The sequence below is a fragment of the Balaenoptera physalus genome (assembly GCF_965194825.1).
Source record: "Balaenoptera physalus genome assembly, chromosome: 6".
Taxonomy (NCBI): Eukaryota; Metazoa; Chordata; class Mammalia; order Artiodactyla; family Balaenopteridae; genus Balaenoptera; species Balaenoptera physalus.
Window position 1 is genome coordinate 16,822,877 of NC_138885.1, and position 144,179 is coordinate 16,967,055.

The following is a 144,179-nucleotide window of genomic DNA, read 5'->3' on the forward strand; positions in this document are numbered from 1 at the left end:
TGATAGGACCCATGACTAACTAGTGTTGAAAAATACTAAAATTCAATTTAAAATATTGCATATGTCTTTCTGTTATAGCAAGTTTGTCATCTTTACACATGATCTATACATAGGTTTAAAACTGGCTGTTGATAGTTCACAGAGATATATTTTGTATGGTTTGTATATTGTTCAATAACTTGAATTAGATACCTACATTGAATTGAGAAGACATTCAAAAAATGGATTTCTGACTTCTCTTCCTATGATGCACTATCTAGTCTACATTTCAGCAAGGAAACAACTGTTTCACCTTAGTAGATATTCTCTATTTTTGAGGGGAGATAGGCTTTCATATTCATAACAGTCTATCAGATTATACCCTGCCTGTTCAATCCATTGATATTACCTACCAAGCCTCTGTTGACATCTAAGTTTGAAAACCCTAGTCTATAAGTGCTATGACCCATTGATCCTACTCCAGATTCACAAATCTGCAATTTACTTCTGTATATTTCATCTACATTAGCTAAGATACACACATATTGGGAATGGTTAGATTATTCTTTCCAGGGATCAATATTCAAAAAGGGCCCATGTATCACCCTGGGAAATAACCTGGTGAAAGAGAAAGCAAGCACCATGAAAAACAATGGGTGAATCAATGTTACCCTGCATTATCAGATTAACAATGATAATTATGAGAAGATTAATCTTGTATGAAGTAATCTCAAAAGCTTATATTAATCAAGATATGTATAATTTTCAATAAAATAAATGTCCTTCAATTTCCTTTCCCCTCTAAACAGAGAGGAAAATATATTAATATATTCTTTAAAAAAATGAAAATTCTTATTTTAAACTTTGTGTGTTCAGGTTTTCTTAAAAAGACTGACTAGAAATGTTCTATAAATCTTTTGAAATTATAATAAGTAAGACAGTAATGGCACAAATCACAAGTTCTGTAAAATTGCCTTAGGCATTATATTTTCTAGAAATTAGCATTTTAGAGTACATTTTGAGTTTATGATCAAATAGTAATGCATAAGAGCATTTTGACTTAAACTGAAAAAGATGTTGCTCTGTATATATATATCTATATATATATATCTATATATCTATATCTATATATATATATCATAATGTATATATATGTCTATCTATCTATCTATCTATCTATACCTGTCTGTCTATGCACCTGTCTAGCTAATCTGAGTCATTTTTAAAACAGTATCTGTCCAAATTTATGGGCCTGGTTTTAAACATATAGACTTAAAGTTTCTAGCTATCTGACATACAGTCAACCTTATAAAAAAATAAGGTTGAAATAGCACTTAGAAATGAAATTAAAATAAGCAAAAGCTGTAACCAATGCAAAACCCTTTTTATTGCTCCTTCTTTATTATATTTCCCATCAACTCCCTTGTTTCCCCTTTCTCTTACTAAGGAATTTTATTTTTAAACTTAGAGTTTTAATATTTTAAGGTAATTCAGCTTTGTAAACAATTAGACTAAGCAATAGATTGTCAAATTGGTAGTTTCTATAGAAAGGAATTTCTATTCTCTTCAAGTTATAACAATCAATAAAGTATTATAAAAATTATCAAGATGAAAGATTTTACATGTCTGTTACCTCAAAAAATTCTGTGCTTGGAATTATGATAATCCTTATTAATTAGGGATTACAAAAATTCAGGAGATGTTAAGAGAGAATGCATCTTCCAATGCAGTTCTATTTTAAGAAATTTTTTCAACCGTTTCTCATTTGTGCATACAGTTCTCTCTCTTGGGACGAGAGTCCTTGCATTGGATGCCAAGAAAGCCATCTTGTAGGAAATCAGTCACTGTAAGACACTTGCACAGAACAGAAAAATATTTCCTTACTGCTTTACTACAAGATGCTGTCTGTGGAAATTATCAGTAATTCCAAGCATTCACACAATCACTGTTCAAAGTGACATTATCAGAGACACGGCATTGACAGGAAGAATCACAGAACAGTAAGGAAGATAAAGGAATTTGCAGAAGTACAGTAGGCCATCACAATGATGCCAAAACAGCTTTAAGTGATGGAAATTATATGTATGCTCATGTCTTTAGAACTAGAAAACAGACTTTAAAAAACTGGATTATGTCAGTAGTTAATTTGACCTGTGTTTTAAAGCAGCTAAGTCATACAAAAAAATAAAAATTAATTATTGATTTTTTAAGTCACAAAGGTTTTAACCTTTGGGTTGCCATCAGTATGTAGTATCTCTTCCAAGGGTTTTTACTTATTTATTTGGAGTCTTTGCCTGAGTATTTTTCAATATAATCACTGAAAATGTGTGTAAGTAAAAAGAAACAACAAACAGAAGAATGAATGATTCACCAGATGACTGTGCTCAATTTCAGCATGTATTTTGTTAGAAAATATAAATTTTTGTTTGTCTAGGATTGATATTAACTTATTAGACTTAGGCACCTAGTCAACGATCTATAACTGTGCTAGCACATTTCGATGTGTTGCATTGTGTGGATTTTTAGAATCACACAGTGGCCCGCTAAGAGAAATAGTATAAGAAAGCACAGTCAGTAGAGAGGCAGACCTAGGCCGGAGTGGGTGCTAAGGACAAATGGTAAAATAGAAAATCAATTCTGAGTCATTTTTGGCAAATTAGATTCTTTCCAGGGAAATGTAGTAAATTTAGACAATCATTTAATTTAATTAATTTATTATTATTATTTTTTAACATCTTTATTGGAGTATAATTGCTTTACAATGTTGTGCTAGTTTCTGCTGTATAACAAAGTGAATCAGGTGTATGCATACGTATATCCCCATATCTCCTCCCTCTTGCATCTCCCTCCTGCGTCTCCCTCCCACCCTCCTTATCCCACCCCTCTAGGTGGTCGCAAAGCACCAAGCTGACCTCCTTGTGCTATGCAGCTGCTTCCCACTAGCTATCTATTTTACATTTGGTAGTGAATATACGTCAATGTTACTCTCTCACTTTGTCCCAGCTTACCCTTCCCCCTCCCCGTGTCCTCAAGTCCATTCTCTATGTCTGTCAATCATTTTATAAAACATATTCTTTTCTAACAAAAGATAAGATTAAGTAAATTTTTTATTTAGCTAATCAGACATTTTTGGTGTTATGTAAAAATGTTGGAAGGCATTGGTTTCTCACTGAGTTAGTTATTGGCAAAGAAAAAAGAAAAAAACACTACCTCTTAATCACACTGATGAGACTTCACTTAGTGTGAAGAACCAAGGAGATCATATATATTGTTACTAAGGATACTATAGATTGCTACTGTACGTGTGTGTATATATATAGCTCCAAGATTTCATACGATGGTTATGTAAAACATTTGAAAGACATTTATTTAGGTCTAGAAATACAATCTTGGCTGTGAAACAAGCAAAACAAACTACTTATTTATTCATATATTAAAGAGTTATGTATTGAGTGTGTTCTATGAGTCAGACAGTATTCTAGATGCAGGAGATAAAGTGATGAAAGATAAACAGTAAACTCATAAAACTCATGTAATAATAAGAAAGGGCAGGTAATAAACAAGAAAACACAAGAAATAAACATGATTATTTCTCAGAGTGAGAAGAAATATCGACAAGCCTAAAACAGAGATTTTGGTACCAGGAAATAAGGTCTTGTTATAAAATCTAAAATACACTCCAGTGGCTTAGTGCTTGGGCAGCAAGCAGCAAAGGCACTGATATTGGAAGCAGTTTGGATGGAGACACATGCTATGCAGCTATAAACCATTTGGTAAAATTGTTGTCCACAGTAACTTAGGAAGTAGACTCATAGTAGGCCCACTGAGCCTATATCTCTAGAGAAAATGGCTGGAAAGGGTAAGAGTAATTGTGTGTATTGAGATAGTAATATAATAAAAAGTTTCTCTGGGAAAGAATTGGCTGAATTGCCAAAAGAAATAAAAAGGAATTAAAGAGTACAGATTTGAGAGTGCCAAATGGTTATCAAAGCTTATGTTTAGGCCACTAACAGTAACAGGTAAGAGGAAAAGAAATTCTGAATGATAAAGGACAATTTATTTGCAGCCCTGAAGCCAAGATCAGATTAAGGCTGTGGTCATCTCTCTCAAAAGTGTTATGCCAGAAAGCCCCAAAATCATCACCATTAACTGAGGTATAAAGTATGAAGGTGAACAATTAGAGAAGTCAATCAGCCTTAAGAAATATGTCTAGAAAAAACTTTGGATGTGATTACATGACTGGAATAAAATAGATAATGTGCCTACTACGTTTCTGAAAGAATTGTATTGCCAAAACTTCCATAAACGTAGTCATATACTGGGCGCGGGGTGCAGCGTGGGCAGTGGGCTGGAGGCAGCGGGAGTCAAGGTCGATGCATCGCTGCAGCCCAGAAGGTGGGGAGACCAAGGCTTGCAGCCCGAAGGTGGTGTTTGTGCGGACCCAGCTTCCGAGAGCGGGGTGCCCGCCCAAACGATATCTCATTTAGCGATTTCAGGTCATGTCTGAGGGATTAATGTATTACACGTTCATGATATAGTTTGTTAACTAGCCAGTAGGGGTCATTAGCTAAAGAAATTCTTCATTGGTGAGATTTCGGTGATCTACGAGTACTTAAAGGAGAATCAATATTTCTAATCTCTTTCAAAGCATTCTAGCAAAGATCTTCCCATTAGAATTCAATACAGATACAGATCTGAAGTACCTATATTTTTAAAATTTGATCCTTAACTGGGATCAGAGACAAAATCTTTAACATGAAGTCAGAAAAACATTTATTTAAGCAGAAAAGATTTTTTGAAGGTCTCTGCTAGCCAGATTGCAAGTCTTATTACTAGCATCATCTTTAATTGTATTAAAAATTTGTTATAATATCTTGGGTCTTGATAACATGGCCAATTGAATGTCAGCCACACAGTTACATAGCTGTCTAGGTTGAATCTGTAGCAGCCCGGCTGTCTCCTTACGATCAAAGTGGTTATTTTTACAAGAGTGTAATGTCTAGATTAGGCAGGCTCAACTTGAGCAAAACCTTTTATTACTACTTAAGAGACAGAACCAAGGGAATGAGTTTAAACTTGAAAAAGAGGTTTAAAATGGACGTATCTATCATATCTGAAATGAGCAGTTGACACAAATGAAGAATGAATTTGCTAGCAATGTTTCTTAGAGAAACTGACATTAATCCATACATGTATATATATGTGTATTTATAAATACACACATATAGATTATAAATACAAAATATTTTAATGTATAATATATATCTATATAAGTAAAATATGAAATATTTTATAAATATTTATAGATGATAGAATATTTTGTCTTTTATATAATTGTTTTCTATTTTATATAAATATTATATAATATTTATAAATACATAAATATATAATAGTATATATGTAATAAATATATATACACTGAACTTATTAAGCTATTTGCTCTGACTAGTGGTCTTCATTCTTTTTGATCCAGGCTATCTCTAATCCACCTACTGTCTTCTTTCTCTCCATTCTGCACTTAAGTATCTACTTTTCTATCTTACTCACAAAGCACTGAACACTTCATATATTTGTAGATTTCTTGAGAGCATATAAACACACATATTCAATGTGCACATACAAATATATATGTATATATATCAGAGCTGGGCAATCTAGAACTACTTGTGTGATAGCCACCTCTTTTTGTAAATAAAGTTTTATTAGAACACAGTCATGCTCATTTCTTTACATATCGTTTATGGCTGCTTTTGTTTTACAAGAGCAAAGTTGAGTAGTTGTGTAAGAAACTGTATGACTCACAAGCCTAAAAAATATTACCATCTGGCTTTTTAAGAAAAGTTTGCTGACCCCTAATAGATACACATTGTATTAGTTACCTTTTACTGTGTAACTAACCATCCTGAAACTTCATGGATTAAAATAGTCATTTACTAGCTCCGAATCTTGAGTGTTGGCATTTCAGGCTCAGTCTATTTGGTTACTTCTTCTGCACGTCTTCCCTGGGCTCACTCATTTGAGCAGTCAGTTCATTGCATTGGTAGCATATTACCTGGCAATTTCAGGAAATGAAACGTTCCATATAAAAATGCTTTCCAGGACTTCAAGTACAAATCTATGAAAACTTACAAATGTTTATGGTAGAAAATTTTCACTACTCTCTGGAATTTTATCCTGTCTTCCTATATAGAATATGTTGATAATAACTAAACTTATATGAATAGCTTTGTCATTCTCTACTGTTATTTATACAGGCCTCTAATAGTGACCTCAGGGGTTACTGATGTGTGTAGTTATATGACTGAAGGGGTTATTGATGCGTGTAGTTATATGACCGAAGGGGTTATTGATGTGTGTAGTTATATGGAAAAGTCGCTCCTAAACCAAGTGATCAAACAGATCTTTCTAAATTCTATGATTGTTTAGCAATCTCCTCAGATTTTATTTCCTCTTTCTGATTTTCTGCTTCTAGGTATTGGCTGAAAAATTACATTTAAAATAATGTTAGGATTGGGTTTAAAGCAAAAATGTACAGTTTCTTTATGAAAGCCTTCCCCGAACAGTACTCAGTTTCAGTGCAATTTAATTTGATTAAGTCACCAAGAATTCTCAGACAAGAGTTGGTCCGGGTTCATGGCCAGCAGTGAAACTGATGTCTCTCTAAGAGGTAGCTTGGAAGACATCTGGAAAACCAAAACTTTCTACCTGCTGTGGTCTGAATGTCTGCGTTCCCTCAAAATTCATATGCTGAAATCCTAATGCCCAATGTGATGGTATTAGGAGACAGGAACTTTGTGAGGTGATTAGATGGTTGGAGTGGACTCTTTATTTGTGGGACCCCACAGAGCTCCCTTTGTTCCACCCACCATGTGAGGACAGAGCAAAATGCTGGCAGAATGCATCTCAGAAGGGGGCCCACACCAGAGCCTGACCGTGATGGCACGTTCATCTTGGACCTCCAGCCTGCAAAACGGTGAAAAGTAAATTTCTGTTGTTTATAAGCTCCCCAAGTTTGTGGTATTTTGTTATAGCAGCCCAAAGAGACTAAGATAGTAAGTATTAGTGATGAACTGGTAATTGTACTCCTCTTTCTCTCTCTCTCTTTCTAGATACACACACACACAATATATATATTTTGTATAATAAAAAACCTGTGTATCAAATAAACCACTGATCTTTACATACTAGTTTTGGTGAAGTATTTTAGCAAAAGAAATGCAAGACCAAAATTTCACTTTGGTCTTCACGTGTTTGTTTGATCTCTATGGTCTTCAAAATTTTATTTTTAATTAGTTGTCAATATATTAAGATTAGTAGATTTCCCATAAAAATCTGATATCTGGCTTATCTAAAATTAGAAGATCTGACAATCAATGTACCTCTTTCCCACCTGACAATCATCCAAAACAACTGGAAAGTTGCTGACACGTTTTAACCAAGTAACATTCTCTACTTCACTGCTTTTCACGCAATCCATGTCCACTCATTCTTGCTGCCTATCCTGTTTATTTGGCATTTGAATTTGGGAGCTCAGTTTATATTAACCTTTCCTTGGATCTCACTGGACTATATTTCCTCTTGTTAATGCCCTAGAAATTTACCTGCTATGGGGCTCCTCTGACTCTTCCTGCACATGGCAAAGATCAGTTCTTAAGACGCCAGCCTTTCTGTTCGTGTTGATTTGATTTTCGTCCTTCCTTTCTTTTTTTATTGAAGTATGGTTGATTCACAATGTTGTGTTGGTTTCTGGTGTATGGCAAAGTGGTTCGGTTATACATGCATATATATGTATATATAGTAGCTTGTACCTGCAAATCCTGAACTCCTAGTTTATCTCTCTGTTTCTGTGGCTTATTATGGTCTGTTCCGTTGCACCTGTCCGTTGCGTTGCATCATGCTACTGAAAAGATATTTTTCTATGTCCGCTTAGAAAAGCAATGACTCTTCTTTTTTTGTATTTGCTACTTTGGTCCGTATTTTAATTTGGGCTGAGTTTAGTTTCCCTTGTATACTGGGTACGATGATTTATGATGTTAAATTTTTCTCCAGCAGGAAGCTCAATCTTGCCTTTGACAACATTAAGAGAAGTCTGACGTTTCCCTTTCCTTGAAAAGATTGCCCATACCTTCATGCAAAGGCCAGTTTACTCCCGGATCACATCTATTTTCCCATCTTGATGACCTCCTGGCCAGGAATTATATTCACCAGTATGACTTTAACAGTTTCCAGTAGAAAGCCTGTACAGATTCCCCTCTGTTCATTCACTTTCTCCAACCACCACTGATCCCAAACTTTTAAATTCTCGTCGTATCATAGGAATACATGGAAATATCAGATAATACTAAAGATTATAATAAATGTAAGTCTCCTGAGTATGACTAAAATTCCCTCCTCTTTCCACACCACTATTACCATCTTATTATGGGAAAATTGTGTTTTAGGGATGCACATGTATCTCTAAGAACCCTTATCTCTCAAGGGTCAGGGGTTGTTTTGTAAACAATGTGGAATTGTGGTTGGAACACTGCAGATTGAAAGCAAATATGACTGAGTTTTTGAACGACAATTAGTAGGACAGAGATACTTAATATATAGGTTAATTAGCTTGAGAAAAATCAAATGTACTAGAAAGACATGACCCAGAAATGATTTATAGATAATCTCAGAGGTTCCCAAACTTTCTTGGCTCACAGCATGCTTAGCACCTTAGTAATATTTTCATGATGCCACCAAGACAAATGAAATATCTAACATCCTTTTATTATGTAGTTATGTTTTTTTAAACAATAATTGTGTATGTCCTTACAACCTGTTGGTCATTGGGCAACTTCTCAAACCTTAGACTCAGATTGTACACTACCACTCTCATTTCCTGTTCCACACCGATTTTCACATGGTACCTGCCATTCGTCACAGCAACTCCCATAAAGCTAGTTCCTGAAAGATGTGACATGGTTAAAAGGAAAGAGTTGAAACTGATCTACCACCATCCAGCAGTTTGCACAGAGTCTGACAGATGTCTCTGTGAGTTCACTGTGGTGCCCCGGGTCACTTTGACACACAGTTTGGTAACTATGAGTCTAGGTGTTAAAATAGTACGTATGTGTACATCTTTGTACCTTGGGTGATTCAGTGAGTAATTTTGCATTTTAGATATTTAACTTATAGAAAATTCATGCCTTCCTGGCATTTTAAAAGTAGGTCATTAGCAATCATTAGGTAAAATTTCTTCACCTGACCCATGAGGTAACCAAGGCTCAGAAAGGTTAAGGGCCTTGCCTTTCTTCATAATTTTTCAGTTTTTCTTTTAAGTTTTACTAAGATGCTGCTCAAAGGTACTATATGTAAGATAATTTATAGTTTGGAAAATGGCATGTGGCTCTTTTTAAAAGGCAACACTAATAGACCACAGTCTAATCTCATTTAAAATACAGAAATTATTTGATTAAAGTTAATTTCCATTACTCATGTGTGTTTTATTGCATGTTTTGTCCTGTTAGAGGTGCACAATTCCTTCCGGCAAAGGATAGCACAGTTTCCTAAATAGATCGCACTTGTGTCTAATATTTCCATGCTAGATGCTCTTACGTCAAGAGGCAGACTTCAAGGACAATGGCCTGACATGTCCCTAGAGCAAACAGCTACTCCTGCTCCCACTAACTCACCCACACGTTGTTCACGAAGCCCATTTGCTTATGAATCTCCTCCTACTGCCGGGAAGGATATTTTCCCTTTACCTAAATCCATTCTTTTTCTGAGGCGCACTTTAAACCCCACTGGTGTTTTTTCTCCTGATGGTGTCATTCTCAGTAGACTCCACACTTATTTAAGCCCTAATACCCACATCAGCCATGAGGCTCCTAGACTTTGCTAACTTATGTGGCAAAATAAAGGCATAATTAAACCATTTATTGCAACTGTTTACTTTAAATTCACAAGAAATTGATTTCAATCCATCACCGCACTACCATTTTGTCTATAAATTTGCATCATGAAGGACCAAATCTACAGAAATATTTAGGTCGAATTTGTGAAAAAAAATCTTCAAATTTATTGCACAAGGTCTCCTTCTGGGGTCAGCAAACTATAGCTCATGGACCAAATGTGCCTGGTGCCTGTTTTTGTATTGCATATGATTTAAGAATGGTTTTTACACTTTTATATTTATACTCTATTTTACATTTATATTTTAAATGTATTTAGAGACTTTTTTTTTTAAGTTTTCTATTTTTTTTAAATTAATTAATTAATTTATTTATTTATTTTTGGCTGTGTTGGGTCTTCGTTTCTGTGCGAGGGCTTTCTCTAGTTGCGGCAAGCGGTGGCCACTCTTCATCGTGGTGTGCGGGCCTCTCACTATCGTGGCCTCTCTTGTTGCGGAGCACAGGCTCCAGACGTGCAGGCTCAGTAGTTGTGACTCACGGGCCTAGTATGCTCCACGGCATGTGGGATCTTCCCAGACCAGGGCTCGAACCAGTGTCCCCTGCATTAGCAGGCAGATTCTCAACCACTGCGTCACCAGGGAAGCCCAACATTTTAAAATAAGTATATAAATACCACATAATATCCTCGATTTTGCTTTTTGATACTCTAAGCTTAAAACAGTCACTATCCGGCCCTTTACAGGAAATGCTTGCAAAACTCTGGTATACTTATTCTGTGCCCATTTTAATGCTATCTTTGTCACTGTCAGTTAAGAAAACTACTTAAGCTAAATTAATTGCTTACGTAATTCAACTATGTTTAAATTTATATAATTGAATTCTGTTAACTTCAATAAACACTCATGGAGCTTCTATTTCAAAATAGGTATTATGCTAGGTCCAGGGAATGTAAAAGCTAATAAGACAAGAAGCTCACAATTTAGTAGAATCTGTTCATTTTACTCATAGAATACGACCTTTACATTTCATTTATGTATTACCACTGAAGTAGTATATTTTATGTATTACAATTGTTGTAAGTTAGAACATTGGGGATTGACTTTTGCCTTTTGTGATCAATGAAAGATTTTGCTGAAGGTAAGAAAGTAATTTTTCTGTCTCCCAAAATATATACCCTTGTCTAGATATTTGACTTCTTTTATCAGTTTTAGTGAATTCACACTAGAAACTGAGTAACATCCAAAAAGCTTTTGTTGCAATAAAGCAGAACAATAAAGGTCAGCTGCTGTCATATTTTTAACTCTGAATAGAATAAACCTATTTAAGTGACACTTTCTCGATTTTGATTTGCACATCACTATGTAACGTAACAGTAAACCTACTATATGAACAGTACCTACTATATGTTTTTCTCTTTACATTTAACAGAAACATGAACTCCATCATTCACAGTTCACTACTCCATACTTCATAGTTAACTGACACCCCTACAACACAGTAGGGGAGTTTTAAAAGTCTCCCACTGAGGTTTTTTTTTCCTTTTTTAAATAAATAAATTTATTTATTTGGCATGAACTCTATGAGTTACATAGAACTCTATGAGTTATAAAACACTTCCACATCTATTATGGTACTTGATTCCCTCTTAAAAACTCAATGAAAGGTGAAACAAGTAGTTTTATCATTACTACCATTTTTCTGGATGACAAAAATGAGGTCCAGGGGCCCCCGTCGCATTTTCTAATATCACACAGCTAGCAAATGCTAGGACTTTGGACTTTAGTCTTCTTATAGTAAATGCTACACTATTTTTTCATTTGATCAAACCTCCACTTTTCACACTATTGATTGAAATCAAGTATTGAAAACAAAAATTAAAAAAAAAAAAAGCAGTCTTGTACCAGATAGCGTGAGAGATGCAAACTACAATTCTGAGAACTAAAGGTGATACAGGTATTTCTGACATGAACTGATTCATTTAAAATAAGTGTGGATATAGAAAACAAACTTATGGTTACTAAAGGGGAAGGGTGCGGGGAGGGATAAATTAGGAGTTTGGGATTCACATATACACACTACCATACATAAAATAGAGAACCAACAAGGACCTCCTGCATAGCACAGGGAACTATACTCAGTAATTTGTAATAACCCTTAAGAGAAAAGAATCTGAAAAATTATATATATATATATATATAAAATACATATATATCTGAATCATTTTGCTGTACACCTGAAACTAACACAACATTGTAAATCAACTATACTTCAATTTAAAAAAAAAAGTGTTAGAAACAAACACACCTGAGTGTAATAGTAGAAGAAACATTACTTCCTCCTGGGATAATCAGGGGAAGGACAGGATGCAAGTTGAGCTATAAACTGGCTCTTTAAGACAGGTGAGATGTTTTATGTTAAAAGGAGCAGCAAGACCATTCTGGAAATGAGCAATAAAATGAACAAATTAATGAGGTGATAATGTGTGAATCCCAATGTGTGAATCCCACGATAATGGACACAAATTGTTTAGAAAGTGAGTTATTTGGTGTGAGTTTGGAGAGTGTTCAAGAATATGGACAAGACTAGAGTCAAACAGGGAGCGATCCCCGCCCACTAGTGTGATGAAGTAGCACAAATTATTTGAGTTTTATGAGGTTCCATTTCTTTATTTTAAAAATGTGGGTCCCAGGCTGCGGAAGTGATTACAATGTATAGGAGCCCTTAGCAGAGTGCCTGGCAAGACGTATGTCCTCAACATATGCACTCAATGGCCACAGCAGTTATGTCCCAAGATGGTGGCGTCAGGGTGACTGTGTAACAGCCTTGCCCAGAAAGCATCAGAGCTTACACTTCTAACAGAATGTTTCCCTCAGTACTAAAGGGCAAACAAGCTATAACACCAGACAATACAGCGCAGAGGCAGGTGGGCTATCCTCAAAGAGGAGAGAAACTGAGCTGAGGTCAAACGGCAATAAAATGAAGCCTTTCCCAGAGCAAAGGATAGGGACAAACAGGTTTTTTTTCTTTGTTAACTTTGCTTCTCTGTTACATTGCTCATAAAAACAATTTCAAAGTAAATTGGTAGGGCTTCCAATGAAAAATAGCAGAGTTAAGCAATCTTTATTCTACCCTCGTCCTTTAAGCATCACTGACTATCTCTCTCTCTCTATATATATATAGACATGTATAGATATAGAAATAGATATATGTGTATATATATTTTTTTGCCCCTTCCCCATGTATATATATAAATATAAATATTTCTATTATTATTTTTATTTCTATTAATATTTATATATACACATGGGGAGGGGGAGCAAATTAGTTTCAGTGTGGCAAGGAAGGACCCTAACTGCATACCTAAAACTAAAAAAAAAAAACCAAAAAATCCCTATCATATACTAAAATTTGGACAAAAGTGAGGAAGTGCTTAAAGCTGATATTTATCTCCTCAGACTTTGGACAACTACAGACTTCTCTGAAAAAGAGTAACGTGGTCCTGAAAAGGCGTGTCCCTACTACCAAGGTACAGAAGGGTGCATGGTGTGAGGGAGGACGGGAAAGTGACCCAATTTACAGCGCAGAACAGGAGAGGGGCTCCTAAAAGTGGATCCTGCTGATGTACCATCTTATTGTCTTCAATCCTGCTTCTTAGCACAGGGAGATGGTTGGACATAGACAACCAGAAGGGAAGGGAAGCAGGGATCATCTGATTCCCATCACAGGACTTCACTGCTAAGCACAGAGCTACTCCTAAGCTGGAAGACGTAACAGATTTTGTGAGAGGGTATTTGAAACAATAAACAGGCACTGAAGTTTTAGACTGTTCCAAGACAAGCCCTGACACCCCCGACCTTAATCCCCACTCTGTTCATCTTCAGACAGCTGCTCCAGGGAGAGTTCACCACCACACCACACCACCCCCTCCCCCATTGAAACAGAAACCAAAAGAGACCAGTAAAATACCCAGGGACTGCAAATTTTAAATATGCATAGAGCTGTATCCAGAATATCACTTAACAAATGCCAGCAAAGGTTACCTCTGGGTGAGTCGGATTCTTTTTTTTAACATCTTTATTGGAATATAATTGCTTTACAATGTTGTGCTAGTTTCTGCTGTATAACAAAGTGGATCAGCTATAGGCATACGTATATCCCCATATGCCCTCCCTCTTGCGTCTCCCTCCCACCCCTCTAGGTGGTCACAAAGCACCGAGCTAATCTCCCTGTGCTATGCGGCTGCTTCCCACTGGCTATCTATTTTACATTTGGAAGTGTAAATATGTCCATGTTACGTGAGTCGGATTCTTCTTTACACTTTTATGTCTTGCTTATATTTTAAAGAACAAGATGTAAACATCTGGATAAGCAAATGAAAGATAATACAAAAAAGTATCAACAATTGTGAAGAGGAGAAAACTAAGGGGAGATAACTAAGAGCCCAAAGTGAGGATTAGCAGAAATGAGACGATGAAAACAGACAGATGACCCATTGACTCATTGACTGAGCAGTCCCTGCGCTGCGCCAGGTACTGAGCTAGCTGTTGGAGACGGAGGTGAAGAGTAGGAGTTCCAGGGAACGAAAAGCCTCACAGTCTAGTTTAGGAGACAACTCAGGGAAGAAATGATTTCAACAGAGTGAGTTTTTGTTTCTGTTTTTAATGGTAAGTGCAGAGTGCGATAGATGGGCTTTGTTTCTGAAGATCTAAGTGTTGCCTACTTTCCCGGGCACTACTCTGGTGGTAAGAAATATAAAGGGAAATGGGGTACTTATCCCACCCTACCTGTGTGCTGGCTCTTGCTTCCGCTCTTGTTTTCCTCTGAAGCAGGAAGCAATGAGGCACAGATGACAGAAGACACAAGCACCAGCAGACACAAGCACCGGCATAGGGAAGGGTGAAGGAAGTCGAAGGTGTAAACTAACTGGTGGCCACTATTATTATTATTATTAATATGGAAGGAAAATCTTTTTCCAGAGTGTGATGGAGAGGATGGTGAGCAAGGGACTTCATTGATGAGAATCTGAAATAGAGATTGTGAAAACCAGCAGAGAGGACTAATAAGACGTGTATGACTACTGTCCAATTAATATTGGACAATTTCAGTTGCAAATACACATGGCGGTTTTACCATTAATTTTTCTAGTGATGATCAATAAATCAAAGGGGAAAAGATGATTAGATTGGATGATTTTGGCCATGTGGAGAAGAATGACAAGAAAGCAAGGGTGTTTTTAATAGTAGAAAGAAACGGTCATTTCTTGATGATTGTGGTGATTGGTTTTGAGGTCTAGGTGTGTTCAGAAAAACAAGAAGGCAGAAGAGAATGAACTGAGAAATTGAGAAGAGAAGGGGGAGAAAAGAAAAAGCGGCAACGAGAGCCTGGAAACTTTGAGGCTGTTGTAAGAAGCTGACAGATCAGAATTTAAGATGTAAGAGGTAGAGCTGGTTTGGATGATGACCGTTTTCCAGGGTGTTACTCTGGGGGTGAGTAGCCAAAATGGGAGGGCAGTGGAAAATGTGGAAGTATACTGTCTCTGAAGATTCAGATCATGCTAAATTTGGTTAAAGCTTCACTCAGTATTGTACTAATTGTTTAGTGGAAAAGGAATATGGAATTAATATAAACCTCACCATATATATGTATATATATATATATATATATATATATATAGTTGTTTTTGATTCTTTCTGTGGAAGTTATGTTAGTAGCACCATTTTTGCTTTTTCCAAACAATTCTCAAATAATATTTCAGTACTTATGATAAATCCAGATTGAAGAACCCTTTAGGTGTTGCTCTAGAAGAATGGTTCTCAAAGTGTGCTCCCCAACTTACAGCATCTGTATCACCTGAGAACTTGTTACAAATGAGCATTCTCAAGCACCACCCCAGATTTACAGAACAAAACCTCTGAACATGGGGCCAGCAATCTGTAGTTAATCAGACCGCTGCGTAATTCTGATGCATGCTTGAGTTTGAGGACCACTGCTCTACAAGTGATTTATACTAACTGATCGAGTGGTATTTTTTGACACCCATAAAACCGTTAAAATATTTCTACCAATCTCTGATATCCATCTCTTCCTTCAACCATTCCTTGAAGTTACATATAGCCAACATAACACTGCCATTTTAACATCGAGCATATTCAGCTAGGTGTTTCAGTTTGGCAGATTCAGTTTCTCTTAACCATTATGGGTCAAAAGTGTTTACCACAAAATAAACTAAATGGAGGCATCACAAGAGAGAGCAGCAAAATAAATAAAATATATTAGAGAAGGCACTCAACTTGGAACACAAAGTGCTTATTGGCTGCGAACATTTGTCCCGTGACTGGAATTAGAACAGGCTACACACCCTGCAGTGCTTGCTCTCCTGAGTTGAAAGCACAGCTTGGAAGATAGTGTATGGGGGGAGGGGTGTATATGTGTAAATGTGTGTGCAATACATTTATATATATGGTGTAAGGTAAGATATATTAGCTGTTTATAAAACATTTTATAAAATGTAAATAAAGTATTATAATGAGCCAGGGCTAGGAAGGCTGATTTAATATTTTTTGGAGAAACACTTTTTTTTTGAAGGGGGTGAGTGAGGTGGATGGGGAACTGTGAGATTTCCTAACTTATATCTTAATAGTGTTGGCCAGATATTCAGGTTACAGCTATTTTTGATTTTTCAATTTGAAATTGGGCATTTTGTGAATTGTAATTTTATTAGAATGTTTCCTTTTAACTATTTTTTTTCTAAATAGTACTACAAATTCAGTTATTCCGATTAATTTATTGTAATTTGGAAAAACTGAGTTGAAATTATCACTTTTATTCTTTCTGAAAGAGAGTTTTCTAAACTTACTAATATTTAAAAGAAAATGTTTAGCCTGCTCCAACAAATGACACACTCTCCGTTATCATACCAGAATGAATGCAAACAGACACCCACACGCACAAACACACATGCACACACACATGAAAACTGTATTACATACAGAGGAAATCAGGGTATCCTATCTAGAACATGCATCCCCTGAGAAGCCAAGTACAAATTAGTGTTATGAATGTATTAAAACAAGTCTTTACTCTGTCAGCCTCTTTCGTTAAATATGATTTATCTTTATTAGAATAAAACCACTTAAAAATATTAAATATTTAATCAGACTATTTTCTTATTCCAGCTATTCTCCATTGTTAATCCATTATTATAACTAAAGATGCAATATTCATAGAACTCTCTTCCTCCTAATAAAAGTTTAGCAAAATCTTTTTGTCCTTTTTCAATTTGGTGTTTTCCCCAACTTCCTATATGCCTTTTACTAGTGCCAATATTTTCTTAAAACCTTTTCCCCTGGGTACAGAGTATCCACATGTTTACTAGCCTATCTTTCTCTGCTGAGTGCTAGGAAACTAACCTTTACCCTTTTGTCTGGAAGGAATCTGAGTGTATAATATTCAAGTCATAAGGTGTAGTGTATTCATTCAACCACACTTATACTGAATATGCATATATGCAAATAGTGTATGTTATATATACATGTAACTATATATTCAATTTATACAAACACAGACACACATATATAGAAAAAGAGAATAAAAGAAGAGGAGAAGAGGGAAGGGTAGGGTAGGGGAGGGAGAGTGGGAGCAGGGGGTACTTGAGTAGATGAAGCAAATATTTCAAAAGAGCACACAAAACAAATCAAGTAAGATTTTTTTTTTTAAATTTCCTGAGCAAACCATTGGCTCAAATTCAGTCTATTATAATGAAATAGTAAATCACAGGGTGGATACAGATTGAATATTCAGGATGTTATTCATCTCAGGTGGTCTTAGTCCCATTGCAAACTTCTCTACAAGAGATAAGCCAAGAAACAGCATTTTCTCTATCACCACATTCTGTGCTATGTGCTGTCCCCAGGAAAAACGTTGCACCCAACTGAATATCAGTGTGGAGCAAAAACAGAACTCTCTCCGAACAAGTCAACTTGTAACTCTGTAAGCAGGAAGAATAAAAATAAACTCTTTTCTTAGAAGTGCTAATCCATTTTTCTGAGGCTCTGTTTTCTAGCAGAGTGCATTTAAGTGTGCTTGAAACTGTGAGCCCTCTGGGGTAATAACCGCCCCATGCAACTTGAGGCAATCATTATTAGAACTGAAGCAGCTCTTTGGGTTCAGCATATGGACCACAAACTGGCAGAGAGCCTGAGCTCTCCAAGGAAGGACGCCAGTGCCCCTCCATCGTTTCCTTAGCTGCTGGGAGAGATTTCAGCTCTTCAGCAGTTTCTCTTCCTGACCAGCTTTTCCCAAGATAAATCTGAGCTAACACCATATGTTTCAAGAACAAAAAACAGCTTCTGAATTATTACAGCATAGTGTACTCTTGCCCAGGAAATTCAAGCTGCTAAGGCACTGTAATCAGAGTACCAGGCAGAATTTGAGAGAGCAGTGAACCTGATGTCACAACTTTTTGTCAAACAACACTTGTCTTCAAAGAGTAAGACTCCTTGAGGATTTCTCGGAGGTAAGAGAAAATGTTGCCTAGAGCCCTTAGTTGTTTTGGATTCATAATCCTGGCTGAACGACCACTTCTCAGATGATTTGAGTCCACAAGTATTGTTGGAGTTTGGAGAGGTCATTGTTTTCTTTTAAGTGTCTTTTATTTTAGAACAACTGAGGGGCTATAATTGTCAGGAATTGTGCTAAATGTTGGAAATATAAAGACATTTAAGATGCAGTACTTGGCATCACAGAATTCTAATGAGATAAATGGATGCATCATTAAAAATCTGCAAAGCTGTATGCAGATATATTTAGAAGGATCCATACAGGGTTGGACAGAATCACAAAGGAGGAGCATCTAGAATGCTTTCATAAAAGCACACCTGAAAGAAAACTTAGTTGACTCTTAAAAGAGATGTAGTTATATAGAAAGTGAATAGTAGGAGAAAGGATGGACAGCCTTGATTGAGGACCCGGCATCAGTAGAGACACAGAGGCAAAGAAAGGAGGATTTAAGAGAATGGCAACAAGTGGTTAGATTTTTCCTTGTTTATTTTTGCATAATATGTTTAAGAGGACTATAAACATTAACTCAGAAGATATAGACGGGGGACAGCTAATAAAGAATCTTTCACTGACTCCATTCATTCAAGCACTCAGCATAGTAGATGAAAAATAGTCGCACATTCTTTGACATTCTTCTCACCAACAGGTAGAATCCCGTCCTCTTGAATTACAGCTGGCCTTAACACTTGCTTGGTCAACAAAATATGACGAAAGTGACTTTCTAGAACTTCCCAGATTGTGTCCTAAAAATTGTTTTATGGCCTAGTCTTCTCAGAAACCTCACTCTTAAAATTTAGCCACCATGCTATGAGGAAGCCCAAGCAGCCCCACACAAAGACTCACATAGAGAGAAACAGAAGTTCCTCGCCTACTGCTAAGAACCCAGACCAGACAGCCAGCACCATCTTGCCAGCCATGTGAATGAACCATTTTGGAAGTAAATCTTCCAGCCCCAGTTGAACTGCCCCAGCTAGTGCTGTATGGAGCAGAGATAAGCCTTCACCTCTGAGCCCTGCCCAAAGTATAATTTTTAATGAAATAAATTATTATTGTGGCTATAGGCCATTGAGCTTAAGGGCTATTTGCTCTGCAGCAATATAATTAACTGGAACAATCATTAAGTCTTTACTGAGTGCATACCCTATTCTTAAAATATAGTGTTATGGAGTATAGATGTTAACCCTGACAAAGATTCTCTTCTTGACCAAACTCTAGCCAGGCTCCTCTGAGCCCTCTTACTGACTAGGTCTCAGCCTTGGTCTATAAAAACTACAGACTCTCAACACATATGCTATTGTCCACTCTCCTCCTCCCACATTAAACACAGAACAAAAGACCTCATCCCTTGAATGACTCTAGCCTCCTGTAAAGTGCCTGCCTGAGAAAACTCAAGGCTCCCAAAATAATTTACTGTTTATTTTAGCCAACATCTGAAGATAGGCCCAGAAGACCCTTTCTTAGAGCATTTACTGAAAAGGGCTTTCAAATGTGACTCTTTGCTCTGTCCCTTTGAGATGTATATGTATCTGCTGCAACTCCGGAGTATCTTTCTCAAGGACGTGAAAGCCATCCCTTTAAAATGTGATTATCAGCGAGGATGTTGCCTCAGTCTCCCAGTCTCTGTGGGAGGACAGAATCCTAACTTCCATATTTGCCAGCTAACAGACCCAGCTGGCCTAATTGGCATTTACACTGACCAATTCTTTGTAAGTTTTCACTTCCCTGATTCTACTAAGCCCCTGTTTGTCCCTCTTCCTACTTCCTCATTCTCCCTTTAAAAAAGCCCAGTCACTTCCGTACCAATCGAAATTGAGCGTAGCTCATGTAATACCGTTTATCGCAATAGTATATTACCAATTAAAATCTGCCCTTACCACTTTAACTAGTGTCCAGTTTTGTTTATCTTTGACAATCTAAGGCAAAAAGATTTCAGTCTTAAAGCTATCTCCTATCCAATAGTAATGGCCATCAGTGTAGAGTTGGATTCTAGGCTTCACATGAAAATAAGGCAGAAATCACTTAGTGATGACTGTCCGAGGCAGAGAAAATAATTGTGATAGCATATGTGCTTATGATTTCCCAAATCTCTTACAGTAAACACTAAGCCTCTAAAAGTTATTTTTTATTTGTTTGTTTATAATAACTTATTTTGGCAGATGAGTTTAAGATGACTATAAGAGAGATGAACAAATTTAGGGAGATTAGTCAAGAATCTATTAGTGTTTCAAGAGAGAGAAAAGGAAGGCCTGAACTGGGGCAGTGAGATAGGAATAGAGAAGATACAAATATGATGAAGAGAATGGAGTCTAGCAGAGTCCAGTGTTAAGCCGAGGTTTCTCAAGCATGTTGCTGGATGCTGAGTTATGACACTGTGTGAAATGGGGGAGAACCAGCCAGCCAGCAGATAGCAGAGAAGAACATGATTATACAATTTGGGTTATGTTGAATCTTAAGGTCTGGGGACATATATCTTACTGTCAGCTGTCAGATTACATATTCAAGTCTGTAATGCAGGAAGAGGTACTTTATGAAGATATAGATTATGTTATCATAATCACACAGGTGGTCTTTGAAAGAAAAAAAATGGAGGAGAGCCAGCATGGGAGTTTGTGGATGGAGAAATGGGAAGAAGATTGAAACCTGGCAAATGCTAACACTTATAGAAACAAACAAACAAAAAAATAAAATTCACAAAAGAAACAGAGAAAGAACAGTACAGAAATTCTAGTAGAAGCAAGAGGTATGGTGTCATAGAAATCAAGAGAGTACACATTTTTAAATAGTTATCAAGACCATTAGATGACGCAAAATGATCTTGTTAGATAAGAACTGAAAAATGCTCATTGATTTGACCAATAAGAGATTATTAGTGACTTTAGGGCTTCCCTGGTGGCGCAGTGGTTGAGAATCTGCCTGCCAATGCAGGGGACACAGGTTCGAGCCCTGGTCTGGGAGGATCCCACATGCCGCGGAGCAACTAGGCCCGTGAGCCACAACTACTGAGCCTGCACGTCTGGAGCCTGTGCTCCGCAGCAAGAGAGGCCGCGATAGTGAGAGGCCCGCGCACCGCGATGAAGAGTGGCCCCCACTTGCCGCAACTAGAGAAAGCCCTCGCACAGAAACGAAGACCCAACACAGCCAAAAATAAATATAAAAAATAAATTAATTAATTTTTAAAAAAAGAGATTATTAGTGACTTTAAAAGAATACTTTTAATTAAGTAATATATCATTTATAAGCTATACGAGTTTGCTTTTCCTGCAAACAAAATCTCTTCTAGATTTAGTTGCTTAAGACAACAACGAGTTATTTAGCTCATGAATCCATAGGTTGGCAAGCTTGGCTGGGCTTGGCTAAGTGGTTGATCTAGTCTGGGCAGACTTGACTGACCTCACTTGATCTCAGGTGAGATTGCTCATGGGTCAGTAGTCAGCTGGTAGCTCCCCTGGCTTGTGTGAGTGGGGCATCTATCCACGTGGTCTCAAATCATCACTGGCTTGCTCATGTGAAGTTCACAGGGTTCCAAAAGTAAGAGTGGACGTACACAAAGATTATCGAAGCCCTGCTCAGAACACATAGAAAATCCTTCCTGTAGCATTGTATCTAAAGGGTAAGATACAAAACAGCTCAGATTCAAAGGGTGGGGAAATAGACTCCACATCTTGATGGAAGAAGCTGGAGTGAATTGCCATTTTCTCAATCTACCGTCGGCACCAGCAAAGAGTTCTTGGAATTCTGGTTATCTGCCAGAGCCACAGCCCGTTATGGACAAAAATGGCCTCAAGTAATTATTTTAGCATGAGCTTTTTATAATGTCAGAGCAAAAGGAGCACGAAGCCTTGCTGTAACTATTTAAGTCCAAGGAATGTTAAGAAGAGAGAAACTTCCCCTGCTTCACCAAGGCAGCAGAGGAAGTGTTCTCCTTAGCAGAAAGTTAAGGCCTCATTTAACCTAATATCCTCACCTTTAAAATGCATGCTCAAAAGGCTTCTTGTTTCCAGTAATGGGAGGATAAGGTTATTGGCATGTACCCTCCTGCTGAAAACAATGAAAAAAGCTGTATAAAATATTACAAAAGAGCTTCTTAAAAGCATCACACAGACAGCAGGACAGTAAGGAATTAACAGGCTAAAATGTAGGAATAATGAAAACCCAGAGATTTATGCTGCCACAGAAACTGATTTTGCCCTGAAGGTGTTTGACTTCTTGGCAGTGGGCTTCTGGGAATGGGACTAAAATCAAAGCCTAGAATTCAACTAAACTGAGAAGTCTGATAGGACTCCTTCTTCTTGGTAAGCCAAGACCCTAAAGAATTTACTCTCAGGCCAAGGGTGAAGGTGAAGGAGAAATGTCAGAGTCTGGGAAGAATTATAGTCATGTACTGAATTATCTGGATCAAGTCTTGAGCCTGATGCAGTGATAGACTTTGTCTTTGAAAAACTGTCATATTAGCCCTAAAACAGTTCTTCAAATACAGTGTTTATCACATCAAAAATGATAACTAGGTTATGATAAAAATGATGACATGCTAGACTCTATGAAGATAAGCAGAAAAGGCAGAAAAGGAAACCAGAAACACAGCAAAGGGCAAAGATATCAGATGTTAAGATAATTAGACATCAACTATAAAACAACGCTGCTGACCATATTTAAATAAAAGAACAACCAACTTAAAGATATCTGCAGAGGACTGGGAACTGTAAAAAGTGACACAGCAGCTTTGAAAAGAAACAAATAAAACTTCTGGAGAAAATACATAGTAGAAATTAAAATCTCTGTGAGGGGCCTTAACAACACACAAGGAGAGCTGAAGACAGATTCAGTCTATATGGACACAGGTTGAAAGGAATTATCTAGGGTTCAATCCAGAAAGGCCAAAGGAGGACTATACAGGAGAGAGACTTATAACCATGGATGACACCATAACAAGGTCTGGATATATCATCAGAGTCCTAGGGGGAGAGAAAAGGGTGGTGGGACAGCAGATATATCTGAAGAGATAGTGGTTGACATTTTTTTTATTCTGAAAGACAGTAATCTGCAGATTCAAGAACCCCACAAATCCCAGGCAGGATAATTAAAGAGAAACCTGCAACTAAATACATTATATTGAAACTGCAGGAAAAAAGAAAAGAAAAGAAGAAAAGGCTTAGAGAAAAATCTTAAGAGAAGCCAGAGGCAAACAACAAAGAAAGTTTATCTTCAAAGGAACAAGAATTAGACTGACAGTTGACTTCTTAATAGCCACAATGTATGATAGAGGAATCGTCTCTTTAATGTGTAAAACATTTTGTGACTGTTGGTGATTAAAGATGTTTTCAGTTAGACAAGGCTGAGAGGGGTCAGCATGGCAGATTTGTACAGAAGAAAATTTAAAGGCAGAAGGAAAATGATCCCAGATATGTCTGAGGTATAAAGAATAAAGGCTCTTCCCTGGTGGTGCGGTGGTTAAGAATCTGCCTGCCAACATGGGGGACACGGGTTTGAGCCCCAGTCCGGGAAGATCCCACATGCCGTGGAGCAACTAAGCCTGTGAGCCACAACTACTGAGCCAGTGTGCCACACTACTGAGCTTGTGAGCCACAACTACTGAGCCCTCATGCCACAACTACTGAAGCCCACGCACTTAGAGCCCGTGCTCTGCAACAAAAGAAGCCACTGCAATGAGAAGCATGCACACCGCAATGAAGAGTAGTCCCCACTCGCCACAACTAGATAAAGCCCATGTGCAGCAACGAAGACCCAACGCAGCCAAAAATAAAATAAAAATTAAAAAAAAAAAGAAAGAATAAAGAGCAAAGAAAGTAGAACTACGTGGAAAAAATACATGTTTGGGACTGAGTGATCTCTTAAGTCAGGGGCTGGCAAACTTTTCCTATACAGGGTCCAGAGTGTAACTATTGTAGGCTTTGCATGCTCTATGCTCCCTTTCATGAGTATCCTGCTGTTGTAGTGCAAAAATAACCACAGACAATATATAAAAGAATGAGAATGTGACTGGTTTCCAATAAAACTGTGTTTATAGAAACGGGCAGTGAGCCAGATGTGGCCTGCCCGGCCATGGTTTGCTGATCCCTCACTTAAGTGAACTTACAGCTCTATTCCTTAGCTCTTTGGGTTTACCCCCAGGCTGAGGAGGAAGCAGCTAAGGACTAAATATTGATAAGTTCACATCCTTTCCTTTCCTGTTGTAGTTTAACACATATAAGGCCAGTAGTCATAGTTCAGCACAGACTCTGAGCCCTCCTTCTATAGTCACAGGGAAAGCCCTGGAGATTATTACACAGCTTCTTTTCGTTTCCGCTTAACTCTTCTAATTGTAGGAAATATTCAGCAACAATGAGGCAACTAGAATGAGCTATCTGAAAGGCAAATCTGCTCATGCCATTTCCCTGTTTATGTTTTTTAAGGACTTCTCTGTCTGGTTATCAAGCCCCAATTCCTTACAATGACACGAGGGTCCTTGTGGTCTGGTGTTTCCCTTTCCTCTCCAGCCACTTCTCCCCCACTCCATTCAAGCCCATCTCACCACTTAAATTGAGGACCATGGTCTCCTGTGTATGGTGTACCGGCTGCTGCTGTGTGATCACGTGGGCTGTTTTTACTGCCCTCTTCATCCCCACTTGGTGTAGCTGGCAAATGCTAGTCTTATAAGACTCAGTCCAGGCAATGCTTGCTCTGAAAAGTGATGGTACCCCAAATTCAGCACTCTGGGCTCCCACAGCTCTCTGCTAACATCCCCCAGCATGGCAGGCCACATAGTGTGTTCTTGCTTGTCAAATGAAGCTGTGATTTCCTGGAGGATCTCTTATTTCTGTGTCCCAGCATGGTGTAGAGTGGGCACTCAATTAAGTGTGTGTGCATTTTAAAGAATTATTGCCTGAAGCAAAAACAAGAATAACAGCAACAACCAAAAACCCCACCCAAACTGGACAACCTTCAGTTTATCATAGAATAGATCTAAATCAAAATCACCCATTAATCAAGTAACCCATAAATATCTATTGAGTATGATTATCAAGGGGTCAAATTAATCAAAATATTATTGTATAGTAATTATGGTGTTAACTCTTTGAGCAATTTTACTAATCACTTAAGTAATTTAAATTATCTCTAATATTTAAATACACCTTTAATTTGGATGAATATGTGGAAATAATAGGAATGGGTATAAAGATGAAAGAAACTTTTCTTTTTTATCAACCCCATAATTTGAAACAATTTAAATGTTCATATCAGTTGACCAATTACATGTGTATATTACAAATTCAGGATGGTTTAGGTTAGCAATCCCTTTAGTTAATTATTTCAACTTTTAATTTTGAAACATAATGCTAAATGTTAGAATTTATAGACCCCGTATGCTTTTTAGATTTTTGTGATACTACTTACATAACTTTTAGTAGGCATTCCATGGTACAAATAGCAATTTGTTTTTGCCTGCCAACATTAGTGTGCTTCATTTGTTCATTTATTTAAAACACATAGTGAAACTACCGGTGTGATGTTATTTTCCCTTAATTATTTAAAAAAATAAATGACTTTAAAACAGTTCCACAATATTAGCCCTATTATTATTTTTTAACAACAAATTTCTAACCATAATATGTTTGTGGGTTACAGCATAATTTTCTTTTATTGCTTATTTCAGTAAAGTCTAACATTTTCATGTAATATGGAGTTAATTTAATATTGACTTGTGTGAAATGAAATCATTTGGTGTTCATTTGAATGTCACTTATATTTTCTTAAATGTTTCATTTTAATTTCACAATATTTAATAGGCATTAAAAATAAACTGTTACCTACATATTTGCCTTGGTTCCATTAGCATGCAGTGCTTATGGTTCTGAATTTAAACGGAGAGTATGGGGGCTTCCGTGGTGGTGCAGTGGTTGAGAATCTGCCTGCCAATGCAGGAGACACGGGTTCGAGCCCTGGTCTGGGAAGATCCCACATGCCGTGGAGCAACTGGGCCCGTGAGCCACAAGTACTGAGCCTGCGCGTCTGGAGCCTGTGCTCCGCAACAAGAGAGGCCGCGATAGTGAGAGGCCTGCGCACCGCGATGAAGAGTGGCCCCCGCTCGCCGCAACTAGAGAAAGCCCTCACACAGAAACAAAGACCCAACACAGCCATAAATAAATAAATAAATAAATGATGTTTAAAAAAAGAGAGTATGATTGTCTCAGGCCTTTATGGGGTAGGTAGATGATGGTGTGGGAGTTTTCTTAAGGGTACGTAAGTGAATTAAAATAAAAAAGAGTCTAAGATTATTTTTGTTCCCCCACTACATTTAAGAAGCTTAGTTTGATGCTTATAGAGTAATATTTTGAGAGACTTCGAAAGAAACCAGATGAAAAACTTCACTCTAAGGTAAATATTTTCCAGGGTGGATAGGACATTAACCCACGGTTGGTACTGGTTAATTAGTTACCAGATTGGTTAGCAAGGAGGAAAATCCTGAAATAACAGAGACGAAATAGGTGATATGTTACAGTAAGTAACTGGGACAGCAAAATCTTGATCATTTGAGTTGTTCTTCACAGTCACTGTGTTTGGACAGGTCACCACACTGTAGGACCCTAGGTTGACAAAAAGTCAGGTAAAAAAGGTTAGTGGTTGTGTGACTTTATCAAGGCCTCAAAATTTGAAAAAAATCCTTTAGAAAGATTAATTAAGGAGCTTGGACAAAATTGTTAATATATTCTTTTTAATTCAAAATTATACAAATTAATTTTGAATAGGGAATATAGGGGGCAAAAGAAGGATTTGATGATTTGACCAATTTCCTAGTTTATCAGTGGGGTAAAATGCATGTATCTGACCCAAGCAGGAGCATAAAAATCTTGGGTATCTCTCCTTGAAGTTCATGGTGAATCTGGTGTGTTCTCATCAATGACTGTGTAATCCTTTTACTTTTCATTATTAAATCAGAATTACAATTATTCTCATTGCCACTATTTAGCTGATATATGGTGAATGTAATAGATTGAAGAGTTTACTCCTGTTGTTTTGATTAGGCACAGTTATATATTAGATTACAACAGCAAGTTACTTCACAAAGTATTTGGCTCATTCCATCGCAACTAAGTGTTTAAGAATTGCTCACATGGAAGAATCAGGGAGCTGGTAGTGTCTATGGGGAGAATATCCATGACAATGGTGGTGGTACGAAGATTTTTCATAGACTTAGTTACAAAAGTCTGAGATAAAATTGAGCCAACACACAAAAAAGAAAATACTAGGTGTTGGCAAAGAAATGAAGAAGTAAGGATTCCCACTGTTTCTGGGAGTATATATTCTTACAACCTCTTCAGAGAGCAATTTAGCAATGTGACATAAAGGTTAACAATGTTATAACCTATATCAAACAATCAATATCCTGCATATAAAACTCTAACATAGAAACACAAGAAGGCATGTACCAGAACAGTAATGCTCAGTGCTTCATTTTTTATAATAATAGAATTATAAACAAACTAACATTCATCTATGGGAACATGGAAGAATACATTGTATATATTCATAAATGGAATATTAGTGTAGGGGAGATAAAAGTTTTCCTTGACCCTCAGGCTTCCTAGCTGGGTCTGAAAATTAAACTGATAAAGACAGACTAACAGGAGAAAAACATACATATTTATTTAATATAGGTTTTGCGTTATCCTTCATAAGGATACAAAGCCTCAAAGAAATGGTGAGTATTGCATATTAGGTTTGATGAGGAGTCGACAGTCATGGAGAAATATGATATAGGTCAAAGAGTATGACGTAGGTGGAGTAAACTGGGGGAAACTTGGCAAAGCCTGTTTGTTCAGACTCTGCTCAATATCTTGTCTTTGGCGACAAAGAGGCTCCTTTTCTCCAGGTATAGGAAGGTTTCAGGGGAAGGGGGGAGGTCAGAGTGATCTTCCTGCCTCTGCTATTTTCTGAAACTCCTTCAGCTTAAAATATTCAATATGCCAAGGTGTCATATTTTGGAGTAGCGTGTACTGATCCCATATGAAATGGAGTTACTGCTACCAACATAGATAAAACTCAAAAACAAAATACTAAGATCAAGGTGTACAATGTTATATGTAGTATAATACTATTCAAATAAAGGTAACAAAAATTGCAAACCACATATATAAGTGTTTGAATACATAACTATGTAATGAGATACAGAATATAACATGCATAGAAATTGTTATTAACATATACAGGGCTGGTAAATATAGATTTAGTACATTCTCTGATCGCCTCTCTCTACAGACACAGGTGAGGGTCTGGGAGAACTTCAGTCATTACCAACAAACAAAAACATTCTTTTTAAGAGCACTGAATTTTGAATAGTGAAATTGAAGGAGGAAGGGAATGAAACGATACAGGGGAAGAGTACAAAAGGAACCTCAACTCTATCTGCAATGTTCAATTTTTTAAAAAAATCAGAAATAATTATTTCCTAATTTAACACTTAATGAAGCCTAATGCTGATTACAATACTTTTTATGGCACTTTATTCTTACTTGAATGTCTGAAATATTCCACAGTAAAATTTAAAATTCCAACAACAACAGAAACAAAAAGGACCAAATCTTTATAGGGAAGATAAAGAGTTAGGAAAGGGAAAACCTTTCTCTGCTGCCCCGAGTTCAGTTCACAACACATCCTGCGCGCTGTGTGGGGTGAGTAGAAACCTGGGTCTTTTGATTCTGAACACGAAGCATGATTCACAACAGCACTGCCCTTAATTGCTTCCTGCACTCTGTTTGGAACCCTAATTATTAAAGCACTCTTGACCCCGGAAGGTGAGATTACATTTAAGAAACAGTGGACTAAATTTTACTTGTTAAAGTTTTAAATTGATTCACTGCCCCCAAATAGTAAGAATTTAACTGCTCTGCCTAAGGTGGATAGAAGTAGAATTTTAACTAAAAAGCAGGTGTCTCTCTGCATATGGAGGGGAAGGAGTTGCCTAACACAGGAAAAATCCTTCATTATTGCGTTCTCATTCTTTTCCCTGCAGTAAGATGGGCAGAGCTAGTAAGCTTCAAGTGTCTTTACAACTGCTAAGACTATTAGAGGTTCAAGAGAGATTTAGAATTCCTAATTAAATTTTAGATTGCAGACTATAGATGACAAACATGAAAATCACTTTCTTAAGGAGACTATTTCGGCAAAACCTCTATGGATAACCATTTCTTTAGTCACTTAAAACAATCTCAGGATTCTGGACTGGATTCTAAACTGAAATGGCCAATCTTCAAAATTCTCAGTCTGCTTTTGTTACTTGACCCTTCTACACAATGACTGCATCCAAGGGCCATTTGGAAAATTTGACTTTTCTTGTGAGGACTTCCAAGTACAGCTGACTTTTGAACAACGTGGGGCGCCAAAACCCTGAAGTCAAAACTCTGTGTATAACTTACAGGTGGCCCTCCATATACCCACAGTTCTTCTGTATCGAAGGTTTCTCTGTATTCACAGTTTCACATCCTTGTATTGAACCAACCTTGGGTTATGTAGTACTATAGTATTTACTATCGAAAAAAATCCAAATATAAGTGGACTTGCACAGTTCAAACCCATGTTGTTCAAGAGTCAACTGTATATGCAACATTTCTTGAAGAGCAGCTTTGTTTTCACTTGCAAACAACTTCTAAGAAAGAGGACCTATGGGTTAGATTGTGCTATTGTACACAAAGCACCAACATGACTGGCAGGCAGTATTATCATAGGAAGCTCTTAGTACAAACATGTGCACTCTTCTCTTTGTGTTCTTTATCCCAATATGATCTTCCACAGTCATCACTCCGTTTGCTGCCTTACCGTCTATAGTCGATAACCCATAGGTGTCTATCTGCTTCCCACACCTTTCCTCTATGGGACTGAGACATCTCCAACTCTTTACCTGGCATCTCATCTTGGATACTCCAAAGGAATCTCAAACTCATGTTCAGAACATGATCTTCTATCCCAAATGAGAGACGTATTTAGTACACCCAATTTTATTGAATAGTAGCATCATTCATCTGGCTGCTCAAGTCATAGATAAATGTAGGTATCACACATAATCTTCTCTTTCATATCCTATTGATTTTACTTAGAAAATAGTACTTAAGGGCTTCCCTGGTGGCGCAGTGGTTGAGAATCTGCCTGCCAATGCAGGGGACACGGGTTCGAGCCCTGGTCTGGGAAGATCCCACATGCCGCGGGGCGGCTGGGCCCGTGAGCCACAATTACTGAGCCTGCGCGTCTGGAGCCTGTGCTCCACAACAAGAGAGGCCGCGATAGTGAGAGGCCCGCGCACCGTGATGAGGAGTGGCCCCCGCTTGCCACAACCAGAGAAAGGCCTCGCACAGAAACGAAGACCCAACACAGCCATAAATAAAATAAACATAGAATAATAATTTAAAAAAAAAAAAAAAAGAAAATAGTACTTAAATAAATACTCCCCATATGCAAATCCTGTTGGTTCTCTCTCCCAAATAGTTCATACAGATCATCTGTTCTCTGTCTCCACCACCCACCCTAGTCCAGGGTACCACCATCTCTCTCACCTGGACAACCTCCAATACCTAGTAAATGGTTTGCCCTATCCACATTTGTTTCCCTCCTATCTGGAGCATTTTACTTGTTTCAGTTATGTATAGAATTACTTGATCAAAATCCATCTTCCTCTAAAAGGTAAACCAGGGAGTCAGAAAACTAGCCTGTTTTTCTCAGGTCTGTATCCCCAGAACTCTGTAATTGCATTATATTGTCATCCTGCCTCAGTGCCCTAAATCCTGGAAAACAATTTCACACACATGTGTATGAATTTTTTTCAGCAGCAGCAGTATCTTTGCAATAACCTCAGAGTTCTCATAGCCAACTATTTTAAGTTGAATAGTACTTGTTAAGACAAAAATATCTGCTTTGTGTGTTTTTTAAAAAAATCATTTCCCTTCCTTAAACCTTAAAAGTGCCTCACCCCAGACTTTACAGAGTTGTTGCCAAAGCAGTAAACAGACTGACTTGATGTTGATCACTTTCACTTGACTTTGCCTATTTTATCCTAAAGTAGCACCAGAGAATAGGAAAGGTTACAATTCAGTCGTAAAGGAGAAGGAAATCACAGACTGAATATTTCCTATGTGGTAAGTCTTATACATATTACCTTTCATTTAATTTAAACACCTTCTGAGTTGAGCATATATTTTACTCACTTCTACTTTATCGATGAGGAAACTTACAAGAGATTCAGTCATTTTCCAAAGTATCTCAGCAGGTAAATGGCTGGCCCAGCATTCCAGCTGAAGTCTCTCTTGTTCCAAAATTCTTCTTCTTCTTCATAGGCTGTCTTCTCTCAAAGCAGGGAGACCAGGTTAACTCATTACCGGGATAATTCAATGACAGAATTGTAAATTGGATGAGATGGATTTCACATATAAAGTTCAGAAGGAAGTTTCCTCCAACATCCTATTTTATTGTTATGTAGGTAGGAGAGAGATTATTTTTTTCAGCCACAGGCAGGCCCGAATACACGGATTCTCCACTTTGGCTATGCATGAAGTTGACTAGGAGGAATTTTAAAAATCAGAATTTCTCAGGGTGGAATTCAGGTTTCAGTATTTTTACCCCTCTCCAGAGGATCTGGATGTGCAGATAACGTTGGGAAGCACAGCTCACGTATTTTTTTTAGAAATGTATCATCAGTTTTTAAATTCAGTGTACAAATGAGCATTACGTTTTACACAGACAATAATTATTCTTTAATGTGGGAAGCGAATCAGGAACATTACGCTTGGTATCTGAAAGCAAATATATACTTTGACTTCCTATTTAATATAGAACATGTCCACTCGCTATTAATAAGTCTCTACATCTCTCTTGCAACTAAGGTAAGCGGGACATTATAGGCACTCTAAAAGCTCTTCATAGAGAGTATGCCTTTTTGCTGTCCTTCGGTTATTTACACATTCTCTTTGAGATGTGTGAGAGTGTGTGTGCGTGTGTCTGTGTGTATACATTTAAGCAAAAGTGTTAATTCAATAATAGCACCAGAATACAATTTTCTGAAAAGAGGAGATTCATGATGGGCTCACACAGAAGGCAGAATAGCAGCAGGGTAACAATGCTGAATGTACTGCAGGCTGCTGTTTCAAGGGCACAGGTGCATTTAAAGCTACTACCCTCACATCTACTCATCACCAAAATCACTCAAGGCAGTAGAATAAAGAAGGGCTTCTATGAATAAAATATAAGCCGAGATTGTTTCTTTTAAGAGAAAAGACATATCTATGCTAAATCGTAAAATCTGTCTCTAGGGCTGTTCCCTATAGTGGAGTAACTTGTCTGCTTGGCTTAGTCTGATTGCCACCCTCTTCAGCAGGGCTCTCGTTCAGATAACCATCAGGTGATACATGTGCTTTTTTAAAAAAAACAGCTGGGAAAGAACGCATAAATGTGCATTTATTACATTTCCAATCTGTGAAATGTGAAATCTTATTTCTGTCCTTCCTGCAACTGATTGCTGAATCCTCCAGGGTCTCTCTTCTTTATATTCCCTCGATCGTCCCTGTCTCTTCCAGATCCACACTCATTATCTCAGCTTTGGGCTCAGCTTCTCTCCTGTGCACAACTGGACAGTTCCTCCTTGCTGTTCCTATTCTTTCTAGCTCTTCGTTCTCTGGCATTTCCTCGGCATCACTGCCAATGACACTGAACAATCTGAACATGTAATCTTCTGTTCATTTGAGAAAAACCTAATGGAAAAAATTTTTTTTGAGTCCCCAGATTCTGGGCCAGGAAACTTCCTCCATCTCAGCTTCTAAATGTTGTAAACAAGGTTGATGAAGCTTTAGGAACCTCGCTTCCCTCCTGTGTCTCAGCCACACCCTTACCTGCCGCTCCCCACTTCGCTTCATGTGAGGCCATCACTAGACCCTCACTGCGCAGGAGATGGAGCACGGTGAAGAAAAGGAAAGGGCAAGGAGTAAAAAACAAAGAGGATGAGCAAAAACTGTTAGGATGAAGAATAAAGGAAAAGTTGACAGAAGAAAGGTCATTAAAAAAAAAGAGAGAGAGGGACATCCCTGGTGGCTCAGTGGATGAGAACCCGCCTGCCAATGCAGGGGACATGGGTTCGATCTCTGGTCCGGGAAGATCCCACATGCTGCGGAGCAACTAAGCCTGAGCACCACAACTACTGAGCCTGTGCGCTACAACTACTGAGCCCGCGAGCCACAGCTACTGAAGCCCGTGCGCCTAGAGCCTGTACTCCGCAACAAGAGAAGCCACTGCAAGGAGAAGCCCGCGCACCGCAACGAAGACCCAACGCAGCCAAAAATAAATAAAATTAAATCTTTAAAAAAAAAGAGAGAGAGAAAAAAGAAAGAATTCTCTATTGCTGACTCCTTGATGAACAAAGACGGTTATGAATTCTAGGAAAAGTGTTTAATTGGCAACCAGACAATTGCATAAACATTGATTCATTAATTTCTATTTATGAAGAGAAAATATTCATTTAATAGCAAAGTTAGGAAAGTAAACTTTCACCCTTTATAAATATTAATTTTCAAAATACTTAGAAAATTATTGGCATCGATTTGGCAGATTTGCTTTGGACTATCTGGGAAATTTCATGCTGAAACCAAATACATATTTTTATTAGGTGGAGGCTAATACACTGATAGATGAATTGGAGAAAATTCTCAGTTATTTAAGGCCCTTTTTATTTAAAATTCAGGGAGGCAAAGAGAAGCAGCCAGTAAGTGTCAGCAACTGTGAATTTAAAACACATTTTATGAACAAATTAGTCTTTCTACACTTATCTTTATGCTTATTATTCCTAGAATAAATGAAGCCACATATTGTAAGTAATGTTGATATCTTTTTTATAATCATACACTGTTACCTGTTTGGTAGCCAGTACTATAGTAATCACTTTGTTAGCATGTTAATAAATGTCTGATTGACTAGAGTTAACACTGTTTTACACTCATTATTAGAATTCAGGGACAAAACATCAGCATGCTTTTTTACTGTAATCTATTATATCTGAATTAGCTTATGTGATTTGACATGGTACTGAATAATCTATTGCCCTTGGGAAAAAGTGTGCAGTTTAATAATTCTCTGCCATACATTTGTCCTGAGCATTGATCAAAGATAGTACTGTGATCTAATTCTTTTTAGTTTTATCTAAAAATTACAATACTACAATGTACTAAATGAGTGAAATATAGAACCCATTTCTGTGTGTTGTTTAAGGACCAGTGTATGTTAAGAAATGATGGCTAGCGTTGGCATAGCTGACGAACATATTCATAAACACAAAGAGATATGCAATGCCACATTTGCATGACATATGATCTCTTATCACCACAGAATGTATTTCTCATTATACTTTTATAAGCCTGCGGGGTTTCATTGTGTTTCTTTATTTTAGAGCATCCACATATTAACAATAGATTACAATGATATAAATCTATCCACCAGGGTTTTAAGTTCAATCCTATTTTATTTAAATTTGAACACTATATAAACACACACATAGGTTTGTTAACTAAGAATCACCACACTGAACACTTACAAGTAAGTATGGTTATTTTATGGTGAATTATATAAATGTAAATATATATATATAGGTTATTCAGCATAAAATAACCATATATAATATTTATATATTCCTCTCTATATATATATATTCCTCTATATTTATATGCATATAAATATATATTCCTCAAAATAATCATTAGATTGCTGATTATTATGCTCATTTGCCAAATGAGAAAAAAAATTTTTTTTTTTTTCAAAGAAGTAGTTTGCCTAAATTCACCAGCCTGTAATTTAAGAGACCAGAATTGGAATCTGGCTCTGTGTCACGTCAAAGCCTTATCACCCATCACTTATCACCTTATCACTACGCTAAACTGAGTTCATACATTTCCAACAAAAGCAAAGAAATACTGATCCTTTAGTTAGTCTTTGTGATCTTATCAAAGATATTAAGAGTAAAACATTGATTTCTGTAAGGAAATGACTGAAGAGTCTGCAGGATACCCACTGTGATTTTCACAGATCCCTAAGGTTCCTGGACCTGGTTGGAAAACTTGTTTTAGGCATCCATTAATTACCTTGAGAGTTTCTTATTTTATTTGGATTTTGAAACCCAATGTTTAACAAAACAACAATACTACTACTCTTTAATTTGCCAACATTTTTGAGAAAGGAAACAATAAGGATCATACTGGGCTGTTATTTTGTTCTTTTAATCATCCTCATATTCGTAGTGTCTAACACAGAGCAGCAGGTACCCAATAATTATCTGTTGAGGAAATTATAGATATTAGGAACAGATGGCCATTTAGAATCAATCGGTTAGTGCCATATGTTATTGTAATGTCTTGCCATTATCATTTGCTTTAAGTTGAGGGTAACTTCTAAGTTTCAAAATTTGAGAGACATTATAATTTTAAAGCAATCGTGCCATGTAATGGATCCCAAGATCCTATTAGATCCCTAAAGCATGCTCTAATTCTATATTTACATTGTGCAAATAACCACATTAATTCCTTTCATATTTTTATTTGTATTTCTCTCATATTTTGAATATCCTTGAATTACCCATAGTAATGAAATAATGTAGAGATGTAAATGTGTCCATGTGCAGGTATAAAGTAGGCACACATGCAGCCATGGCTGTGACAAAAATTACAACTGGTATTCAATCCTAACAGCATATAATCTGTAAAATGATTGACAAAGAATGAGACATTTATATATATATATTTATATATTTATATATATATATATAAATAAAGATTTATTTGTGATGTCTTTGCTAGATTAAACTAATACAGTTTTTACCTTAAATGTTTATGTATTTAATGTTTATCTTAAGCAATACCATGCGATTTGTCAAGTCACGCAATTTAAAATGATGGTAGGTCCAAAAACTTTGCTGTTTATTAATGTGTCATTTAAGTATTACCTTGATTCAGAAACTGAGCGGAATGTAGGATGGCAGGCAATATCTGTGCACATGCTAAGGTTAACATAGTTTAAAATTAAAAGATTATCCACTAAATAAACTCAGGTATACTAACCCAATTATCTCCTTTTTTTTTTTGGTAAATATGTTTTAATGAAAACTAAGAGTAACAAAAATGTGTACTTAATTAGAATGTGTCCTGGAGATTGTACCAAAACAAAGAATAGACTGAGTACACAGTTCCACTCTGCTGTTATTCAAAATCCCACATAATGAGAAAAACCCAGGAAGCAAAGTAGGATGAGGGAGAGAAAGAGGGAGAAGTAGACCAGGAGGGTGTACCACTAGGAAAAGAGACTACACACACACACACACACACACACACACACACACACAAGCCCAAACATCTTCAAATGAGCACTAAAACATTGGAGGATGCCATTAGCATACCAGACTTTTGGAGGAATTCCTGGAATTTAGAAAGGAGATTAGAAAGACCTATGAAGATAATAAAACAAACATAAGAAACCAGAGCCCCAAACTTGCGTATCAATCCTGTGCTAATGTTGTAGCGCTCAGGAGAAGTCCTTGATCCTAATCCAGAGGCCACCTGGCCATTCATCACCATAATTATTAGAGTAGATGGGCCACTGCTTCCTCATCTCTTCCCAGTTTATACCAAGCAGTTGCCACTAACAAGAGTTTGCTTTAAGCTTTTAATTTCCAATTGAAATAAAATAGAAAACTCAATTGATGGGTTGATTTGAGAAGTGGATAGAACTATAAAAGAAACTAGTGAGCTCAAAAATGGCTTTTTCCCCCAGGGATGCAGAAAATAAATATGTGACACAGTTATGATTTAATAATCCAAGAATATTGCAAACAATTTTATTAATACTAAATTAAACCCTGAGAATGTCATCATAGGGTGACTGGTGGAGAAGGAACACATACATAGGGTACAAGGACGGTGAAGGTATGTTACGGTCATTTTCTAAATAGATACTAATTTAAATTATCCTTCCAAAATTATAGTATAAACACGTGTATTAAACAGTGGTGAGTAACTGTTAAACATGATACACAATGCTTAAAACTAGAAAAAATGGGAAAAGACAATTTGACCCAGTAAAATAAAATTAAAGAAACCCAAACAGATATCAGGCTAAAGACCATAGTATTAAAAACCTCGTATGTGGGCTTCCCTGGTGGCGCAGTGGTTGAGAATCTGCCTGCCAATGCAGGGGACACGGGTTCGAGCCCTGGTCTGGGAAGATCCCACATGCCGTGGAGCAACTAAGCCCATGAGCCACAACTACTGAGCCTGCGCGTCTGGAGTTTGTGCTCCGCAACAAGAGAGGCCGCGACAGTGAGAGGTCCGCGCACTGCGATGAAGAGTGACCCCCGCTCGCCGCAACTAGAGAAAGCCCTCGCACGGAAACGAAGACCCAACACAGCCAAAAATAAATAAATAAATAATAAAAATAAAGGAATTCCTTTAAAAAAAAACAAAACCCCGTATGCACCATTCATTCACCTCCTCAGACCCACCGACTCTTCTCTCAGCCACCTCTGTGATGACCGGCTCTGCAGATGCAGACCAACTTCTACAGGTGTGACCACACAGCAGTCAACGCCCTTGCCTGGTGCCTCATTCCTGCCTCCTATTCCCAGCATTTTGTCTTTCACATATAAGTGCAGGAAGCTAAGGATTTTTGCTCAGTGCCCATCTATGTGCAGCCAGAATATAGGGAAGGGGGAATGAAGATCCCATCAGCCAGAATTTTGAGTAGTGGGCAACAGGAGCGAGTGGATAAATTCTCACCCCATTCTCCCTAGGGCATACTGTTCTGAGTCAGATAGTTTCTGGAAGAGTGGTTCTGAAGGTCAGGCATCAGCTCAATAAGCATTCTCTACTGACTTCCTTCTTTCCTCCTCTTGACCTCACTGTTCTCCCTGGGATCACACTCTTTAATGTAGCAGAAGCACGTAAGCCTTTGCTTCTGGGTCTCCTTTCTGGGGACCCCAAAGTAAGGAACGCTAACTAAGTTAGTAGGTACAACAAATACAAATAAGTTTTATTTCCTTATTATAAAACAAAGTCCCTAACATCAGGCAATAAATAAATAAATAATAAAAGAAAGAAACCAGATTAACAACAATCTCAAATCTAGCTAATGCTATATGAGCATGAGAGAGTTAAAAATATAACATAAAGTATGAAAATAAAATAACAGAAAAAGTACATAAGGCAAATTTTAACAACAAGAACCACACATTGCACCAGCACTGTAAAACCAATTATAATAGCAGAAAACAAAATAAGTGGGACAAGCTAAAAATATGTCTTACTGGTAAAAGTAAAGTCATGAAACCTTCTATGCCTAAAATACATTATCAAGCTACATATATAAAACTAACCTGATAGAAATACAAGGAGAACTTGTCCTTAAATGTTAGAGCCTTTAAGATACTTCATTCCAAATGTATTTGATGACGATACTATTGAATAGATTCAAAATAAAGAGGAATAGTAAAATTCAAACAATTAACAATTTTATTTAATAGTTATACGTACAGAGAGAGAGACAGGAAGAGAGAGAGCTGCACTCTTATACTACATTTTCGTCAAATACTCATGAAAGGATATTTAAACATTTCATGTAGTAGATCACAAATAAAATCAGAACAAATTATATAACAGAAGTCCACATTCTCTGAACAAAACATTTAAAAAGTAAAATTAAAAAGGAACAGTCAAAAATAGCCAGAAGAATAACAAATATCCTTTCCTTGGAAATTATATTTAAAAATAACTCTTATACTAGAAAGAATATGAAAACTGAAATTATAAAATATTATCATGTGAAAAATAATTATCAACATGTGATCTTCTTTTGGGTTCTCCAACATGCTGCGCTCATTCGCATCTCAGACCCTTGGCACTTGCTGTTTACTACCTTATCTGCATAACATTTTTCTCAATTCTCATCTAGGATAATCGTACTACCTACCTCAAATGGTATTTGAGAGGATTAAATGGATAAATTTGTAGAAAGCATTTACAAAAGTGCCTAGTACCCTTGTAAAACTAAAAATCAATTTATAAGTGCTATCTAACTATTGTCATTATTATCATCATCATCATTATTATTGTGTTGTCTCTTTATAGATACTATGTGTTTTATTTAATTAGCATGCATTTTTAAATTTCTTAAGCTTGAAATCAATGTAAGTTATCTATATTTACAAATTGCAGATGGCTTAGCTTTTGCATAGAGGGTACTCAACGTGTTATTTGTGTGGAAATTGTTACCTAAATTGCATTATTAGATACCACCATAATGCTTTCCCCCAGCCCTGTAAAGTGGTATCACTTGTCCATCACACAAAGCAACTGGAAGTTATCAGATTCAAAAGCCATTTGGTTAATTTTGGCATGACTGATAAAAAGTAAATGAGTCATTTTCATCTGCATTTTTCTATGAATTTTTAATAACAAATAGATAAAGTATAAAAGTTTTCCCAGAAGCTCCTGCAGAGGTCAGATGCTTCTTAAATAAGTACCTAAATAGGAAGGAAATCTCTGTGTTTGCTCGTCTATTATTTTTATGTGATTGAATAACGTTTGCTAGCATTTAACAATATTGTTAATTGCGGTAATTCATAGCCTTGTATCTGTAATGGCTAGGGAGGAGACAAATAGAATTTTAAGAGTCTTAGAAGAGTCTCCAAGGTAACCAAAAAGATTCTGATGAATTGTTTGAAAGAGAGTAAGGCATCACAAGGAATTTCTAATTATTCTTGGGCTGCAGCAGGAAGCATGGACACTCAGAGATATGATAAAATGTATGGTTGTGGAAATACTATATCTGTTCTCCCACATGGGATGAGCACCATCTCCACATGTTACCCGGAACATTTTCTAGGCTTAAAGAGCGTGAGGGGCACCTCTCTGAACTCAGCTTATTATTAGCATAAGATGAACATTCCTTAAATAGGACAATTAACAATCCAGGATGAAATCAGAAGGGAGAAAAAGATTTTAGGAGAGCATGTGACCAGAAGGTGAAAGCTATTAGAATAATAGAAAGTGTTATGAATGAGTTCCCAAAGCATATGCCACCAAATGCTGAATTGCAGAGAATGGGAGAGTTGACAGAATTTTCATGTAATAATGTCTATCTATCATCTATGTATATCTATGTATATCTATCTATCTTAGTATTTACTGTGTGTTAACTGAATGCATGGTACTGTGCTAGACATATAACTTGTCTTATACAATGTTTCTTGCTCTCATGTAGCTTATAACATTGGAGGAGAGAGCTGCTAAACAAATAATTAGATGATTAATAAATTACATTAAGGGTAAGGATTAAAAAAATAAGTGATCCTCATGCTTGTAATTGGAAATAATTAATTTTGGAAACTCTGGTAAAATTTGATGTCTACTTTGGGAAAATAAATGTTATTCCTCATGTCTCTTTCTCTGGCAAATAAAAGAAACCCAGCTGAAAGTGGCTTAAACAAAAAGTGTCAGTAACTGAAAAGTTCACTGGTACAACCGACTTCTAGCATGGTGTGTGCCCTGTATTTCCAAGTTATCAGGAAGCTCTTTCCATCTCCTGGCTCTTTTTTTTTTTTTTTCCTACCTTGGTTTCTTTTTTCCTACTGGAGCCTCGAGCAGCCCCAAGCTTTTTTTCAAATCTTGTTGAAATATAATTTATTTTCTGGTATTTTTGGTAAAAACTCTGAGTTTAGTTCTTATTGGCTCTGAATGGGTCAGATACCATGAAACAGATATCACGGATGGAGGACTAGAGTGCTTTGATTGTTCAGACCAGAATCTCACATGTTCTGTTGAAGTCCACACTAGACAGAGCTCTCCTAAACCACTTTCCAGGGAAGTGAGGGAGCATGGATCCATTAGGAAATGAAGGCACTCTTATTAGAAAGGACAGAATGGATATTATGTAGGCAAACAACAAATATCTACTGCAGTATTTATCAAATACTTTGTGTGAACCTAGAGGACAAGAGAAGGGAATTCTTTAAAAGTTGTATGACTTAACAGACCACAGCAGACTCATTTTCTTATTTGGGAACAGTGGGGTCTTTTTCTTTCCCTCCCTCCCTGTCCGCTTTCTCTCTCTCTCCTTCTCTCCCTCCCCTTTCCTCCTTCTTTCCCTCCCTCCCTCCCTTCCTTCCTTCCTTCCTTCCCCCCTTCCCTCCCTCTTTCGTTACCACCTTTAAACGGAGCAATCTGTGGAATGATTGACAGTAGAGGATTTCCAGTCTTGATATGAATGAATCCCTTGTAGAGAATGATTGAGGCTCAGCTGGGGTTCGCTAGGAGATCTACATTTTAAAACTGGAGATCTACATTTTAAAACTGGATGTGACACATTGGAGAATGTTCTGATGAGAGCACACAAAGGCTAAAGAATCTATATTCTAGGAGGAGATAGATCAGAATTTGGGGTCTAGAAAAACGAACATCACGACCAACCCTGGGAGTAGCTGGGGAGGGGGAGGTGATTTATGGAAATATTTGAAAGGTTGTCTTGCAGAAAAGATTGTTGACTTTTTCTGTGCACCTTTAGACTGAAAAACAGTACAAAGATCTGGAAACTTAAGAGACGCCTTTCTTATCTCAATGAAAGGAAGAAGCTGCTAACAGAGCAGTAGAAGCTGAAGGTCTTTAAGGATTGTGTCTCTTAGCAGTATAAGCTCCAAACGCAGCCTTGATTTCAACATGAAAGCTGTAGAAGAAAGGCTGACAACTGTACTTCCCAAACTGGAAGACAAAACACTATGACGTTGTCAACTACCCCTTTGGGGGATGTTCTCACAGAGACTGGGTTATTTCTTGTGTTCGGTCATGAACAAGTCTGCCCATGGAAAGCCCTGATGGAACAAAATAAGAAATCTCCCAAGCCGTCTAGAGCAGGTGCAAGTAAGAGAACACTGCCCTTGTGTGATCACAGCAAGAAGTTTAAGACCCAACACATTCTTAACTCCTGTACAGTTTTTGCACTGCTTATTAGCTGCTTTGTGGAGAAACCAAAGAGAAAGCAAGCTTTCCCTGAGTCCAAGTGAAAATTCTTATCCAAACTCAAACTTAGGCCAGAGTGGGAGGCCTGGCCTTTTCTCAGAGATGTTGGAACAATATCATCCCTTGAGAGGTGTTGCTCTGAATGACCTCAAGAAATTCTATGATTCTTATTTATGCCCATAATCTATTGATCTATACAGATCTATTATCTATTGATCTATGGTCTTTGAAGTCCTAAAGTGAATAATTTACCACATCCTTGCATTCTTGCTGTTTTGTTCTTTACAAACACATGCACATTTACTAAAAACCAAAATAAAGTGAACAAAGTAAAACTCTGTCCCTTCTGTCTTCTTCCATAGAAAGATGATTTCACCCAGTAAAAACAGCAACTCTATACCTTTGTAGGAAGTCACTGACTCCTGGTTCCCTTATCTCATAAATGGGTCTGGTCCATCTGCCTATTTTTGTAGTTGAAATGTCGAATGTGAAAAAGCAAGGAACTCACAAAACCTTAGCTAAATGTAAAGCTTTGTTTTTATAATTGCTCCATTCCACCATTCAACTCTAAAACATTTTTTCTCAATTATAACAAATGCAAGAAGAAGGGATATTTTGCAGTCAAAACTTTACTCCCATCTCAGACAGCAGAACGAGTCGATTGGCACATGGAGTGGGTGAATGGGGGGGGGGGGTCAGGGTGTACTGCTGGGATAAGGCATATTTCAATTATCTCACATCTAATGGGGTCAAGAAATAGCAGCTTCAGTTGTAAACATCTCTCCAGATATAAGCTTTGGTAGAAAAGATTTAAAGAAGATGCAATTTTCTTGTTGTTGTTGTTTTGGGGGTGGTTCTCTTCTTTTAAAGGTACATGGAGAAGATGAAGCCTGCGAATGAAGTGGTTTCTATTATCAACCTGCTTTCATTTGTGGACACATAATTTTAGATGCCATAGTGGTAAGTAAAGAAATAAAACTGTATCCCCTACTCTTGGTTATAAACTGGTTTAGGCAATTTTGTTGAGGCAAAGGGATGAAGGCCACTTCAGTGAGCAGGGCTGTTGGAAAGGTAGGCATGACTATGAGTTGATGTCCCATTTGGGCCCCTCTGTTCCTCCTCTTCCTCCCATTCACCCTCTTCTGTCTTGGTGTCCTACTCCTTCTTCTCCATTTTGGGCTATTTGGAGAGAGAAGATATGCAGCACTGAACTTACATTGACATGGTTCTTGGTTATTGAGGACCTGAGAACCATGGGGCTCCTGAATGACCCATGTTTTTCAGACTCTGGACATAACAGTATCTTGATAGCAACTCAGATCTTTTCTGCTGATGTTGGTCTCCACACCACAGTGCCCTTGACTCATATATTCTTTCTGTAAATTGTAGCCTATATACCCCAACCTTCAAACCCAGGCTGCTGTTTGTAGATCTATATCTATATCCACAGTAAACATATAGGGAAATTCGAGAGAGTCATATACAGAATCATATTTACTTCCAAAGGAGATGATCAGGGAGCAAGAAACAAAGGAGATTTGACTTTTGGTAATCTTTTATTCACTAAACTGGGCAGTGGATATGGCTATTTATTTTATTCTTTATAAATTTTATATGTCTTAAATGCTGCATGGGGCATTACTTTTTAAAAGAGTGAGTCTAATATGATATATTTTTAATATTATGTCAACAAAACCCTATGTTTTATATGACAGGAAAGCCCAAATAATAGCAAATATTTATGAGAGTAAAATGTATAAAATATTAACATATGCAATTATGAGCACAATTTCCCTTACAGTGGCTTGGGTGCATGAAGATGCAGTCAGCCCTCCATCCTAGAAGTGGGTGGCAGACAAATTATGCCAGTTCTACCAGTAACTGTGAAGAGTCACCTTCACATCACTCTTGGACAACTGGCAGAAAATAAACATTTTGAGGTACTTTGCTCATCAAATACCCATTTTATTTTTGAGATTTAGTATAAAAATTATGAACTTGGGAGATTAATAGTATTTCAAATTTGAAAAGCTCCTCAAAAATTACCTGCTCAAGTGGTTCTTAGCTTGTTGTTTATCTTCTGCCAGACATTTTGTTCAAGAAAGTGAGTTCTACCATCCTTGAAAAAGAAAGCCACTTTTCCAATCATGACATTGATATATTATTGGGAATCCTGTTATATTGATCACTTACAGTCAGGTTCAAAACAACAAAAAAGATCCAGTGGTAGTTTTGGAGTGAGTTTTATTTGTATTACTTCCTGTGTTGAATTGTATGGCTCTGCCACTTACAAAAAAACAGATTAAAACCAGGACAGGTTGTATGGAATTTCAAGAGAATAATGGAAAATGCAGTTTACAGAGGCTTGCAATAGTCTAGACATTAGTAGTTTGTGTCATCTTTTTGTTTCAGTAAAAGCTAGACTCACGGAAAGAAAACAAGCTGGATGAGAAATGGCAGAAGAGGCACCAATAGCACAGTTTTCTTTCAAGCACCACAAAAATAAATAGTACTACTGTTATTAAAGGAGAGTGGGCAATTCAAAAAGAATGCTGAAATAAAATAAGAATATGCTAGCCAAGAAATACATTAAAATGTGGAAACCAAACACATGATATTTTAAGAAGAAATTGTATATAGCAAATATACATATTTCTAACAAAGATCAGGCATAAGAATATCATAGACCAAAAGCAAATTAAGAAAGTGAATTTTAACTTTAGTTGCTCAGTTAAAACTTCAGTTTAACTTAGGTTGCTACAAGAAACTACAAAAATGAACTCAATAGCGCGTTTTTTTTAAAGAATGTTATTGAAGTGACAGTCCGCTGTGTTACTTGCAATGAAGCACTATGTATGGAAATGAGGCTAGACCTGAGTTCAACAGACTTATGCTTTTAAAAACTGCAGTTAGGAAGCAACAGTCAAATATAATGCTCATCAGTGTCAACTATATAACGGCTTGAAATTCTCAGTGAGTAGACAGTGAATCACTTCCCTGTCTTCTTTCACATTATTTGAGGACTTTGAGGGACCACAGAGCATTTAGTATTGAAACCAAAGATAATAATAACTGATCATACTACCGAAAATCAGTTTTCAGAAAATCGCATATTTTTACATAGAGCAAAATGTGCCAGACAATTAAGTTAACGCACGTTTTAGTATCATGGTCATCAGTTGAGTGGTCTCCCTGAAACTAATATGCGATGGCCGCTCCATCCCTTTTGCAGCAATGACAAGAAACCATGGTTTCTGTACCTGGATCTGAAGGCAAGAATTAGGCAAGGCATCGCCAGTGATGGTATGTTAACTTCCTTCTTCTCAGCCAGAATGATTAAGTCATTCAACAACTACTGGTGTGCTCATCAGTTAATCAGTTACAAGCGACTTAGCTAGCTGCAAACAGTAAACTAAATTAAACGAAAAATTGTTTCTGTTCTCAAGGCGCATGTAGTCTAGTAGGAGAGTTAGCACATTTCACTATCTTCTACAAAAACATACTGGAACCCTGATAGAACATGCTAGATATTTCAGAGAAAAAGTCTTAAGAGAATGGAGATTTCATTTAACCAAACCTTATATTGAATGCACAATAGGCCATGAGATATACTCTAATTTCCATATTTGTATTCATTTTGAACATGTCTATTAGAAATGCTTTTTTTTTTTTTTTTTTTTTTTTTTTTAAGATTAATTTATTTATTATTTTTGGCTGTGCTGGGTCTTCGTTTCTGTGCGAGGGCTTTCTCTAGCTGCGGCAAGCGAGGTCCACTCTTCATCGCGGTGCGCGGGCCTCTCACTATCGCGGCCTCTCTTGTTGCGGAGCACAGGCTCCAGACGCGCAGGCTCAGCAATTGTGGCTCACGGGCCTAGTTGCTCCGTGGCATGTGGGATCTTCCCAGACCAGGGCTCGAACCCGTGTCCCCTGCATTGGCAGGCAGATTCCCAACCACTGCGCCACCAGGGAAGCCCTCAAATGCTTTTTTTAATTTTAAAAAATTGAGATAAAATTTATGATTTTAACCATTTTAAAATGTATAATTCGGTCATCTTGAGTAAAATCACAATGTCGTCCAATGATCACCACTAATTCTAAAATATTTTCATCACCCTCCAAAGAAAACCCATCCTCTTTAAGCAGTCACCACCAATTCTCCCCAGCCCCCAGCCCCTTGCAACCACTAATATACTTGATGTCTTCATGAACTTGCCTGTTTATTCTGGACATTTCATATTAATGGAATCTTGTGTAGCCTTTTGTGTCTGGTTTCTTTCACTTAGCATCATGTCTTCAGGTTTCATGCATATATCACTACTGTGTTCCTTTCTATAGCTGAATAATATTCCATCGCACGAATATACCACATGTTCTTTACCCATTTGTCAGTGAATGGACTTTTGGGTTGTTTCCAACTTTTGTCTGCTGTGAATAATGCTGCTATGAACATTCATGTACAAGTTTCTGTGCAAATATATATATTTTCAATTCTCTTAGTTATACCTAGGAGTGGAACGGCTGGGTCGTATGTTTATGTTTTGGACTCTACGCTTAAGTTTTGGATGAACTGTAAAGCTCTTCTCCGCAGTGCTGTGTCATTTTATACTACCACTAACATTGTACAAGGATCTCAATTTCTCCACTTCCTTAGTAAACTTGCCCATTTTGGTTTTGGCTTTTTATAGCCATTCCAGTGGGTGTGAAGTATATCTCATTAGAGTTTTGCTTTTCATTTGCCTAATGACTAATGGTGTTGAGCGTCTTTTTATGTGTTTATTGGCCATTTGTATATCTTCTTTGGAGAAATATCTATTCAGATCAATTGCCGACTTTTCAGTTGTGTCGTTTATCTTTTGGTGCTGAGCTGTGAGAGTTCTTTACATATTCTGGATAGTAGACCCTTATCAGATATACTGTTTGCAAATATTATCTTTCATTTTATGGGTTGTCTCCTTACTTTCTTGATAATGTCCTTTGAAATATAAATTTTAAAATTTAAGTTTAGTTTATTTATTTTTTCTTTTGTTGCTTGTGCTCTGATGTCATCATTAAGAAACCACTGCCTAATCCGAGTACAGTAAAATTTACAGCTATGTTTCCTTCTCAGAGTTTTATAGCTTTAGGTCTTACATTTGTGACTTTAATCTACTTTGAGTTAATTTTAATATGTGGTATGAGTTAGGGGTCTAAACTCATTCTTTTTCTTGTGGATATCCAGTTGTCTCAGCACTATTTATTAAAAAAAATTATTCTTTCCGTATTGAGTGGTCTTGGTACCCTGTTGAAAAATCAATTAGCCATAGATATGTGGATTTATTTCTGGACTCTTGGTTCTGTTTCATTGATCTATATATCTGTTTTTATTCCAATAGCACACTATTTTGATTACTGTAGTCTTGAAGTTAATTTTGAAATCAGGAACTGTGAATTCTCCAACTTTGTTCTTTTTTAAGATTGTTTTGGCTATTTGGAGTTCTTTTGCAAATACATATAAATTTTAGAATAAATTTATCCATTTCTGGAAAAAAAGGAAGGTGGAATTTCGACAGGGATTCCACTGAATCTGCAGATCGATTTGGAGAGTATTGCCATTTTAATAATATTATATCTTCCTATCCATAAATATGGGATGTCTTTCAATTTATTTAAATCATTAATTATTTTGACAATGCTTTGTGGTATACAAATTTTCACTTCCTTGGTTAAATTTATTCATAAGTGTTTTATTCTTTGTAATGCTATTATGTATGGAAATGTTTTCTTAGTTTCATTTTTAAATTGTTTATTCCAAGTGTATAGAAATACAACTGAGTTTTTGTATATTAATATTATATCCTGCAATTTTACTGAACTCATGTTAGCTCCAATAGGTATTTTTGTGGATTGTTTAAGATTTTCTGTATATAAGATCATGTCATCTGTGAATAAAGATAGTTTTGTGTCTTAACTTTTTCAAGACGGATACCTTTTATTTGTTTTCCTTGCCTAATTGCTCTGGCTAGAATTTCCAGGGAATTTTGAATAAAAGTGGTAAGAGCAGACACCTTTGGCTGATTCCTGCTGTTAGTGTAAAAGCTTTCAATCTTTTACCATTAGTTTGAAGTTAGCTGTAGGTTTTTCATAAATGCCCTTTATCAAAATGAGCAAGTTCCATTACATTCTTATTTTGCTGCCTAATTTTTCATAAAAACAATGTTGCTATTTTCCAAATTTTATCTGGTGAGCAAGAAGTCAGATTTGGGTAATCGGTATTTTGAGAATAGAGGAATTTACTGGGGGCTGGTAGGGAATCTTTGTGGTAAGTGAAGATCAGTAAGAAATATTTTAGCTTCTCTTAAATTACTGGTATCTATAATATGTATTACTTTCAGATTTTCTAATTTTAGGAACTGTCATTAATAAGTGTTCATTTTTTATTCTATCTTATTTGAAAGATACAAGTGAGTGTTTCTTTTCATGTCTAATATTCTTTCATTATTAATTTATTGCTCAAATATCAAGGTTGCTGCCCTTTTTTTACATTTTAAAATGTGTGTATGAATCACATTGATTACTGTTATTCTACATTTAGACTCAGATAAAACAAGAAAGAAGGAATAATATGGAAGTTTTATTGATTTAAAAGAATGAAAGAGAAGTGTTTAAAAGTCGGTTGGAAATAATTCTTACTATTGAAAATATGATCATAGACACATATTTTCTGAAATTGAACAACATTAAGATTAAACTGAATACACAGTATTTTTTCAGTCACAATTTCATTGTGATTGATATAATGAAATTTTAATTAACATTCGTATTGCTGGCAAAGAGCAGCAATGACATTATGAATGGACTTAAAAAGGTACAGTGTAAATATATTAGTAGAAATCAGATAACTGGAGGAATCACGAGAATGATAAAACATTTGATTTACTCAACATTGGCATGAAAGTCACCTATCTATTAAGCATATTTATAATTTGTAAAGTTTTCAGTGTGTTCTATGAATCAAGGATTACTTTAATTGTTCATTGGAATGATATACACACGTTACTAATATTAAAATTGTAAATTCTCAAATGCTAGTAAGTAACAAGTGATTAAAAAATAATGTAGAGGGACATCTCTTCAGCTTTGGTTTCTAAACAGCAACCAGATTAAATGAGGATATGGTTCATGTTTAATATGTACCAGATGGTGTTTTGCTGATGGAGCTTATAAAACAAAACCAAAATTAAAATACAAAACATAGCCACATATTTGAATCGGTAATAATATTTTAAAATGGCAATTCTGATTTAAAAGAATACAGGAGATAAGAACAGAAAGTATAAATGAAAATAATAAACATTCATATATAGTAAATTTATGCAAAGATTGAAAAGAACTGGAGAAATAATAATAATAAATTTTTCTATAAATATAGTGTCATTGTATGTTTACATTAAATATATTTGGATATGTTCTTCTCTCCTTGGTATTTTTGGACAACCGAATGTTTTGGTCTTCAGCGTTTACAAGGTATTTGATAGCTGTCTCCTATATACTATACGATATGCTTCCAGACATTGACTACTGAAGTTATAAACTAAGATGGATCTTGTGGTTGAAAATTACAAACTGTATCATCCACTATGATTTAGGATGATTTCACAGAAACAACCTAATTATATGTAATATACATAAGTACCGTCTAGAGAGAGATTCCTAATTTATTTCCCCACCCAAGCCTAGAATCATACTATGTGGCTTATTAAAAATGCCCATGGGGTGTGAAGAGTAGGAATCCAATAGTTAAGCTTTAAAGTTTCTGGGAATTCAAATGGTATGATTTGGAGTAATTATCTTTATTTCATTAGATAAGAATTTATATGTTTTATAACCAAAGCTGGATTCTGTCATTGCTTTAAAACAATATGATTTGTGAAAATGATGGTTTTACAGATGGAGACAATTTTAAGTTGCTTACACTTTGATTGATTGCTAGAAGCTTAAGTTCTTTTTTTTTCTTTTTTAATCTTACCTAAAATGTCTATTGTCATTGCTTCTACATGAAAACAGCTGGCCAATTCAAAATTACTGATAGTTTGAATTTATTAACATTAAGCAAAACACACACATGCACACACACACACTCACACACACACACAGTCTTTCAACACACACCAAACGCCTCTCTTGTGCATACACAACTTGAGATAATCACTCATCCAATTAGTAAAAGAAATGAAATGAAACAAAACAAAAAAACCATTGAACTAACAGAATTGATAAACCAAAATTATCATCTGCATCCATTTTTTATGTGGCCAAAATATATCTTTGAACACCATAGAAATAATGAAGAGGAAGAGTTTTGATATATTAAATATACAGATAGTCTAAAAACTTCAAATAAAAGCCAATATTTCAAATGTTTTCTCTATAATTTTTAAATTAAAAAGGTAATTTGCTAACAAAGGATAATATTTAAATTTGGATTTTCTTTAGTTTCTTTTCTTCATTCTAATTGAGTTGCTAGTGAATATTGATGTGACCAAAAGGCATGCAGCAAGGAGAGAGAAGGAAAAATCAAAAACCCGATTAATGTACCAAGTGATTAGTCAATCCCTGAATAATCAAGAATTCACCATATTATATTTTGTAGTCAGATATGATAGGTATTAGAAACTTAAAATTATGAAACTTGATGTGCTTTCTGTAGAGGAAGAAATTTTAAATGAACTACATAATTTGTTAATATTTATATGTCTACATATTGTGATAAGAACTCTTACAAATAACAGTTTAGCAAAACCGTGAGGTCTCTCAAATTTTGTGATCTTGAAAAATGAGTTTATTTAAATCCAATCAACTTATTTTTTAACTAAATCTGACTTTTCCAAGATTCATGTGATTGTACATCATTTTCTAATATTCAAGTCTGGCTAAACCAATCATGCAACATCACACTATATTTTAAGGAGAAAAAAAATCTACACAATATTTTTTTCTCTGTTAGCCCATGAAGTATTCATTAGAGACTCAAAAAGTAGTTGGCCCTCAGAACTCCTTAAACAAAATATTTTAATTAGTTTGGCTAGCAAGGTTTAAATATATTCCAGCACATTGAGACAGGGAAACTTGCTATGTCCCCTCAGTGAAATAACTTTGCATACATCATCATTGAAATAAACTATTAAAATTATGAAATTATTTAACATGAAATATATCACAAAATCCAAGGGTTTCACATGAAACATTAGACAGAATCTAGTGAACTAGACAGAGTTGTTGATTATTAGGTTCAAATTCAGAATGGTCCACAAGTACATGCTATGAAGTGAGAAGAGGAATAATGCTATTGGTAGGAAAACATCAACATGGGGATGTAGTAAAATCGACTCTGGCATGATTTGAAATTGAAGTATCATGATAGTGGGATGACAGCTCATTCTGTTTGTACCCTCTGCTCTTTGAGCAACATCCTTCCCATGCCTTGCTTTCCTAACCTGCAACATGAGGGTAAAAATTAAGAAATGTTTCAATTCCAACACTCCATGCGTCAACAGTCAAGAGTAACTTGTGTTCAGAATATTACAGCAGCAACAACCCTAGGTGTGTTTGAGAATTTATTCTAGGACAGCTAAAATATTAACATTTTACTTGTATTACATATAGTTGGTGACTAAGCCGGAATTCAAATCTGCCTTTTCTTTATTTTAAACGCTCCTTCAGCTAAATCATACGTTCTTGATTGACAGAGAAGTAACAGCAAGAAAGACACAGCTTAATTATGAAAAAAGGAGGTGGGAGCCTCATAATGACAACTCTACTGATGGAAAACCAACAAACAACGGAATGGCCTATTGACAGAGGGCCAGTAGACTCGTGGCATCCTCACTGTGTAACAAAGGGCAACACCTACTTATATAATATGTTTTCTTAAAACACACCATACTCAAAATCATAACAAATCCTCATGGGAAAATGACGAAGGATAAGGTCAGCAAGAGATTCCCAGGTGTGTGGACACAGTAAATTTATAACTCTCGTTAAAATTCTTGAGGCAGCAAGGGTGTGACCTAGAAAGATATACTGTGTGAAATAAACAGAGTGAAGTACACTGTGATAGAAAAAGAGGGAAAGTAAAGAAACAGCAAGAAAAACAAATAAAAAACACAACAAAAAACATCACTGTTCCTATAAAAAAATGTATAAAGAATATGGCCTACTAATGCATAAAGGCAGAGATCCCTAAGTTCATATCCTGACTTGGGTCATAAAAATTGATGAGCTGGAGATGTTCTCCGTTTTATCCTATCACATAAGCAACATCTCATGGTGAGGAAGAATGATGAAAAACCCTTCACTCCTGGATGAATGCCAGGCCAAACTCAAAGTAAGAAACCAACGATTATTTGTCACATATGATACAAGTGCCAGATACTGGAAATCACATCTGTGGGAGCAGAAGTGGTATTCCCTGAAATTTACTTAATGGAAAGGATTGCATCAGTTAGTAGTTTTATTCCATTTGCCAGATGATCACAGAATACTAAAAACAAAGAATGACTATCTGCTATAGATATGACTGGGGTGTTGGTAAAGTCTTCTCCTTTCCACTTGGTTTATACTGGAAATTGTGACTAAATTTACTCAAGTAAAAAAAAAAAATTAGTCAATTGTAAGTTAGTCCATTTTAAAATCAGGTTGAAATTGGAACATTTAAAAGTATTTATTTTTCTGAAAGAAGATGCGTGTGTGTGTGTGTGTGTGTGTGTGTGTGTGTGTGTGTGTGTGTGTGTGTGTGTGTGTGGCTTGAATGAACCTGATGAAAAAATAGGATCCTAGCATCATCTATTGATATATTGATATTTGCATGATCTTTTTTTTTAATGTCAATCCTAATCTCCCAATTCGTCCAACACTCCCCTTCCCCCCCACCCCATGTCCACATGTCCCTTCTCTATGTCTACGTCTCTATTCCTGCCCTGCAAGACATCTGCAAGATCTTTGAATGGTTATTTGGATGGCTTTGTCAGAGAAAGGTTTGTAACTAGAAACTGGTGTTGTTAGTAAGGCGTTGCTTGAAAATTGCCCTATACACACTTGCCGATTGGGGTGTACATTTGTACCTCAGTAGAGTCCAGCACCATTAATTATTGTGTCCAACAGTATGTAGACTCTAGGATCCCAAAGTACCAAACAACCTAGGCATTACCCCCCAAAAATGATGCCTTAGAAATTAGGCATGCTCATGAAGGTAAACACAAAATAATTTTTTTTTTTTAATGCACCTGATCTACAAGAATAACAACTCCCACTAAGTCATGGGAAAAAAGTGTGCACACATTATTTGCCAAGTCAAAAACACTGCTGGGAAGGTCTTGCCCTCTGGTATAAGAAATTGTGTTGGGCTTCCCTGGTGGTGCAGTGGTTAAGAATCTGCCAGCCAATGCAGGGGACACGGGTTTGAGCCTTGGTCCGGGAAGATCCCACATGCCGCGGAGTAACTAAGCCTGTGCGCCACAACTACTGAGCCTGTGCTCTAGAGCCCATGAGCCACAACTACTGAGCCTGGGTGCCACAACTACTGAAACCCAAGCGCCTAGAGCCCATGCTCCACAACAAGAGAAGCCACCACAATGAGAAGCCCACACACAGCAAGGAAGAGCATTCCCCGCTCACCACAAATAGAGAAAGCTGCGTGCAGCAATGAAGACCCAACACAGCCAAAAATAAATAAACAGAATAAATAAATTTATTAAAAAAGAAAAGAAATCATGTTATGCTCACCCTTTCCCTGGGGCCAGAATGCCTACAACTCTCTCAGCAACACCGCTGTTTCTTTTATGTATTTCTCAGAAGACTAAGAAGTATAGCAACAAAATATTTGGATTCATTATTACCTAAAAGTTTACACTATTCATTACCATTCTTTAAAAATGAATTTCTCTGAACTGAAATCTAATGATTTATCTATTTAAAACCAATCAATTTGTATCTTCTATAAGATAAATCTGAGATTCTTGGCATGACATATAATTATCTTTAATATCTGGCACATTACTACTCTGTCTGTCATTTCCCACTTCTACCTCGAAACATACACTTTAGCAAAACCAAGAAATTTTAGTTGCCTAAACATGGCACGTTGTCTAATGTTTTGTGCTGTTATACATACTGCTCTATACGCCCAGAATGCTGCTCCCTCGTCTCCTGGCATGTACCAAGGAAACATCTTCTGGCCTTCTCTGACTCCTACAGGTAGACCCCATGAATTCTTATTTCATCTTATGCTTCCTTTGAACCTCCAGTATGCCTCAAATGTAGCATGCTTGTCATATTTTTTTTCACCTTTGTGTCTAACTAAGCACTGTGATGATCTAATTCCTAGCATCTGGTGCAGTAATACAGCACAGAGGTTAAAAAGGAGGGCTTGAAGGGAAGAGAGGTGGATTCAAGTTCCCAATAAAATGTATTATAGCTGGGCGACTTCAAGCAAGTTACTCTTCTAAGGTTCAGCTTCCTGGTTTGTAAAACAGAAGAGATCACATTCCCTCCTTTATAGGATTGTGACAATTAAATGTGATAACACATGTGACAATTAAGAAGAGTCACTAATACACAGTGAAACTGGTCTATAAATATTTGCTGTTCTTCATACTTTAAATGCTATTTAAATCCCTGGCTCGTAGAAAAAGCTTAATAAGTATTTGCTGAATAAAATTAACGAACGGATGATTGAAGACAGGTTGCACTAACTCTGACATCTGTGGTTTCTCTTAGTTTTGTAATACAGACCTTCTAGCTATATTAATTGTCCACATGCCCCTGCATCAGGCTGATAACAGGTATCCAGACACTAACTGATCAGCACAAGTGGGGCATCACTACTCTTTAAATTTTCAGTGTCAATTGGAACCTAAACAAACAAACAAGAAACCCAAGCAAAGTGTAGTAAACAGATTCACCTGAGAAATGTTAAAAATAGAATAATGGGTAACAGTGAAATTCAAGTTCCTGAGAACATTTAGTTGGTGTCTCCCACATCACTCTTCAATCATATCACATACCTTCATCGTATGGTTGGCTTCAGAAATCATATAGACCATACCAATGCTTCTCAGATTTTAAAGTGGAAAAAGCCCTTGATGACAACTTAAAATGTAGACTCAGAAGGTATGGGGGGTGGGAAATGCTCAAACGGGAAATGCTGAACTGCAGTAGTTCAGTGTGCAAATTTTAAAGAGCAAAAGAATCAACTGAGGTGCTTGTTAAAAATATAGACTTTGGAAACGCATACACAGAAATTATAATTTGGAGTGACATCAGATATCTTCAGAGTTAACAAATACCCAAGGTACTTCTCACGTAGGTGGTCTAAGGACTACACTTTGAAAATCACTAAACAAGAAACACAAACCTCTTGAGAGCAGTCTTATTTGCCTTTAGTTTTTCATGCTTAGCAGATTCCCTGGAACTTAGTGGCTATTAAATGTATATTAATTTTATAAATCAAAGAAGAAAAATGAATAAATAGGCCAGAAATTCATCTGAAATTTTAGAAAGAATGTGGATGGAAACAAACAAAAACTTGTCACATGCATGTGTATGTAATATATGTGAGTCTGCAAAGATTTTCCACAATAAATTTAGATGATGATGATGATGATGATGTCTTTCCTTAATAATGCTCTACTTCTTCATTACAGATAAATAATAATATTCAAAAAGTACAAGCAAAATAATAAGACATAACTATTAAGAAAATTTGTAATCACCTATTTATGATAAAAACTCTCAATAAATTGGGTATAGAAGAAACATACCTCAACACAGTAAAGGTTATATATGACAAACCTAGAGCTAACATCATACTCAATGATGAAAAACTGAAAGCTACCCCTCTAAGATCAGGAATAAGACAAGGATGTCCACTCTCATCACTCGTAATCAACATAGTATTGGAAGTCCTAGCCAAGAAATTAGGTAAGAAAAAAAAGTCATCCAAATTGGAAAAGAAATAAAACTGTCACTATTTGCAGATGACACGATTTTATGTATAGAAAACCAAGACTTTACCAAAATAATCTAAAAATAATAAATGAATACAGAAAGTTGCACGGTACAAAATCAATATACAAAATCTGTTGTTTATATACACCAACAGTGAACTAGCAAAAAGAGAAATTAAGAAAACAATCCTATTTAGAATTGCAACAAAAAGAACCTAGGAATACAATTTAACCAAGGAGGCAAAAGACCTATACACTGAAAACTATGACATTGTTGAAAGAAATTGAAGAAAACACAAAGAAATGGAAAGACATTTTGTACTCGTGGTTTGGAAGAATTAACATTGTTAAAATGACTACATTACCTAAAGCAATCTATAGATTCAATGCAATCCCTATCAAAATCCCCAGTGACATTTTTTTATAGAAATAGAACAAAAACATCCTAAAATTTGTATGGAACTACAGAAGACCCCAGATAACCAAAGTAATCCTGAGAAAGAACACAGCTGGAAGTATCACATGCCCTGATTTCAAATTATACTACAAAGCTACAGTAATCAAAATAGCACAGTACTGGCAGAAAAACAGACACATAGATCAATGGAACAGAACTGAGAGCCCAGAAATTAACCCACACGTATATGGACAATTAATTTATGGCAAAGGAGCAAAGACCATACATTGGAGAAAAGATAGATGGTATTAGGAAAACTGGACAGCTATATGCAAAAGAATAAAACTAGACCACTATCTTACACCATACACACAATTTAGCTCAAAATGGATTAAAAACTTGAATGTAAGACATGAAACTATAAAACTTCTAGAAGAATACATAGGCAGTATGCCCTTCGACATGGGTCTTAGCAATATCTTTCTGGATATGTCTCCTCAGGCAGAGAAACAAAAGCAAAAATAAGCAAATTGGACTATATCAAACTAAGAAGCTTTTGAACAACAAAGGAAACAATCAACAGAATGAAATGACAACCTACCAAATTGTAGAACATATTTGCAAGTCATATATATGATAAGGGGTTAATAAAGTATATAAAGAACTCATACAACTCAACAACAAAAAAACAAACAACTTAATTTTAAAATAAGACATTTTTCCAAAGAAGACAAACAGATGGCCAACAGGCACTTGAAAGATATTTAACAACACTGATCATCAGGGAAATGCAAATCAAAACCCACAATATCACTTCACACCTGTTAAAATGGCTATTATCAAAAAGGCAAAAAATAACAAATGTGGAAGAGAATGTGGAAAAAAGAGAACCTCCATACACTTTTGGTGGGAATGTAAGTTGGTGCAGTCCCTGTGGAAAGTGGTATGGAGATTCCTCAAAATATTAAGAATAGAATTTCCATATGATCCAGCTATTTCACGTCTAGGTATTTATCTGAAGAACATAAAAATACTAATTCGAAAAGATACATGCACCCTTATGTTTACTGCAGCATTATTTACAATAGACAGGATATGGAAACAACCTACATGCCTGTTGATGGTTGAATAAAGATATGATATATATATATGGAATATTAACACTCAGTTATTTGTTGCTAAGGGAAATATCTTCTTATTCTGAATCACACTAATCACAAATACTATTTTTCAGAGTTTTTTTAGTCTTTGTCTATGCAATGTTTCAAGGTACAGACTTAGAGAATCATATAAACTCTTTCTAATATCTACATAGAAATGTATAATATTAAAATTTTAGGTTTTTACTTCATCCCTCTGCAAAATGTCAGTTACAATGATATACCTTGGGAATGATTTCTCTGCTTTGCATGGTCTCTGCTCTGCTATATGGATACTCTTGGCATTTTAATAGGAAGAAAGGTAATTTCCAGAGTTAATATGATTTGAAAAGGCCTCTTCCCATTGCTAAGAAAAACAGATTCCAAGATATTTCCTTCTATTGTTCTCAAATATTGCCCATTTGTTTTAGTTTTTAACCACATTATTCTCACTCTCATGCAGAGTACATCAAAGTCAAAGAGTAATTTGTTCTCCTATTTGACTCTTCTTTATAATAAAATTATATATGATACACTCAAACTTTGCATTTTACCATTACAGTAAGCATTTGCAGAAGAATAATTCAGCAATAACACATATTACTGTGGTTGTATATTATGTTTGTAATAGGTAGTCTGTTTTTCAAATTGAATATTACAACTAACTTATGTAGTCCATACAAGAGCAAAACACATTATGGCTATATTTCAGATGAGAAACCCGACACGAAGAAAGCAAAGAGATTCTCCCTCTCCCCCAAGTCAGATAGCAAGGTTAGAAATGCTAAACTGCCAGAAGCCGCATTGTTCACATTATAAGAAGCCATTCTTAAGGTATTTTTGAGAGCTTTTGTAAAGATTTGTAAAAAATCACTGGAGAAAAGGATAAACAGAACAAATTCTTATCTTTTTATTTGTTTCTTTTATCAGCACTCTAATCATCTGTAAAACTGAGTATTTTTAATACGCAATCTGCATGCAGAAGAATGACTTCAGTTTAGAGAAAGCAATAATTCAATGATCTAGGAAGTCTCCTATGTTTATTTCCTTACAGGTCAACAGAAGTGAGAAAAATATTAATTAATTAGATTGCAAATGCATCCTGATTGGACACAATTAAACCAACCAAACTCTAGGCATCTTCTATGAGAAGCCAGCTGAACATCTTGAAAGAATCAGGTGTCAACAAAGATACAGCAATCAGTTCCATGATGTCACATAGATGCTGTCCAGATTTCGTTATTTCACCAGGTTATTTGAGGCTATTTTTCCCTCCCTCCAAATATACACTGAATTGACAGGAGAAATCATTCTCCCTAAGTGATTTTTCTAAGTCAAAGATCTTGAGACATACTCTTCTGGAGAAAAAGAGGTTATGAGACAGTTTTGGACTTTTGAGTATATAAGTAGTGTGTTGCATGGTGTTTAGACTGCTTCCAAATAAGAAATTTTTAAGTGAGAAAAATGGCAGTTTCTTTACACCCAAGCAGCCTCCAGCCAGGGACTATATGTCAAAAGATTTTTAAGACAATGGAATCCCAAGAATTGTGAGACTATATTCTGAAAAAATATCCTAATTAAATATTAGAGAATAATACTTTGCATTATATATTGACTCTTATTTTGGAAAATTATATTCTTAACTAAATCCTGCCCTAGGAGCTAAAATGTAGCCTAAGGTCAATATGATATCACAATGAATTCAGATATCTACTTCAGGGGTCAGATTGACCATCATGCCTGAAACAACTAAAAGCAGAAAACAAAACCAAACAAAAGTAAAAACAAGAAACCAGACAAAATATATGAAACAATGGTTTTCAGGACACTGAATATCAGGCAATGAAGAATAGTGATTCAGAAAAATGTAAAGTAAATTAAGTCTTAAGACTGCCTGAGCTTATCTTCTAGAGAGACTCCAAGGCATGGTACAAAGAAGAAAAATTAGGCAGAACCCTGAGGTCTCCCCGAATTGATAAAATAGTTGTTGAAAGTCATGGACAGCCAAGACTGCATAAACTTGTGTGACAAAGTACTGCAAAGATGTGGGCTGTATAAACAGAGCACTTCAATGATCTGCTTTATGCCTTCACCTGAAGAAACTACCTGAGTTAGGAAAAAAACCCATGCATAATATACAGGGCATTGGGTGCAGTACTCAGAGGATTTTGCCTCAGTAGTGGGGCAAACTTAGACCTAGAATAAACACTGTTCTGGTCCCCTAAACACAGCTTAAAAGCAAGATGCAAAGGGATTAAACTGTTTCCAAATAAGTTTAACTGAATCTCAAAACAAAGCCTAATCATATTTACATGAATGAAAAAACATCCAGCACCCCAAATAGATAAAATTCACAATCTCTGGCATCTACTAAAAAAAATCAGACATTCAAAGAAACAGGAATATAATGACTCATAAAGAGAACAAAAATCAGTTAAAACATTCCCAGAAATAACACCATGATAAAATGGTTTACAAGGGTATTAAAACAATTTTGAGAAGAAAAATGCCAGGTAGGATTAGAAACAGATTAACACTACAGAAAAATAGATTAGTGAATATAAAGACAAATAGAGGCTATCCAAAATGAAACACAAAGAGAAAAAGATTAGAAAAAAAAATGAACAGAGCATCAGTGAACTGTGAAACAACTTCAAGTAGCCAAATATACATGTAATTTGAGTCTCTGATGGAGAGAAGTGTGGATACAGAAAAAGCTTTTAAAGAAATAATGGCCAAAACATTTCCAAATTTGATGAAAACTGTAAACCCACAGGTCTAAGAGGTTCAAAGTACTTCAAACAAAGTATGAAGAAAAATATACCAAGGCATGTCGTAATTAAATTGCTTAAAACCATTGATAAATATAAAATCTTAAAAGCAGCCAGAGTAAAACAATACATAGTGGAACAAAAATAAGAATGACAGCCAACCTCTCAGCAGAAACTATGAAAGTCAGAAAGCAGTTGAGTAATACATTTAAAATACTGAGAGAAGAAAAAAAGAAAAACAACTGTCAAGCAAGAGTTCTAGATCAATTGAAGAGGTTTTTTTATTTTAAATTTAAGGTGAAATGAAAAGAATTTTTAACACATATCAAAGCTGAATTTCATAACCAGCAGACTTGTACTCGAAAAACTATTAGAGGAAGCCCTTCAGGCAGAAGAAAATGATACCAGAGGAAAACCTGGATCTGCACAAAAGAATGAAAAACACCAAAAAAAAAAAAAAAGGTAACTATGTGAACAAATAAAAAGCCTTTGTTTCTTACTATTTAATTCTCTGTAAAAGGCAGTTAACTGTTTAAACTAAAGTAGCAATAACTTATTGAAGAGTTTAATATATTGTTGAAATAAAATATATAACAACAATAGCACAAAGGCTGGGATGGTATACATGGAAGCATACATTTGGAATATTTTTATCCTATATGTGAATAGGTATATCACTTGAATTAAATTAATTTAAAGATGTATGAATGCTATAAATCCTAAAGCAATCACAATAATAATAATAATAATAATAATGATAATAATAAGCCAAAGAGTTATAGCTTATAAGTCAAAAAAGAAGATAAATAGAAATCACTAAAAAATCATTTCATCCAAAAGAAGGCAGAAAATAGGAATACAGGAAAAAAGAAAAAGAATAAATAGAAAGCAAATGGCAAGCATATTAATATCCACATCATACATAAATGAACTAAAAATCCCAAGTAAAGATGAGATTGTCAAATCAGATTAAAACTGAAACTCAACTATATACTGTCTACAAGAAACCCACTTGAAATATAAATATGCAAGTAGGTTACAAGTAAGATAATAAAAAAAGACATAACATCCTAACTCTAAACCAAAGAAGGCTGGGGGGACTATATTCCTATTAGACAAAGTGGATTTCAGAGCAAAGAATATTAGCAAAATTACAGAGACACAATTTATCAGGAGAATATAACAGTCCTGAATGTTTATATGCCTAGTAATGAAGCAAAATACATGAAGCAAAAATGATATAGGTATAGTTAGAAATAGACTAATTTCAATTACATTTGGAATTCAAGACTTTTCTCTCAATAACTGACAGAACAGAGAGAAAAGTAGTAAGAATATAAAAGATATGAATAACACTATCAATCAATGTGCCTTAAATGTCATTTATAGAACACTGTACAAAAGCAGAATGCATACTCTCTTCAAGTATACACAAAACATTTACCAAGATAGACCATATTCTGAGCCACAAAACAAATCTCAATAAATCTAATATGTTTAAAATCATACAATATATGTTCTTGGACCACAATGGGATTAAATTAAAAATGAGTAACAATATTTGCAGAAAAGTCTCCAAATATTTGAAACTGAATAAAATATGTCTAAATAAACTGCTAATCAAACAAGAAATCAAAAGGGAAATTTGAAAATAGTTTGAACTGACTGAAAATGAAAATATAACATATACATGAATTCAGGCCCATATTTGCCTCCAGAGACACTGCCTTAATTATGCACCTTGTAATGGCCGTTTCTACATTTTCTTCTCTATTCATTCCATTTCTCCCCATCAATTTTTTAGATGTTGCCTCTCCTGTCTGGCTACTATTCCTTATAATAGTAGAAGGCATATGGAACATTGAGGGGCTGGGAAAAATAAAAGGATTCAGGCATGCTGCGTTTACTGCCATAAACTCACTAAACATATATTAATGGATTTTTCATTGACTAAATGATGGATCTGGGGAGCTTCTGTTGAAAAAGTCTCTCAATGTAATTTACAGAAATGATATTCATCTCATTTTAAATTCTTATCATTGCATTGCAGCCCTTTAGACTTGTTTTAATTATGCAGAATGATTTATATTGGTGACCATGCTCTACAAATAGCAGTATATTATCAATTTGACCTTTTAATTTCTTACTCAAATTAGATATTAAAGAATGATAACATTTTGTGACTGACACCTGGGCATTGTCACATCTGTTTTTATGTTCAGCAATGACAAATGCAACATTTATGTTTAAACTTATACCCGCATTTTCTAAAAATTTTCTCTCTGATTTACATGATTAACTTATTTAATGAGGCACAAAGAAACTCTCATGAGTTGTGCTTATGCACAAACAATGTACAGCTGGATAAATAGCTATCACACATCAGTCTGCTTGACTTCCTGTTATTACCTACCAGCAGGAATAAATTAACACTTGATTCTGTTGTTACATACATGTGTACACATTTTCACAGTGTGCCACATCGATTACAAGCTTGGTCCTTAGGTTTCTGAATTACCTTTACTTGGTTGGGCATAGAAATTTTAAAATAAGATTTATGAAACTCATGAAGTTATTTACTTGCAGAAATCAACCACGAATGACAAAATCAGCAAGAAAAATACTAAGATACTCAACGATGTTTTATTTTAACAAAATCAAGTAGAGGGTAAACTGAAGATAGATAAACTGGAAAGTTTTGGAAGACCTACCACTCACTATCCAAGTAAATATCACAGTGCATTCTAAATATCTATTTTATTTTCTTTAAAATAAATTTCCTGAAGGGCCAAAACTAACCTTGCTAAGTTCTATAATCTCAGTGCTTAGCACAGTTTCATACATGTAGTAGGGGCAAAGAAAATATTTGTTGAATTGACGAATAGACTAATAAGATGTAATATATTAATAATACAATACTGTTACAATAACACAAGGAAACAAGTCTATAGTTTTGGCAAGGTCTATAATTGCTACCAAAATTTGTTCTAAGTTTATTCACCAATTCCTACATAATGAGAAAATGTTGGTGAAAAATCTACATGAATATATAATGTTTATTTTTTTTCAGTAATTTGTGGCTGTTTTCAGAATTATGTATGCTTTGAAATTTTTTGTGAGTTACTCATGTTACATAAATGATGTAAATGTTCTACAACTCTCCATGTTCTTTTTTTTTTTTTAAACATCTTTATTGAAGTATAATTGCTTTACAATGCTGTGTTAGTTTCTGCTTTATAACAAAGTGAATCAGTTATACATATACATATGTTCCCATATCTCTTCCCTCTTGCATCTCCCTCCCTTCCACCCTCCCTATCCCACCCCTCTAGGTGGTCACAAAGCACCGAGCTGATCTCCCTGTGCTATGCGGCTGCTTCCCACTAGCTATCTATTTTACATTTGGTAGTGTATATATGTCCATGACACTCTCTCACCCTGTCACATCTTACCCTTCCCCCTCCCCATATCCTCAAGTCCATTCTCTAGTAGGTCTGTGTCTTTATTCCCGTCTTGCCACTAGGTTCTTCATGACCTTTTTTTTTTTTTTCCTTAGATTCCATATATATGTGTTAGCATACTGTATTTGTTTTTCTCTTTCTGACTTACTTCACTCTGTATGACAGACTCTAACTCCATCCACCTCACTACAAATACCTCCATTTCGTTTCTTTTTATGGCTGAGTAATATTCCATTGTATATATGTGCCACATCTTCTTTATCCATTCATCCGATGATGGACACTTAGGTTGCTTCCATGTCCTGGCTATTGTAAATAGAGCTGCAATGAACATTTTGGTACATGACTCTTTTTGAATTATGGTTTTCTCAGGGTATATGCCCAGTAGTGGGATTGCTGGCTCGTATGGTAGTTCTATTTTTAGTTTTTTAAGGAACCTCCATACTGTTCTCCATAGTGGCTGTATCAATTTACATTCCCACCAACAGTGCAAGAGGGTTCCCTTTTCTCCACACCCTCTCCAGCATTTATTGTTTCTAGATTTTTTGATGATGGCTCCATATTCTTATGTTAAATATTTAACTTCCAAATTAAAGATTTCACACAATTCACTTCATAATGGCATTAAAAAATTTTTTTAAATAGGTAAAAATGTCAAAATCTAACATTAGTTATTTAAATGTTGATAGTTAGCATTGAAAATGAAGAAAGGCAGATCTTGAATATAAATAGACATAATCTTTTTTCTTTTTTTAATTTTTATTTATTTATTTATTTATTTTTGGCTGTGTTGGGTCTTCGTTTCTGTGCGAGGGCTTTCTCTGGTTGCGGCGAGCGGGGGCCACTCTTCATCGCGGTGTGTGGGCCTCTCACTATCGCGGCCTCTCTTGTGGCGGAGCACAGGCTCCAGACGCGCAGGCTCAGTAATTGTGGCTCACGGGCCTAGCTGCTCCACGGCATGTGGGATCTTCCCAGACCAGGGCTCGAACCCGTGTCCCCTGCATTGGCAGGCAGATTCTCAACCACTGCACCACCAGGGAAGCCCAACATAACATTTTTATTGACATAACAATGCAAAGAATGTTAACAGCTCTATAGAAAATGTGAGAGGTAGAGTATGACAAATTAATGGATCTCAAAGTTTATTTGATAGGTTCTACTTACTGTCTTGCTCCCTAAAAGTCAAACATGTCACAAAACCAAGATCTGAAATAAGCATTCATTTTCTCAGTTCTGAAACAAGGTATAGCGGAGATAGTGACTATGCATTCATCATTTTCCTTTTGTATAATGACAATGCTTTGAGTGGTTTTGAAATTACTCATAAGTCTGATAAGATGAGAAGAATTGGGGATATTTTCAGATGTGAGGGTTTTAGTTTCTTAAATGCTTTTAAGAACATTCAACATATGGTTGGGAAATTAAATTATTTTGCCTCAACATTAAAATTGTTTAAATATCTACCAAAGATACTGGTTTTTTAAAATATCTTTCTTGAAGTATAACTGATTTACAATGTTGTGTTATTTTCAGCTGTACAACAAAGTGCATCAGCTATATGTATACATGTATCCCCATATCCCCTCCCTCTTGAGCCTCCCTCCCACCCTCCCTATCCCACCCCTCTAGGTCATCAAAAAGCACCTAGCTGATCTCCCTGTGCTATGCAGCAGCTTCCCACTAGCCATCCATTTAGCACTTGGTAGTGTATATATGTCAATGCTACTCTCTCTCTTTGTCCCAGCTTTCCCTTCTCCCTCAGTGTCCTCAAGTCTATTCTCTACATCTGCGTCTTTATTCCTGCCCTGCCACTAGGTTCATCAGTACTTTTTTTAGATTCCATATATGTGCTTTAGCATATGGTATTTGTTTTTCTCTTTCTGACTTACTTCACTCCATATGACAGACTCTAGGTCCATCCACCTCATTACAAAGAACTCGTTTTCATTCCTTTTATGGCTGAGTAATATTCCATTGTATATATGTGCCACATCTTCTTTATCCTTTCATTGGTCGATGGACATTTAGGTTGCTTCCATGTCCTGGCTATTGTAAATAGAGCTGCAGTGAACATTGTGGTATATGACTCTTTTTGAATTATGTTTTTTTCAGGGTATATGCCCAGTAGTGGGATTGCTGGGTCATATGGTAGTTCTATTTTTAGTTCTTTAAGGAACCTCCATACTGTTCTCCATAGTGGCTGTATCAATTGACATTCCCACCAACAATGCAAGAGGGCTCCCTTTTCTCCACACCCTCTCCAGCATTTACTGTTTGTAGCATTTTTGATGATGGCCATTCTGACTGGTGTGAGGTCATACCCCACTGTAGTTTTGATTTGCATTTCTCTAATGATTAGTGATGTTGAGCATCCGTTCATGTGTTTATTGGCAACCTGTATATCTTCTTTGGAGAAATGTCTATTTAGGTCTTCCACCTATTTTTTCATTGGGTTGTTTGTTTTTTTGATATTGAGCTCCATGAGCTGCTTTTATATTTTGGAGATTAATCCTTTGTCAGTTGCTTCATTTGCAAATATTTTCTCCCATTCTGAGTGTTGTCTTTTCGTCTTGTTCGTGGTTTCCTTTGTTGCTCAAAAGCTTTTAAGTTTCATTAGGTCCTGTTTGTTTATTTTTTTTTTATTTCCATCACTCTAGGAGGGGGGTCAAAAAGGATCTTGCTATGATTTATGTCATAGAGTGTTCTGCCTAGGTTTTCCTCTAAGAGTTTGATAGTGTCTGGCCTTACATTTAGGTGTTTGATCCATTTTGAGTTTATTTTTGCATATGGTGTCAGGAAGTGTTCTAATTTCATTCTTTTACATGTAGCTATCCAGTTTTCCCAGCACCACTTATTGAAGAGGCTGTCTTTTCTCCATTGTATATTCTTGCTTCCTTTATCAAAGATAAGGTGACCATATGTGCATGGGTTTATCTCTGGGCTTTCTATCCTGCTCCATTGATCTATATTTCTGTTTTTGTGCCAGTACCATACTGTCTTGATTACTGTAGCTTTGTAGTATAGTCTGAAGTCAGGGAGCCTGATTCCTCCAGCTCTGTTTTTCTTTCTCAAGATTGCTTTGGCTATTTGGGGTCTTTTGTGTTTCCACACAAATTGTACAATTTTTTGTTCTGGTTCTGTGAAAAATGCCACTGGTAATTTCATAGGGATTGCATGGAATCTGTATATTGCTTTGGGTAGTACAGTCATTTTCACAGTGTTGATTCTTCCAATCCAAGAACATGGTATATCTCTCCATCTGTCTGTATCGTCTTTGATTTCTTTCATCAGTGAAAGTCTTTCATCTTCTAGTTTCTGCACACAGTTCTTTTGCCTCCTTAGGTAGGTTTATCTTAGGTATTTTATTCTTTTTTGGTGCAATGGGAAAAAGAAATGAAGGAATCAGTAGCAAAAATCAATAAAACTAAAAGCTGGTTCTTTTAGAAGATAAACAAAATTGATAAACCATTAGCCAGACTCATCAGGAAAAAAGGGAGAAGACTCAAATCAACAGAATTTGAAATAAAAAAGAAGTAACAACTGACACTGCAGAAATACAAAGGATCATGAGAGACTACTACAAACAATTATATGCCAGTAAAATGGACAACCTGGAAGAAATGGATAATTTCTTAGAAAATTACAACCTTCCAAGAATGAACCAGGAAGAAATAGAAAATGTGAACAGACCAATCACAAGCACTGAAATTTGAACTGTGATTTAAAATCTTCCAACAAACAAAAGTCCAGGACAAGACGGCTTCACAGGCGAATTCTATCAAACATTTAGAGAAGAGCTAACACCCATCCTTCTCAAACTCTTCCAAAATATAGCAGAGGGAGGAGCACTTCCAAACTCATTCTATGAGGCCACCATCACCCTGATACCAAAACCAGACAAAGATGTCACAAAAAAAGAAAATTACAGGCCAATATCACCGATGAACATAGATGCAAAATTCCTCAACAAAATACTAGCAAACAGAATCCAACAGCACATTAAAAGGATCATACACCATGATCAAGTGGGCTTTATCCCAGGATTGCAAGGATTCTTCAATATACGCAAATCAATCAATGTGATACACCATATTAACAAATTGAAGGATAAAAAACATATGATAATCTCAATAGATGCAGAAAAAGCTTTTGACAAATTCAACACCCATTTATGATAAAAACTCTCCGGAAAGTGGGCATAGAGGGAACCTACCTCAACATAATAAAAGCCATATATGACAAACCCACAGCCAAGATCATTCTCAATGGTGAAAAACTGAAAGCATTTCTTCTAAGATCAGGAACAAGACAAGGATGTCCACTCTCACCACTTTTATTCAACATAGTTTTGGAAGTCCTAGCAGTGGCTATCAGAGAAGAAAAAGAAAAATGAATCCGAATTGGAAAAGAAGAAGTAAAACTGTCACTGTTTGTGGATGACATGATTCTATATAAAGAAAATCCTAATGATGCCACCAGAAAACTACTAGAGCTAATCAATGAATTTGGTAAACTAGCAGGATACAAAATTAATGCACAGAAGTCTCTTGAATTCCTATACACTAACAGTGAAAAATCAGAAAGAGAAATTAAGGAAACACTCCCATTTACCATTGCAACAGAGGTACTGTTTTATAGTGCTAGTGTGCATTTAAGAACTGTTATAGTAGTATATTTTATAATCATAGTAACAACAAACAGAAATGAAGAGCTACTCATAGAGCAAGTGATAAACACAGAGCAAACCTGTTTTATGAGCAATAGAGTGGGTTATAACCACACAAGGCTATTTACTGTAATGACCAAAGGAACCAATATAAAAGATACAAATTTATTCTTAACTACAGGTACTAAAAAATCTTCTGAAAGAACTAATTATATTTCTTTTTCTTTTCTACATTACAGAATACAGTTCTTTTGGAAGGCTTCCCCCCACCCCGAGTTGTTAATCCTCAAAAAAGGAAAAATGTTGATAGCAAAAATTCTCAACTTAGGATTTGTGTCTGCTAATTTGTGTGTCGGTGCCTATTTCTTTCTCTTTATGCCCCAAGCAGTCTTAAATGTAGAAGCACTAAATTAAAGCTTGATGAATCTACAAATAATTGTAGGCAATTTATTTTTCAGAAAGTACATGACCAATAGATACATAAAAATAGGAAAAATCTAATTATAAAGAGGTGCTCAACATTAGGCTCTTGAACAGAGGAGATGGAGAAGTTAGAAGAGAAACGTGTGAAGACTATAAAGTACACTAGATTCGATATAATTGAGCTGGAAATTTGATTCTGAGCTTAGGGATGATCAAGGGGAAAAGGGAGACTAATTAATTCCCCAAAAATTTGTTGTTTAAAATAATAGGAAAAATACATGCATACATACATATGTATGTAGCATTTCCTCAGGGAATTGGATTGAATTAGTAGAAAGAGTAATAAATACGTTATACTCTTCTGTTCACTCTTTTGCCAGAGAACAATACTTTCAACTAATCTTGGGAGCACTTGTGAGTAAGGGGGTGAAGGATTAAAAAAAAAATCCTATAACTCCTCCCCAATTCATTTTTTAAATTATTGAAGTATAATACATATATCATAAATCCACCCATTTTAAAGGTACAATTTGATAAGCTCTGCTAAATATATATATCCGTGTAACTTCTACCACAATCAAGATAAAGAACATTTGTGTCACCCTCGAGATTTTTCTCATTCCCCATTTCAGTCAATACTCCCACCTGTAGCAAGTTTTACCATTTTCAACTTTGTTTTTAAACTTTATTAGATTTTTTTATCAAAAAGTAATACATGTTTCTGAAATTAGAAAATATAACTTGACTGAATTTTTAAGCTAATAATATTCCCTCTAACAGTGTACTCTTAGGCTCACCACTACTCCAGATTAGAAGTCTGATGTGTATAATTTTCCAAACCTATCTCTGTATTTATTTAAACACTTATCACATATATACAATCTGTATTACTTTAAATGTGATTTTACCATTTACGTTACTATGCGATTTGCTTTCTTTTACTTTTCCATTTCTCTGAATTGCACACCATGGACAGCTCTCCAGATTAATGCTCACGCATTCTCATTTTTAAAAATAGATGTACCTACCTTAATTTATTAGCTTTTTTTAATTGATGAAATATGCCTGATTTCGGGGGGGGGGATAATTTAATTTTATTTTTTATACAGCAGGTTCTTATTAGTTATCTATTTTATACATATTAGTGTATATATGTCAATCCCAATCTCCCAATTCATCACACCACCACCTCCACCCACCGCCACCAATTTCAGATTTTTGTCCTCAAACAATACTACAGCAAGTGTATTTTATGTAAAATGATTTATTTAGGCTTGTATAGCCATAAAATAGTTTTCTAATTGGAATCTCTGGGTAAAATATTCCGAACATTTTATAATGATAACTGATATCACCAGATTATAGCAACTTAAATTTTTACCCAAAGTTAAAGAGACTTTGGACTCTAGGTACTGAAAATCTTATCGTTTCCCTTACTGCCACATGTGTAACTTTAAATGAAAACAAAACTAACAGTAAAGAAATGTAAGAAAATCCAACACAACTCTGATTTCTCATGATGATAACTTCGTTTATCTTTTAAAATGTTAAGTATCAGAATATTCAAATAAAATTTTGGAAAGCCTGCTTTTTTAAAAAATATATCACAATACTGTTCCCACCAGCAATAACTAACTGTTTTGTGTATAATTTTCTTATTAGCACCAGATTATATCAACCTTCAAAAATTCTGAATATCTGAAGGACAAAAAAAAGTATCTCCTATTTGTTTTAATTTACATTTTTCTGACTGGTAGGTTTGAGAATCTTTTCATGGATTTAATATCTATTTGCATTTACTCATTTGTAAATTTGCTGCTTAAAAATAAATTTCAGGAGCTATACGTATATAATATGAAGCTGGTAGTTAGGACTTCTTAGCTGTTGTCTCATATAATCCTATCACAATTCTGTGCAGTTAGATATTAACGTCATTTGGCAAATGAGAACACCAAAGCTCAAAACATTTACCAGGCATAGGTTAGGCCCCGGGCAACAGAGAGAAACAAGAATCGTTATCTGCGTTTAAGGATCTCACAATCTTAGACCATATCATGCTTTCTAGAACATGTTTCCTCTCCCAATTTTGGCTGTCAAATTTTCTGATTTTATAGAACCCTTCAGGGTTCTTCCCACCAATGGAAATAGTGCTGAATCCTGGGAGAGAGGAGAGAAGAAACATTTGTTACTGGATTCTTTTTTTTCCCCTCCTGGGGAACACCTTACACATATCAAAGAGAAAGAAGCTGGAGGTTACGCATGCTAGTGGGTGTCACAACATGGCAAAACAGGGAGGATAAACTTATCTTTGTCACTTTTTCTTCACTTCTGTTTCCTGGGAGCACCAGTATGCAATCTCAAAGCAGAAATGTGCCCTTTAAGTTCTTATATTTTTAATGTCTGGCTTTCTTAATGTCTGTTTATGCAAAGTGGGATGTCTGTAGTTTGGTTGTTTTGAACGCATTTTTTTGTTTAGACACTTCCTATGTGCTGAGTGCAAAGGAACAAAGGGCGTATGAAAAACAAAATAAAGTTTTGTCCTGGAAAGGAAGTGGATAGCAGTGACTATCCAAGTAACTACATGCAGCGCCCTCTGGAGTGGGAAAAAGCTACACAGAGGGTGTTCTAGGAGCAACCTTGGCATTCAGGTGCTAGGGGGGCTTCTTAGAGGCTGTGGCACTTGGTAAGTTCCCGAAATTGTAATCTGAGACTCGTCCTGGCACTTTTAGTCCTGTTTCCGTGTAGAAATGCACGCCAAAGCAGACTGTGCACTCTGGTGCCACCCACTTGGGTACCACTAGCCACACTCGTCCCCTTCCTTTTTCGTGATCCTTTTTGAAGGTGGTTCATTTTAGACCAAGTTCTCCAGCAAACGTTTTAGAGCCAACCTTAGCTTGCCCATAAACCATAACAATGGAAAGATAAGATTAAACTCTAAAATGTGTTTCCAGGCACATTTAATGGTAAAGAGCAAAAAAAAAAAAAAAAAAAAGTATTTACCTGAAAAATGAAAACACTAATTTGAAAAGATACATGCACCCCAATGCTCATAGCAGCATTGTTTACAATTGCCAAGATATGGAAGCAACCTGAGTGTCCATCAACAGATGAGTGGATTAAAAAGGTGTGATAAGAAGAGATATATATACACATACAATTATACACATGTATATATATACAATGGAATACTACTCAGCCATAAAAAAGAATGAAATGAAATTTTGCCATTTGCAGCCACATGGATGGACTTGGAGGGCATCACACTATGTGAAATATGCCAGACAAAGATAAATATGGTATGAATTGCTTATATGTGGAATCGAAAAGTACAACAAACTAATGAATATAACATAAAAGAAGCAGACTTACTGATACAGAGAACAAAGTAGTGGTTACCAGTTGGTGGGGGGGCAATATAGGGGTGGGGGAGTGGGAGGTACAAACTATTGGGTGTGAGACAGGCTCAAGGATGTATTATACAACATAGGGAATATAGCCAATATTTTGTAATAACTGTAAATGTAATGTAACCTTTAAAAATTGTATAAACATACAAAATTTTTTTTAAATAGTAAAAACATCTGATTTTAACATGTTATTTCCTTTTCAAAGAAAAAAAAAAGTCTGAATCCCACCAGAGGGGGAGGGAACATCGAGGATGTAGCAGCTGTGTTGAGTATTAAAACTAAAGCAAGATAGCAGAAAAGGGCATCTTGAGATGGACGGAGGAGTCTATAAAACAGAAGAATTGAACAAAGGCCTTAGGTCATGTAGGAACACTAGGTGAGCAAGGAAAGAGCAAATTTTTCATGCAGCTCCAGAACGAAGCGTGAGGAAAATGGTGGCCAGGGCCAGATCTCTAAAGGGTGTCGCAGGAACTTGGTTTTACTCAACAGGCAAAAGCAAACTTCACTTGGAATTTAACCAGGTTCGTGAGTGATAGGCTCTGACTAAAGGAGTTTCATTCCAGTTGTATAATGAGGAATGGATTGGAGAGGAGTGCAATTCAGAAGGACTCGGACGGACTCTTGGAAGCGATCTGGCAGAGAGACGAGCGTCTCTGGAAGAGGCAGCGGCTGTACTGTTGAAGCCTGCCTCTCTCTCTTCCCCGAAGAGCACAGCTATTTCTCTCAAGATTGCTCTCCCCACTCATTCATTCACACATGCATTCATTCATTCAACGAATATTTATTTTGCTCCTTTTATAAACACTGAGGATACAGCAGTAAGCAAAACCATTTCCACTCTCACCGAGGTTGTGACATCCTTATAGTACAACTAACTTCCTCACACTTTATGAAATGTCTGCTTCAGTGCTTAGTTATTCCAGGACCTAAAGGAAAACATGACTTTTGGTGGCATTTCAAGCCCCAAGACAAAGGGTGGGATATTTGGATAAAAAATAGATAAATAAAATAAAAACAAACACTTTACTTTCTTGAAATTATATCATGTAGGTTAACTAACTGCTTTCCTACTCATAACATTACATGTACCGTCACAGTTTCAACACTTACTGACAATTTATTTTCTGCAAAGCACTATCCTGAATGTTTTACGTGCATTAGCTCATTTAATCCTTACAATGATGTAATAAATTCAGAACAGGGGTAGCCAGAATCATGACTCCTCAAAAGATGTCCACATCCTAATCCCCAGAATCCGGTACTATATTATATTACATAACAAAAGTGACTTTGCAGACGTAATTAAGTTAAAGGTATTGAGATGGTGAGATTTTCCTGTGTTATCCAGGTAGGCCCAGTGTAATCACACGAACCCTCAAAAGTGGAGAACTTTTCCCATTTGTGGTCTGAGAGACAGCTGTGACAACAGAAGAAAGGACTGAGAAATGGTAGCTTGAGAAGTAGTTCTGTTTCTGGTTCTGAGATGTTGGGGGCTATGTGTTAGGACCAGAGAGAGGTCTCTAGGAGCTGAAGCTGACAGCTAGCAAGGAAACAGAGACTTCAGTTGTACAACTGCATGGAAGTAATCCCACCAAGAACTGAGTGAACAGGAAATGGATTCTCCCCTAGAGCCTCCAGAAGGGGATGTAGTCTTGCCAGCATGTAGATTTTAGCCTGTTGAGACCTGTACTGGGCTTCTGATCTTCAGAACACAACATCTGTGGTCCTTAAGTCATTCAATTTGTGGGAATTGTTTTACAGCAGTAATAGGAAACTAACACAAGGATTATGATTATATTTTTTAAGTGATGAGGAAACGGAGGCTCAGTGATTTAAGCTACTGTGCTCATTTGAGGCAGTAAAGAGACTAAGCTAGGATTTGAACCTAGTGAACTCTGGTTTCAGTGTCCATACTTTTCCTCTGTCACTGACTTGACTTGAGTTTGGACATCAAGTTACTTATATTAAATAGCTGACATCTTAGAAAGTATGTTTTCTTTGAGGAATTATTGTGTTAAGCAATGTGTCCTAGGAAACTATAAGATTGATGTGTTTCATGGATATAGAACAATATTGAAATCAAAGATAATTTCTAAACTCCAGATATGGGAACAAAAAAGGGAACTTAGTGCCTGAAAAAAAACATTACGGGGAGATTGGTTCAGTCATTGTTTTACTGAAAGAAGATTGTTCTTTGTACAGAAGAGAAAACTGAAGCCTAGGTTTTAAGCGGCTTACACATGGTCCTTGAGCAATTTGGCAGAGTTGGGACCAGAGTTCTGTAAAGCAGAGAAGTCGTCCCTTAAGAAGAGATGAGAAGATGAGAGATGTCTAGGAGATGAGAGTGTGTGTGTGTGTGCGTGTGTGTGTGTTGAGGGATTGGGTTGGGGATCTGGTGATAAGTGGGGAACGTATGGAATTCAGCCTGGCTCTGTGTGTCTATGCTCATGCTTCATCCAGGGTAAGTAAAAAGTGCTTGTCCCCTTGATTATAAAATGAGTGCCTGTCTTATTTAGAATTGTTGGAGAATAGAACTAATTATAAAATAATAAAATATAAAAGAATTCATATGAATTCATAATAGCTGTAATCTATTGAATTTTTTGTTTGTGCCTCTAAATCACTCTTCCCCCTTTTCCCTTAGCTAAGCTTCCCCTTAGTTCTGTGCCCTGGGAAGCTGACCCTTCCAGATGTAGGACCTCTGGTCCACCAGCTTCTGATTGGTTTCAGCCAATGGGAGGAACAGGCAGGAGATAGGAGGGTGGGGGGGAAATGAGGTCAGCAGGACTAGGTCCCTCTAGTTGTTGAGGGTCCTCCCGTGCAGCTTCCCTCTAGAATTTCCCTGCTCTGTTCTTGCCTCTTCAGACTTAAGCGTGGTGATAACTTCCTGCACTATCCCTTGCTGGTACCACGAATTCGCTCTCTCATCTTTTTTTTTCAAACTTGCAACTAAAAGCATGATGCCCAAAACGGCAAGAAATTCCATTTAACCCAGAGATTAATAGCTTTTTGATTAAGAGTCTGAAGCAATGTACCAAAAAGTACTGTGAAGAATCAGGAAATAGAGTTCATAGTATTCAGAGAAATAAGCCATCAAAAATGCAAATAAAATTTTGAAAGTCTTACGTCCTTTAATATATTTGTTTTTTTATTCTCACAACATAAATATTAGGACAGAATTTAAATGAAGAAGAAGTATTTTATTAGAAAGTAACCTGAAAATACCATGAATGTCTCCAATGGGCACGATAAAGCACTATATTCTAGCATATGCCCTGGCGACTAGCCCGTTGTCCGTGTAAAATGTTGTACTGTTTGCATAAAAACTGGAAACTGTGTCTTTTGCTGACCATTAGTTCAGGAGTCTCTTGTAACCCACCATTACAGATATTGGCAAACTATGTTCTCAATATTCTATCCAATTAGATGTTGACAATGGAGGGAGAAGGCCATTATTCAACAGAGCCTTGGTGATAGACGAGAACAACTTCTTACCTTGGTCAAGGCAGCTGACTACCAGCCTTAGTTTTGTCATCTGTAAAATACTTATAAATTTTACATGCCCTAAGTACTGCCTTATAAAGTTCTTGCAAAGCTCAAAAGACAAAAACAAAACAAAACAAAATATGGTACTACCTCAAAGCTAGGTATTCTTGAGATAAGACACCTGTGGAAGACAACAGATTTTGGTTTGCTTTATGAACCTTCCTACTGCCTTACGTGAGCACCAGAAGGCTGTAATCTCTAAGCCCAGATTTGAGCTAAAGTTGCTTTTGTATTATGAGTCCATAAAGAATTTCTGCTCAGTTGGGGCAGGCTTTGCCTACTAGACTCTCAAGTATATTCCATAAAAACTTGTGAGGCATGGAGATACCAGACTCTATCCTATTTGTGGTTTTCAAGGTAGGTATAGTCAGCCATACAAATAATAAATAAGAATTCTCAAAGGAAGGACTTGACAAAAACATGTAATATGGTTCCTTTCCAGAGCCAGGACTTGACCAAACTGATGAATTCTGTTGGATCATTGTATACACACAGACACAGTTTTAGCCTAATTGTATCAAATATTAGAAATTAAAAAGTTGCTTCATGTCACTCTTCCTATATAGTTTTGTTGGTTTGGATCAGTGTTACAGTTCTTTTCTGTAAACTCTCATAAATGAGTTGTTCTGAACCCGTTCAAAACTTCGAATTTTCTGTGTCAGTGATTATTGTTTCTATTAGAGAAAAGAAATGAGCCTTGACACAAGGAACCCCATCATTTAAAATCACTCAGCAGGGCGATACCAAATTCAAGATTCTGTTACCTTCAAGATTGAAAGCAGACAAAGATTGTACATCACTCTCCCTTTTCTCTCCAGCTCTCCTCCCTCATGTTAATAGAAGCCTTTCCTTCCTTCCCACCATTCCCATTTCCAGGATTTATGATTTATTTAGCCAAGACTGTTTTCATATTGACTTCTTTTGTTTTCCATTTTACCAGTTCTTGTTTCTTGTAAAATATATATAAATGTGGGTATCGTTATAATCGTAATGTTACAATTTTTGCAAGGTGATGTTTCTCAAAATGCGTCCCATCTCTGACCTTTATCCAAAAGAGTTGACATCTTTTTTGCAGTACTTAAATTTCTTATAAACTATTTAATGATTACACTGACTAGGGAAAATAGAGATACCCTTTTATATTGGAGTAACAAAAACTAGTGTTCCACCTATGACTTCTCCTAACATAGACTAGAATTCCCAGTGATTCTCTTAGGAATTATGTTGTGAACTAAGACATGTTACTACAAGTAAAATTCATAGTATATTGAGGTAGTATATATCTCTATATCTATATATATATCTATATACTATATGGTAGTATGTATCTAGAAAACTTCAGCTTTTTCTGCCCACTTGATAACCTGAATATTTCAACCTGTATATTCAAAACCATAGAGTTACAGATTTAAGGTGCTAATATTGGCTAAAATATAAAACCAGCAAAAAAAAAGAAAAAATCTGGTGTCTTCTAAATTAAAGAAATTAAAAACGTCTTCAACCTGTATTTCATACAATTTCTATTTTCTGGTGACTGAAGTCAGAAAAGAAGAAAAAAACGTAAAAAAAGGGAATGTCTGAATTGATGTTTGCATGTGTTTTGTCTCTCAGTCATCTTTTAAACGGATATACTCCCCACAGTCTTGAGCAATTTATAATGCCATTATTATATCTATATACTGCAGTCTATGACAGAGAAAGTAGAATGTGATTTCCAGGTAGGGAGATCAAAGACTATTTCAGAAGTGAGGGGACATCATTTAACTGAAGAGTGACAGATGATTACACCTCGCCTCAAGCCACCTGTGATATTAAAAATAAATTAAATCCCTAGAAGAAAAGCAAAGTATTCAGTTTCCACACCTGTCCGTAAGCTTGACGTTTACTACTTTTACACTAGCAGCTTAGAGAAATACCTTTACATAGATTGATTCTTTCAAAGCTTGAAAGAAAAGTCCTTTGTGCGGGGGCATCAGAGCAATCTTTCCAAACAGCCTGAATCCTAGAATTTCTAATCTTTCTGCATTCATATCTTGAGGGTATGTTTTTGATTATTTATATGAAGTGAGAGATTTACCTATTTGGTTACACCTGCCAGAATTATAAATTTACAAGTAATTTTTTATTCTAAATATGAAAAATAGTACATTATGGAGCTCATGAAACAGGAGAGAAAATTTATACATGAAGTTCACATTGAAAATGGACAGAGCCTAAATATGTTCACTAGAGGAAAGATGGAAAAAGAACACTGGTGCTGTTTTCAAAGCTGGTCTCCCTGTCCCTCCCTAACCACAATCATGTTTAGAGAAATTCAGATCATTACATGAAGACCACTCAGGAAAAATACATACTCTCTTTGACAAGCTTAAGATCAGCTATAGTGGTAGGTGAATTAGTCATCTGCATATGTTAATTACTTTAGGGAGATTATACAATTCTCTTCTGAATACCTTTATTTTTGTTTAGAATCTCTTTAAGCAGGAGACTAAGTTTTTTATTATTTTTTTAAATTTACCTATTAGAAATAAGATATACATCACTTACTTTGAGAAAAGGAAAATAATAGCTTTCATCAAGTTCAGTTCAACCAAAACATATTAGGTCAACTACTGTTCTACCTATGAAAGAAACAGAATTAATCATGGCATAGAGTCCTCACTCTGTAGTATTTCAGAGTGGAGTCAAAGCAATCATATGGTTATGTTTGCCATAATAATGCTGTGTAACAAGCATATCTGCTGATCAGCTGGTTGTCGGTTGGTCTGAGGTGGCCGTGGCCGAGATAACTGGGACACCCCAGTTCCGCTCCGTGTGTCCTTCATCCTTCAGCAGGCTAGTCTGTGAAGGTTCTCATGGCAATGGCAAAAGGCAAGAGCAAATAAGCCTCAGTGTGTAAGTGCTTTTCAAGCCTCCATTTGCATTGTATTTGCCAACATTGCATTGGCCAAAGTGGATACTATGGTCAAGCTCAAAGTCCAGTGAGCAGATACTAAAAACAAGATTACAAAAGGAAACAGGGAGGCGTAATGCATTTCAATCTCGCACCTTTTCAATCTAACACAAACACTATATTCAGAAATAAATGCAGTGTGGTAAGTACAGTATTAGAATTAATAAGGTAGACAAATACATGTAACTCAACTTGTGTAACTGCTATATCCTTAGAGGAGTGCTTCTGGAGCCCGTAATCTCAGAAGATCTGAGACTTAAAGACACATGGTCATTTGTCAGACCCCCAGGGAAGGTAAGGGCATTTCAGATACTGCGAATATGTGGAAACTGAATATATGGAAAGAGTATAATGGGTAAGTGGAACTATAGGGTCAGCATATGAAAGTATGTCAAGTACAGACGTGGGTGGCAAGGACGGCAGGAGTGCTGAAGAGTGGCAGTTGAGGATCTGAGACAGGAAACTGGGAGCCAGACCCCGAAGAATGTACCTGGGGAATGTCCATTTCCATGATGGGTAATTCTCCTTAGAGTAGGTTCTAATAGGGTGGGGAGAGAGGGAGGAGCGAGATACCCAGAGGACACCAGTTGCAGGAAAGGGGAGGGATGGATGTAAAAAGGCAACCATGGAAGTACCCAATAGAAATTCTACTGCTTCACAGTATTTTTGAGATTTAGTTCTGATCATGATCATTTTAAATTAAAAATATATATAAAGAATTTTTCCCTAGGTAATTTTCTCATGTAATTTGAGATTACTGTGCTACTCTACATAATGATTACACTTAACACACACCTTCTACCCAGAGTTTTAATGCACTTTTTCAACGCACGTAAAATGCCCTTTTATATTGCATACATATATGCTAACCACTAGATTATGCAGAACCAAAACAAAAACAGAAGTTAACAACAACAACAACAAAAGCCAGAATCTTTAGAAGTGTATTTTCTAGCTTGGTTTAATGAAAATAAAATCACTGTCCTAAAATAAAGCCTAAGTTAGTCCCATGAAGAGTAAACTTAATGGAGAGAAGATGAGGGAATAAAGGTGCAGATCAAGAACATGAAGCAACACCTGAGAGGACAGGGATGAGGGATGAGGTTCATCAAGGAGGAAATGGTGAGATTGATGACTCAGTAGTCATGGAAACATTTGGAGAGTCAATTTGGACTCGACTGTGTTTTGCAACTGTTTTTAAAATCCACTTACCTATGCAAACCCACATGCACACATACATGTGTACCCACACACACATCAACATGTGCACATAGATGATCATACAACCTTCAAGTAGATTAAACAGAGATCACGTGAATTATTTGCAAGTACGTGCATTCAATGCAAATTATAAGCATAGGATAAAATTTGGTTTTGTGTAAAAATAAATGGGTACGTATATTAAAGCATTAATCCCATTATAGAAATACACAATAAGAAATCATCCAATATCCATACTGAATCGACAGCCTAGATATAACAAGATAGTACCATTTGCAGCTTATTGATTTTATTTAAACTTGAATTTTTAAAGGTTTAAAAATTTTTGTGTACACGTTATCAGAAAAACCTCAGGGGTAGATCACCGATTTATTCATTCATCCATGTAATAATAATTTTTTTTTAAAAAGTATTACTCACTCTGACTATAGCAAATACCTATACTAAATACCAGGGATGCATTGAAGAATAAGTCACAGCCCCACTTCTAGAATCTCACTGTGGAGTAGAGAGAACAGACACATTAAATGGTAGACAGCGATTTCACAAATGGAATATTACGAACATATTCCAGGAACTGTAGGAAAACAGCAATGAGCAATTATTTCTTCAGTTGTTCTTGGTGTTGATTCTGAGATTCCAGAGTGACAACTGATCTAAAAAGTAAAGTACAAACAAGGGAGAGAAAAACACTCCAACACGGGAGAAAAAAGATACGCCAACAAGGGAGAAATAGCTTGGGCACGAATACAAGCATGTTAAAGAGCCTGACATATTCAGGGAACTGCTAACAGCCGGGTGTACTTGGAATAGTGGCCATGAGGAAAAGCAGTACAGGAGAGGGAAAGGAACCATATGCCCCATTGACCTTGTGGAATCGTCGAGACCCAAGTTTATGGAGTAAATAAAGTATTCATTTGTAGATACAACTGACTATCCACAAATAGTTCACAGGCTAATGCTCTGTGATTATTGATGGTATCACATTCTTCTGATGCCCTCTTTTTAGCAGTTTTGCTTTTTTAATTGTTTTCCCCACTAAAACAATTCAGTCCTCAAACCATCCTACAACTGTCTCTTGGCTCTGCTGTCTAGGCTAGGATCTGAAACCTGCTATTTATTTTTAGATGCTTCTCAGTTGCGTGGGTGCAGAAATCTCAGCTGTTTGTCGGGCACAGAGGGCAGTCAATTATGGTTCTTTGGTTGCAAACAATAGAGACTGCTTCTGGCTAACATAACCCAAGAAAAGGATTGACTGGAGTCAATCCTTTACAGAGTAAGTGTTAAACACCAGCCTGGTGTAAGGCAGGACCTAGGTTGGGTCCAGAAGCCACAGCGCAGGAGTTTGTAGACGTTCTCTGTAGGAGGCTGACATTAATGTATCTCAGGTTCAACAACTTCCCATTGGGGAGCTCTAACAGGGAGTCAGGGGTGGCAATCTTACGAATCAGGCAGATGCCTAAAATTCTATTGACTATAAACAAGGAAAGCCAGATGAAACCGTAAGCAGATGTGCAGAAGAATATATTTTCACTCTGGACACTCATAGTGGTCTTATGAGGACCTCAGAAAGTCCCTTTTCCCGGACACTTCTTCATTTCCTCAACCACGATTCCATATTCACCCCAGCTTCTGCAATAGCCTTATAGGGCGTGAGTCAGCTTTCTGGCCACTGATTTTGGTTTCATAACTGCTATACCTGACTTGGTTTTCGCTCCACAGGGGTGCTGGTGACCTGTTCCCGTATACCTCCACAGCCCATCCTTTTTTTCTGCTCCGGCTAGGTCCCTGCCCATCTGTGGACTTGCCTGAAGATGAGCTTATTCAGATACTGTCTTTTGGTGTTTTTAATAGTTATCACCAAGCCTCCATAGAATTTCTCCCATCTACTCAGGCTGATCTCCAAAAAGCTCTCAAAATGATTTCTGTACACCAGTGAATATATCCTCTTAATTTTCCTTGTCTTTGCATTATTTATTCTAGTCCCATATAATTTATTTAATTTCATCAAGCCTGGAGTGCCTCAGCCATAATAAATTTTCTCTCTTTTGTCCCATAATACTTGCTAGTAATTCAATCTACCCCTTGGGGTTTGTAGCCAGGGGGACAAACAAGCTAATATGGTGCTAGCACTAAGATAGAGGTCCATTGTATAACGTGGTAGAAATTTCTAGTCATCACCTATATCTGGTTCTCAATTTATATGGCTACTCAAGGAAACTATTCTTCCTTGTCCTTTTCTGCCTTTTACTTAAGTGAAAACCTATAAATAATTTTGGCTAATGGTTTTTCAGTGGAAGTAACTTTTATCGCTTGTAGACCAATGCCTTAAATTATTGGTGTGAATACCTAGAACTCTCCACTCCTTTCTTGATGACTGTGGAGTCTGGATTACCGAACCACAACTGAGAAGACCCGTCCCTGGACAGGTGGCCAGGTCTATAGAAGACCTGGGAGAGAAGTAACATTTTCTTGCTTTATGACACTGATATTTGGGGGTTGATATTTTCTTGCGGTATAGCCAAGTCTACATTTACTGATAAAAATACGAAACATTCTGAAAAGTATCTAAATAATCTAAATATTCCTAAATATACACAATTTGTATAACTATTATTTGGTCTTAACTGTTATTCACTTGTTAGAGACATCATAAAAGTTTATCCTTTTACAAACATATTGTATAGAAAGTTCATTGTCTAGCACATGCAACAGAAGTGTGGTTGGCTATTTGCTATTTATAAATGTTAAGTGCCAATAAAAGCCTCCTATAATGTTTTGAGAATAAAAGTTTGAGTCCTCACAGAGCAAGAGAAACAGCAATGGGATAGCAGCAGAAGCAGTACAAGAAAAAGCAAACTTAATATATTATCGAAGGCTGGTCTGAGGTCAAATAATATGAGGAAGCAGTTGAAACTATCTTCAGGAAATAAACAAGATGTTAACTTCAAAGGGGTGTCTGAACTATGACCAGAAAGATTCCCAAACTGAAAGTAGTCAAAGCTCTTTCATAGAAAAATGCCAAGAGGAAAAAGGAAAAAGGATATTCCTTTAAATATTTGAATGGGGAAGGGATATTAATAGAAGGATAGTTATGGGGTAACCATTGTTACCAAAAGATTGTATTTAGAATAATAAAGAAATCAGAGCAAATTCAAGCCCCAAATCTCAGCTGCTGATAAATATAACTATGGAAAAAAGGAAATTGGAGAATCACAAACAAATGAAAAGTCAGTAAAATAGGTAGATGGAAGGCTGACAAGAGATGGTAGATAGGCAGATAGTTAGATATATAGACAGACAGACAGACACATGTAGTCAAGGGACTTTTCTTATATATCAATTTGGATTTTAATAAAATAGCATCACAGAAGATTTAGTTTCTCCCCATTTCCAGTTTCTCTATGTGATTGTGTTGAAAACTGCATTGTTGATATGCCCAAACTATGATTATATGTTCACACATGTTAATTTTACATGAAAGCAGCAGTTTCTTTTTATAAGACTTCAGTCTACTTAAATTGTGCAACAAAAGAAAACTAATTAGCTTTGGTACAAGGAGCATTAATAATTATAATTAATAATAATTAATTGTTTATTCACCTTGATAGCAACTAATTCAGAGAAAGGAAGAAAAAAACAGTTTACAAGAAAACAAAGACCAGGGAAACACATTACTAGGGATGATGAGAATGATTTTGATGAAGTGAAGAAACAGAAGAGAAGGAGGAGGAGAGGAAAGAGGAGAGTGGGGAGAAAGAGGAGGAGGAGGAAGGGAAACAAGTCACGGAAGATACATGGCAAGTTAAGGAAGTTGCATCTTCCACTCTACAACTTGATCCGTTATGGTTTAGTGCTAGAAACACATAAACAGGTAAAGTTTGTTCTTATATTTATGAAGGCAGCCCAAAACTCCAGTAGTGGTAAATGTTTACAGGGACAGCATGAGTATTTTAAAAAGAATTTTAGTATAAAGCCTATAATATCAGCACGCGAGAAAGGATTACTTGCATGCAGACCTCTGCTTTATTTTAAACACTGCACCAGTGGGAAACACTGCCTTAAATTGTAATTGTGACTATGATTTCAATAAGCTATTTGTACAAACTGATTTCCCTAGCTCAGTTTCTCACATTGATTTTCTATACCTGTGTTAGAATGACCTTATCTGATCTAGTTACTTATCTGCTCAAAATCCTTTGATGACGCTACTGATTGTATTAACACAAGATACTAAGCCCTTTACAACTTGGCTACAACAACCTTTCCAGACACATAATGCTATCACTATCTCCAGACTTAACCAACAATCGATTCTTAGCTCCCACATTCTCCTTCTCTCTCCTCTGGGGCATCGGATACTTCCTCTGACTGTGGATTTCCAATCCATTCACCCAGGACCCAGGTCATTTATGATCTCCTTTATAAAATTTTCCTCAGTGGAGAGTGAAGTTACAGGGAGTAAAGAAGTGAAGTGTGAGAGCCTTGCATAGATCCGTACTGATGATGTTCCATAAACTGAGAGATGTGATTAACTCAAAACTCAGTGATGTTTTAAAAAAAGGAGAAAAATAAACACAAAACACCCACCAATCTGCCCAGTCAGAATAACACCTCTCTCTCCAGAAGAATTAATTATTTAAACAGGTGATGAAATTTAGGTTCGGGAGAAGGGTGGGAAGTGAAAGATATGATGAGTATAGAAGAAAGTGTCTCTGACATAGAGTGAAAAAAGTTGAAGATGTGGAGTAGAGAAAAAAAAACTCTGGTATATAACTTTTCTAGCAGCTTAACTGAAGTATAATTTGCATAATGTAAAATTCATCCAGGGAAGTATACACTTCAATGAGTTTTTGACATGTAATTTTTTTCAAAGACCCTTAATGGCAATTAGAAAATCTATCCTACAGCAACGCATTTGTAAAAGTCATCTTTAGACTTGCAGATACTCTTAAACGTCTAGATTCTCACTACCTCTTACTACTTAATTATGCTATTTATTTGTATTATTTACCTTTCTGCTATTAAAGGATAAGTTTGGTAATTTCACTGTTATTTTTATGGACATGTGTTTATTAAATAAGTTGCTCTTTAGATCTGATTGGTTGGGGCAGTTAAAGTCACGATCGTGCTTTTGGAGTAATTTGCAAAGATTCTTATACTCCTTACATAATTATATCCAGAAGGGGTTTATGAGATGGAATCTCAGGGAAGGGGGTGAAAATGATATTGCTGAGAATTCTGGAAAGAACATGAATGCAATGACCTCCTTAAAAGCTTCCTAAGCCATAATTTTGTGGTAATTACCATAAACCCAAGGTCCAGCCCAAACCGAAAAGAAAACCTACACTCACAAATAATAGCCATTTTGATGTCAATTTATTACACATTGTGATGTGTAATAAAGATTTCTGGAATAGGTTTACTGGACTTTCAATTAAAGGAAAATAAAGAGTAAATGTGACACTTCTTAAACTGTCGTATTTTAACTATTCTATCATTTTTACTTCCAAAAAGACAGGTTCACTTTTAATCCAAATTATTTCATTTGCTTCTGTAGGTTTATCGTCTCAAACTATGATATGTGAATTACATGCAAGCATTTCAATTACAAAGGCTACTTAACCATGTAATTTGACAGCCGTATCACAGAGTATATCATTGGTTAATCTGACACTGGGGAATCAAGGCATCCTATTTAAATGTTTCAACTTCTGGAGACTGAGGAGTGTGTGCATTTATCTTTTTAACTAATTTTATAAATCTATTTTCCTATTTTAATTATTGCCATGTTATGATTAAATATGAAGACTATCAAATACAATGTACATTTTCATGAAAGGATAAAACTAGATATTAGACACATATACAGTTTGATTACATATATATATATATATATATATATATATATATATATATATAAGACAGTCGTTCTTTTACTATGTCGTCTTCATTTACTACATTTGGGGAGGTGAGGCTCAGCATGACTCCTCCAGCCTGTCTTTCTGTTCTAACAAACATGCAAAGAAAATGTTCATCATCCATGGTCTCAGTCCTGGACTCTTTCCCTTGACCTAATCCACCACCGGTTCCATTCTTTCAGTTGACATTTATCTCATGCCTACTCTACACCAGGCTTTTTATTTAGCACAGTCCAAAGGAGGTAGAATGGGCCCGCCCCTTTGGTAAGGTTTACGGTCTAGTGGAAGAAACAACATGTATGTAATTAAATAAGTAAGCAAGAAAATGTAGACTGTTTACAATCGCTATGAAGAAAATAAACAGGGTGGTGTGATAGGAAGTAACTTAGGGGCCCTCTTTCAAACAGCTGTACAGCAAAGCTTTCTCAGAGGAGGTGATACTGAGTGGAGACCCGAATGGGACTGAGCCAGGCATTTGAAGGGCTTGGGAAGAGCATTGTACACAGAAGGGGGAAAATGTGCCAGGACCCTGAGACAAGAGAGTTCAGGGAATAACTGGAGAACTAAAAGGAGAAGAGTATAACTGGAAATAAGTTAGCATGGGGCAGGGAGGGGAAGTGAGAGAAAAAACGAGATGCGGTTAGAGAAAGACAAAATTATTCAGTCATTGAGCTTTGAAAAGGAGTCCAAATTTTATTCTAAGGCCTATATGAAAGCACTGATTTTTCTTTTTTTCACTAAAATAGGGTTTAAGTAGGAGAGTGATAGGATCTCATTTCTAATTTAAAATTCTCTGGAGTGTGTCATGCATTAGGGCTTGGGGGAGGGCCAGAGTGGAAGCATGGAAATCCACACACAGCAGTGGCCTTGGATCACATGCTGACTACGAAGCTGGTGGAAGGGAAATTGGGAGAAGCGGCTTCATTCTAACTCTATTTTCACGGTGAACCTCAGGGCTTCCTAAATGGCTCTGACGTCAAGAGTAGGGAAATGAGGGAAAGAAGAAACTAAGATAATGCTAGGTTTTTGACAAGAGCAATAGTGCCTGATGGTTATTTTGTTTTGTTTTTTCCTTTTTCACCCTTTCATTCTTTGGTCATTGAGAAGAATATTAGCAGAAAAATACATTGGACAATACAAAAGCTTTTTAAAATGGACTTGGGGGTTTCCCTGGTGGCGTAGTGGTTGAGAATCTGCCTGCCAATGCAGGGGACACGGGTTCGAGCCCTGGTCTGGGAAGATCCCACATGCCGCGGAGCGACTAGGCCAATGAGCCACAACTACTGAGCCTGCGCGTCTGGAGCCTGTGCTCCGCAACAAGAGAGGCCGCGACAGTGAGAGGCCCACGCACCGCGATGAAGAGTGAACCCCGCTTGCCGCAACTAGAGAAAGCCCTCGCACAGAAGTGAAGACCCAACACAGCCATAAATAAATGAAATAATAAATAAATAAAAATTTTTTAAAAAAAGGATTTGGTATTACTGATAATTAGGAGATCTTTTTGTTACAATTAACACATATTTTTATCTGTGAACTTTTGGGTTTTTTACTAGTAGTTTTTCTGTTTTCATTCTTAACATGCCTATGGGATTGACACACTCTGCTGACTAGCAACTATGACAATTTCTTTTCCTTTTTTTTCTCTCTTTTTGTTCAAATGTGCTACAAACTACAGTTACCTTAGGTAATATTCCTCCTCGTTCAATCTGGCTTTTTGAACCCAAAGGCAGCTGTCACAAATGTGCACCAGGCTTACCCCACTCCACAGCCCAGGGTTTGTATTTAAAATGAAATACACATATTCTAGCAAAAGGCTGAGAAAAATGAGGCTAAGCACCAGTGATTTTGATGAGAAAGCTTATCCTTTTGTGCATTAATTGTCTGGCAGGAGTTTAGAAGCAAGCAAGTACATCTTTTTATAGTTTAATACTGAGTGGCAGCAAAATGGAACCAAATCAGATTTATTGGTGTAATCTATTAAAGTATTAAATAAGTAGAGAAACTAGAACTTCCAAGTACTGGCAAATGGGTTTGTGGCAGCAAATTAAAGTTATGAAATCTTGGGTCCTCTGTGTCTGCAGCTTTATATGTCACGTGGTTCCAAGTACCCATTTCAGTTACCCAAAGCTAATTTGTATAGAGAGGTCATATAGCTTAATGGTTAAGTCAGAGCATGGCCTGTTGAACTATACTACCTGGGCTCAAACACTAGGTTTATTCCTTACTACCTGTATGGCAACGGGTAAATTACCTAGCCTCTCTGAGCCTCAGTTTCTTCAGTTCTAATATGGGCATAATAATAGGTTCAAATTCTTAGATTATAATGAGAATTAAATGATTTAATATGGATGCGACAATTTTAAAAGTGCATGACTGGTGTGAACTCAATATAAGTTTTACCTACTTTTTGCGTTATTTTGCTTTTTCCATTTTTTTAGTTATTCAGTCTACTGGGCAGTCCCCCACGCAATAGTAAAATTCTTTGACAGCACTCAATTTTATATAACTGATGAAAGCCTTTAACCATGTGTAAAGGCTAAAATGACCTTAGGGGAATGCAATTTATATTATAATGGCTTAATGGAACCAATTATATTATATCAGCATAAAAACTTTTAAATAGAAAATTGTATTCACCAGTAAAAATGTTCTATATTTCAATGAGGATGTTCATATGCCAACTGTTTATTAGTCAAGATTCAAGAAATATTCACCGGTTAGTATTAAGTTTTATGATTTTAAATTCAATATCCATTAATAAGTTAATTCAGAAACAAGAAGAGCTTTTGTAACATGACATTTAATTATAAAATAGTCTTAAGTATAAAGTATCTAGGGCAAACTTTTCAACAAGTGTAACTAATTAAATCTTTCTAAGGAGAGATTGGACCATCTAGTAACTCTGATTCATGGAAAGAAAATTTCTGCAACAGTGAAAACCACTGGCATTCTCTTTATATCCAATTTTGACATTCACTAAAAACAAACACAAAATTAATAATCAAATGTGTAATATACCATTAGCTCTGAATAGTGTCATTAATATTGTTTCAAAGAAAATGGGTTTTGATATCAAACCTAAAATCACTGGAGGATACTTAATATATAGAAATAATATTTTAGTAGGACAATAATGCTTAAGTAATACAAATAATCTTTCAGATTTGAAAGTTTAATTTGAAAAATTATATTTGAAGTAAAACAATAATTACAATTAGTCACTATTTTACTTCAACCATCCCTACTGCTACAACAATAAGATGTGTGAGATTGGTACCAAAGGAAGGTGATAAAGGATTTTATCACAGTTTATTGGTTCTGGGCCTATGGATTTTTATAGATAATTATAAACTTTGTGTTGAGAAAGAAAAGTTGAAGACTCTCTAAAACATATTGGTATAAGTGGTCAAAATAAGCAATAGAAAATGTTAATGGTCTACGATGGCATAAATTAAAACCTATTTTAGTCACAATGCTTAAAGAAACATTAATAATTTTCTTTAATAAATTTATTTATTTAGGCTGTGTTGGGTCCTTGTTGCTGCGTGTGGGCTTTCTCTAGTTGCGGCAAGCGGGGGCTATTCTTCGTTGCAGCGCGCGGGCTTCTCACTGCGGTGGCTTCTCTTTTTGCGGAGCACGGGCTCTAGGCTCATGGGCTTGAGTAGTTGTGGCTGGCGGGCTCTAGAGCACAGGCTCAGTAGTCGTGGCGCACGGGCTTAGTTGCTCTGCAGCATGTGGGATCTTCCCGGATCAGGGATCAAACCTGTGTCCTCTGCATTGGTAGGTGGATTCTTAACCACTGCACCACCAGGGAAGCCCAACATTAATCATTTAAATTAATATATTACCCTCCCCTGCAAAGAAAAGTTTGCTTCATGGTATTGAAATTTTTCTTAATATGACAAATAGTCAAGTTGACTGCCAATGTTATTCAGTTACAGCAAAAAAAATGACATTAGATGTTTAGATAAAAACTGCATTTATTTAGTTTTTCTTGAAATAAAGAACAGTAAGAATAATGAATTGCTCTACACTATGAATATAAAATGTTATTGGCATTAAGTTAAACAAAAAATTGCAAATATAACACAAGCTCGTTGTAAAAAAAATAATAATAAATAAATAAATAGAAAAGTCAAAGTCTCTCACTTAGCTACCCAGGTCCAATTCCCAGAGGTTACTGAGGAAGAGCAGAATATGCGACCCTACAATATGCCACTTTGGCGTTGGGGTTATTTTGAGATGAAGGCAATCAAGGCCTAACAGTGCTAAGAAGAGGTTGCTTTTTTTTTAACCTCTCCCTTAACTGCTTAAAAGAATTTTAGACAGAGGGCCTGTACCAGGAAGAGAGCTAATACCAGAGATAACTTTTTACATTTGAAAGACTTATCTGTACCTCATGGCAAACATTTGTTTACCAAACATTTGCTCTTCCCATCTTCCCTGTGAATTGTCTTTCTTCCCTTCTTCTTAGCTTCTTAGCTCAAGATGGCATATAAGCTTCAATTACCTGACTGTCTGTAAGCCTCATACCTTTAGGATTCCCGTACATATAAAATTAAATTTCTTTTTTTTTTTTCTCTTGTAACTCTGTTTTAGGTCAGTTTGATTATTAGACCAGCCAAAGAACAAATAAGGGAAGAAGGGAAAAGTTTCCTCCCCAACATTATCATAGTTGACAATTTGAAATGAACCATTTTAGACCTTTCACTTATAAAAAATATGGGTTTATACATAAATATGTGTGTATGTATGTATATATCTTTTCTGTTAAAAAAAAGAATTATAACTAGATCTGTTGTCTTTCAACTTGCTTTTTTCAGTAAAAGATAAATTTTCTTACTTTTTGATGGCTGCCAGTAATTCTTTTAATGATTTTACACAATTTGTTTTACCAAAGATTAACACTGAGGTTGTTTCCAGTATTTTACTGTTACATACAGTGTTTCAGGGGCCATTTGCACAGACAAGTTTGAGTGCCAGTGAAGGTTTTTTTTTTTTTTTCAATTTATTTATTTTTGGCTGCATTGGGTCTTCATTGTTGCGCACGGGCTTTCTCTATTTGCGGTGAGCAGGGGCTACTCTTTGTTGCGGTGCACGGGCTTCTCATTGCCGTGGCTTCTCTTGTTGCAGAGCATGGGCTCTAGGTGTGTGGGCTTCAGTAGTTGTGGCATGCAGGCTTAGTAGCTGTGGCTCTCAGGCTCTAGGTGTGTGGGCTTCAGTAGTTGTGGCACACAGGCTTAGTAGTTGTGGCTCTCAGGCTCTAGAGTACAAGCTCAGTAGTCGAGGCGCACGGGCTTAGTTGCTCTGCAGCATGTGGGATCTTCCCGGACCAGGGCTCGAACCTGTGTCCCCTGCATTGGCAGGCGGATTCCTAACCACTGCGCCACCAGGGAAACCCCAGTGAAGGTTTTTATAAAACTGATTCTTAGAAGTAGGATTAATCAGTTAATGAATCTGAGCACTTAAACTTTTGAGAAATATAGACAATTTGTTCTCTGAAATGGTTGGGCCAATTTATTCTCCTATCAATAGTAAATTATATTGCCTGTTACCCTCATGCTCTCTGAAACATTAGATATCATTTATCTTTACATTTCGTCAGTCTTGGTTAAAAATTGCCATGTCATCATTGTTAAGACTTGCATTTCTTTGTTAAATTTGGGCCATTTTGTATTTCTATTTTAGGAATTTTCCTAATCATATCCTTTGTTTTCTATAGTATCCTTCTGTACTTTTCAAATTCTAGGGGCTCCTTATGAAGTGTGGCTTTTTTTCTTCTGTATTTTACATAGGTTACAAATAATTTTTTCAGATTCGTCACTTGTCCCTGATATTTGTTTATCGAATCTTGGTAACTGTGGGATAACGCCTCTTAACCATATCCTTTAGTGCCAGGGTAATTTAACAGTGACATTTAAGATGTATTGTGAGTCATTTGCAGATATTACTAGAAAGCGTAAGATTTGTGAACATATTAATTATTAAAAGATAACTAAGATCAGGTCATAGTTACTCATATAATGTTGTGCTTTCCACTTGCTTCCATGTGTTTTCGTAGATACGGAGGATAAAGCAATAAAACAGACATACAGACACACACTGTCTTCACTTCACTGCCCTCAGAGGGGTGTTCTGATTGAAGAATCAAGAAAAATGATAGAAGGTAAGGGAATAAAGTTACTTAGAAAAACAAGCAAACAAACAAAAAACTCTAAGGGAGATTATCCTCATTATAGTTGATTAATGGAGATTTAGCACACACAAAAAACTCATTAGGTGGTATAAAGTGATTACAAAAGACTACAGAAACTGACAAAATTTTTTTAGGAAGAAACTAATTGACATTTGTACCAGAAGGCAGAAAATTAATATTTGATTGTGCCCACCTGTATCATAAAAGAAATATATCTAAACACAGTTTAGATATTTAAAATTGTATTTTATATGTTTTAAGTGATCCTTTGCCACTAATTACTATATATTTACTAATTAATTTTTATCATTTATTCTTTATAGTATTTCATGCATGCAAAAATCTGGAATGAGCCTTAAATAAATCTCACCTGATGACTCCTTTCAGGGCTAAAAGTGTATCTTTTGTAATAAAAACCTTTCAAATTATGAGATTACATATCCATAATATTTACACATTATTAAGTATGAGAGACTGTTCAGTAATCACCTCTAAATATCAAGTACTTTCACTCAACTAGTGATAGAAATCTATGATAACTGAGTACAAATCCATAGGTAGAAGAGGGAAAGCCTACTAAACAATAAACTCAAATATAATAATAACAAACATGATAGGAAACAAAACAACAATACAGATGATAAGAAACATCAAAACTGGCAGAAAGAACTGATGGGATCTGTCACATAATTAAAAATAAAAATTCCTAAATGAAACATTTAAAATACTGTTCTCATCGTCTTCTCTTTCCCCATGTGCATTTGTTAACATTTTAATAAAGTCAGATAAAGGAATTTCCTACATTAAATATTAGAGCTGGAGCGAATCCCCACAAAACACTGCTGAAAAATGGCTCCAAAATCCAACTGATTTATGAAAAATTATAATTTGTTGGACCAAAAAAAATACATTATGAGATTATTTCAATGGAAGAAAAAGCTGCCAATTTTATTTATCTAGGAAATACAGGGCTATGTGTTTCTCTGTGTATGAATGTGACAAAGTGTCCTTAATTGTGTGAGATGAACCATACTGATTTATATGGTCCAGCAACATGGAAAAGTCAACAGTGTATTAGTGGTAGATATGAGAGGAGGAAATCTCTACAATGTTGATGATGATGGGCATGTACAAAATAAAGATTCCCCATTCTCAAAAGATGTGCCTTTTATTATTGATAAAATGGCCTAGCAAAGTCATGGAGGACTTGTATATATGTTAGTATCATGATTTTCTCTTTGAAAACTAACCCAATTCTTCTTTTTAAAGGCCTTCTAAGACACAAACCAGGACTTGGAGGATTGAGACCCTGTTATCACAGGACACCAGGTAGAAATTGAAAGGGTTGGGGAACAGTCAAGGTGGTTATTTTCTATGAGGAAAGAACAGAGAGTAGTGTTTTGTCTTTTACTGGAGGCTATGTTCTGAGTTTCTTGAGAATCTCTATATAGTAAAATACCACTATTTGGCACCAACTGGTACTTTCCCTGTGGCAATTTTATGAATGGTGTGTTCTTAATCTGTAAAGAAAGACTTGCCATCTAAAGCAGCGCTTTCCCAAGTATGGTACCCTGGGCTGGCAGCTTTGGCATCACTAGCCACATCCCAGACCTACTCAACGATAATCACTGATTATTATGGCATCACTAGCCACATCCCAGACCTTCTCAACGATAGTCACTGATTATTATGGCATCACCAGCCACATCCCAGACCTACTCAACGATAATCACTGATTATTATGGCATCACCAGCCACATCCCAGACCTACTCAATGATAATCCTGATTATTATGGCATCACTAGCCACATCCCAGACCTACTCAACGATAATCACTGATTATTATGGCATCACTAGCCACATCCCAGACCTTCTCAACGATCGTCACTGATTATTATGGCATCACTAGCCACATCCCAGACCTACTCAACGATAATCACTGATTATTATGGCATCACTAGCCACATCCCAGACCTACTCAATGATAATCCTGATTATTATGGCATCACTAGCCACATCCAGACCTACTCAACAATAATCACTGATTATTATGGCATCACCAGCCACATCCCAGACCTACTCAACGATAATCACGGATTATTATGGCATCACTAGCCACATCCCAGACCTACTCAACGATAATCACGGATTATTATGGCATCACTAGCCACATCCCAGACCTACTCAACGATAATCACGGATTATTATGGCATCACTAGCCACATCCCAGGCCTACTCAACGATAATCACGGATTATTATGACATCACTAGCCACATCCCAGACCTACTCAACGGATAATCACTGATTTTGGAGCCTGGGAATTCATGCAGATTTGTTATATATTCTAAAATGTGAGAACCATCAGCTTAGCTCTCCAATATGGTAGCCACTAGCCAGATGGGTTATTTAGATTTACATTTAAATTAATTATAACTCAGTTCTTCAATGACACTACTCATATTTCAAGTGCTTAATAGCCACATTTGGCTAGTGGCTACCATATTGGAGAGTAAAGATACAGAACATTTCCATCATCATAGAGATTTCTATTGGATAACATTGCCTATCATGGCAATAATCCAAACAACTGCTGAATTTATCATGCTACTTTCAATTATTCCAAAATTTCTAAGACCCTCACTTTTTTACTTTCTTCTCTTTACTTCATTTTTGTCATGATCAGTATTACTTTAAGGACCAGAGAATTCTGGGTCAAGCTGTCAAAAGGAAGCAGTATTGCAAAATCTCTCTCTCCCAGATTTGCAAAAATGACAAAACCAATCCAAAAGAAATTGTCAAGATGCACGAGAAGCATGTAAGCATAAACATCTAAAAGTGGCAACCAAAGACAGCATGGTGGGAAATAATCAGAGTGAATGCAAATAAACAGAGGCATCAAAACAATTAGAAGATGACAGACATGGAAAGTGGACAAAGAAGACTGAACATAAAAATCACTGATGTTCTCAAAGCAGAAATCCAACACATAGAGTGGAAAATAGTACCGAGGAAGGTAATACAAGGAAAAATATCCTGAAATAAGGGAGCATTGAACCTGCAGACTAAATAGGTACAATAAATAAAATAACAGAAACATTTACTGAACAACTAGTATGTATATATATCCTAGTTAATTTTTTATTGAACTTCAAGGATAAAGAAATTTTACTCTCCTATAGGCAGAAAACAAGTCACAAGGGAGAAAAAGTAGGCTACTTTCAACCTTCTCCACTGAAATACTATATGCTAAAAGACAATGAAATACTATCCAGAAAGTTCAAAAAGGAAAGTATAATTTAGTAATTCTCTTTTATTTCCAACTATATTGTCATTCAAGCAAAAAAGGCAACAGGGAATATTCAAATATTGTGCTTAAACGTGAACAGAATAAGCCTTCAGGAAATATTGCACTCATGTTTTTCTCAGAAAAAAACTGCCCAATGCTGAAATTCAGCTAGGAGATAAATTAAAATAAATTACTAAAAAATGGGGACACCGTGGTAGAAGAGCTAGTGATAAGCTTTGGATTTACTTAAATATAACACTTAGACAAAATGGTAGGAAAATTATAGACATAGACTGGTATATAAATGCTGAATAAAGAAACAAAATTAGGAGGAAAGGTGAGAGAAAGAAACAAGGAGAGAAAAGGTGTTAATAATTGTGTCTTTCAAAGCAAAGAATCAACTGATACTGTAAAAATGCAATGTGTAGTTTAAATTGATCATGTTAATAATTTTCATAATTTAAAAAATTTTTCTGAGCAATTTTTCCAAAGTTTAAGTAATAAAAAGCATTTATGTAAAAGTTCAGCAATTTTTCAATTTTACTTCAAATTATTTTACTTCCATTAAAATCAGGTAAAATTTACTTGATTTATTGTAGATTTATTTAAACTTTCTAATTTAAAGTACCCTCATTTAAAGCAACTGGTCACCGAATTTAAAAACACTAAGTTAAATAAGGAACAAAAAGCATATCAACACTTCAATATTAACCTAAAAGATATTTTCACTAGTCCCTATTCACTGGTTATCTGACGTAGGATAAATGTTTCTTTTTTGAGTACACGGCCACTAATTGAAGTTCAAAATTTTCCTTTCAGAATAATCATACCACAACATATTTTCTACAATTTTCAATTTCATTTTCTTTAAAGAAGAGCAAGATGTTAACATTAAAAATGTTTGCAAAACAGACTGATTGCAAATCTTTCCAGATTTTTTTCTTAAATCTTATCCATATGTTTTACAGTTGCCTCTCTCACACTAATTTTGCAAAAAAATTTAAAAACTTAAGTCTTTCAAAAGCATTCCATTTAGTTTCATAAATACAACTCATAATTTTCCAACTTCATGTTTCATCAGCTTATAAAATATTTTGTCAAAATATTAAATTGAAATAACAAGTATAACCTGCATAAACAGGTTTAGGAACAAACCTATCTGACTCTTAACATACAGCTCAACTGATAGGAACCTAAATGTATGGTTGTACTAGAGAGGTGCTTACTGATGATGAGCGTCTATTACCCCATAGACAGCCAGTTAAATGGATGTCTACGTAGAAAGCCTCCACTGTACTCCTTATGAAACATAATGTAAAGTATGACCTCATTCTTATAAATTACTTCTTTGCTCTATTTTTTTTATTATATATGTATATCTATCTAGTTAGTCATTCTTCTATATGCATATATATGCATAGAAAGAGGCTGGAAATTATATACACTAAAAAAATATTAACAGTGTTAATATATTCAGTAATATATTTCATTACTTCATCTTTCCATAAGTACCTATCATTTTATTACCATATTTTGTTATCATATATTACATTTTACTATATATATATATATTACTAACATCATATTACTATTCATGGACTATGAAATTAAAAATAAGTAAACAAAATCACAAAACACAAAGCAAAAGTGCAATGGAAGGAAAATCCTGATTGAATTTGGGATGCTGGGCAGTGCTTTTGGTTGTGGGATTAGCACAAATTGACCCTTTCCTCCTTCCCAAAGAACACTAAGACCTCTCCTTTCATGGAGCCCACGAGCTGCAAAGAAATACAGTCAGCAAATTCATTCCCCCAACCACAGTCAATATTAAGTGTGGACCTGTGACTTAGGCAATCCAATCAGGTCACATCATAGAACTTTTTCTTAATTAAAATACTGGACAGGAACATTCTTCCTCAGCCTTTCGATACATACAAGGAAACATATAGTCCTAGTTGCTAGTAAGGAACCATCCTTCAGCCATGGAAAGATCAATACAGGACAAAACTGGCACTGCGGGGAGAAATGTGGTCAATTTTAATGGCATTGACTTGACGAAGCTGCCAAGCCCATGGCTTCCTGTATTTCTGGACTCCTTTCAGGTGAGCAAATAAGTCTTTTTGCGTGTGAAACTGTGTTAATGGGACACCTAAAACACCCTCATTGACACATTCATTTATTAGTTGAGAGCATCGATCCTTCTAACTACCTAAATAACACACAATTCTCAAATTTGTACTTGAGTAGAATCACAAACTCCTCAGGCCGTGGACCTTCAATCTTTGCGAATCTTCAAAACTGAATACCAAATCTGTGAAAATTAGAGGTTTACACTCATCAGACGCTTCCCTAACTTCAAATTCATGCAGTCAAACTGACTGTGAGTGCGGACTTAACCATTTTTAGGCAAACTAACGCTTGTTAGGAAAATGAATGAGAACAAGTTCCAGACTGATGACACTCCAGGACAATAATAAAAACGGAAACCCAAAGAGTGATCAGCGGTTAGCAATTAGTTGTGATTACCATCTAAATCAATCTCATTCTAAATGGGATTTTAAAAAAACAGTGAATAAATTGTGGAGAGCCAACTTATTCATAGTAGTCTAACTTGGTTTTTTTTTTTTTTTTTTTTTTTAAATTTATGGCTGTGTTGGGTCTTCGTTTCTGTGCGAGGGCTTTCTCTAGTTGTGGCGAGCGGGGGCCACTCTTCATCGCGGTGCGCGGGCCTCTCACTATCGCGGCCTCTCTTGTTGCGGAGCACAGGCTCCAGACGCGCAGGCTCAGTAGTTGTGGCTCACGGGCCTAGTTGCTCCGTGGCATGTGGGATCTTCCCAGACCAGGACTCAAACCCGTGTCCCCTGCATTGGCAGGCAGATTCTCAACCACTGCGCCACCAGGGAAGCCCCTAACTTGGTTTTTAATTGTGCTCTTCTTAGGAGTGAATTCAAGTTTGCCGGATTGATTTTCATAGTAGTTCATGACTAAACCAGAAATGCCCCTCAGCCATTTTACTACTGCAGATTATTAGTATGGAAGTAAGTGAGGAAAACTGATTGTCTCAACATGAAAAATAGATATAAAAATAACCTAAAAAAACAACTATTTTTAAAGCTTGTTTATCTTCTTTAACAATGAAAGATTAAACATCTAAATAGGTTGTCCCTTAGGGAAAATGGAAAGTAGTCTCAGATTTTTATTCACTGCCCCTTGCCTCTTTGCCTGTGTTTCCTGTAAAACTTCATGGTATCTTTCTCTCTGTTTCTTTAGTGTCTACTTGCTCTCTCCAACTTTCACTTTTTAGTCACAATGTAGCTCAAGTATAATTTTGTTTATGTCACAGCAAACTGAATGAAGCTTGGCATTCATTTATCTCTGTGTAAATCAAATTTGTGTCTCTTCTTCCAGTGGTGACTTTACATTTAAAGCCATAGTTCTAATAATAGAAGGAAGATTTATTCCTTCTAATGAAGATTCAAATTATAAGTGAGTAGGTGGTAGTGAAAACCCTCTTCCAGGGGACCATTAATGGTACCATGTGATTATAATCTAGTTTATCTCTTATCTCAGTAGGTGAAAAGGTAGATAAAGTAAGGTAGCAAGTTAAATTATGTCTGTAAAAATTTAGTTTCTTAAAGTAGCTAGCATACCATAAATTATGGTATCCAAATATGACTCAAAATTTGAATGTTTCCTTATCTCTCATACTGAATGTCAACTTTGTGGAATTGCTATGAGCTCTAAATGTGTTACTACAAGTAATATATCGAGCACAGTGTCTGATACAAAGAAGGTGCTCAAATTTCACTCTTTTATTTAAATTGAATATGTATTGAGCCACAAAGTCTGGGTTAAGTTTGCAAAATACATTTGTCTGAATTAGCTGGTTGGGTTGTCTTTGTATGCTAAGGACTCCTAAACAAACTAATTCTCTTTGCTATCCTTCAATTTCCTAATCTGGGTTAGATGCACACCCTATGTGCTATCTTAATAGCCTGTGTTTAACTCAGTCATCCATCTCTTCCTGATCTACCCCATTAAGTTTTGAATCCCTTGAGCGCTGAGATCCAGTTACCAGAGATCAATAATCTGGGGCTTTGAGGAAAGAATAAACAACTTGAATCAATTTGTTGCTAACTCCTAATTTAATTTGGTGTGAAATAAACAAAGCTGCATTAATACATTGTAGCTAAGAACACATTATTTTTAAATAGAAATAGTTAACCAAAAAAAAAACTTTAAATGTAAGGAGTTCTGTTTAGCTGCCGCGGTTTTAGGCAAAACTCAGATGTCTGGAACTTTATCCCTTGTCCTGAGAAGATAATCTGATAATGATAATCCCAGGTGCTAGGAGATTAGCCACTATCTGTCCTGCCTATGTTGTGTCCCTACCGTCAGTCTGTCTTCAGTGTATCAAAACAACATATAACTTTCATCAAATGCATACAGGAAGAATTTAAGAAATGAGAACACTATCAATATAGGAAATAGTTTTCACCTTTAAAAGGGGAGGCTTTTAAAATATGTTTGAGGTACATAGGGCCCCAGCTGCTAAATTGTTTTGATCAGTAAACCCTTGTAGTACAAATACCTCTAGAAAAAGTTTTCATCTTTGCGTCTGTGATATCATAGGAAATATATATTTGGTCTTTGTCCCCAGTTCTTAGCACAGTGTTCCTAAAACACTTGTAAATTTATCAAGTGATAAGGGTGAGAGGGCATATTTTGTTATTTATAATAAACCCATTTCTGAGTTTATGCTAATGAGGTGACCCTTGGTGGACGCAAATAGCTTCAGGATGGGGGCTGGTTGCTCCAAGAATCAACTATGTGATTACAGGGTTGGAACTTCCAACTCCACTCGCAGAACTCTGGGGAAGGGAGAGAGGCTGGAGATTATTTATCAATGGCTAATGGTTTAATTAACTGCGTTTATGTAATGAAACCTCCATCAAAACCCAAACAGAGAGGTTTGAAGAGACTCTGGGTTGATGAACACATCTCCACATGCCAGGAGGGTGGTGTACTCGAAACTCCTCCTCTGTGGACCCTTCTAGACCTCATCCCATATACCTCTTCATCTGGCTGATTATTTATATCCTTTATAATCTCCTATATAATAATCCAGTGATAGTTAAGTAAAGTGTTTCCCTGAGTTCTATGATCCATTGTAGCAAGTAATCAAACCTCAGAGGGAGTCATGGGAACCTCAGATTTGTAGCCAAGCTGGACAGAAGTGTGGGTACCCTGGGGACCCTCTACTTGAAGTTGGCATCTGATGTGCAGGGACAGTCTTCTAGGACTGAGACCTTAACTTGTGGGGTCTGGCTAACTCTGGGTAGTTAGTGTCACAATTGCTTAGTGTGAGGAAAAACTCCACACATTTGGTGTCAGAAGTGCTGTGAGTAGAGAAACAGTTTTTCCTTTTAGCCTCCGACTTCACCTTCACCTTCATGTAAGCCATATCTAGATTCCTGAGTCCTGATTTATTTCCCTATTTTAACCTTCCACTCATTTCACCATAGGCTGTGACTAAGCCTGCCACCAACCATGTTAGAAGCTTGCACATGCTCCAAGTTAAGCTTGGCCATATTCTGCCTTGACCCTGCCCAAGTTCCCAGTTTTGCTCTCTTATTGTCTAAATCATCTTTGCCAAGCAGAGTCTGGACATTCAACTGTAGCTGAGGTAAAGTGAAGGCTGGGAGAAGACTGAGTTTGGGCCATAGAGAGTAAATTCCAGTGACGTTAATTAAGGCAACGAATACTAGCTTCTATAAAGGACAAATCCTAAAATCTGAGTGACTTAAAACTTCAAATTTCAAAGTCACATTGCAATGCAATAGGGACCAGGGGTGGACTGTTTTTTTCCATGGAAACAGTTCAGAGCCAGGTGCTTCCCCCAGGTCCTGGGAATTCTGTACATTTAGCCAGATAACAGGAAAAGAGGGCTAGGGATGCTTTCTGAGCCTTGCCTGGAAGAGGCACATTTCACCTGCACTCATATCACATTGACCAGATGTCAATCATATGGCCACACATTACCGTCAGGCTGCTGGAAAACGCGGCTGAGCTTGTGCCCAGGAAGAGGAACGACGGAGTTATCAGTGAGTACTGACATAATCTGCCACCTGTGATATCTCAAAAAGTCAAGCAGATAATCCTCAGAAGGATCGATCTCAGGGCAATGTAACTTTGTAAAACGCTCCTCCCCAAGTTCATGTAATTTAGTGTGTATGTGTATGTGTGTATATCCTAGCTGTAATCTCTGTACAGTGGAAGCCAACCAAAATGTAAACAGTGAAATTATATTGTAAAAATACTACTCAGGAAGCCACGTGAATCCCTTTGTACAGTTAGTAATCCTCTTCCTAAAAAGTAATGGTCCCATAATTTACATTTGCCTTAAAATAGGAGTATTATGTAGTTTGATTTCTTAAAGGAGTCACACGTTTGCTGTAATAATGCAAGGCTAACATGACTCTGCATTGTTATTTGAAAAGTATATTTCATGAGCCAGAACTGTTGAATCTCTGATGGTTTACCTGCCAGACAGTTCTATTAATACACCAACAATGAAGGTATCTTATTGGATATAGATATCCCCAAATTAATCGTTCTATCATTTTACATCTCCATTGCCCAAGAATATCTTATCATTTAGGTAAAGGTGTCAGTTGGTCCAGCTGTTGGAGACTAACTGTGAAGTGTTGGTTAGAACAGCCCAAGAAATGAATGGCTTAACAAATCTGAATGAGCCTGGTTGGCTTAGTGGTCCAGAGCATGTAATTTGTGAGATAATTATTAAGACTTCAGTCATTGTTCAAATTGGAAAGCCCGGTCGCAACACCACTAGGCGTACTGCCCTGACAAAGTAATAGGCAAATATTTTCAAGAACCAAAAAGGTACTCTTGGGGAAAGAATCTGAATACTTGGAAAATATTCTACATAGTTCAAGAAAAATAATTTACTCAAATCACAAAGTCTTATTGAAAAATAGTAAATGTTTGGTTTTACCATATGAAGAATGAAAGTATTGTAAATATTTTATTATTTAATATAGTGATAAATGACCCAGTACAAAGAAAGATATCCTATAAACAGATTGTTCATTATTTCTGGCTGTGTACAACACGTACTAAATTGTTGTCAATCAGATTTCGACATGGCATAGCATCTGAATTCAGAAACCATTTTACTCTGGAATAACTTATTCAGTCACTCTTCCTCCTAGAACATATAGTGAATGCAAAATATCTGGACTAAAAGAAAAAAGAAGAATATCCTTACCATCAAGGACCCTTCTATCTAGTGAACAGAAATAAATGCAAAAAATAATGAGATTATGAGATGTCTATTAAAACAGAAGTCTAGGAGGACCTTCAAGATGGTGGAGGAGTAAGACGTGGAGATCACCTTCCTCCCCACAGATACATCAGAAATACATCTACATGTGGAACAACTTCTACAGAACACCTGCTGAATGCTGGCAGAAGACCTCAGACTTCCCAAAAGGCAAGAAACACCCCACATACCTGGGTAGGGCAAAAGAAAAAAGGAAAAACAGAGACAAAAGAATAGGGACGGGACCTGCACCAGTGGGAGGGAGCTGTGAAGGAGGAAAAGTGTCCACACACTAGGAAGCCCCTTCGTGGGCGGAGACTGCGGGTGGCAGAGGGGGGAAGCTTCGGGGCCACGGAGGAGAGCGCAGCAACAGGGGTGCGGAGGGCAAAGCAGAGAGATTCCCGCACAGAGGATCGGTGCCGACCAGCACTCACCAGCCCGAGAGGCTTGTCTGCTCACCCGCCGGGGTGGGCGGAGGCTGGGAGCTGAGGCTCCGGCTTCGGAGGTCAGACCCCAGGGAGAGGACTGGGGTTGGCTGCGTGAACACAGCCTGAAGGGGCTAGTGCGCCACAGCTAGCCGGGAGGGAGTCCAGGAAAAAGTCTGGACCTGCCTAAGAGGCAAGAGACCATTGTTTTGGGGTGCGCGGGGAGAGGGGATTAAGGGCGCCACCTAAACAAGCTCCAGAGACAGGCGCGAGCCATGGTTATCAGCAGGGACCCCAGAGACAGGCGTGAAACGCTAAGGCTGCTACTGCAGCCACCAAGAAGCCTGTGTGCAAGCAAAGGTCACTCTCCACACCTCCCCTCCCGGGAGCCTGTGCAGCCCGCCACTGCCAGGGTCCCGGGATCCAGGGACAACTTCCCTGGGAGAACACACGGTGCGCCTCAGGCTGATGCAACGTCACACTGGCCTCTGCCGCCACAGGCTGGCCCCGCATTCTGTACCCCTCCTTCTCCCTGGCCTGAGTGAGCCAGAGCCCCCTAATCAGCTGCTCCTTTAACCCCGTCCTGTCTGAACAAAAAAAAACGCCCTCAGGCGACCTACAGGCAGAGGCACTGCCAATCCAAAGCTGAACCCCAGGAGCTGTGTGAATAAAGAAGAGAAAGGGAAATTTCTCCCTGCAGCCTCAGGAGCAGTGGATTAAATCTCCACAATCAACTTGATGTACCCTGCATCTCTGGAATACCTGAATAGACAACGAATCATCCCAAAATTGAGGTGGTGGACGTTGGGAGCAACTGTAGACTTGGGGTTTGCTTTGTGCACCTCATTTGTTTCTGGTTTTATGTTTGCCTTAGTTTAGTATTTAGAGTTTATTATAATTGGTAGATTTGTTTTTTGATTTAGTTGCTCTCTTCCTTTTTTTTTTATATATAGATATATATATACATATTTCCTTTTTCTCTTTTGTGAGTGTGTATGTGTATGCTTCTTTGTGTGATTTTGTCTATATAGCTTTGCTTTTACCATTTGTCCTAGGGTTCTGTCTGCCCTATATATTTTTTTAGTATACTTTGTAGCGCTTGTTATCATTTGTGGATTTGTTTTTTGGGTTGGTTGCTCTCTCTTTCTTTGTTTTTTTTTTTTTTTTATTACTTTCTAATTATTTTTATTTTTAATAATTTATTTTTTCTTTTAATTATTTTATTTTATTTTTTCTTTCTTTCTTTTTTTCTCCCTTTTCTTCTCAGCCATGTGGCTGACAGGGTCTTGGTGCTCCAGGCCTGTGCCTCTGAGGTGCGAAAGCCGAGTTCAGGACATTGGTCCACCAGAGACCTCCAGGCTCCACGTAATATCAAACAGCGAAAGCTCTCCCAGAGATCTCCACCTCAATGCTAAGACCCAGCTCCACTCAATGACCAGCAAGCTACAGTGCTGGACACCCTATGCCAAACAAATAGCAAGACAGGAACACAACCCCACCCATTAGCAGAGAGGCTGCTAAAATCATAATAAGGTCACAGACACCCCAAAACACACGACCAGACGCTGTCCTGCCCACCAGAATGACAAGATCCAGCCTCATCCACCAGAACACAGGCACCAGTCCCCTCCACCAGGAAGCCTACACAACCCCCTGAACCAACCTTATCCACTGGGGGCAGAAACCAAAAACAACAGGAACTACAAACCTGCAGCCTACGAAAAAGAGACCCCAAACACAGTAAGTTAAGCAAAATGAGAAGACAGAGAAACACACAGCAGATGAAGGAGCAAGGTAAAAACGCTCCAGACCAAACAAATGAAGAGGAAATAGGCAGTCTACCTGAAAAAGAATTCAGAGTAATGATAGTAAAGATGATCCAAAATCTTGGAAATAGAATGGAGAAAATACCAGAAACGTTTAACAAGGACATAGAAGAACTGAAGAGCAAACAAACAATGATGAACAACACAATAAATGAAATTAAAAATTCTCTAGAAGGAATCAATAGCAGAATAACGGAGGCAGAAGAACGGATAAGTGACCTGTAACATAAAATAATGGAAATAACTACAACAGAGCAGAATAAAGAAAAAAGAATGAAAAGACTTGAGGACAGTCTCAGAGACCTATGGGACAACATTAAATGCACCAACATTCAAATTATAGGGGTCCCAGAAGAAGAAGAGGGGAAAAAAAAAAGGGACAGAGAAAATATTTGAAGAGATTATAGTTGAAAACTTCCCTAATATTGGAAAGGAAATGGTCAATCAAGTCCAGGAAGCATAGGGAGTCCCTTACAGGATAAATCCAAGGAGAAACACACCAAAACACATATTAATCAAACTACCAAAACTTAAATACAAAGAAAAAATATTAAAAGTAGCAAGGGAAAAACAACAAATAACATACAAGGGAATCCCCATAAGGTTAACAGCTGATCCTTCAGCAGAAATTCTGCAAGCCAGAAGGGAGTGGCAGGACATATTTAAAGTGATGAAAGGGTAAAAACTACAATCAAGATTACTCTACCCAGCAAGGATCTCATTCAGATTCGACGGAGAAATTAAAACCTTCACAGACAAGCAAAAGCTAGGAGAATTCAGCACCACCAAAACAGCTTTACCACAAATGCTAAAGGAACTTCTCTAGGCAGGAAGCACAAGAGAAGGAAAAGACCTAAAATAACAAACCCAAAACAATAAAGAAAATGGTGAGAGGAACATACATATCAATAACTAACTTAAATGTAAATGGATTAAATGCTCCAACCAAAAGGCATAGACAGGCTGAATGGATAAAAAAACAAGACCCATATATATGCTGTCTACAAGAGACCCACTTCAGACCTAGAGACACATACAGACTGAAAGTGAGGGGATGGAAAAAGATATTCCATGCAAATGGAAATCAAAAGAAAGCTGGAGTAGCAATGCTCATATCAGACAAAATACACTTCAAAATAAAGACTATTACAAGAGGCAAAGAAGGACGCTACATAATGATAAGGGATCAATCCAAGAAGAAGATATAATAATTGTACATATTTATGCACCCAACATAGGCACACCTCAATACATAAGGCAAATCCTAACAGCCATAAAAAGGGAAATCGACAGTAACCAATCATAGTAGGGGACATTAACACCCCACTTTCACCAGTGGACAGATCATCCAAAATGAAAATAAATAAGCAAACACAAGCTTTCAATGACATATTAAACAAGATGGACTTAATTGATATTTATAGGACATTCCATCCAAAAACTATAGAATACACTTTCTTCTCAAGAGCTCATGGAACATTCTCCAGGGTAGACCATATCTTGGGTCACAAATCAAGCCTGGGTAAATTTAAGAAAATTGAAATCGTATCTAGCATCTTTTCCGACCACAACACTATGAGACTAGATATCAATTACAGGAAAAAAATCTGTAAAAAATACAAACACATGGAGGCTAAACAATACACTACTAAATAACCAAAAGATCACTGCAGAAATCAAAGAGGAAATCAAAAAATACCTAAAAACAAATGACAATGAAAACACAATGACCCAAAACCTATGGGATGCAGCAAAAGCAGTTCTAATAGGGAAGTTTATAGCAATACAATCCTACCTCAAGAAACAAGAAACATCTCAAATAAAAAAACCTAACCTTACAGCTAAAGCAATTAGAGAAAGAAGAACAAAAAAACCCAAAGTTAGCAGAAGGAAAGAAATCATAAAGATCAGATCAGAAATAAATGAAAAAGAAATGAAGGAAACGATAGCAAAGATCAATAAAACTAAAAGCTGGTTGTTTGAGAAGATAAATAAAATTGATAAACCATTAGCCAGACTCATAAAGAAAAAAAGGGAGAAGACTCAAATCAATAGAATTAGAAATGAAAAATGAGAAGTAACAACTGACACTGCAGAAATACAAAGGATCATGAGAGATTACTACAAGCAACTATATGCCAATAAAATGGAAAACCTGGAAGAAACGGACAAATTCTTAGAAAAGCACAACCTTCTGAGACTGAACCGGGAAGAAATAGAAAATATAAACAGACCACTCACAAGCACTGAAATTGAAACTGTGATTAAAAATCTTCCAACAAACAAAAGCCCAGGACCAGATGGCTTCACAGGTGAATTCTATCAAACATTTAGAGAAGAGCTGACACCTATGCTTCTCAAACTCTTCCAAAATATAGCAGAGGGAGGAGCACTTCCAAACTCATTCTACGAGGCCACCATCACCCTGATATCAAAACCAGACAAAGATGTCACAAAGAAAGAAAACTAGAGGCCAATATCACTGATGAACATAGATGCAAAAATCCTCAACAAAATACTAGGAAACAGAACACAATAGCACATTAAAAGGATGATACACCATGATCAAGCGGGGTTTATCCCAGAAATGCAAGGATTCTTCAATATACGCAAATCAATGTGATAAACCATATTAACGAATTGAAGGAGAAAAACCATATGATCATCTCAATAGATGCAGAAAAAGCTTTCGACAAAATTAAACACCCATTTATGATAAAAACCCTTCAGAAACTAGGCATAGAGGGAACTTACCTCAACATAATAAAGGCCATATATGACAAACCCACAGATAACATCATTCTCACTGGTGAAAAACTGAAACCATTTCCACTAAGATCAGGAACAAGACAAGGTTGTCCACTCTCACCACTATTATTCAACATAGTTTTGGAAGTTTTAGCCATAGCAGTTGGAGAAGAAAAAGAAATAAAAGGAATCCAAATCAGAAAAGAAGAAGTAAAGTTATCACTGTTTACAGATGACATGATACTATACATGGAGAATCCTAAAGATGCTACCAGAAAACTAACAGAGCTAATCAATGAATTTGGTAAAGTAGCAGGATACAAAATTAACGCACAGAAACCTCGTGCATTCGTATACACTAATGATGAAAAATCTGAAAGAGAAATTAAGGAAACACACCCATGTACCATTTTAACAAAAACATTAAAATACCTAGGAATAAACCTTCCTAAGGAGACAAAAGACCTGTACGCAGGAAACTATAAGACCCTGATGAAAGAAATTAAAGATGATACAAACAGATGGAGAGATATACCATGTTCTTGGACTGGAAGGATCAACATTGTGAAAATGACTATACTACCCAAAGCAATCTACAGATTCAATGCAATCCCTATCAAACTAACAATGGAATTTTTCACAGAACTAGAACAAAAAATTTCACAATTTGTATGGAAACACAAAAGACCCCGAATAGCCAAAGCAATCTTGAGAAAGAAAAACGGAGCTGGAGGAATCAGGCTCCTGAACTTCAGACTATACTATAAAGCTACAGTAATCAAGACAGTATGGTACTGGCACAAAAACAGAAATATAGATCAATGGAACAGGATACAAAGCCCAGAGATAAACCCATGCACATATGGTCACCTTATCTTTGATAAGGGAGGCAAGAATATACAACAGAGAAAAGAAAGCCTCTTCAATAAGTAGTGCTGGGAAAACTGGACAGCTACATGTAAAAGAGTGAAATTAGAACAATTCCTAACACCATACACAAAAATAAACTCAAAATGGATTAAAGACCTAAATGTAAGGCCAGACACTATCAAACTCTTAGAGAAAATCACAGGCAGAACACTCTATGACATAAATCACAGCAAGATCCTTTTGGATCCACCTCCTAGAGGAATGGAAATAAAAACAGAAATAAACAAATGGGACCTAATGAAACTTAACAGCTTTTGCACAGCAAAGGAAACCATAAACAAGACGAAAAGACAACCATCAGAATGGAAGAAAATATTTGCAAATGAAGCAACTGACAAAGAATTAATCTCCAAATTTTACAAGCAGCTCATGTAGCTCAGTATCAAAAAAACAACCCAATACAAAAATGGGCAGAAGACCTAAACAGACATTTCTCCAAAGAAGATATACAGATTGCCAACAAACACATGAAAGGATGCTCAACATCACTAATCATTAGAAAAATGGAAATCAAAGCTACAATGAACTATCACCTCACACCAGTCAGTATGGCCATCATCAAAAAAATCTGCAAACAATAAATGCTGGAGAGGGTGTGGAGAAAAGGGAACCTTCTTGCACTTTTGGTGGGAATGTAAATTGATAGAGCCACTATGGAGAACAGTATGGAGGTTCCTTTAAAAACTAAAAATAGAACTACCATACGACCCAGCAATCCCACTACTGGGCATATACCCTGAGAAAACTATCATTCAAAACGAGTCATGTACCACAATGTTCATTGCAGCTCTATTTACAATAGCCAGGATATGGAGACACCTAAGTGTCCATCGACAGATGAATGGATAAAGAAGATGTGGTACATATATACAATGGAGTATTACTCAGCTATAAAAAGAAATGAAATTCAGTTATTTGTAGTGAGGTGGATGGACCTAGAGTCTCTCATACAGAGTGAAGTTAGTCAGAAAGAGAGAAACAAATACCGTATGCTAACACATATATATGGAATCTAAAAACAGAAAAATGTTTCTGAAGAACCTAGGGGCAGGACAGGAATACTGATGCAGACATAGAGAATGGACTGAGCACACGTGGAGGGGGAAGGGTAAGCTGGGACGAAGTAAGAGAGTGGCATGGACATATATACACTACCAAATTTAAAATAGATAGCTAGTGGGAAGCAGCCACATAGCACAGGGAGATCAGCTCGGTGTTCTGTGACCACCCAGAGGGGTGGGATAGGGAGGGTGGGAGGGAGGCTCAAGAGGGAGGGGATATGGGGATATATGTATACATATAAGTGATTCACTTTGTTATAAAGCAGAAATTAACACACCATTTTAAACAATTATACTCCAATAATGATGTTAAAAACAAACAAAGAAAAAAACAGAAGTCTGTATGAAGTTCAATGGATGTAAAGAAGGATGGTCACCTAAGCCACCCTAGGAGAGCCAGGAGAGGTCTCAGACTAAATGTGAAGAGTGAGTAGTAGCATTTGTTTCTGTCTGTGTAGCAAGACAGAAAAGATCATTCAGAGCAAACAGAGTAGTAGAGGTTAAGGCATGAAGATATGAAAAAAAAACAAAAAACAAAAAAAACACTAGAGTATAAGGTAAGGGAATAGACTACAGAAAGAATTTTATATACTATGCTTTAGGTAAAGAGGACCCGATGAAAAATTTTGAGTCAGCCTAACATAATGAGGTTTCTTTATTTGAAAAATCCCTTGGGTAGCTGGACAAGAATGGATTGAAGCAGGGCAGTAATTTTCCCATGTTTTGTACATAAAGAATCATGTGACCCACACTCCTAGAGATTCTTAGTCAGTATCCCTAAATGGAGGCCCAAGAATTTGCATTTCTTATAAGCTCCTAAGTGATGCTTATGCTGCTGGTCTATGAACCATACCTTGATTAATACTGGATTAGAGACAAGGAAAATGCCCCAGGAATAATAATGGTAACCTGAAATAAGACAGTGGCAATAAGGATAAAAAGAAGCTGAAGGTGTTTTAGCAGATGGAATAACTAAGACTGACGGGTCTCAGGTACGAGTAGGAACTTTGAAAACAGAGAGAAAATTCTTCTACCTCATTGGGATGCACAAATCTCTCAGCTCTTCATTATCCTTCATTTTCACCCCCCACTCCCTTCACTTCTCCCTTTTTTTTTATGTTGCTTAAATGATTAGTCATAATCACCCTTTTGCATGTATTCTCACTGCCTTGCCCCCCACCCCACATTTCATTGTACTTATTATTTATTTATTTTTAAATTTATTTAGAAATTTATTTTTATTATTTATTTATTTATTTATTTATTTTTGGCTGCGTTGGGTCTTCGTTGTTGCACGCGGGCTTTCTCTAGTTGTGGCGAGCGGGGGCTACTCTTCGTTGCGGTGCAGGGGCTTCTCATCGTGGTGGCTTCTCTTGTTGCAGAGCACGGGCTCTAGGCATGCGGGCTTCGGTAGTTGTGGCACACGGGCTCAGTAGTTGCGGCACACAGGCTTAGTTGGTTTGTGGCATGTGGGATCTTCCCAGAGCAGGGCTCAAACCCGTGTCCCCTGCATTGGCAGGCGGATTCTTAACCACTGCGCCACCAGGGAAGTCCTATTTATTTTTTTGCTTTACAAATGTTACTTTATTAATCCTCATACCACATGACAGCACAAACATATTGAATGACTGAAAATGCTAATCAAATGTATGAGCCGTAATGTTCAAAGTGTATTTCCTCATTAATACCAAGGACTACATGCATGCATAATTAAACGTAAATTAGATGCTTTGGGGTTGATTTACAATATTGTGTTAGTTTCAGTTATACAGCAAAGTGATTCAGTTATATTTATATATTTTTTTTTCCAGATTCTTTTCCATTATACGTAATTACGAGGTATTGAATACATCATTGCATTTACTTTGATATACAATTCTCTGGGGTTAAACCCAGTCCCCCGACCATACAGTACCTGAATTTCACAGCTGAAAATAGTTAACTGGAGAAAAGCACAAAGCAGTGATGATGGGGATACTTTAACTTTACCAGTACTAACTTCCACTGGGTCCCTAGTGCAGTCGGGCAGTCATACTATGTTCTTCTGGTCCATTCTCTTTCTCACTCTCACACCATCTGCTATGTCCTTAAACCCTCAGTATCAGCCTTATTCTCAGCTTCATATTCCATTGAGAACCTAAAATCACTCATCAGAGAGCCTCTACAAGCTCTCCCCACCACATCCATGCTCAGGGCACCCGTGCCTCTACACTCTGTTAGTTCTCCTGCTTCCAGGAGCGTGGAACTCAGCCAAAAGATGGCCATCTGTGAGCCAGGAGGCGGGCCCTCACTAGACACAGAATCTGCCGGCATCTAGATCTTGGACTTCTCAGCCTCCAGAACTAAGAGAAATAAATTTCTGTTATTTGTAAGCTATCCAATCTGCGGTATTTTGTTATAGCAGCCCAAACAGAGTAAGACAAAGGGCTGTCTGCAGATTTCACCTCTGAAAAGTCCTGCCCTGGTTCAGCTCTGCTAGGTCTCTGTTTTAAACCCTCCACTTCACAGTCATCTCCAGGGCTCTGCTGGGTCCTCAGAATTTGATCTTTAGGAAATCCCTCGTGACAAGACTGTCTGGTTAAAGTTGCCTCCTCTTTGCTTTTTTGGAAGTCTCAGGTCACTCCTGCAAACGCTGAAGCTCAGTCCAACTCCCGCTGAGGCAGCCATGATGAGAGCTGAGGGCAGCATTTACTCTGGATCCCTTTACTTTTTGCTGCACCAGGAGCTTTAATAACAGAGTATTTACATTGGCACAGAGCATCAGCCTGGTTATGGAGAGAAGGGAATCTATAATGTGGTGTTTTAGTGCCCCATATAAATTTTACACCTCTGGTTGTATGTGTGTCATAAACTTTTTTTTCCCCCCTCTTCTTGTATATTCAGTCTAATGATTGGATCACGGGGCTTTTTCTTTTTTCCTAAATTATCTTTCTTATTTTTTCTTCAAAACAGATGATAAATCTGGATTCTTTCAATGGCTTCTAAATTGTGATTTTAAAACTATTTACTAAAAGCATTTGGATATTATTTATACTTCTAATAATCTAGTGTAATTACTTATGGAATCACCCTGGGAAATAAACACAGAGTTGGTTGATTACAATCACTTTTTAAGCATATATAATTAAAAGTCAAAAAAGTGCAATTTATTTACTAAGCACAGAGGAAAATCAAAAGAAATCTGCAGGGATTGTTTTTTATCACTCAGTTACCATGTTCACATTCCTTCTAAACTTTCTGTACAAGAACCAAATATAGTAAATATACCAAATAGTATAAAGCAAATTATGAAAATAAAATATTTACCCAAATATGATTGAAGGTTTAGCTTACTTGAGCTAACACTTTTAAAATATACAATCACCCCTTCCTGTGAGTGTTGTGACTAAATCTTACCTTGCTTTATGGTGTTGGGAACTTACAAAGGCCTGCTTTCTAATATGTACACTCAGTAAGGCTGAATAGCTCACTAATGTACTGTATTCCCTGATGAACCAACCAATTTAATAACTTTACCAATGCCGGCTTTTGAACAAAGCAACCCCTCATTGACATTCCAGTGCAATAGCTAATAACGATTAGATTTCATTCTAGCATTGTATCTCGTTATTGTCATCCCAACAAGAGATGCTTTGCTTATAATCCATAGAATTGACATAAACGTAAATGTTACTCCAACCCACCAAATAAGTGGTCTATGGACTCTCATTACCAGATATGAGTTCACATCTGTCTCATTGTCATATATTGTTTTTCCACGTCATTTATTTTCCAGCTTTGAAAAGACTCTAACATTTTATTTTGAAACCCTATCACCGATTTGGCAAAATCTTTCAGGCTCTGGAAAAACATATCTTTCTTTTGGTAATATTGTCCCTTTAGAAACTAAGTAAATAAATAGTGTGCTATATGCACATTGTTTGGATAGAAAACTCAGAGGTTCTCTAAACAGTACAGATGTTAGAATCTAAAAATTGCTCAAAGAACTATATTCAAATCATCATTTCTCTGCTTACATAAAACAGTCATACTGGCAACTTGACATTAATGACAAAAGGCTTTTAAGGATGTTGAAAGAAATAATATCATTGAAATACATTGTTTGATATAGACAAGATAGGGTTGAATTTACCTTACGTTAGCTATAGATAGCTAAGAAAGGTTACTTTAAATTCAAGTGGTTACTAAAGTAATTGAACAGCATATGGATATAAACATAGTGTTCAATGGCTTTTTCAGGATTTTCTTTACATTACATTAACCTTCAGATTTCTGAAAAGATGATGATCCAACATAGACTGCTGGCTTCCTACCCTGAAATCTACTCTAAAGGGAGAAGCCACGAAAGAGGGAATTTGATGGATCACGGACATTAACATTAAAACTGTGAAAAGCCCTTTGGGGAGATTAAAGATGGATGAGTGTCAACATGGGAGAAACTATCCAGTTGTCCAGAGCTGAGGCTGGGGCAGAATTCTCACATTGTTTCCTCCCTTTCCCAGCTCACCATTGCACTTGGTGAATCAATGCCTCTGTCATCAGCACTGAAAGAGAGAAAGCAAACAGAAACAAAAATAGTAGGACTTGGGGCTTCCCTGTTGGTGCAGTGGTTGAGAATCTGCCTGCTAATGCAGGGGACACGGGTTCGAGCCCTGGTCTGGGAGGATCCCACATGCTGCGGAGCAACTGGGCCCATGAGCCACAACTACTGAGCCTGCGCGTCTGGAGCCTGTGCTCCGCAACAAGAGAGGCCACGATAGTGAGAGGCCCACGCACCGCGATGAAGAGTGGCCCCCGCTTGCCGCAACTAGAGAAAGCCCTCGCACAGAAACGAAGACCCAACACAGCCAAAAATAAATAAATAAATAAATAAATAAATAATAAAAAATAAAAAAAATTTAAAAATTAAAAAAAAATAGTAGGACTAGCCCAAATCAAACCTGAGAATTTGGGGTAAGATATTAGAATGCAAACATACGGGCCCCAATAATTTGGGCCTTTGTGAATCAAAACCTCTGAGGGTGGTGTAAATAACTTATGTTTTAACAAGCCTACCAGGTACTTCTGACAAACACTCAAGTTTGAGAAACCCTAGAGCCCACCTGGGGTGGGAAGGGTTAACAACAGCTACAGGTATACCAGGTATGTTTCCAGTAAAACTGTCTCTTTCCACAGAAAGAAAAGCAGTACTTGATAGAGTAGTCCAAAAAAAAAAAAAAAAAAATCCTGAGGGAAAAAGATTGTCAATGATGGGTGGTGGGGAAAACAATGGAAATGGTTCAGCTCACATTTTGATATTCCAGGCTCTCTGTCTTGAAGTGTTTAACTCTCTTCCTAAAGCCACCAGAAACATTATAGATATGCTTATAGAGAAAAGGAGTAATATTAGAAATATAATATTAGAAATATAAAACAATTTTAAAGAAGAAAAACAAATAGAAACATTAAGTATGGAGAAAGAAGTAATGAAATTACAAAGTTAGTTGAAGGGCTAAGTAGCCAGATGGATTTAACTAAAGAACAAACTAGTGAGCTGAACAATTAAGTCTAAGAACTCTTCCGGAAGGCAGAGATAAAGAAATAAAAATAATGAGAGAAAAGGTAAGGTAAGAGATATGAAGGATATGAATAGAAATGTTAATATTTATTTAATAACATCTCAGGAGCGAAAAAATAAAGAGAGGAATATTTGAAGAGATAATGACCAAGTTTTTTATTTTTATTATTTTTTTTAGGCCTAATACATCAGATTAAAGGGGTTCAAAATACACTTTTAAAAACAAGACAAAAGACCCCAAAATGGAGTCACTTAGGCTAAGCCCCACATCACCAAACCAAGAGTTAATTATAGTTTTGGCCTCTCCCAGAAATGGAATCTTAAACCAGTCATTCAGGAATCACTAGTGAGGTAATCTTCCTGACAGACCCCTGCCCATTTGTTCCTAAAGAAAAGTAACCATGCCACAACGATTCCACTTTTTGCTAGCATAACTTCCTTGTCCTGCTCCCTTCTGCCTTTAAAATATTTCAACTTGTACAACTCCTCAGATCTCCTTTCTATCTGCTAGATGGGATGCTGCCCATGAATCACTGAATAAAGCCAATAAGACCTTTAAAATTTACTGAGTTGAATTTTGTTTTTCTAACAATACTGAACCAAAAAGATAAGGAGTGGGGGGAAAGACTTGGAAACATACAAAATTAAATTTAATAATATCCAATGTCAAAAGAAAATTCTAAGAGCTTCTTGAGGAAGAAAGCTTACAGCTACAAAGAAGTACATGCCAGGAAAAAGAAAAGACTTTGAACAAAAATATATGTCTATCAGAATTATTATTTTTTAAAAATAAAGAGGTTTTCTGAGTTACACAAGCTCAGAAACTTCATCTGATTAAAATCCTCTTTGAAAAAAATTTTAAAGAAATTACTGCAGTGAAAAGCAAAGAAACATGGGGAATATGAAAAAGTAAATAACTTATGAAATTTTAATGTTAATCAGAGCAATGATGAAAAGAAGATATCCAGTAAAACTTGTTTGGGGATAAGGATGACAGGCAGACGAAGGAGGATAAGTGGTAAAAATGCAAAAAACTTTCCTTATTTGGAGGAAAAAGGATGAAAGATAGATAGATAGGTAATAGATATAGATATACAGATATAGATAAATAATATGTTTGTAAACAAATAAGGAAAAATAAACATACGCATGGGGCTATAAAAGTTGAGAGAATAAAGCAGGATAATAAAAACAGAACATATAAATTGAAATTGAGGAAAATTTGTTTTAATCAAGAAAATATGAGGAAGATAAAAATGAAATAATACCGCATAGAGAATACAATACTTAAAATAAGCTAACATAAATAAATATGAATATGCAGTTATTACAGAACTGAAATCCAAACTTGCAAATATAAAAATAATTTTATAAAAGATCCATTGAAATAATATCACCAAGAGATTCATTGATTGGAAAAAAATGTATATCAGGTCAATATTATGGTAGATAATTTTAAGTTATCAACTTTTTATGAGGAAAAACAAAAAACTAGGAGTTGGTTCTTTGAAAAGATAAAATTCACAAACATTTACCTAGCCTAATTAAGGAAAAAAGAGAAAGAGCCCAAATAAACAAAATTATAAGTGAAAAAGGAGACATTACACAGAAATACTTTCCACAGGTTACCACAGAAATTCAAAGGGTCATAAGATTATATGCCATCAAACTGGACAATCTAAAAGAAATGGAACACTTCTTAGAAACATACAACTTACCAAGACTGAATCAGGAAGAAATAGAAAACCTGAATAGGCCAATCACTAGTAAGGAGACTGAATCAGTAATCAGAAGTCTCCCAATGAAGAAAAGCCCAGGGCCTGATGGCTTCACTGGTGAATTTTACCAAACACTTAAAGAAGAATTAACACCAATCTTTTCAAACTCTCTAAAATATAAAGAGGAGAGAATACCCCCAAACTCATTTTATGAGGCTTGATTATCCTGATACCAAAACCAGAAAAAAAAACTACTAGAAGAGAAATCTACAGGCCAATATCCCTGATGAATATAAATGCAAAAAATCTCAATAAAATATTGCAAACCAAATCAGCAGCATGTAAAAAAGATCACACACCATGATCAAATGGGATTCACCCCTGAGATGCAAGAATGGTTCAACATACATCAATCAATCTATCAATGTGATATGTCACACTAATAGAATAAAAGAAAAGAATCATACGATCATCTCAATAGATGCAGAAAAAGCATTTGACAAAATTCCACATCCATTTATGATAAAAACTCTTAACAAATCAGGCATATAAGGAACATATCTCAACATAATAAAGGCCATATATGACAAGCCCAAAGGGTGCCCACTTTTACCATTCATACTCAACATAGTATTAGAAATTCTAGCTGGAGGGATCACAAGAAAAGGAAATAATAGGTGTCAGAATTGAAAAGGAAGAAAAAAAATGTCTCTGAAGATAACATGTTTTTTATATATAGACAATCCTAAAGATTCAACAAAAAAACTGTTAGATCTAATCAATGAATTCAGTAGCTACAAGATACAAAATTAACATATAAACATAGTAGCTTTCTATACACTAACAACAAATTTTCTGAAAAATAAATAAATTGATCTCATTTACAAAAGTATCAAAAACAAAAAAATTCTTAGAACAAATTTAAATAAGGAGGTAAAAGATCTTTCTGAAAACTACAACACGTTGATGAAAGAAATCAAAGACATAAATAAATAGAAAGGTATCTCATGTTCATGGATTGGAAGAATTAATATTGTTAAAATGTCAATACTATAAAGAGACATCCATAGATTCAATGCAAGCCTTATCAAGATTCCAATGGCATTTGTTTTTACAGAAGTGGGAAAAAACCCTTAAAATTTACATAGAACCACAAAAGGCCCTGAATAGTCAAAGAAATCCTGAGAAAAAAGAACAAAACAAGAAGCATCAAGGTTCCCGATTTCAAGCTATACTATAAAGCTATAGTCATCAAAGCAGTATGGTACTGGCATTAAAAAAACAAAACAACAACAAAAAACAGACCAATGTAATGGAATTGACAGCACAGAAATAATCCTAAGCATATACAGTCAACTAATATTTCACAAGGGAGCCAAGAATATTCAATGGATAAAAGTCAGTCTTTTCCATAAATGGTGCTGGGATAATTGGATATTCACATGTAAAAGAATGAAACTGGACCCATTACTCACACCACTCACAAAAATTATCTCAACATCAATTAAAGACTTAAATGTCAGACCTAATATCATGAAACTCCTATAAGAAAACATAGGGATAAGTCTTTTTGATATGGATCTTGGTAATGAATTTTTAGGTATGACACCTAAAGCACAACAACAAAATAAAAAACAAAGTGTGAGACTACATCAAACTAAAAAATTTCTGCACAACAAAAGAAACAATCAACAAAGTGAAAAAGCCTATGAAATGGGAAAAAAAAATTGCAAACAATTTATCTGATAAGGGGTTAATGTCCAAAATATGTAAAATCTCATACAACTCAATAACAAAAAACAAATAACCCACTTGAAAAATGGGCAAAGGACCTGCATAGATATTTCTCCAAAGAAGATACACAAAAGGTCAACAGGTACATAGAAAGATGCTCAACATTGTTAGTCATTAGGGAAATGCAAATTAAACCACAATATCACCTCATGTCTGTTAGGATGGTCACCATCAAAAAGACAGGATATAACAAATGCTGGCATGCATGTGAAGAAGAGGGAACTCATATGCACTGCAGGTGGGATTGTAAATTGGTATAGTCACTATGGAAAACAGTAAAGAGAATAAACAATTAAGAGACAATTACAAATAATTAAGAACAATTAAGAGAATAAATCCTGACTTCTCATCATAAGAATTTTTTCCCTTTTTTTTTCTTTTAAAATTTATTTTCTTTTTATTGTAGCTGTATGAGAAGACAGATGTTAGCTGAATCTATTGTGGTAATCATTTCACAATATATATAAATCAAACCATAATGCTTTATGCTTTAAATTTATACAGTGATATATGTCAATTATTTCTCAATAAAACTGGAAAAAATAAACTAAAAAGGAAGAAGAATAATGAAAATATATGCAGATCCCTAAGTAGACATGGAAAATATAAAGCAGCAACTTATGAACTAAAAGAAGTAGAATTTTTTAAAAGTTCACTTCAATAGTTTGACACACTCAGAAAGTGATTAAAGAAACACAAAAATCACATCATGTAATATTTGAATATTTAGATGAAATGTACTGGCACAAGAAATAGAGAATCTAAATATTTTTAGATTTGTTGAAGCAATTTAATTCACATTTAAATGTCTTCGCAGTAAGAAAACTACAGACTCATAAGTCTTCCTTGGAGAATTCTTCTAAACATTTAAGGAAGAAATAATACCAATTCTGCATAAACCTGACAAGCAAAAGGAAGAGGAGTGTACACTTGCCAACACAGTTGATAAGGCCAGAGAAAACCTAAAACAAATCCCTGATAAGACCCTTAAAAAAGTGAAAAGATGATCCCCTATATCTTGCTAATATAGATACAAACAAAATAAAACAAAACACCTAAACAAATATCAGCAAACTAAGTCCATCAGTATACAGAAAGGTTAATAAAACATGGATTTATTCTAGGAATTTAAAATTGGTTTAACACTCAAAAATCAATCAACGCAATTCACTCTGTTAACAATATGAAGGAGACAACTGTATAAATGGGGGAAACTTTTTAATTCACCTAAGTTAATAGACCCTTGATTTGAAAACTGGATAAGAATATTACAAAAATAGAAATCTAACAAAATGTTTAGTAGTTATTAAGTTTCCTTCAACATCAACATTTATTTGGCAGTGTTGATACCTAAACAAGATGGTGTGTGTAAAGTGCCTGGTAAAAACCTGACTGCTCCTACAATGATAGTCATTATTATATTAAATTTTTCCAGTGGAAAGGGGAGCATCTGTAATGCTGTCTCGAAGTTCAAGAAAGCTTCAGGTAATGAGATACTAAATGACTTCTGGTACCAAGTATTGTGCCCATATATTTCTCACAGCTGGGTAAGAAAAAATAAAATTTAAGACTTAGTAAGGAAAGGAATGCTTAAAGTGTATGCAAAAAATAGAGTGTGTAAACAATAATTAATTAAAAAATGAGATATAAATGTTTAACAAGCAATCTCATGGGTCAAATTCAATGGTATCTTATGAAATGTTCATGAAGTGGAATACCATTATTCTCCTCTCAAATTGGACAAGCTGTCCAAAGCTGGCAAAAGTTGAAGTGGAATTAGAATCCATATACACCACCATATACACATCACGATACTGGCGTGAAAATGAACCACATTGTTAATATTATGGTGTTGAGAAATGTAATTATAAATTGCATTGCTAATAATACCAAAGAAAATAATCTTTTTCCTAAATTTATAAGCCCAGGGAAAGCAAAGCATCACCCTATGTCCAAGACTGTTTTTAATGTACAAACACATAATACTCTGCTCAAAAAACTATTACACAAAAATTGAAATTAATAAAAAATATTTTATCCTAAGATGCTTATTATAGAACTATATCATGATAGTAAATAAATAAATAAATAATGGCATACTAACACAATGGAATATTGTATAGTCATAACATCTTATGTTGAAAGCAAAATAATAACATGGGAAAATATTTGTGCTATAAAGTTTTATGTTACAGCAGTGAGAAAATTTTCCACATATTATAGTCTCAATAATTTTTCAAAACAATGAAAAGAAATACAGCAGCGTCTTAGTGGTGGTTTTCTCTGGAGCGATGGCTGATTTTTAAAATATTTTCCAGAATGTCTATATTTTCGATTACATTCAGGATTTAAATTATATTCAGAAAAAAGTTTATTTTGCAAAGAATGAAAGAAAATAATTACTTCAATTTAACTCAATTATCTTCCTAACTTTTAGAAAACATGACTTACCATGATGTTTCAAAATAAATGCCCATAAGGACCTTGCTCTTTAGCATATATAATTTGTGTTACATAGACCAGGATATAATAAGCACAGATAATTTATAATAAAAGAGAATGCAAGAACAATAGATGAAGCTACATGAGCTTCATAATTAATCAATTAATTTAGAAATGTTTGTGAAAAATAATGCTGGGATTGGGGCATAAGAGAGCAGTTTGTCCATAGCAGCAGGGCCTAAGGTATCTATAGAGGTGCATGAACTAGCAAAACAACAATTTTGAAAAATAATTAATCAGTTAAATCAAAAGACAGATTTGGCTCATTTCTCCTGGTCCCAGTTCTCCAACCGTCCTTCCCATATGGAACTGGCCAACTGAACTGGTCAAAATATTTAACAATGGTGTGGCAATACCATAAACTTTGATCTGACAAAATGTCCAGAAACAAGCTCACCTGAGCTACATTTCTCTATATTGACCCAATTTTGTCCCCAAAGCCTTTTTGTATAGATGGTCCTATAATTCTACCACGTCTCACATTTCTTAGGTCCCCTCAAAGAAGTTATCATAGGTGTCATAGAATGGACACATACCTGATAATTAATGGCAGCTAGGGATGTGTCCTTTCAGGGAGCTAGAGATGTGTTTATCAACATTGAGTCTATTACTTGGTATATATGGCAAGTGAATGACAGTATTTTGTCAATTGTTAAGAGTGTGTTTTTATGACATTGGACTAATCTCAAAAATTTAGCATCTGCTGTAAGACAACAGAGCAACTTTTAGGACCACTGAGCCGTGGTCTCCATATAAGACAAAGATCAAGAATTATCTGGAGGTGAGGGAGCAAGGCCGGCGAATGGCAGGAAAACCCAGGTCCGAGGGTGAGTGTGAAGAGAAGGAGGCGGACCACCGAGAAGGCCTGGGCTCCAGCGGCCCTCGGGGTGTGTGAGGTGCTATAAAAAGCTAATGGGTGAGACTTCCCTGGTGGCACAGTGGTTAAGAATCTGCCTGCCAATGCAGGGGAACACAGGTTCGAGCCCTGGTCCAGGAAGATTCCACGTGCCACGGAGCAACTAAGCCCGTGCGCCACAACTTCTAAGCCTGTGCTCTAGAGCCTGTGAGCCACAACTACTGAAGCCCGTGCTCCTAGAGCCCATGCTCCGCAACAAGAGAAGCCACTGCAATAAGAAGCCTGTGCACCGCAATAAAGAGTAGCCCCTGCTCACCACAACTTTAGAAAGCCCGCGTGCAGCAACGAAGACCCAATGCAGCCAAAAAATAATAAATAAATAAAATTTATTTAAAAAAAAAACATTATCTGGAGAATCATGAAATGCTCTAGACATTTTAAATAATATAATTCTTATGATTATGACTAGCATATACCCTATACTGTAATACCTAGAAAACAATCTGTTCTCTAACTTGTAATAACCAAGGAATGACTAATTTCCTGGGACCATCTGGTTTACTTATGGAATAAAAAGCAATTGCTCACAGAGAAGCCACTGTGGGTAGCTGTCTGATGTTCAGATTTTGGAACCAAATGATATCTAATTGAGGCAAAAGAAAATAGGAACGCTGAGTCATTAAGGAAAATCTGAACCTTTCAGTTCATACCCTGGGAGTGGCCAGTTCACAACAGGATTGCTGTCTAAGACATGTGCCCCCCATAGAGATTAGAGTAGTGTCTAGGTATTCTTTGATACCACACGTACCACAGGCATCATTCCATGCTTTTAAGCAAAGCAGCTCCAAATTAACTTAAGAAAAAGGAACACATTCTTTGGATTCCCATTTAGCACCTTTACAATTAAACCTTTTTCAAGTGGTCTATAAAACAAGTTCCAAGAAAAAAGTATTTAGTAATGTGATTTAGCATTGAGAATGTGTGGCCTTGCCTGGCATTACAGCTAGATTGTTGAGCTGACAATAGTCTCATTGTAAAATACAAGCAATGGTCACATGAAGGAGGATGTAAGAGTCTAGAGAATGTAATTAGTGACTAAGGAAATATATTTAAGGAAAAATTACAGCTTTTAATCATGTTAAGAGGCCAGAAACTAGAAGGCACAGGCAGAATAAAATGTGTGCGGCACAGAAGTAAACACAAGTCATAGTAACTCACAATACTGTTAACATAATGGCTTTGCTGTCTTGGCAGTTCAGTTTATCATTTAATGCTATATTATCAAGGCCTGACACTTTAATTTCTTTTCTACCTAATTGATATTCCCTCAACACAAGGTAAAAACAAAGTTTCATACCTAGATCTGGGGTGTGCTATGCTGCTTATTGGCTGAACCAATGCAAACATGGAAGAATCTTATTAAAACGTCACTTTTTTGGAATTGTCCCTGGTGGAAATTGTGATATTTAGATATAAACTCACTGTCACAATACTAACTGCTCTAGCTCACAAAAATTTTCATTTCGGGCCAGTCTGTTCTTAGAAGTCCATGGCTGTCAAATCTTGTATTTTTCTCTCTCTCTGATCCCTAGAGCAGATGCACTCTGTTTGCTCTTATAATAAAACATGTGTCTGGCTTCTGATTACTGTATCAACTGGAACATTGCAAGATAGTCAGACAACCCAAAGAGCTGCGTGTCAAAGAGCAGTTTAAGCTTTCTGGTGGAAGAGAGCAATTTCTGAGAATTTCACAGTGTAATAGTTGCAGGCTTGATCCTGAAAGGACAATATTAGATTGTACATTAACCTTTTGATTATTCATGCTTCTAGAAGGAAGGCATATCAGAAATAATTGTTTACACATATGTTATGAATGTTTATCCAACTGCCAGGGATTAAAATAAGCTTAAATAGATTGTCAGAACACATAAGCAAGGAGACCACTGGTGAGTCTTTTACTGTGGATGCCAATGAGAATATTTTGAATATCTATTCTATGATACACTCTGGATCCACATGCCTCAATTTGTGAAATAAGGCCTTCCAAAAAATGTTGCTGTGAATTACATGTTGTATATAAAGTAAAATATTGATTTCACTGAGAATTATCTGGTGTAATGGCCTGAAGGTTTGTGTCTCCCTCCACATTTACATGTTGAATCCCTAACCTCCAGTGTGGCTGTGTTTGGAGATGGGGCCTCCAACGAAATAAAGTTAAATGAGATCATAATTTGGGGTCTTGATATTACAGGATTAGTGTCTTATAGGAAAAGATACCAGGGAGCTTGCTCATTCTGTCTCTCCATACACACTCACTGAGGAAACACCATGTGAGGCCCAGTGAAAGGGTGCCTTTTATAAGCCAGGAAGAGAACACCCACCAGAAACCAACCATTCTGGCACCCTGATCTTGGACTTCCATCTTCCAGAACTGTGACAAAATAAGTTGCTATTATTTTTAAGCCACCCAGTCTGCAGTATTTTGTTACGGCAGCTGGAGATGACTGATACATCTGGTATGAGCTGTAAAAAATTACTAAACAGAAACCTCAATTAAATAGAGTTGGGAGACCAGAAGGGGGAGCTCTCACAAACCATGCCCATCGCAGAGCCCAACAGGAAGAAGAAAGACTCCTCTTCTTTCCTGGCAACGACTCAACCAATGAAAAGCTATGGACGCTTCGTTTCCTCTAGCCCTCCCAAATTTCTTTCCCACTGCCATGCAGAGACTTGCATGTGACTCACCATGGTTTCAGACCCTGAACTGCAATTCTCTGCTGATGTCGAATAAACCCTTCTTTTTTTTTTTCTCCTGTAGAAATAACTGGCAGTCTGTTTGTTTTAGGTCAATCATTCCAAAGATATAAAGTATTTTGTAAAGTTAACTGTTACCTCCTAAGTAGAGAAGGTGAAAAATGGCTGAAATCACAGAACTTATCCTAAATAAACAAAAGTTCCAAGGTGTTTAGTTACTGTGAGTAGGAGAAAGTAGAATACTTTTCTTCAAAATTAAAAGGAGAATCTGAATTAGGTTAAATATTGTTGGATATGAGTTGAAATTTATTATGGATTTTATCTATACTGGGTTCACCTTTCATTTTCTTTATAAGTAGCATCTTAAATTTGCTGTAAATTGCTTAAATTTATTACAAAAGAGAAATAAGGCAGAGTTTGTGCTTAATGGTACTCATATACATTATGGAATTGAAATCAGGTAAACAGTGTGAAATGGGTGTAAGAATAAACTGACAGAGAAATTATGCAAAGTAGAAAATGGATGAGAAACACAAGTGTAGAAAAATTCAGTATACGATAAAGGTAGTACACAAATTAGAATAACTAAAATTATTTTTAAATTGCTACTGAGGGAAATGGATAATTATTTTCAGAAATGAACAAAGAGATTTCAAGTTAATTTACTGCAACATATTCAACAAGATTTGAAAGTTACACACACACATAAACACGTCTATTTATGTATACACATGACATGCATGGAAAATTATATCCTATGTATAAGCCACAAGATAATTAAAAAATAAACGAATAATAATTATCTGAACTTGGATTAGGAAAGGCAAATATAATATCAAAGTCAAGAACCTCAAAAGAAATGATTGATAGCTTTGCCTAAATAAAGTCTTATTTTTTAATCATAAAAAATTTTTTAAAGCTTAAGAGGGAAAACAGCATGATGAGAGTAAAAATGGGAAGATAAACGTAATATTTACCATTATAAAGATCTCATACAAATTATTGCGTTAAAAAATTATCCCCCTTCTTACAAAAAAATTTTTTTTAAAGTAGGGCAAAGTATAAGTAGGCAGTTCTCAAAAGGAATGACTAGGGGGAAAAAACTTTCAAAGTCACTATTCCTGAATCATGCAGATTATAACAACTAGGTACAAATTTTACCTAGAAAATAAGCCACTTAAATATGTTTATAAATAATTATGTTAATTACAGCAATGGACACAGGTAATTCCAAGAATTTTGATAAGTTGCTATTATATTTCTGAAGAGAAATTCAGAATCCTATGATCACCTTTTAACTCAGAAACCACTTCTAGTTACTTGGGAAATAACCACATGTTTTATTATGTATTAGAGGAAGAGGTTATATTATATGGAAGAGGTAACTCTTCCAATACTGGAAGATTTTGTGTGTACAAATTTTCATGTATAAAAACACTTAATGGTGGCATAATTTATGATGGGAAAACATGGAAACAAAAGATTTCAGCTAAATAATTTCTTACACCCATTAGTGGGTGAGCATTCCTCAAAATTGTATTATAAAAATATAATAACATGTAAAAATATATACTTTATAATAGTAGAAAAAGGTACATTAAATAATATGTAAGTATAAAACTAATTTTGTTACTAATATCCAATAGAACAAGATATCTATCTATCTATCTATCTATCTATCTATCTATCATCTATCTATCAAGTGTAAGAGGAAACTGGCTAGGATGAATGTTGTTTTAATGTGTTACAATTTACTTTTCTATACTTTGCAGTATTTTCCAATTTTTCCAGAATCAATGTTTATTACTTATACTATCAGGATTGAATTGCAATTCATATTCTTTTGAATCCTCTCCCCACATCCCCTATGGAGGAGATTTTATGCCAAACTCCCTGTTTTCACTGACTGTCTTAAATGTTTTCAACCTTGGCTATATCCATTAGGAACACTCAGGGAGCTTTTAGAAAATAGTTATGCCAGGGGAACTTCACTCTCAGAGATTCTGAAATGTTGATGTTTTTTAATAAACTCCCTAGATGTTTCTAATTCCAGCCCAGAAGTTCCCAGATTTGCTACTTCATAAGATTCACTGGAGGCTCCTGTCTAAAATATGGGTCCCATGACAGAATATTTGGAAATTTTGAGATAGTTGGTCTACAGTTTGGACTTGAACACATACACACACATACACACACACTTAATTAATTAGATAATTATTTCTGATCAACAAAGTATTTGGGAATGACTAAATTTGCGTATTCCTTCAAAGTCAGGCACCAAATTGCAATCGTAGTGCCCGTGAGGAATTATTCAACTTTAAGTGACACTACTGTGGAAAGACAATTCCATGGAGAAATAGCAAATTTATCTATAATTCTGATGAATTAAAATTGCAACCACTTACACATAACATGGTTCAATACAAATTCAATACTGCGTACATTTAAATGCCTAATAGGCGCACTAAGTCCTAAAGAAATTTAAAGAGAGAGTGCTGGCTCTGGGCTGCCGTGAATTAAGTGGCTTCAGTAAAAAAGGCAGTTGAAAGGGACCTTAAAGGATGGATAAGTGTGAGTTGAGCTTAAAAGCGACGATGGGAGCTTTCTTTTCAACAGGAGGGAAAGAATGAACAAAGAACAAGTCAAGTGGTATATTGATCAGATAGTAGGGAGAGATACGAGTAGAACCATGGGTTGTAACCAGATGTAGAGGGACTAATATGAGAGACAGTGGGGCGTGAAGACTGGGGAGTGAGTGACATGGTTAAAAGACTGTACCTTTATATACACTATTGATACTATGTATAAAATAGGTAACTAATGAGAACCTACTGTACAGCACAGGGAACTCTACTCAACGCTCTGTGGTGACCTAAATGGGAAGGAAATCCAAAAAAGAGGGGATATATGTATACGTACAGCTGATACACTTTGCTGTCCAGTAGAAACTAACACAACATTGTAAAGCAACTATACTCCAATAAAAAGAAAAAAAAAAATAGACTGTAACTTAAAAAAAAACCCCTATGGGGACTTCCCTGATGGCGCAGTGGTTAAGAAGCCGCCTGCCAATGCAGGGGACACAGGTTCGAACCCTGGTCTGGGAAGATCCCACTTGCTGTGGATCAACCAAGCCCGGACGCCACAACTACTGAGCCTGCACTCTAGAGCCCGCGAGCCACAACTACTGAGCCCGTGCGCCTAGAGCCCGTGCTCCGCAACAAGAGGAGCCACCGCAATGAGAAGCCCGTGCACTGCAATGAAGAGTAGCCCCTGCTCGCCGCAACTAGAGGAAGCCCACGCGCCGCAACGAAGACCCAACACAAACAAAAATAAATAAATTTATTAATTTTAAAAAACCCTATAAATTAAGTACCTGTGATAGATTTACCTCATTAGTTTATCTCCAAAACCTCTACCACTGATTGACCTTCATTAAGAGCTCAATCTTCTCAATGAATAAATGAATATTATTATAATGATGATATGATAATTTTTCAACTGTTTAGGACTAATGGAAATTACATTAAATATTATGTTATAAGGGTCTGGAGAAAAAATATTTGCAATATGAAAATGACTGTCATCATATCGCTTACTATTCTAGCCCTGCTGTTTTACTAATCTCGCTTCCCTCACCATCCTGTGGGGTCTCACCTCTGCCACAAGAAGGCCACCAGACCCCCTCCTATGTGTCATTTTATATAACTGGATCCAGCTCCAGCCTTGTGGTCCTGGAGGGCCACAAGTTGTGCTTTGTACTATAAACCCAACAAATATATTTTTTAAAGCAAGGCACTTCTATAAAGTGAATAAGAAAATAGTAGCTAACTCAATGTCTTTGTAGTGAACTCAAGGAAGACCCAGGACAGGGTAAGAAGTTTCACTGCCACGACATCTTAATGGTGGAGTTTGGAAAAATAATAGCAGCAGCAGGAAGAACTTCTAAGTGTCCTGTTTGCAAGTAAGAGCAGCTTGTTCAGAGGAGATAAGTGAGAGTAGCTTGACTTTACAAATTCCTCTTCTAGATCAGCAGTTCTCAAAGTGTGTCCAGGAGCTAACAGAATCAGCATGACCAGAGAATTATTAAAAATGCAAAGTCTTAGGCCCTTGTCTGGATCTACTGAATCAAAAACTCTGGGTTTAGGGCCCAGCAACCTGGGTAAACATCCCTCCAGGTAATTCTGATGCAGAATCCAGTTTGAGATCCTCTATTCCAGGTGTTTGATATTCTTCTGGCTATTTTCTATTGTATAGCCCTCACCCTTTGATAGCTTTTGTTGTTGCTATTGTTGTTTGATTGCCTTTACATTTCTCTACATTCCACTTTGGCAAATTTAGTCAGCTCTCCGTAATATTTGGTTGCATTATGTGCTTTTTCAGCAGTGAATGTTAAGCCTTGTTAGACTTTCTTGTGCCCGCCCAGTTATTCTGAATCCTGCATTCAGCTACTAATACAGTTTTAGAATCTCAATACCCTCCTCTAAACACTGCCTTGAACAGTTGTGTTTTTTGTCCCATCAGTGGAGCTGCTTAGGTAGCTTATGTAACTTATATAGCTGCTGAAGTGTTGTCCTGGGGGGGTAAGGATGGTTCAGAGTGTGTCATACTGTGATACTGTAATTTATAATAAGTATATATTTGGTCTCTGTTCCCTTCCTGGCACATAGCTCCTAAAAGCCCCAGGAATTTCCAAAGTGTAGAGAAGGATCAAGTTGTTTTTTGTTATGTTAATGAGGTGGCTTTTGGAAAGCCCCTGGGTCACCTAAGGATGAGGGCTGGTTGCTAGTGGAGCCAACCCCTTGGTTAGAGGGTTGGAACTTTTAGTCCCATCCCCAACCTCTTGGGAGGGGAGACGGGCTGGAGATTCAGATCAATCACCAATGGCCAAGAATTTAATCAGTCATGCCTAAGTGATGAAGCCTTCATAAAACCCAAAAGTACATGGTTCAGAGAGCTTCTGGGTTGGTGAACACATGAAGTTGCTGGGAGAGTAGTGATGGGAGAGGGTGTGGAAGCTCCCTGCCTCTTCTCACATGCTTTGCCCTGTGCATCTGCAGGGGACCAAAATTTTTCACCCCAATGTATCTCTTTGGCATGTGGATTATTTGGAGCAGGAAAACAATCAAGGACCAAAAGACTAGCATCCTAGCTAGACCAACATCCTAGCTGCCAAAAATAATGTAAAAAGAAGACCTGTTTCAGGAAGGGAGCTTACACCATAGATACTTATAATATGAACTAGATATGGTAGACAGGGAGGAATCCAGCAAAGTCTTTATTAACCACACTTGGAGAACCACAAATGTTTTAATGAAATTTGCTTGACATTTTACAGTTAAGTGTACTGCAGCCTAAACTAGCTTACCCTGACTGATTCTCAGGTCATCAGTTTAACAAATAATATCATAAAATGCTCTGTTAAATTTGAATTTCAGACAGACAACGGATTGATTTTAGTGTCACTATGCCCACATGCAATGTTTGGGGCATACTTATACTAAAACAATTATTTGTTATTTATCTGAAATTCAAATTGAACTGGGTTTCCAGTATTTTATCGAATACCCCTAACTGATGCAGATATTACTTCCTTTTTATCACAGAAGACCCTGGCATGCAGCTTGGTTAAGTTACTATCCAAGGACACGGATTTAATAAAAGTTGCAGCAGATTTCTAACCTCAGTCTATCTGATTATGGTCCCTATTTCTTCTATTCCAACCATACTTCCTTTCCTGCTACCCAACTGCCCACTTCTGAGGGAGACATCCTCAATTTCCAAAGCTGCTAATCCAGCATCACATGGCGTGTTGCATTCATATATTCACACTTTAGCCTGGGATGCTACTTAGAAATTTATCTTCCCAATGCTGAAGAAGAAAATTATTACATGACTTGGTGCCACTTTAAGCTCCAGGGGAGGGTTTTTCCTGGGCTGCTCTGGCTTGTGACGAATGTCAGCAGTCATCCCAGTGGTGTGATTTTTAAGGGTTCTAGGATAGACCCTCTAACCCCTAAATATTTTCCCTTCCTAACAGGTGACATTCTATTATTATCAATTCATTCTTTGATTTTAAGAATAGCTTGCAACAGTAAAAACCTTTGGAAGTGCAGGTTATCGGACCAAGTGTCAGAGGATATGCCCCCATCAATAATACCAGGTAAAAGACTTGCCTCACACCCCCTCTTCTTGGTAGGAGAGTTCTTGGGCTGTGTAAAGGCACTTGGGAGGAAAGTGAGAAAGGAAGGGTCAAATTCAAGCATCACATCTGAGAAATTATACCTGAGCTTTCTGCCTCCAGAGGCTGAATTGGACATCTCTCCAGTCTGTGGGTAATTCTATCTACCACCCTAATTACCATGTGGCAATTGTCTATACAATTGTCGGTCTTCCCATCAAGCCGTGCATTTTGAGAGCAGAAACTTGTTCATCTCTGTCCTCAGGACATCAACTGTGTGCTTAGTCTATGCTAGACTTTCAGGACAGTTTGTCAGACTGTTTGTCTGCCTGAGTAGTCACCAAACACAGACTTCTTTGCTTTTTCAGTGAGGCCTTAGATTGACCTGTGAATGCTTTCAGTGGCACATTTGAGGACAGCCTTGAAAGAGCTTTAGTATTTGTGGCACACACACACACACACACACACACACACACACACACACACACACACACACACACACACACACACACACACACACACACACACACACACACTGCAGGGAAATAGGGATAGGGGTCTGGAGGAGACAGTTTGTAGCCTCTCATTTCTCAAGTGGACCAGAGATGCCATCCCAAGTTGCCTTTGCAAGCTTGCCTGTTAAGAGTTGGTTTGAACCCCTGAGTGTTGGGTGCTATTGAAAGGGTTGTTCTCCAAGCTATTCTGTAGCTTTTGGGTCCACTTAGGTAATCAAACCCCATACAAGAACTGCAAGATGAGCAATTCCCACGCAGCTGCTGAGAAGAAAACAGATCTGACCTTTAAATCTGAACGCATGCAGAAAACACTATCTTGATAAACAGAGCCTGATTGAAGACAGAAACTTCCTCTCCTTCTGAAGAAGTGAATTAACCCTTCGTTCTCTGCCTTTTACAGCTTGATAGTCAAGGTGTGGTCCTGAAGCAGCAGCGTCGGCATCAGGTGTAGCTTATTAAAAACGAAGGTTTTTCAAGCCCCTTCCCGCTACCTGCTAAATCAGAGCCTGAAATTTTAACAGGTGACGCTATACACATTAAAGTCTGAGAAGCGCAGCTCTTCAGAACCAAATTGTTACCAAACCAAACTTAAAGATTAAGTTAGGAAAAGACCACCGCATCATATATACCTGTCCCTTGGCTCATGTAGCCATTTATTCGCATGTACATTTAACACATTTGTTACCAAGTCCAAGCCTGCTCTGCTCGCCGCACAGCAGGTCAATAAATCGGAGACGAGGAGTTGAGGCGAGGAATATGACTTTATTTGGAAAGCCGGCAGATTGAGAAGATAGCAGACTAAAGTCTCAAAATAACCATCTTACTGGGGTTTGGAGGCCAGTTTCTTTCATAGCACAGAGAGGGAGAGGAGATGAGGAAGTAAAGTAAAAAGGCCATAAGTTTTGCAAATATCCCCTGGAATGGCCGGCCTCTGGGAGGGGCTGTGTTAATTTCTTCTTTCTTGCAGCCATCCGCAGGTGGACAGGGTCCGGATGTTTCCCTGAACAAAGGCACTTTGGTTGAACGTTCAGGCAGAGAGGTAGGGTGCCCCGAGGCAGGCCATTATGTATAGACAGTATCCTCTGAGTGAACAAAAGCAACCGGAAGCAAAGGTTAAAGTAAAAGAAACAGATCCAACATGTAGTCAGATTTGGCTCTTCCCTGTTACACGTTCAGTGAATGTGTACAGAATGTGGGGCATTGTGGTAGACATCTGGGATACAGTATGATAGATATACATGATCCCCGCAGTCCAGAGGTAAAGTCAAACTGACAGAAAATCATTCAACAAAGCCTGGTAAATAAAAAGATAGAGAATAAAGCAAAGGTAGTCAACTCATTTTGCTCATATGACCCCTAAAAGAATTTTGATCAACTATGTACTCTCTACACATTATCAAGTTGACATCTACATATTTTCACTGAGTTTAAATTAATACACCTGGAAACTACTATAAGATAAAAATAATATGAATAAATATAACCGGAATAAATATTTCTTGACATAATTTGATAAAATAGATTTCAGCTATGTATTGACTTAAACCTATAATATCTGAAATATATTACGTAGAAGTTTTACCCACGTATTTTATACAGTGTACTTTGAAAAATGTGACAGTCCCTCGATGTATTCCAACTACATTTCAAAGAATCAGCTTCACTAACTTCAGCTTCAGCTGTATGATTTACTTGCATTCCCAAACAGGCCAAAATATTTCTCTAATAGCAAGCTTCATCCCTCCCTCATGGAAATATACAAGGTGGGAAAAGACAGGAAACCCTATGAATTTATGTTGCCTAAATTAAATATTAAAATATACTTTCCTTGATCAGTATTTCAATTTCACTTTTGTTTGTTGCCCCGGTGAATTTTATAACCCAGGGAAGATTTTACAACATCACAGTTAATATTTGGTATATGGGTGAAGAGTTTTATTTGTCTGTTTATTGTTTGTCTACTTTTAGTAATTAGGAGGAAAATATTGTGAATGCTGGTTTATTCTCACGTTGATAAATTTTAGCAAAGATCAAATCTGAAAGTTGAGGGTATGGAAATGAAGTTCCTTAAAACTACTCGTGCAAACACACCAATGAAAGGTCTTCCTGTGTCACCATGGGTTCCTGCATTTCTGTGAGTACGCAAACCACAGTGTGAAGATCACTGTTCTACAGTAGACTGGAGAGCTTCTGTGCCCTGTGAAATTACCAAAAATAAGGCAGAGATGTGAGGAAACGAGATGGAAGTGAGGGAGAAAAATGTAAGTATGGTAGAGTTTGCATTTCTTGTAACCATGGATGATAGCATACATGAAGATGGGAGAAAGCACAGCCAAAGTAGAATGCCATCAGATACGCTAGCCTCTAAGTACTTGTAAGGACAATGTGTCAGAGGTGTGTGAGAACATGAGAATTCCAAATTGTTACTTTAGAACCTCTGCTCTAATTATCAGCCCACCATTTATTTTATCTTGTCAACATCCTTCAGTGGGAGCTGAAATTTGGTAAGCAACAATATTCTCTACTCAAAGCAGGCTGTGCTCAGGGTGATGTGGTAGATTGTTCCCAAGATAGATGTTATGGATGCTCTCCAATACCTCTATGAGCAAGCCTTTCTGCCACTGAGAGAGATGGAGTCAATTCCTCCAATCCCTTGAATCTGGGCTGTTCTATGACTGTTTCGAACGATTAAATATTGTGAAATTAATACTGTGTAACTTCTGTGATTAGATCAGAAGAAACACTGTAGTCTCCCCCACCTCTCTGGGACCATGTGCTCTGAGAAAAGCTAGCTGCCATGAAGGAAGTCCCTATCCTGAGATTTCCAAGTTGTTAGGAAGCCCAGGCTAAATACATGAAAAGGCCACGTGGAGAGATGCCCATCTACCTCATCTCTTCTAGCCCTCTAAGACTCTGGTCACCAATTCCAATGTGTGGAGGTTTTCCCCTGTGCATTCAAGCAATTCTCTGACACCAGTTGGGTGTCTTATGATTCAACTCAATTTTGACAGTCTCCATCTGGAGGTAGCATCAGATCCCACAGGTTTAGGGCTCAGTCCTACAAGATTACCCTCCTCTCAACTTCAGATGCCAACTGCAAGCTCAGATTCTCACCTGTGCTTCTGACTGACTGGCTACAGATTGGAGCTTCCAACACCTCCTTGGGTTGCATTAACTTGCTACAGTAATCACAGAACTAAGAGAAACATTTTACTTCTTCCATTACTGGTTTATTATTGTGAAAGGACAAAACTCAGGAAGAACCATGTGGGAGAGATGCATAGGGTAAAGTATGGGGGAAAGGGGAGGAGCTTCCATGCTATCTGAGCTCACCACTCTTCCCGAATCTCCACGTGTTCAGCAACCCGGAAGCTATCCGAATCCGGTCCTTCTGGGTTTTTATGGAGGCTTCATACATATGCATGTTTAATTAAATCATTGGCCATTGGTGACTGATTCAACCTTGAGCCCCTCTTCCCTGCTCAGAGGTAGGGGGTGGGCTGAGGTGGGGTAGGGGCTGGGACTGAAGGTTTCAACCCTCTAATGATGTGGTTGGTTCTTCAGGCAACCAGCCCCCATCCTTAGGTGCTTTCCAAAAATCACATCGTTAACATAGCAAAAGACACCTTGATTGCTCTCCTCACTTAGAAAATTCTAAGGGTTTTAGGAGCTCTTTGTCAGAAACAGGGACAAAGACCAAATGTATATTTCTTCTTTACATCACAGTATCATACCACCCAGCCCAGGTACTGAAAATATGATGGAAGATGCCTTCAGATGACTCCAGCCCAAGAAAGATCTGACTGCAACTACACAAGGAATCAAATACTAACTACCAAGCTATGCCAGTCAACCAGCAGAATCCTAACAGATTCTAGTAGTTATTTAAAAGCAGTGAATTTTAGGGTGGTTTGTTTTGAAGCAGTTGTTAGCCAAAACTGGTGATTTTTGCAAGATTTGGCTGTATCATCTCCTGTTAAGAAGAAAGTCTAATGGGTTGGGTCTCACATTATAGGAAGATTATAAATACAGTTGCAACTGGAATTACCAGCATGCATTCAGTAAAGAGAAATCCATAAAATTAATTAGAATCATAGAATTACAGAATTATAGAGTTGATCAAGATGTTAGCTATTTTCTAATCTAGCAACTTCAAAGTCAGACTAGTTTCGGGGCTAGTCTGTGGAATTCTGTTTGTTTTTTCAGATCTCTTTGTTCACATTAAGCTGATGAAGTAGTCACTAAAGTGTTTCTCTTTGGGAAGCGTATCCTGACCGTGTGATTTCAAATTCTCTTAAAACTACAACATATTGTTATTTTCCCTAGCCATAGATGTGCATGTCCAACTACATAATCTGACAACTTCTTTTTATGCCTTATAGGTATCTCACACTTAAATTGGCTAAAACAGAATTTTACTGTTTTGCCCACAACCTGTCAGCTTAGTCTGGTCTCACCTCAATAAATAATGTCACTCTTCATCCGGTTACTTAAATAAAACTTGGAATTACCTTTGACTCCTCCCTTTCCTTCCCCAACCCTCGTTTAATCATCAGAAATGCTGCTATTACTTCAAAAATATATTTCAAGTCCATCTACTTCTCCTTATCTCCACAAACCTAGTGCTAAGTTTAAAAATATCTCTATTTATTCATATTATCCTGAATGAAAACATGAGGTTTCCTGGAACATAGACAGGTTAATTGCTATTTATTCATTGAAATAACTGCACTGTATCCCCTTTGCTCCAATTCTTGTGGAGCTGGATGTCTACAGGATTTTTATGGTAAGTGAAGAATCCTGAATATATGAATCTGGACTGTTATAAAAGAGTGAGAAAGCTGTCTGAATCCACTCCTGTGAGTTGGAGAGAAACCTTTTGTTTCCTTTATAAACAAATTCAATAAGGGAAGGATCCTTGGTTCTTACTCCTCGGAATGCAAATATATACCAATAGGGGAAGATAAAACAAGCCTATCCAACCTTATAAACTTGAGTTATCTCCATGGTCCCAGGGCCTGGTCTGCTGCCCCTCTTACAAAGTAAGTCACTCCTCCAAGGAGGTAAATCTTTCTGGCTGGTCTATCGCTATCTAATCAATCATAATTTAACTTCTAAAATTTGTTTTTTTTCAAAGCCAGTTCCCAAGTGCTAGTAAAATTTGCTCAGAAAGACCCAACCATGCAAAAATATAAAATATTTTTCCTATAGCCCCACACCTAATTGATCACCATTCCTTACTGAGGCTGTTCCCATAGCCTCCTGAGTCCTCTCTTGCTTGCGTGCTAACTCCTGTCATCCATTGTCCAAAGAGAGCAAGCTTGATTTATATAAATATTAATCTCACTGTCACTCACCTACTACAGTGACTCCCCACTGTAGTAGAATAAGTCCAACCTACTTCCTATGGCCCACAAAGCCCAACATGATCTAGCCTCTTCTCAGTTCCTTGACCACTAAGCTTACTCCCTATTGCCATGGGCATTGCCAGCCCTTCTGCTGGGATTGCACTTTCAGGCTCTGACAGGGCTGGGCTTCTTCTCTTCATTTGGACCTCAGGTTAATAGCACTGCCCTAGGGAGGACATTCCTGAGAATCCTATCCAAAGTAGCTGCTGACCATTCTCCTATCCTCCATCAAACACCCAGCTTATAAACTTCACGATGATGGTTCAGTTGTTCTATGTGTTATCTGCTTATTGTTTATTTTCTCCTCCATAATCCAGGAGGAGAGAGATCTTTTTTGACTTATTTAATGTTTGATTCTTAGTGTTTAGCACCACACCTGGAAGAGAGTGGGTATTTCATAAATTTCTACTGAAGAATAGAATAGGTGAATGAATGGATTCATCGGGGCCATCCACAGAAAATCATTCAAAAATAGGTTGCATGCCCTCTTAGAAGTTATTACTTGTCACTTTGACACTGGGAGGACGTCCAAGACAATTTTTAAAAAGATAAATTCAAGTGAAGTAGCGAACGTAAAAATATCTGAAAAATTTAACTCAAAAATGAGAATTTTCTTTAAGTGGGGGACAAAGGAGAGTTTACGATTTCAAACTTTTATTTGTCATATATGTCTAATAAAAGCAAGTGCTTAGACTTATACCAGTCACTTGAAAGAACAGAGAACATATTAAATATCTTCTTTGATTTATAAGAGCTTAATATCTACTGAATGAAGCGTATATACAGAAATGCAAAGTGCTTGTCTATAATTTGGATAGTAGCTACATTTGAATGTTAAAGAGCAAGAAAAAGCCATACACTTCTTAAAGCCCTACTTCCCTTCATGAAGGAAAGAAGTCAGAGGAAATGATTTTCTAGATTACATTAGAAAACAAAACAAAGTTGAATAATCTTATTAACGTTTAAGTCCTATATAGTATTAGATTTTATTTTAGCATGAACCATTATGTTTTAAAGGTTAAATATTTTTTGGTCAGGGTTTATTTATTTATTTATTTTAATTGACGTATACTTGATTTACAATGTTGTGTTAATTTCCATTTTAAAGGATAAATATTTAAAGTCTGTTTTTAGAGATTTCTTAGGCACAAAGCTTTTTAGGATTTCCAAATCAAAGGGTCATCTATCATTCCCTATCTATCTATCTATCATCTATCTATTATCTGTCATCTATCTTTGTATCTATTACCTATCTATCATTTATCTATCTATCTATCTGTCTATCTCTTCCTAATTTATCTGTCTATTCGCTATGTGTCATCTATCTCTTTTCTTTTGTGTCCCATCATATCACACAGCACAGTTCTAAGCACAAAATAGACTAATGACTACAAATAGTCCAGTTTAAAAAAAAAAAAAAGAATGTAGTAGAAATATTATTAAGTTGGAAATGAGAAATTGTGTTTTAAGTTTGGATATGCCCCTGAAACACTGTGTCACCTTGAAGAAACGGCCTCATATTCACGTTTATCAGATATAAAATGAGAAAGCTAAACTAAATGATTTCTGAGGTCTCTTCCAGGTTTAAAATTCTGCAAATAGGTAAAAGCATGCTAAAAGGCAAGGGTTCTATGAATACTTTCAACTTTTAAAAGAAATTACCAATTTTCAAGGCAAGAAAATATGGCTCTTTGAAGCCTTAGTAATAGACAAAAGGATAGAAAAATGCGGAGATGCAAAGCAGATGTTCTCTGCTAAGAATAACAGCAAAATATTAATTCCAGAATAAATGATGGACGGTTTACTTAGAGGCTTCTAGTAAATCTGAAGAGTTGTTGTAAGCAAAACAGAGCTTTGCACCATCCCAAATAGGCAACAAATAAAATTATATTGAAACTACCTCTGCCAAGAAAAATAACATGACTCAAGCCCACACTAAGCCCTGAAATTTCAATAGACATAGAAAAAGATTTCAGGAAAACCTGGAAAAATAGATCATCTCATTTTCATACAAACAAATCATAGTTAATATGTCTTACTTTCTCTAAGGTCAGTGGTCAATACTTCCTTAGGTTATGTCTAACTCCTGGTTATTATCTACAGACTATTATTCAATGAATTGTGCCATGTTGAATCTTTAATTCTAAATACAATGGATTATTTATTTACCTGACCAACAGTTAGATTATCAAACTGCACTTAGTTTTGGCCATTTATGTTTCAATTTAGGGACTCTGAGAATGCTAAGAACATCCTTTGCTTTCAGTTTTTAATTAATTACTTTTTTATTTTAAAAAACTTAACTTGCCATTTGTTTTGAAAGGATTATGTCCATCTTAGTTAAGCCTACTAGTACCTCCGAAGGCTTCGCTGACATTCTTCTATATAGGGATTTATTTAATTCTTTCTGAAAAATTCTCAGCCATTGTCTACCCTATTCTCTCTAGTCCATTCTTTTTAAATCTACCCCTTGCTTTCCTATAGTAATTCTTTCTTCAGTTGCTTCTGGTTAACGATTAACCCATCTATTAGGATTCTAAAAATTGTAATTGAGTGTTTTAAGATCTAGAAGTTTTATTTGGTTCTTTTCCAAATCTGCCTGTTAATAGATTTTTGTTGCTTCCTCTAGAGCCCGATTACCCATTAGATGCAGTAGGCACAGTGCCTAGGACTCATGACACTTTTAGAGAGCTACAAAAATAGTTTATTATAAAATCAGAAGGAAAAAGAAGAAATTTTTAGGTTGAAGAAAATGTTTTGATATAAAATATTAATATATTGGTCTTTGTTCCAGCACAGTCATAAAATATAAATGTATATATATGTTTATATATGTGTATGCCCCCACACACACACACATACACAGAGGAAGGTGCTTACAAAGGCAAAAGTAAGTGCTTAGGGTCCACCAAAATTATAACATTATTCTGGCTCCAACATATAGTGTTTTAATCCTTTAAGTATATATATATTATCTTCAATATTAGATGATCCCACTAAATTCTAGTACATGTAGTCTCTGCCGTCTGTGGTTCTGATCCTATAGTTTGTTGTGTTTCCTGATCCTTGACAATGGTCTTAATTCCTCAGGTGTTGCCTGATTTGTGTGTGTGTATGTGTATAAATTTATGTTCTTTACAACGTTCTCTGTGTCAAATCATTTAGGCCTGTCTTGAAAGTGTTCCCCTACAAAAAGGATTTGCGTTTGCTCCTGCCAGATAACCTGTATACTGCCAATTCAGAACAACTTTAAACACAAATTATGTCTCAAAGTTGTTTTTTTTTTTTTCTGAGACACAAAAATAATCTGAATTCTATTCCCAATTCAGTGACTGCTGGCTTAGAGTTAAGCCTTCTCAGAGGAAACTTCTTTTTCCTGCCTTTCTCAGGATCTAACTGAGAAAGATATGTTATTTCCATACACTTTTTTCAAATGGCATGATTTTTTTCCTAGGATTCTATCAATAGTATTTCTCTTGGGGGGAACTTGGGATTTTGTGGGGTCTGAGATCTGACTTTTTACCCTACTAGGTCTCAGGCTTTGTTAACCAATTTCCAAACCACCAGTTATTCAAAGATACTCAAGATCAAAGCTAGCTCTGTATTCCTGATGTCTGAGGATTTTTCTGATTTTCCTTCCAGCTCAAGAATTATTTATACCTTTTGCCTAGAGTTTTAGATAATCTTTACCATCAGGGGTCTTTCAGATAGACAATATACTATCAGAAATGTGGTAGGTACTATTACTTATCCATACATTAGTGATTAGAAAATTGAGGGTCAGAGAGATAAACCAAATTTTCTAAGTTCTCATAGCTAATGGTGCCTGAAACCAGATTTCCACAAAGGTCTGCTTTCCTCTAATATATTTCATTAAGGAAAAAGCTTTATACTAAGAAATTTTTTAAATTTAAAATATAAATTTGAAAATTTAGGTGGAATGGACCCATTCCTAGAAACATATAACTGTCCATAATAAAGAGTAGCAAACTATTAAAAACCATAACTATGTTATTTAAAAGTCTTTTTACAAAGAGAACTTCAGGCCGAAATAGCAGTACTAGAGAATTCTTTCAAAGATTTAAAAAATGAATAACACTGCACTCACAAATATCCTTCAAGAAACTGTTAAAAAAAAAAAACAATTTGGTGGTAACATAAATTCAATACTAAAATATGACAAGAATCATTCAACCAAATTCAGTTACAAATGTGGATACAAAATCCTAAGCAAAATATTACTACTTGACGAATTCCAACAATGTATGAAAAGAATAATACATCATGATTAATGAAGACTTATTCTAGAAATGCAAGGTTGATTTAGCAAAGGAATATGTAGCAAGGTAATTCACTTTATTAAGTGAATAAAGGACAAAATTTTTATGATCATCTCAATAGATGTAGAAAAACATTTGGTAAAAATTAATATTCTCTTCTGATTAAAGTAAAATAGAAAGAAATTTATTGATATTTATCTACCAAAGGAAAAAAAAAACTTAAAGGAAGCATCACAGCTGAAAAAATGTTGAGTAGTAGCACAATAAAAGGGGAGGAGGGAATAGAGCTTTATAAGATTAAAATTTTTCTGTCTCATGGAATTAAGATGCTATGAAACTGAAGTAGATTCTGATATTAAGATGTACATTATAAGCGCTACGGCTACTACTAAGAAAATAACTGAAAACATATTTTAAAATTATTAAAAGAATAAAAATGTTACATTGGAAAATATTTATTGAATAAAAAAGAAAGCAGTAAAGGAGGAACAGAAGAACAAAAAGAGACAAACATATAGAAAAGTAAAAGAAAAATAGCAGCTGTAAATTCAATAATATTAATAACAGTGAATGGGAATTGATGAAATAATCCAATTAAAGTGGGAGATTACTAGGCTGAATTAAAAAATCAAAATACTGTTATATGCTTTATACAGGAGACACACTTTAGATTCAAAGATCCAACTAGGTGGTGAAAACGTAGGAAAAGATATATAATGCAAACAGCAACCATTTGAAAGCTCGAGTGTCTAATACTAATTTCAGACAAAATTGACTTTAAAAAGAAAAATATTTCTAGGGGTATTTTATATATATATATATATATATATATATATATATATATATATATATATATATGTATATAAAATATGTATTTATGTATAATTACACACCATGACCAAGTGGGACTTATCCCAGGGATGCAGTAAAAACTCAACTAATGTAATGACACATTAATAAATTAAAGAACAAAAACCACATGATCATCTCAACAGACACAGAAGAATCTGACAACATTCAACACCTTTTCCTAACAAACGTAATCCATAAACTAGAAATAGATGAGAACCTACTCAACCTCCAAAAGTCATCTATGAAAAACCCTAGGTAATATATTATACTTAAACTGTGAAGGAGTGAATGCTTTTCTAATATCATCGAGAGTAAGACAAGGATGTCCACTTTCACTACTGTTTTTCAACACTGTATTGAAGGATCTAATGAAAACAGTATGGCAAGAAAACAAAATAAGAGACATTCAAATAGGAAAGAAAGAAGTAAATTCTGTATTGCAGATAACATAATCTTATAAATAGAAAATCCTGCTAAATCCACTAAAACCTATTAGAACTAATAAACAAGTTTAACAAGCTTGCAGGATACAAGATCAATATGTAAATCAACCATATACCTATAGGCTAAGATAAACAATACAAAACAAAAATAAATATGTTTAAAACAGCATCAAAAAGTAAAACAGGAATAAATATAACCAAAGTGAAGATGTGTATTCTTCTACCAAAGAAGTAAAGATGTGATACTGCATGCAAAGTATCTGCATAGACATTTCTTCAACAAAGACATACAAATGGCTGGTAAGTATGTGAATATATGCTCAAAATTATTAGTCATTAGGAAAGCATGTATTAATACCATGATGACATATGATTTCACAACTTCTAGTATACTTAAAGTACAAAAGACAGAGAACAGCAAGTGTTGGTGATGATGCAGAAAAATGTGAACACAATAGAATATTGAAGGGAATGCAAACTGGTGCAACCTCTTTGGAAAATAGTTTGGCAGTTCTTCAAAAATATAGAGCTCTTATATGACCCCCAAATTATGTTCCTTTGTTATGTACCCAAGAAAAATGAAAATCCCTATCTTTACCAATAACTTGTATACAAATATTCATAGCAATAAAATTCAAAATAGCCAGAATGGAATCAACCCAAATGCCTCCATGGATGAATAGAAAAATAAATTTGGTCTATCCGTAAAATTGAATATTATTCAGCAATAAATGAAAGGAATGAAGTAGTGATATTTGCTACAAAATGGATGAATAATGAAAACATTATGCTAAGTGAAAAAGCCAACCATAGAATATGGAATATTGTATGATTTTATTTATAAGAAATGTCCAGAATAGGCAAATCTGTAGTGATAGAATTTAGATAAGTGGTTGCTTAGGGTGGGAGGGGAAATGACTGCTAATGCTTATGGAGTGTCTTTGGTGAATCCTAAAAATATTCTAAAATTAGATTGTTTTAATGGTTTCTAAACTCTATGAATCTACTATAAAACACCAAATTTTCCATGTTAAATGTGTGAATTATATGGTAGGTGAATTATACCTCAATAAAATTATTTTAAAAATATAAAGAGATTTTATACATGTTTTTGCAAAAAAAAGAAAAGCAAACATCATACTTAATGAAATGTTGAAGTCTTGTATTAAAAAAAAGTT